Genomic DNA, 144,179 nt, shown 5'->3' on the forward strand with positions numbered 1-144,179 from the left:
GTGCCGCTAGCCAATCAGTGTCATTGTAAGGCACTGGATGGTCAGGCACGGAACATGCCCGGCCATTCAGTGCTAATACATGTATTTGGCTGCCGCTAGCACTGGGGCCCCCTCCGGTGCTAGCGACACCTACAGGAACACCGAAAAAGGCCATACTTACAAATGGACACAGCCAGGCCAGAAATGCTGATGAAAGGGCGAGCAGGTGCTTTAAATAATAATAGCCACTCCCACTAGTCTTGAGGGGAGTGGTGTGTGGTGCATGGGATGTGTAGTAAGAAATAATAAATGAATGGTGTGTGTGCAAGTGTAATACTATAAGTGAAATATAGGGGGCAGTAATAAATGAAGTGCCTCAATAGAAATAAATGGATAATGGGGTGCAAGTGAGTGAAACATGGAGGGATAGTGTGTACGTCATGAGGCACAACGTGTATAGCCAGGTAGAAGCCTATTTGTGACGCCTTGATAATTCATAGAGCGGGCTACCCTGCTTGCTATGCCAAACAACAACACACCATGCTCTCCCAGCATCAAAGACCCGGCTGTGTCCAAGAGAAGCGAATATACATAATAATGAAAAATACCTGGGGTATTGGTAATCATTTTGGCCAAAAGGACGCAAGCTCGCAATCCACGACAAGGATCCCCAGACTTGCGACACCTACAGGCATGATGAGAGGGCCTGTGTAAGGCTCGGCGGCGCGGGCCCCACAGTAGCGGCGCTACCGCTGTAGCAGCCATAACGGCTGCTAGCGGCACCACCGGGCATTTGGGAGGGCGTGTCGGCTGGCGGCACGGGCCCCCTCAAGCCCCGGGCCCCGTAGCAGCCGCTACTGCTGCTACCGCGGTAGTTACGCCACTGGATGTGTCCCTACACAGTGTGATGCTGTCAGCGATGGTTAGAGACTGTTAGTATGTAGGGACAAAGCCCTTTGACAAGTGAATCGTAACACCAACTTGTTAATTGCTCACACAGAAAGGTGTTGTTTAATATAGACACGACGTGGCAGGGCGGTGGTGGAGAGGGGGCCCCAAGCTTGGGGGAACAGCCCAGGGCCTATGGTCTACTTAATCCGCCACTGCCTAGACTGGATACCTTGTAACAAATCCTCAGCTGTCAATTGTATATGGTTTTTCTGCCTCTATTTTCTGACTGCAAGCCGAAATCCAGACAATGATGAACAATTGAAATAATATATATACAGTGATTAAACTTTATTTTGATAGGACCTAACAATATCTATAAGGCCAGGGAGAAATGTTGGGAAAAGCCCTTAATAACTGAGACTTAAGGAAGCAGCTTAGTTTTGGCCTTAAAGGGGTTGTCCAACTTCTGACAACTGATGACCTATCCACCGGATAGGTCATCAGTATGTCATTGGTGGGGGTCCGACTCCCGGACCCCGCACCGATAAGCCGCTCCGGTGGCCTGCGGGCACCAGATGTTGTGGCACATAATGCTATGTGAGGAGCCCGGAAGCAGTTTGCTCCGTAGATAGCATAGCGGTCGTGCTGCAGAACTGCAGGTCTGCTCCTATTCACTTGAATAGGAGCAGAGCTGCAGTACTGCAGCTCGGCTGCTATTCCGTGGCCAGAGCTAACTGCTTCTGGCCTGTACGTCCAGTGCACGGAGGCACCGGACCAGCTAATCTGTGCGGGGCCCGGGTGTCGGACCCCCGCAGATTATGTACTGATGATTTATCCGGTGGATAGGTCATCAGTTGTCAGAAGCTGGAAAATCCCTTTAACCCCTTAAGGACGCAGCCTTCTTTAGGCCTTAAGGCTCAGAGTCCATTTTTCAAATCTGACATATTTCCCTTTATGTGGTAATAACTTTGGAATGCTTAAACCTATCCAAGCGATTCTGAGATTTTTTTTTTTGTCATGAGACATTGGTCTTTATGTTAGTGGTAAAATCTGGTCGATATATTCAGTGTTTATTTGTGAAAAATTCCAAAATTTAGAGAAAATGTAGAAAAAAATATAATTTTTCTGAATTTTAAATGCATCTGCTTGTAAAACAGATGGTTATACCTCCAAAATAGTTACTAGTTCACATTTCCTTTATGTCTACTTTAGATTGCCATTGTTTTTTGAACATACTTTTATTTTTCTTGGACGTTACAAGGCTTAGAACATAAACAGCAATTCCTCATATTTTTAAGAAAATTTCAAAAGCCTTTTTTTGAAGGTACCTGTTCAGTTCTGAAGTGGCTTTGAGGGGCCTATGTATTAGAAACCCCATAAAACACCCCATTTTAAAAACTAGACCCCTCAAAGTATTCAAAACAGCATTTAGAAAGGTTTTTTTAAAACCCTTTAGGCATTTCAGAGGAGTTAAAGCAAAGTTGAGGTGAAATTTCCAAATTTAATTTTTCTTGCTGAATTTCAATTTAATTAAAAAAAAATTCTGTAACACAGAAGGTTTTACCAGAGAAAAACTACTAAATATGTATTGTCCAGATTCTGCAGTTTTTAGAAATGTCCCACGTGTGGCTCTAGTTTGCTATTGGACTAAAACACAAGCCACAGAAGAAAAGAAGCACCTACTGCAAGAGGTGTTGAGGTGCCAAAACAGTAGGAACACCCCAAAAGTGACACCATTTTGGAAACTACACCCCTCAAGGAATTAATTTATGGTTGTTGTTACTATTTTTACCCCACAGTTTTTACACAGCACGTATTCGAATTGGGCTGTGAAATTAAAAAAATCAATTTTTTTTCCAATAACATGTAATTTTTCATCAAAATTTCTTATTTTCACAGGAAACAAAATGCCCTATTTTGTTGCCCAATTTCTCCTGAGTGCAGCAATACCCCATTTGTGGCGATAAACTGATGTTTGGGCCCATGGGAGGCCTCAGAAGGGAAGGAGCGCTATGTGTTCTTTGGAGTGCAGATTTTGCTGGATTGGTTTTCGGGTGGGATGTTGCATTTGCAGAACCCCAGAGGTATCAAAGCAATGGAAACCCACAAGAAGTGACCCCATTTTGGAAACTACACCCCTCAAGGAATTCATTTATGGGTGTTGTGACTATTTAGACACAACAGTTTTTTCAAATAATTTATTTGAATTGGGCTGTGAAATAAAATAAAAAAATTTATTTTCCAATAAGATGTAGTTTTGGCTCAAAATTTCTTATTTTCACAAGGAATAAAATACACCATTTTGTTGCCCAATATGTCCTGAGTGCGGCAATACCCCATTTGTAACGATAAACTGCTATTTAAACCCACGGGAGGGCTCAGAAGGAAAGGAGCGATGTGTGTTCTTTGGAGTCCAGATTTTGCTGGATTTGTTTTCGGGTGCCATGTCGCATTTGCAGAGTCCCAGAGGTATCAAAGCAATGGAAACCCACCAGAAGTGACCCCATTTTGGAAACTACATTCTTCAAGGAATTAATTTATAGGTGTTGTGACCATTTAGACCACACAGTTTTTTCATAGAATTTATTTGAATTGGGCTGTGAATTTAAAAAAAGATGTCGTTTTGGCTCAAAATTTCTTATTTTCACAAGAAATAAAATACCCCATTTTGTTGCCCAATTTGTCCAGAGTGCGGCAATTCCTCGTTTGGGCCCATGGGAGGGCTCAGAAGGAAAGGACCACCATTTGGCCCACTGGGGATTTTATGGTGCAAAGTCATGTATGCAGTAGCCCCTGAGGTACCAGTACAGTTGAAACCCCCGAGAAATGACCCCGTTTTAAAAACTACACCCCTTAATGCATTCATCTAAAAGTGTAGTGAGCATTTTGACTGGAGACATACACCCTATAAACTGTAATATTGGTTCTCCCGGGCATGGCAATACCCTCAATGTGGCTGTTAATAGCTGCCTGGGCACACAGCAGGGCTCAGAATGGAAAGATGAGTGGGATAAGCTGTGCAGAGTGCATCAGGGCAAGTAAAACTAGGGTAGATTAAAAATCAAGGGATGTATGATAAATTTTAAAACACTCTTTCATACAGAGCCCTGGTTTTTCAGAACATGTGTCACATTGATATATTGTGTCCTTCCTTATCCCCCTCTTATAGCAGACTTTGACCTCTTTTGACTTTTGCCCTTCTTGCCAGTTTGGGGAACTTCTCCTGGAAAGTAAATAGGAAGAAGGGAAAAGGCTGGCACTGTTGAAACTGTAATACTGGTATGATTGGAGTATGTAAAAATGGTATTCTTTTCCTTAATGGATTGTAGCAGCTGAGTTGCCCCGGAGGTGCTCATCGACTAGTACAGCACAAGACAACTTGAAATAGACAAAATAGAAGGTATCGAGGCATTCACCGGTCATGCAACAGAATTTCTTTATTTAAAGATCTCGGTCAGGATGTGGAATTGGCTAATTTTTCTGAATTTAAATGTATCTGCTTGTAAGACAGATAGTAATACCACACAAAAGAGGTGCATAGAGGTGAAGTGATCAAAAAATTGTGATTCTGGTATGGTTTATTATTATTTTCTTTTATGGCGTTCACCACGCGGGATAAATAACAAAATACTTTTGTAGTTCAGGCATTTACGGACGCGGCGATACCAATTATGTATAGTTTATTTATTTACTTTAAAACAACTTTTTTTTTTACTTTTTTATTTTGTCCCACTAGGGAACTTGAAGGCAGGAGGACATGATTTAAATTCTAATACACTGCACTACATACGTAGTGCAGTGTATTATAGCTGTCAGCTACTCGCTGACCACAAGCATAGTGGTTCCTGAGTTTGTCAGAATCCACTAGGCTTCCGTAGATGGCATAGCTGGAGGCCATTGTTAGGTCTCCGGGTGCCATAGCAGCCATCGGCACCCGCTGTCATGTATAACTGGCTGTTTGGACATACGGCAGGGCTTAGAAGGGAAAGAGCGCTATTTGGCTTTTGTAGCTCAAATTTAGCAGGAATGGTTTGCAGAGGCCATGTCACAATTACAAAGCCCCTGAGGGGACAAAACAGTGGAAACCCCCCACAAGTGACCCCATTTTGGAAACTACACCCATTGAGTAAATTATCTAGGGGTATAGTGAGTGTTTTAACCCCACAGGTTTTTTGCATAAATTATTGGAAATAGGCCCTGAAAATGACAAACTAAATTTTTTCAAAGAAAATGTAGGTTTATTTAATTTTTTTCTCTTTTCCACAAGGACTGAAGGAAAAAAAGCAGCATCAAATTTGTAAAGCAATTTCTCCCGAGTAAAACAATACCCCACATGTGGTAATAAATGGCTGTTTGTACACGCGGCAGGGCTTAGAAGGGATAGAGCACTATTTGGCTTTTGGAGATCACATTTAGCAGGAATGGTTTGCGGAGGCCAGGTCACATTTGCAAAGCCCCTGAGGGGACAAAACAATGAAAACGCCCAGGAAGTGACTCCATTTAGGAAACTACACCTCTTGAGGAATTCATCTAGGGGTGTAGTGAGCGTTTTGACCCCACAGATGTTTCATATAATTTATTGGAATTGGGTCGTGAAAATAAAAACAATCCTTTTTCTTCAATAAGACGTAGCTTTAGTGCAAATTTTTTCATTTTCTCAACAAATAAAGGAAAAAAAGAACCCAACATTTGTAAAGCAATTTCTCCCGAGTACGGCAATACCCCATATGTGGTCATAAACTGCTGTTTGGGCAAACGGCAGGGCTCAGAAGGGAAGGACCGCCATTTGGAGTGCAGATGTTGCTGGATTGGTTTCTGTGCGCCTGTGGGCCCAAAACAGTGGAAACCCCCCAGAAGTGACCCAATTTTGGAAACTACACCCCTTAATGCATTTACCTAGGGGTGTAGTAAGCATTTTAACACTGTAGGTGTTTTGTAGAAATTAGTGTGCACTCGATGTTGCAGAGTGAAAATTGGATTTTTTTCCATAGATATGCCAATATGTGGTGCCCAGCTTGTGCCACCATAACAAGACAGCTCTCTAATTATTATGCTGGATTTCCTAGTTTTAGAAACACCCTACATGGGGCACTAATCTTTTGCCTGGACATTCGACCAGGCTCAGGAGTGAAAGCGTACCATGTCAAATTGAGGCCTAATTTGGCGATATACAAAGTATTGGTTCACAACTGCAGAGGCTAAGATGTGAAAAAATAGAAAAAAATCCCTGAGAAGTGACCCCATTATGGAAACTGCACCTCTCAAGTCATTTATTAAGGGGTGTAGTGAGCATTTCACCACATAGGTCTTTTTCCATAAATGATTGCACTGCAGATGGTGCAAATTAAAAATTTATATTTTCCCCTAGATATGCCATTCAGTGGCAAATATGTCATGCTTAGCTTATGACGCTGGAGACACACACCCCAAAAATTGTTAAAAGGGTTCTCCCGGGTATGACGATGCCATATATGTGGAAGGAAACTGCTGTTTGGGCACGCTGTAGGGTTCAGAGCCGAGGGAGCACCATTTGCCTTTTGGAGAGCGGATTTTGCTTGGTAGTAGATTTGTTTGCGTATTGCTGGTGTTTAAATTCAAAAATTCAGGTGTAATAGGTGTATGTTTTCTTTTATTCAATTATAGTAAATCTGCCTGTGTAAACGTTTAAAACAAATTTTATTTAGCAAAATTTATCATTAAAAAATGTAGGGCAAAAATTGCCAAAGAATCCAGATACAGGCGTTGGCAAGCGAATCCAGATTGCACACGATAGCTTGCGGAGTATAGACATGCAATTAGCACCTAGATACGAGTGCCCGACATGTAACAAACACCCTGCACATTTAGTCCTGCCACGCGTGCTGACAAATATTCAATTGGATTTGCCTGCCACAGATATAACAGACACACTTCCCAACGCGTTCTGCACGACATAGGGGAGCGTCCTCAGAGGTATATTTTGTCTAGTTATCTTTATTAATGAAAGGCCGGTCAGCATGTATTATGCTGTTCGTTTAAATTTCGGCGCACATGAGACATCTGATATCGGTCCCAATGCGCGCCGGGGAAATGCTGAAATCTTATACACATCAAACCCCACCTCCCCAGCCACGAGCATGATCGAGCCACACCAATAGGATCTTGAGACGTCAGAACAGACGCCCATCCAACCGGCCGGCCCCCTGGTAACCACCTGGCCAACAGGATCAATGCATACTGCATCGTTGGTAACGGGGGGGGGGGGAGCCAAAGGCGGCCGAAAACACCGAACCGAACGCTGTGCTACAGCAGAAGACGGGACTCAAAGAGTGACAACCAAAAACCCCCAAACAGAACCAATACACAAGCACATAGACCACCGCATCTACATACCAGAACAACAGACACAACAGCATTACCGCAACACGATGTCCCAGGAAACCCCAGACAGACAGGGGCCATATAGACGGAGCATCCCAGGCCGACGATACAACACGATGACCCAACAGGCAATGACAGCATACGAATGGTGTCACGACAGTAAAACAGTGAGGCACCAGACGTCATATACAAGACAGTAAAAACAGAGTGCCATAATCCCGCATATATAAAATGGATTGACCGCAACAGCTCAAACCAGCCTACATAGCACAGCCGCATCAGCATGATGCGATGTAGGGAAAAGTGCCAGACGTACCATGAGCCAAGCCGTGATCACACGGGGGCGAGCAATAAAACAGGGCACCCCATATGGTTAGAGGAATGGAACGTAAGAGATCGATTCATTAAGACCCAGTGGCTTGACAGTTTGCATCCTGAAAATCCACCGTGCCTCCTTCTGTAGAATATGTTTATCCCAATCACCTCCTCTAATTGGTGCTTTGACACATTCCATACCCTGAAACTTAATGACAGAAGAATCTCCAGAGTGACACTTCCAAACATGCTTTGAGATTGTAGTGTCAATTTTGCCATTAATATCGCATATGTGGTTCCGAATTCTACGTCTGAATTCTCTCTTCGTTTTGCCCACATATTGCAGCCCACAGCTGCAGGTAATAAGGTATACCACCCCTTTTGTAAGGCAGTTGATGAATGCCCTGTTGTAGAACACATCTCCCGTTACATTGCTCTTAAAGTCTCGCTCTTAAGAACAGACGCACAGGCTTTGCATCGACCACACCGATATGAGCCCACAGTGTTGGTAGAGAACCAAGTGGTAGCAACCGTTCCCTCCAGATGACTGTGTACTAGTCGGTCCCTAAGGTTCCGGCCTCTACGAAATGTAATTTGTGGCCAATCTCCAACCAAATTTCCAACGTCAGGGTCAGTTTTAAGTATGTCCCAATGGGATGCAAGTATATTCCTGACCTCCTGATGTGCAGCATCGTAGGTACCGATTATTCTAATAACATTATCATCCCTTGGGCGTACCTTCGGATTAAGTAGGGATTCCCTGTCAGCCACCATAGCATGCTGGTATGCCGACTTCAACACATTAATAGGGTACCCCCTATGCTCAAATCGGTTCCTCAGACCCGTAGCAGATGTTCTAAAGTCGGATATAGTAGTGCAATTTCGCCTGGCTCTTATATATAGTCCTTTGGGTATTCCTATCTTTAAAGGTCTAGGATGCCAACTGTCCCATCTTAGCAGGTTATTCGTAGCAGTGGGTTTCCTATGCATCTCTGTCTTAATGTGTCCCTGATCCATCTTCTCTATCTGGATGTCCAAAATGTTCTCCTTTTATCCCTAATCTCCGATGTGAAAAAGAGACCCAGGTCATTAACATTTTGGATCGACACAAACTCTTTAAATTCCGCTGTCGTACCTGACCATAGGATGAAGACGTCATCGATAAATCTTATCCACAACAGAATGGAAGACAGATACCTCTCCATTCTGTCGCAGAACACGAATTCTCTCTCCCACCAGCCCAGGTAAAGATTGGCATAACTGGGAGCACAGGGGCTACCCATAGCCACCCCTCTGAGCTGGTGAAAGAACTTATGCTCAAAAACAAAAAAATTGTGCTCAAGTACAAACCGGAGCAACCGTAGGACAAATTGATTATGTGTGTAAAACTGAGCACCTCTCTCCTTCAAAAAGTACTCCACAGCTTCACATCCAAGGGAATGTGGGATGGAGCTGTAGAGAGCCTCTACATCGAGACTTGCCAACAGAACATCAGAGACAACTCTGATGCCCTCCAGTTTACGCAAAACCTCCATAGTGTTACGCACGTATGATGGAAGTGCCGTGACAAAGGGCCTCAGGATCCTGTCCACATATAGACTGGCATTTTGTGACACACTGTCAATGCCAGAAACAATAGATCTTCCATTGAGCGGACTTAGACCCTTATGGACCTTAGGGAGGCTATAAAACGTTGCCACCTGTGGGAAATTTCCAATAATGAAAGAGTTCACGTGCCTCAATAATTCTGGCACATTTTGCCTCTGTCAGGATATCTCTCAGCTCAGCCATGTATTTTTTTGTTGGATTATCTTCCAAGACCTGGTAACATAATCTATCTTTGAGAATATTTGTGCACATGATGACATACTGTGCACGATCCATTATCACCACATTTCCCCCCTTGTCCGAGGGCTTAATTATAATCGCACCATCATTTTCCAATGTCGTCAGTGCCAATGATTCTTCCCTAGACAAATTAAAGGGCAGACAAGTTTTTTTTAGTTTGTTCATAACAACCGTCAAAAAGACATCCAATGGTGTGTTATCATTTATAGGTGGTGTAAAGGATCTGCCAGGCACAGCTTCTGTGTCAACGCCCATAGGTAATCAGTCTGCACCTGCTTCTATGTCTGTGAGACTGACTCCATCTTCCACCACTCAGGATGGCAGGCTTAGGAGTGGGAGAGCCCATCACAGCCTGGCCAGACTGAGCTAGCTCCCGCCCGCTGTCTATTTATACCTGCCTTTCCTGTTCCTCCTTGCTTGTGATTCTTCTCGTTTGGTTTCCTGGCCCTGCTGCAGCTTCTTGTACTATTTGTCCCTGCTTCATACTGACCCTGGCTTACTGACTACTCTCCTGCTCTGCGTTTGAATCCTCGTACACTCCTAGTTTGACTCGACTTGTTCCCTACTCTCCTGCTCTGCGTTTGGTACCTCGTACACTCCTGGTTTGACTCGGCTCGTTCACCACTCTTGTTGCTCATGGTGTTGCCGTGGGCAACTGCCCCATTTCCCTTAGCTTCTGTGTACCCTTGTCTGTTTGTCCGTCGTGCACTTATTGAGCGTAGGGACTGTCGCCCAGTTGTACCCCGTCGCTTAGGGCGGGTTGTTGCAAGTAGGCAGGGACTAAGTGGCGGGTAGATTAGGGCTCACTTGTCTGTTTCCCTACCCCCATCATTACATAATCACAAGGCAATATACCTAGTCTACCCAGGTCCCTGACACTACTATGGACCCCCTTGAGACCCTGGCTCAGCAAATGCAGGGTCTCTCCCTACAGGTCCAGGCCCTGGCTCAGAGGGTCAACCAGCCTGATGCTACTATGGTAGTGCCCCTCACCTCACCTCTTGAACGCCACCTCAAGTTGCCTGACCGGTTCTCAGGGGACCGGAAGACTTTTCTCTCCTTTCGGGAAAGTTGTAGGCTTTATTTTCGCTTAAAGCCCCACTCCTCAGGTTCTGAGAGCCAGCGGGTGGGTATAATTATGTCCCGGCTCCAGGACGGGCCCCAAGAATGGGCCTTCTCCTTGGCTCCTGACACCCCTGAACTTTCCTCTGTTGATCTTTTCTTTTCTGCTCTCTGACTCATATATGACGAGACTGACAAGACTGCCTTTGCCGAGAGTCAGCTGGGGACCTTACGTCAGGGTAAGAGACCTGTTGAGGAGTATTGTTCTGACTTTAGGAAGTGGTGCGTAGCTTCTCGGTGGAATGACCCTGCCTTAAGGTGCCAATTTAGGTTGGGTCTGTCGAATGCCCTGAAAGACCTGCTAGTTAGCTATCCCTCTTCTGACTCCCTAGATCAGGTTATGGCTTTAGCGGTACTACTTGACCGACGTCTCAGGGAAAGACAACTTGAACGTTTTTGTGTTTTCTCCTCTGACTCCCCCATCATGCCTCCCGAGATGCCGTTGCTTCGTTCTTCCATGGAAGACTCGGAGGTACCTATGCAACTCGGGGCCTCCGTGTCCGCCCAACAACGTAGAGAGTTCCGCAGGAAGAATGGTCTCTGCTTCTATTGTGGGGATGACAAGCATCAAGTGAACAACTGTCCTAGGCGTAGGAATAAGCAGCCGGAAAACTTCCGCGCCTAAGTGATCATCGGGGAGGTCACTTGGGCGCACAGGTATTTCCCGTAAATATGAAACGTAATAAAATCTTGCTTCCCTTTCAGGTCTCTTTTGGTGGTAGGTCTGCTACCGGCAGTGCCTTCGTGGATTCAGGGTCTTCTGCTAATATCATGTCTGTGGAATTTGCTATGTCTCTAGCTATGCCTTTGATTGATTTGCCTAAACCTGTCCCGGTAGTGGGTATCGACTCCACTCCTCTTGCTAATGGTTATTTTACACAGCATACCCCTGTTTTTGAACTCCTTGTTGGCTCCATGCATTTGGAGCAGTGCTCTGTACTGTTGATGCAGGGGTTATCGTCCAATTTGGTTTTAGGCCTTCCCTGGTTGCAGTTGCATAATCCCACGTTTGACTGGAATACTGGGGATCTTACCAAATGGGGTAATGAATGCTTGACGTCATGTTTTTCTGTTAATTCTATTTCTCCCCCTGAGGAGGTGAACACGCTACCTGAGTTTGTTCAGGACTTCGCTGATGTTTTCTCTAAGGAGGCCTCCGAAGTGTTACCTCCTCATAGAGAATACGATTGCGCTATCGATTTGGTACCAGGAGCTAAGCTCCCTAAGGGTAGGGTATTTAATCTCTCTTGTCCCGAGCGTGAAGCCATGAGAGAGTATATCCAGAAATGCCTGGCCAAGGGTTACATTCGCCCCTCTACTTCTCCGGTAGGTGCTGGCTTCTTCTTCGTAGGGAAGAAGGATGGTGGTCTTAGGCCATGCATTGACTACCGTAACCTGAATAAGGTCACTGTAAGGAACCAGTATCCCCTTCCTTTGATTCCTGATCTCTTTAATCAGGTTCAGGGGGCCCAATGGTTCTCTAAGTTTGATCTACGGGGGGCGTATAACCTAATCCGCATCAAAGAGGGGGATGATTGGAAGACTGCGTTTAACACGCCCGAAGGTCATTTCGAATATCTTGTCATGCCCTTTGGGTTGTGTAATGCTCCCGCTGTCTTCCAGAATTTCATAAATGAGATTTTAAGAGATTACCTGGGGGTATTTCTGGTAGTGTACCTTGATGACATACTTGTGTTTTCCAAGGACTGGTCCTCTCACATTGAGCACGTCAGGAAGGTGCTCCAGGTCCTTCGGGAAAACAAACTGTTTGCGAAGACCGAAAAATGTGTGTTTGGGGTGCAGGAGATACCATTTTTGGGTCAAATCCTCACTCCTCATGAATTCCGCATGGACCCCACCAAGGCCCAGGCTGTGGCGGAATGGCTCCAACCTGCCTCCCTGAAGGCGTTACAGTGCTTCCTGGGGTTCGCTAATTATTACTGGAGATTTATCGCTAACTTCTCGGTCATCGCTAAGCCTCTTACGGATCTCACTCGCAAAGGTGCTGATCTCCTCCACTGGCCTCCTGAGGCTGTCCAGGCTTTTGAGATCCTTAAAAAGTGCTTTATCTCGGCCCCGGTGCTGGTTCAGCCCAACCAAATGGAGCCATTTATCGTGGAGGTTGACGCGTCCGAGGTGGGAGTGGGGGCTGTCTTGTCCCAGGATACCAGGTCCCTCACCCATCTCCGTCCCTGTGCCTACTTCTCCAGGAAGTTTTCGCCCACTGAGAGTAACTATGATATTGGCAACCGCGAACTCTTAGACATTAAATGGGCATTTGAAGAGTGGCGCCACTTCCTGGAGGGGGCAAGGCACCAGGTAACGGTCCTTACCGACCACAAGAATCTGGATTTCCTAGAATCTGCCCGGAGGCTAAACCCGAGACAAGCTCGATGGGCGTTATTTTTTACCAGATTCAACTTTTTTGTTACCTATAGGGCTGGGTCTAAAAATATTAAGGCTGATGCACTGTCGCATAGCTTCATGGCCAGCCCTCCTTCGGAGGAAGATCCTGCTTGTATTTTGCCTCCAGGTATAATCATTTCCTCTATTGATTCTGATTTAGTCTCCGAAATTGCGGCTGATCAAGGTTCAGCTCCCAGGAACCTTCCTGAGAACAAACTGTTTGTTCCCCTGCAATTCCGGCTAAGGGTACTTAGGGAAAATCATGATTCCGCACTATCTGGTCATCCAGGCATCCTGGGTACCAAGCACCTCATTGCCAGAAACTATTGGTGGCCTGGGTTGCCTAAAGACGTTAAGGCCTACGTCGCCGCTTGTGAAATTTGTGCTAGGTCCAAGACTCCCAGGTCCCGAACAGCGGGCTTACTACATTCTTTGCCCATTCCCCAGAGACCTTGGACCCATATCTCCATGGATTTTATCACCGATTTGCCTCCATCTCAAGGCAAGTCGGTGGTGTGGGTTGTAGTAGACTGCTTCAGTAAGATGTGCCACTTTGTTCCCCTCAAGAAACTACCCAATGCTAAGACGTTAGCTACCTTGTTTGTCAAACACATCCTGCGTCTCCATGGGGTCCCTGTCAATATTGTTTCTGACAGAGGGGTACAATTTGTTTCATTGTTTTGGAGAGCCTTCTGTAAAAAGTTGGAGATTGATCTGTCCTTCTCCTCTGCCTTCCATCCTGAAACTAATGGCCAAACTGAGAGGACTAATCAGTCTCTAGAACAATATTTAAGGTGTTTTATCTCTGACTGTCAATATGATTGGGTCTCATTCATTCCCCTCGCCGAATTTTCCATTAATAACCGGGTCAGTAACTCGTCAGGGGTCTCCCCCTTTTTCTGTAATTTTGGGTTTAATCCACGGTTCTCCTCCGTTTCACCTGGCAGTTCCAACAATCCCGAGGTAGAGGTCGTTCATCGGGAACTGTGCACAGTCTGGGCCCAGGTTCAGAAGAACCTAGAGGCGTCCCAGAGCATACAAAAAACTCAGGCAGATAGAAGACGTTCTGTTAACCCTTTGTTTATGGTCGGGGATCTGGTGTGGCTATCGTCTAAGAACTTGCGCCTTAAAGTCCCGTCCAAGAAGTTTGCTCCCCGGTTTATAGGGCTGTACAAGGTCATTGAAGTCCTCAATTCTGTCTCCTTCCGACTGGAGTTGCCCCCATCTTTTCGAGTACATGACGTGTTCCATGCCTCCCTCCTTAAACGCTGCTTCCCGTCCTTGGATCCCTCGAGGAAACCTCCTGTCCCCGTTCTCACCCCTGAGGGGGTAGAATTCGAGGTGGCCAAGATTGTGGACAGCAAGATGGTTCAAGGCTCCCTCTAGTACCTGGTCCATTGGATAGGATACGGGCCTGAGGAGAGGACTTGGGTAGCCGCCCGGGATGTTCACGCTGGGGTATTGGTCAGGAGGTTCCACCTTCGTTTCCCCAATAAACCAGGTCCACCTAGAAAGGGTCCGGTGGCCCCTCATAAAAGGGGGGGTACTGTAAAGGATCTGCCAGGCACAGCTTCTGTGTCAACGCCCATAGGTAATCAGTCTGCACCTGCTTCTATGTCTGTGAGACTGACTCCATCTTCCACCACTCAGGATGGTAGGCTTAGGAGTGGGAGAGCCTATCACAGCCTGGCCAGACTGAGCTAGCTCCTGCCCTCTGTCTATTTATACCTGCCTTTCCTGTTCCTCCTTGCTTGTGATTCTTCTCGTCTGGTTTCCTGGCCCTGCTGCAGCTTCTTGTACTATTTGTCCCTGCTTCATACTGACCCTGGCTTACTGACTACTCTCCTGCTCTGCGTTTGATACCTCGTACATTCCTGGTTTGACTCGGCTCGTTCACCACTCTTGTTGCTCACGGTGTTGCCATGGGCAACTGCCCCATTTCCCTTAGCTTCTGTGTACCCTTGTCTGTTTGTCCGTCGTGCACTTATTGAGTGTAGGGACTGTCGCCCAGTTGTACCCCGTCGCTTAGGGCAGGTCGTTGCAAGTAGGCAGGGACTGAGTGGAGGGTAGATTAGGGCTCACTTGTCTGTTTTCCTACCCCCATCATTACAGGTGGATTAGTGGTCGAGGCCACCCTTAGATCGGTAAAGGGGCCTTCCCCCACCACTCGTTGTCCCTCATTAAGTAGTCCCTGTAGGACCCTCACATGAGGGAGATCCTCCTCATCGATGTCAAGTTCAACACATTGTCTCCTGTCGTGGGTACAGAAGAACTTCTTCCACTTTAATTTTCTAATGAACAGGTTCAAATCTTTTACCCACGAGAATAGATCAAATTTATTAGTTGGAATGAATGATAACCCCTTTTTTAGGACTGCAGTTTCAGAGTGGGATAGGTTTCTCTCAGATAGATTAATAATTTGCATCTCATCGTCATTGCGGGAACCCCCCGGTGCTAAACATCAATGGGATCCCTTTGGAGGTAGTCTAGGATGGGGTGGCTCCTGCCTAAAAAACCACCCCCCTCGTGGAGGCTCTTTCCCTATTTCCCCCTCTCTGAATGGTACGTGGGTTAACCCTACCATGAGTTCTCTTGTTCCGGGTCGTTCTCAATGAGCATCTCTGGGTGTCAGTATCAGATACATCTGGCTCAGAGGAAGACAACTCAGTGTCTATTTCCCGATATCCTATTTGTTTAGCACCAAACTCAAATATTCTACCCTCCTTAAAATCAGTAGTGTCGCGGACGAACTGAAAATGCTTCCGCTCTTTAATGTGTGCAGTGTACTTCTCTATGGCCTGTTGAAGAACAAGTTCTTTTCTCTCGAACTCAGCACTGCCCGAGAATTTTTTAACCTGCTCTATTCCCTCTTTAACCAGTTCAGGACCGGGCTATTTTGCGACTTCAGGACCAGACACTGTTTAGCCATTTTTAGCACGTGTTAGTTAAATGGCTATAACGTTTTTATTTGTTGGGCTAACGACGTGATTTTTGCGACGTTTTTTCCGTAGACAATGCAGGTTTCATTTTTTATCGTTTTTATACACACCTTTTTTGCTATTTTAGAATTTTTATTCATAAAGTTTGAAAATAATAGTAAAAAAATAAGCTTTTTTACGTTTCAGCTATTTTTTTTGGGTAATAACATAGTTTTAACCTAAAATAGACCTTTTATTTGTGATCGTCATTGTCTACCGTAAATTTTAATATATTACATGTCTATATTAGGGTAATTGGGTCAGCGCTAGCGTTACAAAAATGATTGGCGGGGGGAACGGTTTTTTTTTTGGGGGTGGGTATTTTATGTGTATTTATTATTACATTTTTTTTGCACTTTACTTTATTATTTTTTTATTACTATGGTCTGTCCCCCAAAGGTCAAAAAAGACCTTTGGGGAACTTTATATATTTTTTTTCTTCCTTTAACACCATCTTTTCCACTGTAACTGGAGCTGCACAGCAGCCCCAGTTACAGGGGAAATCAGCCCTCTCATAGTGACGATTGTCACTAATAGGGCTGTGCTGGGTCTTGTAAGACCCAGCAGCAGTCTGTCACTAACGGCACCCGGCGATCATGTGACCTGTCACATGATCACCGGGAGGAATAGAGACAGCGCCGCTGCTGCTGTCTCTATTCCTATACACAGCGTTCATTGAACGCTGTGTAAAAACACATCGGAGAGGACAGAAGCTGTGAAAGCTGCTTCTATCCTCTCCTCAGGGTCCCCGGCAGTCACTGACAGCCTGAGACCCGACATTCAGCTGCCCGATCGCGCGGGCAGCAAGTTAAAACCCGAGCCGTAAAAAGTCTATGGCTCGGGTTTTAAGGACCCTGACCGAAGGCCGTAAATATACAGCCAGCGGTCGGGAACCAGTTAAGTTCCTTAGAGTTGCGCGATAGCAAATTTCTCTCCTCCTCCAGCAGAATACTCATGAACCTAAGAGACGAGTCAATTGACTCCCTCTCCCATTTCACAAGCAGCTCCGCTGATCGAAGCCTAACCGCTGGAGTGAGTGAGATTCTAAGCCCCCTAGGTACAAGGTTATTCTTTAAGTAGGTCTCGATGGTTTGGACCTCCCACCACGATCTTATGTGGTCCTTGTAGGTTTTAGTAAGGTGCTTGAAAGCACTATTCACACACAAGTTATGCGATTGCGGCAACAACTCACTCTCCGAGAACACCTCCCTCGCATCACACATCCACCTATCAGTATTGATGTAGGTCGTGAGAAAGCCTGCCATCCCCCCTCTTATATCTTAAGATAATGAGTATAGTTTAAATTCAAAAATTCAGGTGTAATATGTGTACGTTTGCTTTTATTCAATTATAGTAAATCTGCCTGTGTAAACGTTTAAAACAAATTTTATTTAGCAAAATTTATCATTAAAAAATGTAGGGCAAAAATTGCCAAAGAATCCAGATACAGGCGCTGGCAAGCGAATCCAGATTGCACACGATAGCTTGCGGAGTATAGACATGCAATTAGCACCTAGATACGAGTGCCCGACATGTAACAAACACCCCGCACATTTAGTCCTGCCACGCGTGCTGACAAATATTCAATTGGATTTGCCTGCCAGAGATATAACAGACACACTTCCCAACGCGTTTCTGCACCACATAGTGGAGCGTCCTCAGGGGTATATTTTGTCTAGTTATATTTATTAATGAAAGGCCGGTAGATTATGTTACCAGGTCTTGGAAGATAATCCAACAAAAAAATACATGGCTGAGCTGAGAGATATCCTGACAGAGGCAAAATGTTCCAGAATTATTGATGCACGTGAACTCTCTTTCATTATTGGAAATTTCCCACAGGTGGCAACGTTTTATAGCCTCCCTAAGGTCCATAAGGGTCTAAGTCCACTCAAGGGAAGACCTATTGTTTCTGGCATTGACAGTGTGTCACAAAATGCCAGTCTATATGTGGACAGGATCCTGAGGCCCTTTGTCACGGCACTTCCATCATACGTGCGTGACACTATGGAGGTTTTGCGTAAACTGGAGGGCATCAGAGTTGACTCTGATGTTCTGTTGGCAAGTCTCGATGTAGAGGCTCTCTACAGCTCCATCCCACATTCCCTTGGATGTGAAGCTGTGGAGTACTTTTTGAAGGAGAGAGGTGCTCAGTTTTACACACATAATCAATTTGTCCTACGGTTGCTCCGGTTTGTACTTGAGCACAATTTTTTTGTTTTTGAGCATAAGTTCTTTCACCAGCTCAGAGGAGTGGCTATGGGTAGCCCCTGTGCTCCCAGTTATGCCAATCTTTACCTGGGCTGGTGGGAGAGAGAATTCGTGTTCTGCGACAGAATGGAGAGGTATCTGTATATTTTTTTATTTCCTGACTTATTAGACTTAGACGTAGTGGAATGAGGGTTGATTTGTTGTGGGACGAGCTGTAGTTATTATTGGTACCATTTTGGGGTACATGCGACTTTTTGATCACCTTTTATCCAATTTTTTGGGAGGCCAGGTAAACAAAAAAACACAATTCTGGCACAGCTTTTTTAGTTTTTTTTTTATACAGCGTTCACCATGCGTTTAAAGTTAACATGTAATTTATTTCTGTGGGTCAGTACGATTCCGGCAATACCTAATTTATAGAACTTTTTTATGTTTTACAACTTTTTGCACAATAAAATTACTTTTGTAAAAAGAATGTATTTTTTATGTCGCCAAGTTGTGAGAACCATAACTTTTTAATTTTTTTTGTCGACGGAGCTGTATGAGGGCTTGTTTACGTGCGTCTTTTTGATCACTTTTTATTCCAATATTTGTAGGGCAAAGTGACCAAAAAACAGAAACTCTCGTAAAGTTGTTTTTTTACGCTGTTCACCGCGTGCAATAAATAATATCATATTTTGATACCTCAGGTCGTTACGGTCGCGGCGATACCAAATACGTATGGTTTATTATTATTTTTCAATAATAATGGACTTGATAAGAGTAAAAGGGGGATTGTGTTTTATTTTATTACTTGAAACTTTTATTGTTTTCAAACTTTTATTTTTTGCACTTTTTTTTACATTTTGTTATACTTTTTTTACACTTTTTCTCAAGTCCCACTAGGGGACTTGAAGGTCTAACGGTCAGATTTTTTTTTCTTCTAATACATTGCACTACCTACGTAGTGCAATGTATTAGATCTGTCAGTCAATCACTGACAGCAAGCCGATTAGGCTTCGCCTCCCGGCGGGGCCTAAATCGGCTTCCGTAATGGCAGTGCAGGAGACCATTGTGTCTCCTGGTGCCATAGCAGCAGTCGCCAGTCCTGATTGCCTATCAGGGCTGGCAATCTGCTAGTAAATGCTACGATGCAGCAATCGCTTTCGATTTCTGCATCGAAGGGGTTAATGGCAGGGATCGGAGCTAGCTCCGGTTCCTGCCATTACAGGTGGATGTCAGCTGTAACATACAGCTGACTTCCACCGCTGATGACGCCGGATCAGCTCCTGAGCCGGCGCCATCTTACCGGTGGGCGGATTTTGACCGGCTTCCGTGCTAGGCAGACCGGGAGGCCAGTATTAGGCCTCTGGTTGCCATTGCAGCCACCGGAACGCCGGCAATTTCATTGCTGGGGTTCCGATGAGCTGCAAACACCTTAAGTACAGAACTCGCGTTTGAGCGCTGCACTTAAGGGGTTAATGGCGGGGATCTAAGCTAATTTCGGTCCCAGATACAGCTGAGATCCGGTGATTATGGCACCGACTCCGCTTCTGAGCCGGTGCCAAACATTTGTCGTGAGTATACAACATTTTGTGGGAAGCACTGGCTTTCCATTACATATACTTACGACAAATGTCGGGAAGGGGTTAAGCAAAATAGACTATACAACAAAAGTAGAGATGAGCGAACCGGGACAACCGAACCCGGTTTCGGTCTAAATATCGGGAAAAGTTCGGTTCGCAGCGAATCCGAACTTCACCGGGTTCGGCCGAACCCGTATTGACCGAACCCGGTCAAAAATATTATACAAATCGGCAGCCACTTGTCTCTATCAATCACTGATAGAGAAAAGAGGCTGCTGATTAAAAATGAAATAAAAAGCATTTCATACGTACCCGGTCGTTGTCTTGGTGACGAGTCTCTCTTCTTCCTCCAGTCCGACCTTCTTTTCTGACGCGGCAGCCTGTGATTGGCTGCAGAGGCCGCGGCAGCCTGTGATTGGCTGCAGCGGTCACATGGGCTGTATCGTCATCCAGGAATGTCGGGCCGGATGTCGAGAGGGATGCGTCACCAAGGCAACGGCCAGGAGACCGGACTGGAGGAAGCAGAAAGTTCTCGGTAAGTATGAACGTCTTTTTTTTTTTACAGGTTACTCTATATTCTGATCAGAATTCACTGTCCAGGGTGCTGAAACAGTTACTGCCGATCAGTTAACTCTTTCAGCACCCTGGACAGTGACTATTTACTGACGTCGCCTTGCAACGCTGCCGTAATGACGGGTGCACACATGTAGCCACCCGTCATTACGGGGCCTCATGCACACGACCATAAAAACACCCGTTATTACGGGTCGTAATTACGACCCGAAATAGCGGGCCCATGGACTTCTGTTAGCCATGGGTACCTTCCCGTTTTTTCACGGGAAGGTGCCCGTGCCGTTAAAAAGATAGAACATGTTCTATTTTTTTATTTTACGGGCCATGCTCCTATACTTTATAATGGGACCATCCCACGTGACCGCCTCTGCAGCCAATCACAGGCTGCAGCGGCCTCTGCAGCCAATCACAGGCTGCAGCAGCCTCTGCAGAAAAATCACACGCTCATCTCCTGAAATACTCTGTGCTGCCTTAAACTCTGTGGACAGGTCAGGATCCTGTTTCTTTTAAATTCTGCACTGTAGCGCAGCCTTAGATAGTGGATCGAGCGGGTTCCCCAGCAGCATTTAAAAGAAACAGGATCCTGACCTGTCCACAGAGTTTAAGGCAGCACAGAGTATTTCAGGAGAGGAGCGTGTGATTTTTCTGCAGAGGCTGCTGCAGCCTGTGATTGGCTGCAGAGGCCGCTGCAGCCTGTGATTGGCTGCAGAGGCGGTCACGTGGGATGAAGCGTCATCCCTGGAGGCCGGCCTTCTGACATCATCCTGACGTGCGTGACCGCCACTACAGCCTGTGATTGGCTGCAGCGGCGACATGGATGAAACGTCATCGTTGGAGGCCGGACAGGAGGAATGTAAGTATGAACTTATTTTTTTAATTTTTTATTACATTAAAATTGTATTTTCCGCGCGCCGAGCATGTACTGTCAAGGTTGCTGAAAGAGTTAGTGCAGCCCATTAACTCTTTCAGCACCCTGGACAGTACCATGCTCGGCACACGGAAATTACAGGTTCGGTCAGAACTAGTTTGGTCCGAATCGAACTTTTTCGTGAAATTCGGCGAACTAGCCGATCCGAACTTTTCATAAGTTCGCTCATCTCTAACTAATCAATAAATTCAGCCCCCAAGGGGTAACTAAACTTTTAAAAAACATTTGGCGTGTCATACTGATATGTCAGAAGTTTTGATCAATGGGGATCCGAGCACTGAGACCCCCACCGATCACTAAAACAAAGTGTCAGAATTGCTCGGGTGAGCACCGTTCCACTTCATCTCTGATCGCGTTTCTTCAGAGCAGTGTACAGACTCTTAGACCTTCTATTGTGACCATATACCGCTTGCTCGGCTATCAGAGGAAAGACGATCACAAACAAAGTGGCACAGCACTCACCTGAGCGCTTCTGCCACTTTGTTTTAGTGATTAGTGGGGGTCTCAGTGCTCGGACTTCCACCGATCAGAACTTTTGACATGTTAAATTTTTTTTAAATGTTTAGTTAAGATTTAAGCAGTCAGACACCCCTCCCCTTGCAGCAAAATAACTCCAGAGGGCTATATATGCAAGGTTATACTGCAAGGGGGTCAGTGCATCTGACTGGCTGCTGAGTGCTCTATGGGAGGGTCTGAGCGTCTGACTCTTATGGCGCTGGGGGGGAAGGAGCTATCCCCCCATAGAGACCTCAGCAGTCATTCAGATGCGATGACCCCCCCTTGCAGTATAATAACTACTGAGGGCTCTATGGGGGAGATTATATTGTAAGGGGGGTTCTGAGCATCTGACTGACTGCAGAGGGCTCTATGTGTGGGAAATTATTTCACACACAATAATGTAGAAACAAAACACCCTATATACAATTAACACTAACACCACACACTATATATGCAAACCACATACTATATATACACACACAAACTACACGCATTATACACACACACTATATACACACTACACGCACACAGTTGCACTATATAGACTTACATTATACACCCTATAAACTCTATACACACAGCACACACAATATAGACTTACACTATATACACTATACACACACTTTATAGACTTACACTATATACACTATACCCACACACTATATAGACTTATACTATATACACACACACTATATAGACTTACGCCATACACACACACTATATAGACTTACATTATACGCACTATACAAACAATATATAGACTTACATTATGCACACTATACACACACTATATAGACTTACATTATACACACTATACACACACTATATAGACTTACATTATACACACTATACACACACTATATAGACTTACATTATACACACAGCACACACTATATAAACTTACACTATAAACACTATATACACACACAGAACACACCATATAGACTTACACTATGTTCACTATACACACACTACACACTATATAGACTTACACTATATACACTATACAAACCCTACACACTATATACACTATACACGCTACACACTATATACACTATACACACACTACTCACTATATAGACTTACACTATATTCACTATACACACACCACCTTTATGAGAGCCACTTCCTCTGTGGTGTTTGTTGTTGGGTACAGCCTCCAGGACCTTAATCATGTGACTGTGATGACACCACAGGTCCTTCACCTCCTAGTTGCAGTCTTGCCCTTATCGAGAAGCTGCTGGAGGTGTAGACAGGAGGGATAGTGCACAGCAGCACAGAGGAGCAGACTGTCAGGGAGACACCAGCACCTGCCCATCAGTATCTCTTACAGTCTGCTCTCTACAGCTGATGTTCTGTGCCGCGGGCCCCCTATTCCCTGGTCGCAATTGACTCCCCCTGGACATGACCCCCCACCTCTTCATCAGCAGGTGAGACTGAAGACCACGAGAATGCGGCAGGCAGCAGCCCTGCATCGTTTTTTTTTTTAAACTTATCTGCGGTTTGGGCGGCCATAGGCCCCCTGGGAGCTTTGGGCCCCGGGCAGCTGCCCCGAACCACCCATATGAGAATCCGCCACTGTTTAACTGTTTCTTTGCCAAACTAAGTAAAAATGAGGAAACAGGTTGAAAACTCCTGGCCTGGATTGCTCAAACCAATCGCTAGCATACCAACCATGTTCCATGAGCCTCAGAAAACGCAACTTATCATAAAATGTAGAATGAGGACAATCTTCATCTAGTGATTTGTCAAGACATTTTTTTGCAATTGGATTCGTTTTAAATGGGTTCAAAGTGGTTAATAAGCACATTAGGGCCAAATGTAATGGAAATACTATATATATATATATATATATATATATATATAGATATATATATACCGTGTTTTTCGTATCATAAAACCCACCTGACTATAACACTCACCCAGGTTTTAGACAACAGAAAATAGGAAAAAATGTCATATTTTACTTCTTTTACAAAGAAAAAACTATTGGTTAAAAAAAATAATTTGTTCAGTTTCACCACATTCTGAGAGCCTTAACTTATATTTTTCCATCGTTTGAGTGGTGTGAGGGCTTAGTTTTTGCGGGGCTAGCTGTAGTTTTTATTAGCACCATTTTTTATCACTTTTTATTTCAGTCTTTTTAGCGCTATGGGACCAAAAGACAATGATTCTGGGGTTTTAAATTTAATTTTTTTTTACACCGTTCACTGTGTGAGTCAAATAATGCTACATTGTAATAGTTTCGGACTTTTACAGACGCAGCGATACCAATTTTTTTTATTATTTCTTTTTTTTACATTGTGCTTGGGAAAAAAATGAGAAAAGGTCTTTTTTTTTAACTTTTACATTTTTTTATTTATACTGCTGAAAATGTATCTAACTTTTTTTTTTTTTTACACATTTTATTAGTTCCCCTAGAGGACATGAACCAGCGATCATTAGATTGATGGTACAATACACTGCAATACATGGATGAGTTACAGAAACAGCGTAGCTCGCTGAGCTACGCCGTTTCCGTAACTCCCATAGTAGTGAATGGCAGTTACAGAAGCAGCGTATCATGCTACACTGTTTCTGTAACTACTATTCAGTTCTATTGGAGTCATGGAAACTGCGTTGCCCAGCGAGTTACGCTGTTTACGTAACTCGACCATGTAACCAGGAAGTCGAGTCGGGTAAGATAGAACAGGGTTTAGGGGGCCCCGTTCTAGAGATAGATGCAGGTCCCAGAGGTGGGACCCGCATCTTTCTGACATTTATGACATATCCTGTGGATATGTCATAAATGTCCTTCATGGGAAAACCACTATAAATGCCACGGACGCTATTGACTGCAGCCTTTAACTAGTTAAACGGCCAGGAACAGTGCCATCTCTGTTCCTGGCCATTAGAGCAGCGTGTCAGAAGTTGACACCTGCAGAATATGGAGCAGGCTCAGCGTGTGAGCCCGCTCCATACATCATCCCCTCCCCGCTACTTGATGTGCCGGCACATCATGGGTCGGGAAGGGGTTAAGTAAGGAGTGGTCAGGGGGCCGTTGACTCTGGACATGATATAACATGGTGGACCAACACCATCAGATGACATGGCCCCCAAAACCATCACTGACTGTGGAAACTACACACTGGACCGCAAGTAACTTGGATTGATGCCTCTCCACTATTCCTCCAGACTCTGAGACGTTGATTTCCAAATTAAATGCAAAATTTAGTTTCATCTGAAAACAGGACTTTGGACCACTGAGCAGCAGTGTTGGTCCACTGTGTTATATCAAGTCCAGAGTCAATGCAGCTGTCTACCAGGAAATTTTAAAGCACTTCATGCTTCCCTCTGCTGACAAGCTTTATGGAGGTGCTGATTTCATTTTCCAGCAGTACTTGGTATCTACCCACACTGGCAGAAGTACCAATACCTGGTTTAATAACCACAGTATCACTGAGCTTGATATCTTCATGCATAGAGTGCTACTACAGAGAAGTGCGGTTATATAATACAATGATTAGCTGCAGTTATAAAACTTCCCTGACTCTCACTAACCATCTATACTATGTGTGAGTGCTGTGTGCAGAGGGTCCAGTATATTTCTATGAGATGCTTCTCCTCACTGTCTTAGGTGTAAAAGCTGACATGGAGAAATCAATTACTAGCACCTCAATGGGGGAGATGTACTACGAGTGCAAAGGAAAAGTGTAGTCATTCCCATGGCAACCAATCTTATTCCTTCTCACTTTTCCTAGGCCCTCTAAAAATTAAAGCAGTGACTTGATTACAACTGTTCCACTTTTCCTTATATAGTTACATAGTTTCATAGGTTGAAAAGATACAGATCCATCAAGTTCAACCTTTCTCAATCAATTACACGTCATTCATTCATTGGTAGATTACTGTATATATAACCTTCAATGCCGTTTCTCAGTAAATAAACATCTAGCCTTTTTTAAATGCTAACATAGTATCTGCTCTTGAAGTCGGACATTTCATAGTTTGACTATTCTAACTGTAAAGAACCCTTTCCAATATTGATGTCTGAAACGTCTTTGTTCCACAAGCAATGAATGCCCCCTGGTCCTTTGTAGAGTCCTAGGAAAGCACAGATTATGTGATAGTTCTTCGTACTGACCACACTTATAATTATACATGTTAATAAAGTCACCTCTAAGGCGTCTTTTTTCCAGGTTGAACAAGCCCAATTTTTTTAGCCTTTCATTGTAAGAGACACCTCCCATCCCATTTAACTGGTTGCCCACTGCCGGTTGTATATAAAAGGCCAGTGTTCGAGGTCCTTAAAACTCGCGCCATAGTGTATCTGTCAGGGATCATTACCATGTATATTGTTTGAAAAAACATTATTACTTTATATAAACTAAAAATTAATATATTACACGAAGATTTGTAAATGAAACAAGATGGAGTCTGTATGAGAAACACGCCTATGGAGACACCGCCCCTGGAATGCAAGAAGAGTGTACAGAAGAACTTACAGCTGAGGAGCCAATGGGGCTTAAGCACGTCCCACATCTCTAGGGAGGGAACATGTGTTTCTTTTCTTTGTTCAATAAAAAGTTTCAGTTCACTTCCTACTTGACTGAGGGAAAGATGTCTACCAACACTTGTCTGGTGTACTTTTTTCCGTGCATGCTTTCAGTTTTCAATTTAGAGAAGTGGTTATTTGGTGTGAGATAACAGGGGAAAAAAGGAAGTTTAGCCCTAACATTTGGCGCCCGAACGTGGGGACACACTTGAGGGGATTTCGGAATCCGGACAACCAACAATCACAGGGTGAAACAGACAACCAAGGACTGCCCACTGAAGGAGCCTGATCACCTCCACAATAACACGGTAAGTCAGTTGATTTTATAAATCTTCGACTTATCTGTGTTAGTGGACGGTCTTGTGGGAATCTGTAGAACCCTGGTCGACTGGCTCGATTATCTCAGGCGACAGCAGAGACATCCCCGCTGTGTGGTCACAACCCGTAAGAAATTAGTCGCGCCTGACTAACCATCCTCTAGGTAATTAGGGACTATATAGAAAATATAACCTGTTTTATACAGGGGCACGATAAGTCGTGAGTAATTTTCCAGCAAGACCTGTGAGTTGCAGACTGGGGGATTGTAATATTCCAGCGAGATTTAATAAAAAAATTGCAGACTGGAGATTGTAATATTTCGGCGAGCCCTAGAGAGAGTTGCAGACTGTGAAATTGTAATATTTCCGGCCAGACCAAGAGAGTTGTAGACCGAAAATTGTTATATAAATTACATGTATAATATAGACTGTTAGAATGGATGGTTTACGGTCCATATTCAAATCATCAGGGTCACCCGTACCCGGACGATCCTATTCATATGATTTGGTGAAGTGAATGGAAGTTAGGAATAAGAAAGGTATTGTATGTTATATGTATTAGAAACCACAGGACCAGCCGCCGCCCGGTAATGGCGTCCGTACCTCATGTTGAGTCTGTCCTCATTGTGGGCAGCAAAACCCCCCTCACAGCTGAGCAATGTGCTTCCCGTGGGAGAGGCTGCCCCCCCCACCCCTGATGAGGTCACGCCCGGCCCAATCAAATCAGTATGAAATGATAGCCTTGTTAATTTTGTCATTTCCCTCAGTAACACATGCTGCAGTGTTTTTTTTCTATTCTAGATTCCGTCTTGCACGCTGTGCACTGGTGTAAAGACACGTCATCATAATATAGAGATGGTGGCCGACAGATTGAACACTGTTACAGATTATGTGTTTAATGTTTTGAACGTAGAAAATTCCTATACAATAGTGTGATGAATGATTGCAGATACGTACGTTGTTTTGCCGGCATTGAAATTGTTAGGATTGTGAGAATAGAAGCTGTGAGGAGTGAGTGTGTGACCCCCTCCTGTAGAATTCGGTTGGGAGGGGGAGGGGGGCTGTGTGCTGTCTGCAGTGTGAAAAACAGGCTGACTGATATACAGGGCGTGAATGAGATGAGACAAGGGGATTACAATATTGCACTGAAATTCTTAGAGTTTTGTGTACAGGGTTAAAATCAGTTTCTTTTTTCTGTGTACAGGAAAGCTTCTTATCTTTGCGCATGCGCTGTTGTCGATAAAAGTTACGCTGCATATTTATGTGTTATGATGTGATAAGATTTTATGTGTTTTGATGTTAATTCAAATGTATTAAACTACCGATATTGTGAGACACGGGGTCTTGTAAATGTACGTGCCCCCACTGTTCCCTATTCTTGTCTACAGTTTATTGGTTTGCAGTAATTAATATTACCAGATATATTATTTTCTGTGTTATAGAATAACTAATTACAATTGTTTTGTTTTTGTTTTCACGCAAGAGGCACATGCTATGGTGCTGCCTAAAAGTTATTTTGGAAAATGTGAAATGTTTGACAGGTAAATGGTTGCAAGTCATTTTAAAGATAAAATTTATTTTTGTCAGGAGAAAGTCATTTTTGTTCCAGGCTGTTGTGTATTACAGGGGGTTAAACTAGTGCCCCCCAGATAGAGTGCCCAATTTTATTATGTTGAGATGTAGTTTTGAACCCTGCTACATTACTTTCGCAGAGTCCACAATGGGGGGAATGGTGAAGGGACTGATCAGGTACAATTTTGGTTTGTTTTGAATTAATGAATTTGCTTCCAGGAGATCTACAAAATGTGTAAGAGACCCCAATGAGTAATCCACATTAAATGTGTATAAGAGTAACCTAAATGTTGAGGCTTTTTCTGTGTAGATCCTTCCAGAACAGTAAATATGGCACTGGGTATACTGTGCTGTAGTCTCCACCCAATATGAGGTATTGTGTAAGAGACCATCCCCCTCCAGCAAATTTACACAAGAGGTCAAGGTCACTCACAGATGAGTCTTTACAGATTTAGAAGGGAAGGAGGTGAAAATTATCTGAAGATTGTAAATTTTATGTAAAGATTTTAGTCATTTTTATTTTTGTATTAATCACGTATTTACAAAACCTGATAAAGTGAGATTCTCAAAGTGTTCTGGATTATCGGATGAGTGTGGAGAAGTGTATAACATTTGTTTTTATTTTAGAGAATGAAGACGCCACCCCTTTGAAATGTTCTATCTATATGTGACATGGGTTTTTAATGTAAATTTGTAATGTAGAAATACTTCATCATATACAGTATGTACAAGACAGGATACAAGGCACCAGGTAAATTATCCAGAAACCACTCTCACCTTCTTGTTCATCTCAAGGAGCGGAGCTGGAGGTGCTCGCTGAGGCTGTAACCTGGCAGAAGGTAAGACGGCTGACATTTACACTGACTCTAGGTACGCTTTTGGCATCGCCCACAATTATGGGCCCATTGGTAGTAGGAACTTTATTGGATCATCGGGTAAGCCAATTGAGAGAGCAAGAGATGACAGACCTGACAACAAGGGAATGTGCGGCCAGGTGTCAGTAAATTGGCTTGTCCCTGGATACAATAATGCCACGACTAGGTTTGTAGCAGCCTGCATGATGTGCGCACGGCGTGATATAGGTAAAACAGCAAAGGTACCTGTGAAAAGTGCAGCCCGGCCAGATTACCCGTCCCAGCGACTGCAGAACATACAACTACCCGAGGTAGAAGTGTATGACAAGGTGCTCGTGTGTGTAGACCTGTTCTCAGGGGGGCCTGAAGCCCGGTCAGTATCTTACCCACTGCAGACGTTGTGTGTAGTGACAGGGGAACAGTGTTATCCCAAGTATTGAACTGGTGCTTGTACAATGATAAGCTGTCAGCAGTTCTCCAGATGTTGTCCCAAAGTTTGTTTAATAACGATATTCAAAACGTTTAGTGGGAATATTAAATACTGAGGTTAAGTTTTATGTAAAGTAGATTCCCATTTGAAAATATTTTTGTTGTGAAAGGAAAATTTTAGAGCAGAGAATTCTGTGCAGTGTATATGTGTATGTATAGATATATATAAAGAAGTAAAATGAGTTTGCATGTATCACTTCTAGTTACTGCTCAATGTGAACGTTTAATGTAAAGATGTTATTTGTTAATGTTTTTCTTCAAATTAATTATCTGATTAAGATCAATTACTGATTATGCGGCGAAAAGATTGTTCTCCATAGGAAGAGTCCAACATGGAGCGGAAGGCGTGAGAACCAGATTCTGACAGAATGTGGACGGATAAAGGAAGGTAAACCGGTACCACCCAAGGCACTCTTGATGGCACTTGCATTGATGGTGTATGACCTCACATATTCCCCAAGACTGCAAGGATCGATGTGGTAAGATCTAATTGGTATGCCCCAGGTTTTACAGCTGATGCTGCTAAATTCTGTTAGAGCTGTTTGATTTGCCTACAGAACAGTCCTGGCAGACCGGTGCCAACCTTATCATACCCGCCTCCCACAAAGAGAACAGACCTTGAGAGGCCTTCCCAGGTAAAACGAACCAGAGTGGGGGGGGGGGGATTGGTTTGAGACACTTGTCAGATAAACATGTGGAATCTGTGTATATTTCTGTGAATAGAAGATGTTCCAGGTAATCAGCTGAGAATAAGGTATAAATCCTGCTGGAAAGTGTAAATAAAAAGTTAAAATACAATGTACCCAGTAATTACCCATCTTCTAGGTGACCTGTCCAGTGGAACAGAGAAGTTTTTCTTATATAAAGGTGTTTGTTTGATGTCATTTAAGGGCCTGTTATTATTACTGTATGTACTTAGAACAATGTTTATAGTGTATGCGGATGATGTTATCAACAGATTAGTATTTATTTTAACAATTGACAAGGGTTGGGGGTCCCCGGCAAGTGCCAGTAAACATGAACTAAAAGACTTTTAATATTATGAACTCCATCACTGAGATGCAGCAGGCGCAGCCTGAGCCAATAGAACGCGTTTATCATGAACTGACGGCAGTGTCACAGTTCTAAGCAGCCGCCCAGACAAGTAACTTGCCAGAGGAAGAGGATAGATACGGAGGGTTTGTGGTAGTCACAATAAAACTCCACTAATCCGTCTACGCGGGATCTCACCCCAGGCTCACAGCATGAGGTGCTATGTACAGCCCGGTGACGTATACTAAGAGAGACGGTGTCTGACAGATGAGAAGGACCAAACCAAGTCCTGATGACATCAGCAAAGATCAAAGTAAAGACCAAAGACCTGAGTGAATCAGTCAGCAGTATCAAGTGTTCTAATAAGTAAGTGACCAGGTGGAGGATAGTAATAAATCCCCCACTGGACACCACTGTGCAGTCTGACTCCACAGAAGACAGAAGAAGGAGAGGACGATGATGTACAGGACTGGCAATGAACTGATGGGACCCAAAACCTGAGGGTGATAGCATGAGATTGGTGATGGCATTATATTATTAGTTGAGGCTCTATTGTTTATATTGTCTGAGGTTTATAATTATAATGCGTGTAAATATGCCACGGTGCTGCGAAGTACGATCTGAGGAGGTGTGAGGTGAAGGTCACTGGTTGTTGTCACTCATATGTAAGAAGTACATGGCAGCAATGAGAGCCCGGAGGTCATGTTACCCGGGTGTCTTTGGGTTTGGGGAAGATGCTGTCCATGACCTGTTATATCTGCAGGGGTAAAAGTCCCATTAGGACAGTAAGTGACAGTGCAACAATTATTACCATTAATAAAAATGTAGACTGGATTAATTATATATATATTACAACCAGCAGCGGTTTGTAGATTATACCAAGACAACCATCCTGTATCCTGAGGAGAATAGGGAAAGTTAGGACCACTTCGAAACCTTGGAAGTCCAGGTACAAAGGGGGGTTACTCATAAGGAGTAGCTCGTCTCAAGCTGGTGAAGAAATCCAAAACCCCTACCCGCCTGGTTCGAGTGGTCAGTGGTAGGTTGCTAGGCAAGACTCAGGGATAGAGTAATAATATTTTTAGGGGGGACTGTCAGGGATCATTACCATGTATATTGTTTGCAAAAACATTATTACTTTATATAAACTAAAAATCAGTATATTTCACAAAGATTTGTAAATGAAACAAGATGGAGTCTGTATGAGAAACATGCCTATGGAGACACCGCCCCTGGAATGCAAGAGGAGTGTACAGAAGAACTTACAGCTGAGGAGCCAATGGGGCTTAAGCACGTCCCACATCTCTAGGGAGGGAACATGTGTTTCTTTTCTTTGTTCAATAAAAAGTTTCAGTTCACTTCCTACTTGACTGAGGGAAAGATGTCTACCAACACTTGTCTGGTGTACTTTTTTCCGTGCATGCTTTCAGTTTTCAATTTACAGAGGTGGTTATTCGGTGTGAGAAAACAGGGAAAAAAGGAAGTTTAGCCCTAACATATCTACCTACGGCGCGTGTTTTAGATGCTTGACCGAGGAATCGGAGAGCTGAGTGTCCGGTGCCTAGCAGTCAGAGACTGCTGGGACCCTGAGGAGAAGACAGAAGCAGCTTCACTGTTCTATCTTCTCTTTGATCGCTTGTACACAGTGCTCAATGAGCGCTGAACATAGAATAAAGGCAGCGGCCTGGTCACATGATCACCAGGATGCCATTAGTGGAAGGCTGCTGCTGAATCTAAGTAGACCCAGCACAGTCCTATTAGTCACAATAGTCACTATAAGAGGGCTGATTTCCCTAATGGTCTTTTCTGACCTTTGAGGGACAGATCATAATAATAATAAAAAAAATAGTAAAATAAACTAGATAAGAAATACGTATACAATACCCATCCACAAAAAACGTTCCCCACGCCAATAATTGTTGTAAAGCTAGCCCTAATCCAATTACCCTAAAATAGACATGTAATATATCAAAATTTACGGTAAACAAAGACAATCAAAAGAAAAGGTCTATTTTAGGGTAAAACCGTATTATTACTAGAAAAAAATAGCTAAAAAGTAAAAAAGCATGTTTTTTGTTACTATTATTTTCAAACTATAAGCCTGAAAATTCTAGAATAGCAAAAAGGATGCATATAAAAATGATCAAAAAAGAAACCTGCAGTGTCTATGAAAAAACATTGCAAAAAGCTTAACAAACAAAAAGTTCTAGCCATTTAAAGAGGCTCTGTCACCACATTATAAGTGGCCTATCTTCTACATAATGTGATTGGCGCTGTAATGTAGATTACAGCAGTGTTTTTTATTTAGAAAAACGATCATTTTTGATGGTTATGAACGATTTTAGCTTTATGCTAATGAGTTTCTTAATGCCCAACGGTGCGTGTTTTACTTTTTGACCAAGTGGGCGTTATGGAGAGAAGTGTATGACACTGACTCTACATTTAGCTTCAGTATCCATATTTACCATTACATGATCCCAGTCAACAAGACTAAGTGCTTCCCTCAGTCGATTGAATTTTGCTTTCCTAAAGTTGCAGGTTTTTGTAGCTCCCCTTTCGTACTGTTTTATTGTATATTAAATTAACACTTACGATATTGTTGTCACTGTTGCCCCCGGACCTCCACATCTGATATTGTATGTGATGTGGAGGTCCGGGAATGGAATACTTTTTAATATGGGTAAGTTGTTCCAGTGCACTGTGCAGAGATAACATCAGGTATATATTTTTATACCCACCATTGAACAATGCCATATCAAATTACACACACATTGATTGTTCTCTTGATTGTTTGGTTGCTGTCATTACACTTCCATGTATGGTTTCATGCTATAGTGGGGGAGTAGGTTCTCTTGGCCCTCTGTGGCTTTATATATGTACATGCAGTGTGCATGGTGTCATTCATCCAACACCTCTGTCCCCCCTCTGTCCCCCCCCCCCCCGCTTTTCTGATAAAGCGCCATCTTTTGTATGTCACTGTTTGGTATCCATCTGTACTGTGGTAATCATCTCTATGCTTTTAATTTACTTGTTTGTTGTTTTATTGTTATCTACTAATACATTTATACCTTTTTAATTAATTTCTGGTGTCAGACTCCGATTTTTAGGTTTTCTTTTCATATAGCGGGTTTTTCACACCATTACTACCATGCTTATCATGGGCTTATATGCCCCTCCCCCTCTACACATCATACACCAATAAGGGTTTATTCTCATTACATAGATTGGGGGATTTTGGTGTTCTCCATTTAGGTATAGCAATGATATTGTATCTGGTGTATTCGATAAGATTAGATCCAGCACATGATCCCCTCTGGTTGGTTTATCAACCAACTGAGAAAAACTATTGTCTTGCATTGTGTATAAAAACTTACAGCTTTTAGCACATCCAGAGGCCTCTATGTCAGGATAGTTAAAGAGGCTCTGTCACCAGTTTCATACATCCCTATCTCCTACCTATTCTAATAGGTGATGTGTTGCAGATAACTACTGTGTTGTTTATTTATTTTTTTAAAACATTTATTAGTGATAAAGTTATGAGCGTTTTAACATTTATGCAAATTTATTGTAAAATCCCAACTGGGATTTTTTTTACTTTAACCAAGTGTTCGTTGTAGAGTAAAGTGCATGATGCTGAACAATCAGTGTCATACACTTCTCTTCATTCATGTCCAGCTTAAGTCACAGCACAGCGTAATCTCGTGAGATCACGCTGTGCCATTATTGGAGCGACGGGAGAATGACCAGACATCGTCTCCAGGCGCCTCCTGGCTGGAGGCAATGTCTGGTCATTATCCCGACGCCCCGGTGAAGGAACTGCCGGAGTTACTGTGACTAAAGCTGGATATAAATGAGGGAAAGTGTATGACGTTGATTGGTCTGCGTCATAATCTTTTCTTTACAACGCCCACTTGATTTAAGTAGAAAAAAGCCCAGTTGGGATTTTACAAAAAATTATCATAAATGTTAAAATGCTCATAACTTTGTCACTAATAAACATTTAAAAAAAAACAAAAAAACAACACAGTAGTCTACAACAAAGCGCCTATTAGATTAGGTAGGAGATACAAAAGTATGAAACCGGTGACAGAGCGTCTTTAAAAATCTCCATTACAAGGACCCCATTCAGGGGCGTAACTAGGAAAGACTGAGCCCCATAGCAAACTCTTGACCGGGGCCCTCCCCTGGGTGCCACAAGCAGCCACCCTTTTTAAATAGTGCCCCCTGTAGAATGTGTCATACAGCCCCCCTATAGACAGTGCTATATAGTCCCGCCTATAGACAGTGTCACACCCCATTTGTAGATAGCGCCCCCACCTCCCCCTTGTAGACAGTGCCATATAGCCCCCTGTAGATATCGCCATAAAGCCCCCACTGCATATAGCGCTATACAGCTCCCACTATCTATAGGTCCACACAGCCCCCCTTATTAGATAGTGCAGCACAGCCCCCCCTTAGTAGATATTGTCACACAGACCCCTGTAGAATGCGCCACACTCAGCCCCCTGTAGGTAGGGCCACAGCCCTCCCCTTTTAAATAGTGCCATACAATTCCGCCATGTGTATAGTGCCACACAGCTCCCCCTTGTGTGTAGTACCACACAGCTCCTCCTTGTGTATAGTGCCACACAGCCCGCCCATGTGTATAGTGCCACACAGCCCCCCCTTGTGTATAGTGCCACAAGGCAATGGCGCATCCAAGAAAGTTGTATCAGCCAGGGAGATGTCACTCAAACATGGAAAGGTGGGTTTGGAGGCAGGACTACGTGACTTTTCAGGATAGCGGCACCGCCACATGACCCTTTAATGAGTAATTAGCATATAGTGTGCGCAGCTTTAAAAGTGGATTTTAAAGATTTCGCTGCATCTGAAAAAAGTATACAAGGGAATGTTTGGAAATATTGTCAGGTCATGTATTACCGCATGGTGGTGGTTCAAGGGGTTAAAACTACCAGACAGGTTCCCATGAAATATACAATGAATTGAGAACAATTCAATCTGCCCTGCAATTTTGTTATTATAAATATATCCTATATAACTACAGATCCAGAACCAAGCTCTGACATATATACAGTACCACAACCAAGCCCAGTACATAAATACAGCACTAGAACCAAGCTCTGACACATATACAGCACCAGAACCAAGCTCAGTTCATATATACAGCACTAGAACAAAGCTCAGTACATAAATACAGCAATAGAACCAAGCCCATACATATATATAGCACCACAACCAACCTCAGTACATAAATACAGCACTAGAACCAAGCTCAGTACATATATACAATACCGGAACCAAGCTCAGTACATATATACATCCCCAGAACCAAGCTTAGTACATAAATACAGAACCACAACCAAGCTGTAATGACGGGGTAGGGAGACAGACAGGTGAGCCCTAATTTACCCGCCACTCAGTCCCTGCCTACTTGCACGGCCCATCCTAGGCTACGGCGTACAACTGGGCGACGGTCCCTACGCTCAATATGTGTAAGACACAGAAACAGACAAGGGTACACAGAAGCTAAGGAAAATGGGGCAGTTGCCCACGGCAACACCGTGAGCAACAGGAGTAGTGAACGAGCCGAGTCAAACCAGGAGTGTACGAGGTACCAAATGCAGAGCAGGAGCGTAGTCAGTAAAGCCAGAGTCAAAATGAAGCAAGTTCAATAATAATAGCAGGTGCAGCAGAGCCACGATACAGGAAAGAATTACAGGCACAGACAAGCAGCAAATGAGAGTATAAATAGAGCGAGGGCGTGAGCTAGAACCGTCTGGCCAGGCTGTGATAGGTTCTCCCACTCCTAAGCCTACCAGCCTGAGTGGTAGAAGATCGAGTCACTCTATCAGACCTAGGAGCAGGTGCAGAATGATTACCCACGGGCGTCGACACAGAAGCTGTGTCTGGCAGATCCTTTACACAAGCTCAGTACATAAATACATCCCCAGAACCAAGCTCAGTACATATATACATCCCCAGAACAAAGCTCATTACATGTATACAGTACCAAAACCAATCTTATAGGTGTATACAGCACCAGAACAAAGCTCAGTACTTACATACAGCATCAGAACCAAGATCAGTGCATATATACCACACCAGAACAAACCTCAGTACATATATACAACGCCAGAACAAATACAGCTCAATTTAGTGCAACCCCTGCCGTATAGGTTTGTACGGCGTAAAACGACAGCTCTCAGCATGGCCCGAACAATGGTAAGGATATGCAGGGAGATGCTGTTTCACAAAAAAAAAAAATCATACCACCATCATCTCGCTGCAGATCATACAGTGACTACAGTACTGATTAGAGGCAGAATAAACATTTACATTAAGTGACTCACCGGTGACGTCTCAGATTCTAATTATTTTCTTCTCCCACTGGTCAAGACCTCTATGATGGATTTATCCTGGCCACGACCCATTTCTTTAGTTTTCCGCTCAGATGTCTTCAGCTTCTCATTTTTAAAACATTTCTGCACCTATAAATGAAGTTAAAATTCTCAACACCTCTAAATATAATAAAGTGCTCCTCTAACTATAATAGCATCATACACTGTGTGCCTGATTATAATAGTACCATACACTGTATCCCACACACACACCGCCCCCTGTAGATAGTGCCCCCATAGTCCCCTGTACATAGTGACCCCCATAGAGCCTCTGTAGAAAGTGCCCAACATGAAAGCCGCTGTAGATGGTGTCCCACATACAGCCCTCTGTAGATAGTGCCCACATATGGACTCAAGAGCTGCAAGGCAATAGTGCTAACCACTGAGCCACGTGCTGCCCTACATATAGCTTCCCCTATAGATAGTGCTCCATGCATAGCCCACCTCTGTAGATAGTATCTCACATAAATCTCCCCCTGTATATAGTGTCCCACATATAGCCCACCCCTGTAGACAGTGCCCTACATATAGCCCCCATGTAGCTAGTGCCCCACCGGTAACCCACCCCTGTATATAGTGTCCCACATATAGCCCACCCCTATAGAAATTGCCCTAAAAATAGCTCCCCTATAGATAGTGCTCTACATATAGCCCACCCCTGTTTATAGTGTATCACATATAGCTCCCCCTGTGTATAATGCCTCACATAAAGAGCCCCCTGTAGATAGTGGCCCACATCCCCACATATAGACCCCCCTGTATATAGTATCCCACATCTCCACATAAAGACCCCCTTTAGATAGTGGCCCACATCCCCACATATAGACCCCCCTGTAGATAGTGGTCCACATCCACACATATAGACCCCCCTGTATCTAGTGGCCCACATCCTCACATATAGACCAGGGGGGTATAGAGTGGCCCACATATAGACCCCCTGTATAGAGTGGCCCACATATAGACCCACCTGTATATAGTAGCCCACATCCCCACATATAGACCCCCCTGTATATAGTGGCCCACATCCCCACATATAGACCCCCCTGTATATAGTGGCCCACATCCCCTCATATAGACGTCCCTATAGATAGTGCCCCACATCCCCACATATAGACCCCCCTGTGTATAGTGGCCCACATCCCCACATATAGACCCCCCCTGTATATAGTGCCCCACACCAGCACATATAGACGACCCCCCGCCTGTAGATAGAGCCCCTACTATAGATAATGCCACTCACAGTTTTATTAGAAAAAAACAAAAAATGTTACATACTCACATGATCCTGTTCCCGCGCCGTCCGATGGCAATGCAGATCTGCTCTCTTCTCAGCAGGTCTGCTGGAGCTGAACGATGCATCGTTCAAAGGTGCTGATTGGCAGGGCAGAATGACTTGCCCCGTCAATCAGCGCCTTTCAAGCACGGAAGCAGAGCGATGATGTAATCGCGCCGCTAGCGTAGTTGAAAGGCACTGATTGGCGGGGCAAATCAATTTGCCCCACCAATCAGCGTCATTGTAAGGCACATGCCCGGCCATTCAGCGCTAATGCATGTATTTGTACCTGTGTGCTATAGACGCAGGTACAATTGCTGCAATACGAGGTGGCTGTCGCTAGCACCGGGGCCCCCTCCGGTGCTAGTGACGCCTACGGGCATGAGTGAGCCTGTGTCGCCCGTCCCATAGACGTTAGAGACTCGGCGGCGCGGGCCCCGTAGTAGTGGGGCTAACGCTATAGCAGCCATAACGGCTGCTAGCGGCGCCACTGGGCATATGGGGGGGCGTGTCAGCTGGCGGCACGGGCTCCCTCAAGCCGCGGGCCCCATAGTAGCCGCTACAGCTGCTACTGCGGTAGTTACGCCGCTGACCCCATTATTATTTGCTTTTTCTATATGTTTCAGCATTTCATCCTCAGTCTGTTCCGCTATGTTCGGAGGCTTATAACTAACTCTAATGAACAGTTTACCGTTATTGCCGGTTCCATGAATATTTACCCATAAGGATTCCACACTGTCACATTCTCCAACAATGTCTTCATTCAGCACTGGTCTTAAGCTGGATTTTACAAACAGACAAACCCCTCCACCTTTTTTTATCTTTTCTAGCCCTTCTAAATACGGTGCAGCCCTCCACATTTGGCACCCAGTCATGGCTTTCATCCAGCCAGGTTTCTGTTATGCCCACTACATCATAATCTATATCGGTCATTAGAATCTCCAACTTGTCCATTTTATTTGCAAGACTCCTTGATTTCACCAGCATACATGTAATCTTGCCGACACCTTTAAGGGTATGTGCACAGGATGAGAGGCTTTTACGTCTGAAAAGACAGACTGTTTTCAGGAGAAAACAGCTGCGTCGTTTCAGACGTAAATGCTGCTCCTCGTATTATGCGAGGCGTCTTTGACGCCTGTAAAATTGACTTCAATGAAGAACGGCTCAAATTACGTTGCAAAGAAGTGTCCTGCACTTCTTTGCCGAGGCAGTCAATTTACGCGTCGTAGTTTGACAGCTGTCAAATGACGACGCGTAAATTACAGGTCGTCTGCACAGTACGTCGGCAAACCCATTCAAATGAATTTGCAGATGTTTGACGACGTATTGTAGCCCTATTTTCAGACGTAAAACGAGGCATAATACGCCTCGTTTACGTCTGAAAATAGGTCGTGTGAACCCAGCCTAATATTCTTAGGTCTGTATTTATTCCTAGTCACCTCCCTACTTGGCTTGCTAACCCCAACCCTCACTAAATCTCCATTAACTCCTGCTTTATCCCACTCCCTATCTAACCCCGCTTGTGGAGCCCCACCCTCTCTCCCCCAGATCCTAGTTTAAAAGCTCCTCCATCCGTCTAACCATTCTTTCCCCAGCACCTCAGAACCCTCCCCATTTAGATGTAGCCTGTCCCTACCACAGAGTCTGTAGAACTGAATTGAGCCAGGTAGCCAGTCCCTTCATCCACATCATCGACACACAGAGAGGAGGGGGAGCTCTTACCCTCTGAGCCTGTGTGCACGTTTCATAGCAACAACAGCAGCTCCGAACCAGTTCCAAACCACAAAGACTGAATACCTGCAATCCGTGCAAATTTGAAAAAAAAATGTATATTAAAAAGTTTCTTTAAAAAATAAAATATTTTTTCCTTTCGTCGGAACTACCCTTTTAAGTGATCCTAATGTTTTGGATTTAGAGTCTACTTCTCTTTTATAAACTACCGTATTTTTGAGACTATAAGACGCACCTGACTATAAGACGCACCCAGGTTTTAGACAACAGAAAATAAGGAAAAAAAATTATATTTTACTTCTTTTACAAAGAAAAAACTATTGGTTAAAAAAAATTATTTGTTCAGTTTCACCACATTCTGAGAGCCATAACTTATATTTTTCCATCGTTTGAGCGGTGCGAAGGCTTATTCTTTGTTTTGCGGGACGAGCTATAGTGTTTATTAGCACCATTTTTTTGGTACATATGATTTTATTATCACTTTTTATTTAATTCTTTTTAGCGCTATGGTGACCAAAAGACAACGATTCTGGTATTTGAAAATTATTTTCAAATAATGCTATATTGTAATAGCTTCAGACTTTTACGGACAGAGCTATACCAATTTTGTAATTATTTTTACATTGTGCTTGGGAAAAAATGGGAAAAGGTTATTTTTTTTTAACTTTTAAAAAATATTTACACGGCTGAAAATGTATCGAACTTTTTTTTTTACACATTTTATTAGTTCCCCTAGGGGACTTGAACCGGCGATCATTAGATCGCTGGTACAACATACTGCAGTGCATGGATGAGTTACGGAAACAGCATAACTCGCTGAGCTACGCTATTTCCTTAACTCCCATAGTAGTGAATGGCAGTTACAGAAGCAGCGTAGCATGCTACGCTGTTTCCGTAACTAAAATTCAGTTCTTTGGGAGTTACGGAAACAGCGTAGCTCAGCGAGTTATGCTGTTTCCTGCTCACGCGCTTAGCCCACTCCATACACTGCAGGTGTCAGCTTCTGACACGTGGCTCTAACGGCCAGGAACAGAGATTGCACTGTTCCTGGCCGTTTAACTAGTTAAATGCCATGGTCAATAGCAACCGCGGCATTTATAGTGGTTTTTCCATGAAGGACATTTATGACATATCCACAGCATAACTTTGGGACCCGCATCTATCTCTAGAACAGGGCCCCGTTCTATCTTACCCAGCTCCGCCATCTTCCAGCCACTTCCTGGTTACATGGTTGAGTTACGCAAACAGCGTAACTCGCTGAGCTACGCAGTTTCCGTAACTTCTGCAGTATATGGAGCGGGAGCCCGCTCCATACATCATCCCCTCCCTGCTCCATGATGTGCTGGCACATCACGGGTTAGGAAGGGGTTAAGTAAGGGGTGGTCAGGGGGCCCGGCGCTGCCGGGTCCCTTAACTGCCGACTATAAGACGCAGGGACTTTTTAGCAAGATTTATTCTTGCTAAAAACTGCGTCTTCTAGTCCGAAAAATACGGTACTTCTATGTTGAAGGTCTACTGCACAATACCATATTATGGGTCCACAGTGCGACAGCAATAGCAGGCTGCACAGGGCCGTGATAAAAAAAATGGTCTCATGCCCCATTGCATGCCATATTACAGAGGTTTCCTCCCCCAAAAGTATTGTTTATAGGAGAGAATATGACGCCTCAAGGAGGCACCCTAAGGCAGTACGCGGAGCCATAATACAAACTTGGAGGAAGCCCAAAGATCAGGACACACATCAGTGGTTGAGGTGCAGTATGTTTACCACATCACAACTGGGATATATGAGATGGTTCCTTGCCATTTAGTGAGATTCATTTGATTGCTTTTCTACTATTCATATACTTGTCACATGGGAAATAATAATAATAAGAAAATGATATATTGAAAAATATTTTTAATAGAAGTATAATGAGCTTCCAAATCTAACAGATCATCTTTTCTTAGGGGCCTGTCAACTTGTAAATAAATAATTTCAATAACAGGCAAAATTGGATTATGAGATGGGAAGGAGAGAATAGGAATGTGAAGTTTTTATATTAACAAGATTATTTTTCCACAATACTGTGAACTATTCTAGGAAACATATAAGGCAATGAATAAATAACATATGAGTAGGGAAGTAGTAGACAGATTACATCAATCCTTGCTCACAGCGTGGTGGTACACTCTATATCTAGCCCTGACCCTATTATAATTCCCCCTGCAGTTGTCACCCAGCTCCGTGGACTCTGTAATGGAACACATACTTGTCATACAGCTTTCCCACAGATATTAACTATGAAACGACTGCGTAGATTTTTTTTAAAAAATATTCTAATGGATTAGCAAGTTTAAGAGTTGTATTTTAGATGGAAATGGTCTCTTTCATACCGCTTTTTTTTTTTCTTTCCTTTGAACTTTTTTTTTTGCCTTGTCTAAATTCTTTTCTAGAGGGATACGGTAAAACCATCCAAAATTGCACAGACATTTTTTATTTTATTGTAGTTATCCTCTTAAATCTAAAAGTCAGTTACTTGTAGCACATGATCAGACTTTTAGTTTCATAACAGCTGTAGAGCCACAGGTAAAATAGCACTGTAGTGCAGTGTATATAGTATTGTACAGTAATACAGTATGCTATTGGATGTTGAGGAACAACTTGAGATTAAAGGGGTTATCCGGCTGAAGAAAATTTTCTGCCAATCATCTAATTAACTAAAATTAGCTCACTTACTGACATTCAAGTTCTTATAGGGCGCCGATTCCCCGTTTGACAGGACAGTCACGTGGACCAGGAAATTCAGTAAGTATTTTCTGTGTGATGACGCTGCGACACAGACCCACGTGACCGAGAGCGGTTTTCTACACCACCCTTGTGTCGGAGCGTCTTCAAACCACGTGGCCACTAGGGGATTAGGATTAGATGATGCATAGGAAGTAATCTAAACCCCCGTCTTTAATGGTGCCATCTCTGCTATCTTATTTCCCTACGCATTTGCATTGTACCAGCTTGCGGGGTGGAGATTTCAGGAGCTAAGGGAAAAGAAGGGGATGACGGAACTTGCCGTTTCAGTGCGCTCTGAATACTGCAAGTCCCGCTCAATACCCGGAAGCTGTTGAGAGGCAATATCATTACAACTGGGTGCAGTAAGTAATGCTAAAATACTTTTTTTGCATTGAAGTGTTCATGTGGCAATGTATAAAGGTGTTTAAACATATTTGTGTGGGTATTTTTATTTTTTTTGTGGTCCCCCGGATAACCCTTTTAACGTTTACGTCACAATTACATTTTCATACTCTCAAACCGAACCAATTTATCAATCAATGACTGACTGCCCAGTTTTACAACAAGCTGTTTTTGCTGCCTACTAAAAGTCATCAAGGTCAGAATCACTTTCTACAATAATGATGTGTTCCCAGTTGTCACTCTTGTTGAAGCATTTATATGGTCACTAACTTTTTAACAAACTTTGCATAATCAATATCACAGATGAATATAGGAAACTTTGTAATATATCTTATTAATGAAATAAACCTCTTTCTCCACTTATTAGGTCCCCCCCCATCCATCCTAAGGGTATGTTCACACGGCAACGCCAAATACGTCTGAAATTACGGAGCTGTTTTCAGGCGAAAACAGCTCCTGAATTTCAGACGTTTTGACAAGTGCACACGTTTTTCGCTGCGTCTTTTATGGACGTAATTGGAGCTGGTTTTCATTGGAGTCAATGAAAAACGGTTCCAATTACGTCCCAAGACGTGACATGCACTTCTTTGAGGCGTGCGTCTTTTTACGCGCCGTCTTTTGACAGCGGAGCGTAAAAAAAAAAAGCCTGTCTGCATAGAACACCGTAGGTCCCATTGAATTCAATGGGCAGATGTTTGGAGCCGTTTTTTCGGCCGTAATTCGAGGCGTAAAACGCCTGAATTACGTCTGTACATAGGGCGTGTGAACATACCCTAATTGTTCATAATCTGAATTTACTGCTTTTTCCATCTCCTCAAAATAAGATGGACTATCAGCTCACTGAGGGATCAGGTTACAGCTGCCCATAGACGTCTATTGAGAAAGGAGGGGAAGAGAGGAGAGCGGGAGCACAGTGTGAGAGAGAGACAGATAGACACACACAGACACTGCTGCAGCTTTCTAGTAAGTGTTCTCTCTCACCTCAGTTCTGGCCTAATGGCCACAAATAGTGCCATTCCTCATGTACACACATATGAAAGCTTATTCTGAAAAGTCACCTGAAAAATTAGGTACGCATTAACTTTTATTTCCAAGTCAATGGTCACATTAACAAACTGACCAAGTTGCTGAGATGGACAAGAGAATCAGCTGCCTCATTAGTATTGCTGATGGGGACATTCACTGCAGTTGTTGACAACAATACACTCTTTAGAAAATACATTGTAATAGTCTTATGCTTTACATCAGCCCAAGCACTCTTTACCCAGCTAAGTGCATCAAAGCAACTTTTAAACACAAAGGTTGGCACACAATGCTATGGTCAATCTTTGTTTTGCTAACTTCCTACCTTTGCACTGGTCACATTTTACACCTTTTAATGTCTTGTCTGAGATGACTTTGAAAAAGAGGCCTGTTTCATCCATATTATAGATGTTCCTGCCTGCATTAACCCTGCAGTTATGGTATACAGTCACTCTTTTTAAACTGTATCATCATCTTCCCTCCCCTCTGCACTTTCTCCAGAAATGGTACAAAAAAATTATGTTGTGGCACATACAAAATGTATTCAGCCAACCATTAGGAGCATGGAAATTTCCAGTTAGGAAGCAAACTGTAAAGCCTTCTCTTGCTGCATTGGGCCACTTAGAAGACAATTTTGACAATGTGCTCAGTAGCACCATTGCAGCACTACATTGTTCACATCTTTATTGACTGCCAATTCGTCTTTAAAATTTAGATTCACATTTTCTTTTAAATTTTTCAGAAAAAGTTGTTTGTTTGCAAGGGTAGCTTGAATTTGCGTTTTACTACAATTCAACTCTTTTGCTAATTTTCTTTGTTTGAGTATAGGAACTCGAAAGACGATGAGGACCCTTGACGCGGGTTGCGAGCTTGTGTCTTTTGGCCAAAATATCAACTCCATGGTGCTGGCCAGCCCGCCTAATCTAATAGTATGGGCGTGTTTAATAGGCTGCAATCTGGCATGGTGCACTACACGTAACCATGTAATTGGCACCTTTGCATAAGCTTTATCTGTGTGCAATGATAATACTAGGAACCCAACCCCTCATAAATAGTAGGTGTGAGAGTGGTTGTTTAACAGTATTTTGCACCTGTGTAACCTTCCTCCATGTAGCATTGTGCTTGTCTGCATCCTGCTGGGAACTGGTGCTTGAAACTGCCCTGGTATCAGTAAGTATGACCTTTTTTTTTTAGGTGATCAAGTGGTGAACATTAGTCTGTCATACTTGCTGTCCTTTTAAAGGGGATCTTACTGATAAATTTGCACTAAACAGGTGGTCGCTGGTTGGAAATGGTCAGCTAATAGAGAGGCAGTGTCAATAGACTACAATGTTGTTAAAAACCATCACAGTATAATCTGGTCTGTATGTGAGTCTTCTCAAAAATTGGTTGTCTGGGGAGGTTTCACTAAACGTACATCATTGAAGTATTTTATTGGTAACTGAAGGCCAAAAAGTGTTTCATTTTGTCATATGTTTTTGCACAACATGTGAAAGGCTATGTAAGCCTTTGAAATTGATTTTTTTTTTAAATAAAAAGCTCAAACCGTGTGATTGGTGTAACTTTCTTCTTAGTTTTTTCTTTTTATTATTTAAACTTTTTGAGATACAGATGCTCTGTATTCTGTATACAGAGCAGGTGTATAGTTCGCTACATCCTGTTCCCGTCAGGTCCGCAGAACTGACGGGTTCAGAGAAAGCGGGTCCCGCGTGGATCCACCTGTTATACATCACATCATGTGATAGATTACAGGTGGATACTGCATGTCAGAGACACACAGGACCCACTGACACTGAACCCGTCAGATCCACGGGACTGATGGATTCAGATCTTAGCGAATGATACATCTGTTCTGTATGCAGAATAAAGATCAGCTGTTTCTCAAAAAGTATAAAATATATTTTTTTAGTGTATGCGAAAACATAAGGCTGTATGTACACTTTTGGCATATGAATCTTTTTCAAATTTAAATAAAGCCAGTAAATTTCTGCCAGCTGTGAACATTTAATCAATTATTATTCATTATTCATGATGAAAGGAAAAAAAAACATTTTTTTTACACATTTCTGTCAGGCCCCATGCACACGACCGTAAAAAACCTCAGTTTTTGTGGACCGCAATTGCAGTCCTCAAAAACGGACCCATTCACTTTCATTGAACGCGGACACCTTTCCGTAGCGCTACGGAAGGATATCCGTGCCATGGAAATGTTCCGAAAATTATGGAACATGTCCGTTCTTTTGCATTTTGCGAGCCGTGCTCCCATACTTTGTATGGGAGCACGGCCCGAAAATTCGGCTGTCAGTCGGCGGCCGGCCGTGCCCGCAATCGCGGGCCGAAATTGCGGGCACGGTCGTGTGCATGGGGCCTTAGGCCCAGTTCACACTGAGTTATTTGGCACTGTTTTTTACACAGAAACAAAAAAATGGCCAAAATCGCCTCCCATTGATTTCAATGGGAGGCGGAGATGTTTTTTTTAACCTCGAGCGGCAAAAAAAAAAAATGACATGCTTGTTCTTCCCGCAATTGCGTCGCTGACCTCCCATTGAAATCAATGGGAGGCATAGAAAGCATTTTCTGCTCTGTTTTTTGCCCGCAGCGCTTAATGGTCGTGGCTGAAAAACGCCGCAAAAAACGCGGCAAAGAAAGTGCAGGCAGATCAAAATCTTCCTCAAAATTCCTCAAATTTTCAATGAGCCCAGATTGCAGAAGACGGTCGTAGTAAGGCGTGTCCGTTCTTTCTGCGGTGCAAGCTCCCGGGCCATGAATGGACCGTAAAAACTACGGTCGTGTGCATGGCCCCATAGAAATGAATGGGGCCGCAATTCTCCCATGGACTTTCGGTGGAATTGCGGCCGCAAAAGCATGTTCGTGTGCATGGGGTCTTAGAGTTTAATAAGCTGTCAGACGCACACAGTAGCCATTGTCACACCAACTGTCAGTGCAGCTCACTTACTAATTCGGCTGAAAGTGCTGAGATGCAGCTTCTATGTAAAGTGGATGATAAAATATATTTGACATATGTATAGTAATGCAATGGAATAGTTTGTTTTTCATACATTACATACTGCCTGGAGTAAAGACTTTGTTGCCCATAGAATTCTGACAATGCCTGTGGGGTGTTTCCTGGTCACCCACCAGGTATTGTAAATGGTTGCGTGTTTTGCTCTCTCACCCACTTGTGTGTGTCCCCCGATGTCTGTCTTGGTTGTTTGTATCCTACTGTTTTGCTATATCTTCCCAGTGGGCGGGGGTGAGGCTGGGTTTTCCTAGCAACAAAAGGAAACACAGCAGCCCTGCACTAGGAGGGTTTCCCATTGAGCCCTGTATTAGTGCACAGATTAGATGACCGCACTGGTCAATGTGATTGTGCAGCATCTGGATATAAAGAGGTTAGAGAGAGAGAGAGAGAGAGAAGAGGTGGAGTTAGAAAAAGGTGGGAAAGTGTGAGGTAATGACAGTGGAGGGAGTTAGAGTGACAATAGGTAGAAAGAAACTGAACATTAGAGTGTCTAGGAATCTAACACCACAAAGTGTCATCAAGTCAGAGGGACCTGAGAATAAGGTCTGAATATTGACTGAATAAATTATATCCAGAATATAATTATCAAGTGAAGTCTGGTCTTCCCTCCACTCCTTGTGGTAATTTAAGTGAACAGTCATGTTTGAAGTAATATTTCCTGGTTATAAGTATACAAGTTACAAGCAAGTTATGTTTATGTTATAGCCAATGCAAAGCGGCCTTAAAGGGGTGGTAATCATCTTATTCAATGGACTGATTTGCATGGACTTTGGACTATCTACTTACTTTACAATACCCCCTTAACTAATTATGCCTAAGGTACTCGGACTGTTGCCCGAGTACCGCCGAGGGTGTCCATGCGCGAAAGGTAGCGGTGCCTCCGCAACGTCCCGCATAAGTGTAGCAGGGGTAGGAGGGCGTCCTCCACAAAGGAAGCTGGTGCAACCTGGTGACATAGGTAAATTCAGACATCGGGATAAGCCGTGTGGTAGAGGGTGGCGTCTCTGTGACCTGTGGTAGCACTATGGAAGGTGGGACCTGTGTGTCTCCAGATTCCTTTGAAACAAATGGGCACGGTGGGAACTCCCACAGAGTTCCCTCGGTTATTGACTGCTTTATTAAACTGCTGTTTAATAAAGAAGTTGATTGGTTGTTAGTCTGCCTGCAGTGAATCGTCAATAAATCCATGTTACATGCCTTTCACTTTTAACGCACACTGAATGCAAATAGGCAACTATAATTTATTTGCAATTGGTTTCATACATGAGGCCCATGGTGTTTTATTATACTGACAAATGCACAAGACCAAAGTCAATAACATATTCCTGAAAAGGGGAATATTCATTTGTTAACAATTTTTTATAAATATATATATTCAAGATGTTGCATGTATCCTTCAGCTCAAATTTTTGTAAGCATACTTTAATGAAATAGGTATGATCTGGTTTCCAGATTCGGATACTTTGATAATATTAATGGCATACATCAGATTAATAAACAATGAAATATAAATTGTATAATAAAGTAAATTAATATAGTAGGGTTACATTTTTTAAATATATTAGTCAGCAAGGAGAACTCATAAGAAACCTACAAATATGTATCTGCTGGATAAGATAAGTTTAGAGAATAATATCTTTTTTGGCAGTTTCATGACATCTGTAACCCACTGTACTTCGTGTGGAGTTTTCTCTCAAAGTATTACACAATATGGGCTCCTTTTATTGCATTCATGTCAATGGAAATATTAAGTCACATCTAAATGTATTTGATTTCAAACCCACATATACAAAATTAAAAATCCTCCAATGCTGTCACAATTTTTATTATAGCCTGTATTTATTTATTTGTTTATTCTTAAACATACATTAAGATAATTCATGTTCATCAGTCACAAATTTACACTCACTTTTCTCACAAAAGTATGGTGTTAGACTATACGAGAATAAGGGTATGTTCATACTGTCATTCAGAGCCTCCATTGGCAGTTCCGTCACATTTGTCGGCAAGAATAGCACAGCATGAATCGCTTTTCTTGTCGTCAAATGATGAAAACAACAATGAAACCCCCGACGGACCACATGATAAATCGATGGGGTCCCTCAGGCGCCGGTGGGTTCCGCTGTTGAATCGGGCACAAAGTTGTGGCTTCTGTTGAATGGAAGCCACAATGCATATGTGAACAGAGCCTAATAAGACTCTTCTCGCACTGTTGTCATAGGTTACATTTTTATAAGCGCAATGATAGATGTGACAAATCTGATCTGTTTTATTAATGGATCCTTCAGGTTTCCATTTTATTTAAACTGGATAGACTAGCGCAGCATGATATGCTATTCCGGTTGTCAAAGAACAATGGAAACTTCATGGAAAACAACTCACAAATGCTCCTCTTTACATTTGTGCAGTGAATGAAATTTAGTGCAGGGATTCTCAATGTTTTTAAGTTAAATACCCTGTAGTCAAAGACATTCCAACCAAGTACCAAGGTGAGTACATATCTCACATTTTTGAGATGGAAAAGAGAGAAAAAATGTGATGTACTGTGAAGGCAATCCTGCAACATTCTGCCGCAACAGAGGCGTAGCTAGGTTCTGCTGCACCCGGGCAGAGATTGTTTGGCACCCCCTCCTCCCCCAACTTCTTTCCCGACATCTCCTTCCCCCTCGCCATGTTTGCTTTCTCTATTAATCAATGAGGTGTAATTTTTTTTCACATTTTTTATGTGTTTTTTCACATGTAGCTCGAGCATAAAACCATTTGTACATTTTACAAGCAATATAGTTATATAAGGGAGTTAACATAACAATGAATTAAAAGAAAATAAATTAAAGAGGTCAGTGTGCCTGACTAAAACAGATTGTATAACTAAGGCTAATGAGACTATATGGTGACATAATGAACAGTCTCCTCTTGTAGATAGTGCCACACAGCCCCCCCTGTATATGGTACCACGCCCCCTCTTGTAGATAGTGCCACACCCCCTTTGTAGATGCTACCACATGGCCCTCCCTTGTAGATATTGCCACACTCCCCCCAGAGGATGGTGCCACACCCCCCCCCCCTGGAGATACTGCCACACAGGCCCCCTTATATATATTTATATTTTGAATCCCCAGCCAGAGCGTTGCCGATGCTCTGGTTGGGGATTCTTCTCCTGGAGGAGCTCCTGGTGTTACTGTTAATATATGGACATTGACGTCAGGGGCTACCTCTAGGAGTGGAATCCCCGGCCAGAGCGTCGGCAACGCTCTGGCCAGGATTTTCACTTCAGGAGAAGTGAATGGCAGAGCAGGGAGCGGATAGTTTCCTGCTCTGCCATAATACTCAATTGTATCTGTATCCTGAGGATGCAGATACAATTGAATATGGCAGTTGCGTGGACATGTCCAGGACAGTTATTTGCTGAGACTGGCTCTGTAAATTCAGGATAGTCCCAGAAAATCCGGGACTGTTGTCAACTATGCCCGGGCCATCCGGCACTCCCCTTCCTTCCCTCCTAGTTGTGCCCTGGGTCTCGCCTGCCCCTCTAACTATGCCCCTGACCGCTACTGAGCCAGCCTACAATAATGACAGCATGATAGCCACAGCATGCAACAGTGCCCCTTTAACAGAAGCAGCTGTCAACAAACAATGCCTGAGGCAAATTTGCAACAGTGTTCACATAAAAAAACAACTTGCAACAGTGCTTTGATAACAGAAGCATTCAGCAACAGTAAAATCAACAATCAAAGAGAGAGGAATAAGCCTAGCCTGGGGAGCAACACACATTTTTCTAAATCTGTGCCTTGTAACACCTAGGGTATAAGTACCCAGGTGTGCACTTATAGCCTGGGCAGTCTGTTCAGCAGCACAGAGACCCAGAGGGGGCAAAAGGTGGTATCAAAACAAGTATGCTGCTTTTCTCACCCTCTGTCCACAGTCTCCATTGGTATCTCATAGATTACACAGATATTACATCATCCCAGTGAGACAATTTGACAATTTTATCATTAACCCATTCACTGTTCTAGCCCAGCAGAGATGTTATCATTGACCCCTTCCCTGCCCTAGACCACCAGAGATGTAAAAATAAACCCCTTTATTGCCCTAGTCTACAAGGGATATTTTGACTATCCATCTGTTTTGAGGAGAAAATTATTTAAAGGCATGCTAGCGGAAGAAGGGCCACACGCTGTTTATGAACAGACGCCCTCTGTTGTCTGGGTTCGCCCCTGCCTGTACCACAGGTTGATAAACTAGGTACTATAGTTCCTAGTTGACTATTCAATTAGATTAAGATTATTAAAAGATAAATTCACCCACATTATTAAGAATAATAAATTATGAAATAATAGTATAGATTGGTGTACAGCAAAAATCATTTCAATTAAAACAGAAGTGCAGTAGTGGTGTTACCAATGGAATATAAATCACTACCTTTGTGAAATGCTTAGCTTCATTTTCTTCAATCTTTCCAATTTTCTAGCTTTGTTACTTCAGTTACTCCAGCTAACCTACAGTGTACATTCAGAAATCTGCTTCCTGTCTACCCCATGATATCAGAGACGCAAGTTACTTTTTCTCCCTGCCTCTGTCCTTTCCCCAAATAGTGCAGCTCTGGATGTTCAGACTGTCTACTGTGTATGAACACATGCCCACTGTTACACCTCCTACAACCTCACCAGGACAATAGTACATGGAGAGCTAAGCAAAAATATTTTGAGGTACTTGGCACATGCATGCTTAGACAATCGAACCTCTAGAAGAGTGATCCAGGAGATCATCTTTAAATAAATCATCTCATGTATTTATTTTAGTTTGAATAATTCGATGCAAGTCTGTAAAAAAAATATATGTTTTAGAAAAAAATTTTTTTTTTGTTGTAGCTATTTCTTTTGTATTTTAAATATTTCCACGGGGCAGCCATATTTAAGGCACATGCATTCTTCCTGTAATGTCTATAGACCATACAGCAATATATGTGTGCTTTATGACAGCTGCAATGAATGGTACTTAATGGACAGAAACAAGTTAATAGACTAACACAGTTTCCAGGAAGTGATGGAGTGCAGCTTCCTCCCCCAAAGTCCGGGGAATGGCAGGAGAGCTACAAACAGAGCCTACTTTATGCGTACAACATTGCTATCCTGCCTTATCTAGGCATCCAGAAGTACAATGTCACCTGTAATTAAGTCCACAGCCATCTAATGATAATGAGATGACTCTGCTGACCAAGTCTACACAGCAAAGATGAAAAGTGAGCTGCAAAAAGCAAGAAACGCCAGACTGATATGAGTGTTTCCAAGGTTAGTAATTGTAATTAATCATTAGAGAGTCCTTGAGACTACATAATAAATAATTTATGCAATTGATGATCTTGCTAAGCAGCACAAAAATTGAGAAAGCAACTGATCAAAACTTCATTTGTTTAATAAGTTTATTCAAATATTTTAAGCCAGCTTCTGGCTGCCATATTGCTTCCACAGATCACACTGGTCTCTCATATAAGTAGGGCAGCAAAATTACTTGGCCCTTAGCTGCAGCATTGAAGAGGGAGAGCTACTCTGTGGAAGAGTTGATGACTGTATGGCTATAGACATATAATATAATATATATACACTACAGTTCAAAAGTTTGGGGTCACCCAGACAATTTTGTGTTTTCCATGAAAACTCACACTTATATTTATCAAATGAGTTGCAAAATGACTAGAAAATATAGTCAAGACATTGACAAGGTTAGAAATAATGATTTTTATTTCAAACAATAATTTTCTCCTTCAAACTTTGCCTTCGTCAAAGAATGCTCCATTTTCAGCAATTACAGCATTGCAGACCTTTGGCATTCTAGCTGTTAATTTGCTGAGGTAATCGGGAGAAATTTTACCCCATGCTTCCAGAAGCCCCTCCCACAAGTTGGATTGGCTTGATGGGCACTTCTTGCATACCATACGGTCAAGCTGCTCCCACAACAGCTCTATGGGGTTGAGATCTGGTGACTGCGCTGGCCAATCCATTACAGATAGAATACCAGCTGCCTGCTTCTTCCCTAAATAGTTCTTGCATAATTTGGAGGTGTGCTTTGGGTCATTGTCCTGTTGTAGGATGAAATTGGTTCCAATCAAGCGCTGTCCACAGGGTATGGCATGGCGTTGCAAAATGGAGTGATAGCCTTCCTTATTCAAAATCCCTTTTACCTTGTACAAATCTCCCACTTTACCAGCTCCAAAGCAACCCCAGACCATCACATTACCTCCACCATGCTTGACAGATGGCGTCAGGCACTCTTCCAGCATCTTTTCAGTTGTTCTGCGTCTCACAAATGTTCTTCTGTGTGATCCAAACATCTCAAACTTTGAATCGTCTGTCCATAACACTTTTTTCCAATCTTCCTCTGTCCAATGTCTGTGTGCTTTTGCCCATATTAATCTTTTCCTTTTATTAGCCAGTCTCAGATATGTCTTTTTCTTTGCCACTCTGCCCTGAAGACCAACATCCCGGAGTCGCCTCTTCACTGTAGACGTTGACACTGGCGTTTTTGCGGGTACTATTTAATGAAGCTGCCAGTTGAGGACCTGTGAGGCGTCTATTTCTCAAACTAGAGACTCTAATGTACTTGTCTTGTTGCTCAGTTGTGCAGCGGGGCCTCCCACTCCTCTTTCTACTCTGGTTAGAGCCTGTTTGTGCTGTCCTCTGAAGGGAGTAGTACACACCGTTTTAGGAAATCTTCAGTTTCTTGGCAATTTCTCGCATGGAATAGCCTTAATTTCTAAGAACACGAATATACTGTCGAGTTTCACATGAAAGCTCTCTTTTTCTAGCCATTTTGAGAGTTTAATCGAACCCACAAATGTAATGCTCCAGATTCTCAACTAGCTCAAAGGAAGGTCAGTTTTATAGCTCCTCTAAACAGCAAAACTGTTTACAGCGGTGCTAACATAATTGCACAAGGGTTTTCAAGTGTTTTCTAATCATCCATTAGCCTTCTAATACAGTTAGCAAACACAATGTACCATTAGAACACTGGAGTGATGGTTGCTGGAAATGGGCCTCTATACACCTATGTAGATATTGCATTAAAAACCAGACATTTGCAGTTAGAATAGTCATTTAGCACATTAACAATGTATAGAGTATATTTCTGATTAATTTAATGTTATCTTCATTGAAAAAAACTGTGCTTTTCTTGCAAAAATAAGGAAATTTCTAAGTGACCCTAAACTTTTGAACGGTAGTGTTTATACTAGTTTTTCTAATTTTATTGTTTGGCCCATTTTGTTTTCCCACTTTACAACCAACATCCACCGTTGAAAAATAATTATCTTCACAACCATTAAAGACCTTATAACTACTGCCCTGAATGCCTGTCAAATCTCCCAGTAGACATATTCTTGGATAAGATGGAATATACAGTGCATGGATACTGTTTAATATAGTTAGCCAATAATGATGTAACTTTAGGCATCGCCATAGAAAATTAATTAACTCTGCGTTGTTCTCCATACATTTATGGCATTTCGCTGTATCTCTCAAAACCAATCCTCTCCAACCTAATCAGTGTCAGATGCACCCTATGGATCACATACCAAAAATAAATTCTATGCGATGAGCTTGGAGAACTCTAATGAGAACTCTTAATGAGCTAATAATACCTTTTCACTGATTGTCCGAAAATTGGCTTATGTGAACTTCCCACTTCTCCCTACATCTCAGTGGAAACCTAGAAATAAAATCTTGTATTAAACTCCTATATAGTCTTGAGACCTAATTTTTTTCCCCCTCTCAAATACTATAACTATTTTTATCTCTTTAAAGGCTAACTAAACGTTTGACAAACTTCTGACATGTCATAGTAACATGTCAGAAGTTTTTATTGGTGGGCGTCCAAGGACTGAGATCCCCACCAGTCACTAAAACGACGAGGCGGAAGCGCTCGTGTGAGCACTCAGCTGCTTTGTGTCTGTTCGGCTTTTTCCAGAAATCAATGTATTGGAGTACGGGCTCAATAGAAAGTCTATGAGCCCGTACTCTGATACATAGGCTTTCCGGAAAAAGCCGAACAAAAACGAAGTGGCTGAGCGCTTCTGCTGCTTTGTTTTAGTGATAGTGGAGGTCTCAGTGCTCGGACCCCCACCAATCAAAACATCTGACATGTCACCAGGGGCGGATTATAATAAGGGCAATCTGGGCAAGTGCCTGGGGCCCTTGGCTGGAAGGGGGCCCAGTTCGCCCCGATTCTCCCGAACCGGCTATTAAAATTACAGCCGGTTCAGAGAACCGGAGTGAAGCGGGACTTCTCACCCAACCAGTGGTGTAGCTATAGGGGCCGCACTACATCAATAAAAATTTACTATAGTAACTGGAGCCACAGGCCCCTTTTACTATAGTAACTAGAGTACTTACCTTCCTGTTTCCGGTGCGCAGAGCATAACGTCACAACGCTATGCGCTGCGCACACCATCCTGATCCTGGATAGAGTCAGGACACCCGCTGCAGCTGAAGAGGAGGGAAAGTTTAATATCCCTGTCTGCTGAAGCTGATTGGAGGGGTCCGACTCCCGGCCAATCAGCTGTTTTGAAGGGGCCGCAGCGCTCGTATGACAGTTGTTTCCCCAACATTCCGGTCACTTGCTCACATTGTGAGTTCGTGTCGGCGATTCACAGTGTTGCCCAGTAAGCGAAATGAAGGGGAAGCAGCTGTCGTACGAGCAATGCGGCCCCTTCAAAACAGCTGATTGGCGGGAAGTCTGACCCTGACCCATCAGCTATTGATGGCCTATCCTGAGGATAGGCCATCAATGTTTAGGGACTGGACAATCCCTTTAAGCCTACGATGTGGCAGGCTTAGAGGGCCCATGAGACAGGATCACAGATTGTGTGATGCTGTCTGCTGGGCCCTGTATCTAAGCCAATCACATGGTCAGCTTGGATACATGGCCCATGTGTGATCCTGTCTTCCGGGCCCAGTATCTAAGCATCTTACATAAGCACATGGTAGGCTTAGATACATGGCCCATGTGTGATCCTGTCTGATGGGCGCAGTATATAAACATACCACATGTACTGTATAAGATTACTGTCTGCTGGACCCTGTATCTAAGCCCACCTTGACAGAGAGTATCACACATGGGCCCTGTATCTAAGCCTACCACATGTGTTACTAATAGATTTTATTGTGTTTGTGTTTTTTTACAGGTTCGGTCATTGGACTACGTCGGATTCGAGGACTACTTCGATGACAGCATTTTTTATTATCAATAAAATGGTTAATGAGGGTTGTCTGGGGGTTTTTTATTTCTATAAAATATTTTTTATATGTCTATGTTTTAAAAAAAAACTTTATTACTACTGCCTTAGTAATGCCCGCCGGCTGTTTGACAGCGTCCATTACTAAGGCGGTGCAGAGGCTAACACTAACCCCCATTATTACCCCGGTACCCACCGCCACCAGGGGTGCCGGGAAAAGCCAGGTACGATCCAGTACCTGACCATCTGTAGTGGTGGTCGGATACTGGGGTGGCCGTGGGCTGGTATTATCAGGCTGGGATAGCCCAAAAACAGTGGCCCTTCCCCCCTGGTAATGCTAACCTGCTGCTGCTTTCTTGTATCTGGCTGGTTATGAAAAATGTGGGGGACTCAACGTCATTTCAAAAAAATTAATAATAATTGGAAAGAACGATGTGGTGTGTCCCCAAATTTCCTTACAGCCAGATACAACAGCAGCAGCCTAGCATTACCAGGGGGGGGGAGGGTCACTGTTTTTGGCCTTCCCGAGCCTAATAATACAAGCCTGCGGCCGCCCCAATGCCCGACCATCACTACAGATGGTCGGCTACTGGTTCGTACCTGGCTCTTCCCAGTACCCCTGGTGGCGGTGGGTACTGGAGTAATAATGGGGGTTAGTGTTAGCCTCTGCGCCTGCTAACATTAAGCCTCGCCTTAGTTATGGACGCTGTCAATCAGCAAGAAGCTATTAATGAGGCGGTAATAATAAAGTTTAAAAAAATACAAGGACATAGAAAAAATATTTCATTGAAATAAAAAAACACACACAACCCTCATTAACCATTTTATTAAGAATAAAAAAACGCTGTCATTGAAGTAGTCCTCGAACCCGACATAGTCCAACAACCGAACCTGTAAAATAACACAAACACACAAAAATAATTAGTAACACATAAAAAAAAAAAAAACAATTCTTATACTACCTTTTCTGGGTCCAGTGCTGGAAATGCAATTTCAGCGAGCTGGGCCCTATATATAATCCTATCATGTGTGATACTGTCTGTTGAGCTACTGTATCTAATCCTATAATGTGTGATACGGTCTGCTGAGCCACTGTATTTAATCCTATCCATAGTTTATAGGGTCGTAGTGCTATAGATATGCTGTCTCCTATACACACATATACAAAGACACACACACACACACATACACATATACACACACATATATATATATATATATATATATATATTCAGGGGCGCATTGTATAGTACTATTATATTCAGGAGCACAGTGTATAGTACTTCAGGAGTACAGTGTATAGTACTATTATATTCAGGAGTACAGTGTATAGTACTATTATATTCAGGAGCCAGAGGCGTAGCTAGGTTCTCCAGCACCCGGGGCAAAGATTCAATTTGGCGCCCCCCCCCCCAACTTCTTTCCCGACATCTCCTTCCCCCTCGCCGTGTTTGTTTTCTCTACCAATCAATGACGTGTCATTTCTTTTTATGTAACGCGAGCATAAAATTATTTGTACATCTCACAAGCAATATGGTCCTATACACAACACCAGAACCAAGCACGGTACATATATACAGCCCCAGAACAAATACAGCTCAATTTAGTGCAACCCCTGCCATATAGGGTTGTACGGCATAAAACTACTGCTCCCAGCATAGCCCGAACAATGGTAAGGATATGCTGGGAGATGCCGTTTCACAAAAATAAATCCTATCATAATCACACCACCCATCATCTCGCTGCAGATCATACAGTGACTACAGTGCTGATTAGAGGCAGAATAAACATTTACATTAAGTGACTCACCGGTGACGTCTCAGATTCTAGTTCTTTTTCTCCATCCGGTCCAGACCTCTATGATGACTTCTCCCGGTCACAGACCATTTCTGCAGTTTGCCGCTCACATGTCTTCAGCTTCTCACTTTACCAACATTTCTACACCTATAAATAAATATAAAGTTCTCATTATACCACACACTACGCCCCTAAATATAATAGCGCCAAACACTGCACCTCTAATTATAATAGCACCATACACCGTGTCCCATACACACACACTGTGCCCCCTGTAGATAGTGCCTGCCATAGAGCCCCTGTAGATAGTGCCCCCATATAGACCACCCCTGTATATAGTATCCCACAAATAACTGCCCTTATAGTGCTCTACAGATAGCCCACCCCTGTATATAGCCCCCTGTAGATATAGCCCACCCCTGTATATAGAGCTCTACAGATAGCCCAACCATGTATGTAGCCCCCCTGTAGATATAGCCCACCCCTGTATATAGTGCTCCACATATAGTCCACCCCTGTATATAGTGCTTCACATATAGCCCACCCCTGTATATAGCCCCCCTTGTACATATAGTCCACCCCTGTATATAGTGCTCCACTAGATAGTCCACCCCTGTATATAGTATTCCACAGATAGCCCACCCCTGTATATACTATATACAAGGGTGGGCTATCTGTGGAGCACCATATACAGGGGTGGACTATATGTACAAGGGGGCTATATACATGGGTGGGCTTTTGTGGAGCACTATAGGGGGGAGCTATTTGTGGGATACTATATACAGGGGTGGGCTATATCTACAGGGGGACTATATACAGGGGTGGGCTATATCTACAGGGGGACTATATACAGGGGTGAGCTATCTACAGGGGGGCCATATCTACAGGGGGACCATATCTACAGGGGGACCATATCTACAGGGGGACCATATCTACAGGGCTGGTCTATATCTACAGGGCTGGGCTATATCTACAGGGCTGGGCTATATCTACAGGGCTGGGATATACACAGGGGGGCTATATATACAGGGGTGGGCTATACACAGGGGGGCTATATCTACAGGGGTGGGCTATATACAGGGGTGGGCTATATACAGGGGGAATATATCTACAGGGGGCTATATCTACAGTGCTGGGCTATATACAGGGCGACTATATCTACAGGGGGGGCTATATAATGGGGTGGGCTATCTATGGAGCACCATATACAGGGGTGGGCTATATCTACAGGGGGCTATATACTATATAGCCCACCCCTGTATATGGTGCTCTATAGACAGCCCACTCCAGTATATAGCCCCCCTGTAGATATAGTCCCCCTGTATATAGCCCAGCCCTGTAGACATAGTCCCCCTGTAGATATAGCCCCCTGTAGATATAATCCCCCTGTATATAGCCCAGCAGATATAGTCCCCCTGTATATAGCCCAGCCCTGTAGATATAGTCCACCTGTATATAGCCCCCTTGTAGATATAGCCCCCCTGTAGATATAGTCCCCCTGTATATAGCCCAGCCCTGTAGATATAGTCCCCCTGTAGATATAGTCCCCCTGTAGATATAATCCCCCTGTATATAGCCCAGCAGATATAGTCCCCCTGTATATAGCCCAGCCCTGTAGATATAGTCCACCTGTATATAGCCCCCCTGTAGATATAGCCCCCCTGTAGATATAGCCCACCCCTGTATATAGTGCTCCACATATAGTCCACCCCTGTATATAGTGCTTCACATATAGCCCACCCCTGTATATAGCCCCCCTTGTACATATAGTCCACCCCTTTATATAGTGCTCCACTAGATAGTCCACCCCTGTATATAGTATTCCACAGATAGCCCACCCCTGTATATACTATATACAAGGGTGGGCTATCTGTGGAGCACCATATACAGGGGTGGACTATATGTACAAGGGGGCTATATACAGGGGTGGGCTTTTGTGGAGCACTATAGGGGGGAGCTATTTGTGGGATACTATATACAGGGGTGGGCTATATCTACAGGGGGACTATATACAGGGGTGGGCTATATCTACAGGGGGACTATATACAGGGGTGAGCTATCTACAGGGGGGCCATATCTACAGGGGGACCATATCTACAGGGGGACCATATCTACAGGGGGACCATATCTACAGGGCTGGTCTATATCTACAGGGCTGGGCTATATCTACAGGGCTGGGCTATATCTACAGGGCTGGGATATACACAGGGGGGCTATATATACAGGGGTGGGCTATACACAGGGGGGGCTATATCTACAGGGGTGGGCTATATACAGGGGTGGGCTATATACAGGGGGAATATATCTACAGGGGGCTATATCTACAGTGCTGGGCTATATACAGGGCGACTATATCTACAGGGGGGGCTATATAATGGGGTGGGCTATCTATGGAGCACCATATACAGGGGTGGGCTATATCTACAGGGGGCTATATACTATATAGCCCACCCCTGTATATGGTGCTCTATAGACAGCCCACTCCAGTATATAGCCCCCCTGTAGATATAGTCCCCCTGTATATAGCCCAGCCCTGCAGATATAGTCCCCCTGTAGATATAGTCCCCCTGTAGATATAATCCCCCTGTATATAGCCCAGCAGATATAGTCCCCCTGTATATAGCCCAGCCCTGTAGATATAGTCCACCTGTATATAGCCCCCCTGTAGATATAGTCCCCCTGTAGATATAGTCCTCCTGTATATAGCCCAGCAGATATAGTCCCCCTGTATATAGCCCCCCTGTAAATATAGTCCCCCTGTAGATATAGTCCCCCTGTATATAGCCCAGCAGATATAGTCCCCCTGTATATACCCCAGCCCTGTAGATATAGTCCCCCTGCATATAGCCCAGCCCTGTAGATATAGTCCCCCTGTATATAGCCCAGCAGATATAGTCCCCCTGTATATAGCCCAGCCCTGTAGATATAGTCCCCCTGTATATAGCCCAGCCCTGTAGATATAGTCCCCCTGTATATAGCCCAGCCTTGTAGATATAGTCCCCCTGTATATAGCCCAGCCCTGTAGAAATAGTCCCCCTGTATATAGCCCAGCAGATATAGTCCGCCTGTATATAGCCCAGCCCTGTAGATATAGTCCCCCTGTATATAGCCCAGCCCTGTAGATATAGTCCCCCTGTATATAGCCCAGCAGATATAGTCCCCCTGTATATAGCCCAGCCCTGTAGATATAGTCCCCCTGTATATAGCCCAGCCCTGTAGATATAGTCCCCCTGTATATAGCGCAGCCCTGTAGATATAGTCCCCCTGAATATAGCCCAGCAGATATAGTCCCCCTGTATATAGCCCAGCACTGTAGATATAGTCCCCCTGTATATAGCCCAGCAGATATAGTCCCCCTGTATATAGCCCAGCCCTGTAGATATAGTCCCCCTGTATATAGCCCAGCCCTGTAGATATAGTCCCCCTGTATATAGCCCAGCAGATATAGCCCCCCTGTATACAGCCCAGCCCTGTAGATATAGTCCCCCTGTATATAGCCCAGCAGATATAGTCCCCCTGTATATAGCCCAGGCCTGTAGCTATAGTCCCCCTGTAGATAGACACCCCCCCCCCCCCGCAGATACAGCCACACTTCTATTACAATTTAAAAAAATATATATATTTCAAACTCACCTTATTCCCACTCCCACGCCGTCCGGCAGCCATGGAGACCTGCTCTCTTCTGCGCAGGTCTCCAGGGGGTTGAACACAGCGTCTATGAAAGGCGCTGATTGGCTGGGCAGGGTGACTTTCCCTGTCAGTCAGTCAGCGCCTTTCATCGACGGAAGCGTCACTGGTACAAAAGGTACCAGTCGCTTCATTTGTGGAAAGGCGCTGAATGACCGGGCACGGAACGTGCCCGGTCATTCATTGCTTCTAATTGTACCGGTGTCCTTCGACACAGGTACAATTATAGTGCAGGAGGAGGGGGCGCTGGCGCCCCCCTCTGAACTGCGCCCGGGGCACATGCCCCGCTTGCCCCCCCCCCTAGCTACGCCCCTGCAGGAGCACAGTGTATAGTACTATTATATTCAGTGGCACAGTGTATAGTACTATTATATTCAGGGGCACATTGTATAGTCCTATTATATTCAGGAGTACAGTGTATAGTACTATTATATTCAGGAGTACAGTGTATAGTACTATTATATTAAGGAGTACAGTGTATAATACTATTATATTCCGGAGTACAGTGTATAGTACTATTATATTCAGGAGAGCAGTGCATAGAAGTATTATATTCAGGAGTACAGTGTATAGTACTATTATATTCAGGAGCACAGTGTATAGTCCTATTATATTCAGGAGTACAGTGTATAGTACTATTATATTCAGGAGTGTAGTGTATAGTACTATTATATTCAGGAGTGCAGTGTATAGTACTATTATATTCAGGATTACAGTGTATAGTACTATTATATTCAGGAGTGCAGTGTATAGTACTATTATATTCAGGATTACAGTGTATAGTACTATTATATTCAGGAGTACAGTGTATAGTACTATTATATTCAGGATTACAGTGTATAGTACTATTATATTCAGGAGTGCAGTGTATAGTACTATTATATTCAGGAGTACAGTATATAGTACTATTATATTCAGGAGTACAGTGTATAGTACTATTATATTCAGGAGAACAGTGTATAGTACTATTATATTCAGGAGTGCAGTGTATAGTACTATTATATTCAGGATTACAGTGTATAGTCCTATTATATTCAGGAGTACAGTGTATAATACTATTATATTCAGGAGTACAGTGTCTAGTACTATTATATTCAGGAGTACAGTGTATAGTACTATTAGATTCAGGGGGACAGTGTATAGTACTATTATATTCAGGGGGGCAGTGTATAGTACTATTATATTCAGGATTACAGTGTATAGTACTATTATATTCAGGATTACAGTGTATAGTACTATTATATTCAGGAGTACAGTGTATAGTACTATTATATTCAGGAGTACAGTGCATAGTACTATTATATTCAGGAGCACAGTTATGGTACTATTATATTCAGGAGTACAGTGTATAGTACTATTATATTCAGGAGTGCAGTGTATAGTATTATTATATTCAGGAGCACAGTGTATAGTACTGTTATATTTAGGAGCACAGTCATGGTACTATTATATTCACTAGTGCAGTGTATAGTATTATTATATTCAGGAGCACAGTGTATAGTACTATTATATTCAGGAGTACAGTGTATAGTACTATTATATTCAGGAGTGAGGTGTATAGTACTATTATATTCAGGAGTGCAGTGTATAGTATTATTATATTCAGGAGCACAGTGTATAGTACTATTATATTCAGCACAGTGTATAGTACTATTATATTCAGGAGCACAGTGTATGGTACTATTATATTCAGGAGTACAGTGTATAGTACTATTATATTCAGGAGCACAGTGTATAGTACTATTATATTCAGGAGTACAGTGTATAGTACTATTATATTCAGGAGTGCAGTGTTTAGTACTATTATATTCATGAGCGCAGTGTATAATACTATTATATTCAGGAGTACAGTATATAGTACTATTATATTCAGGAGTACAGTGTATAGTACTATTATATTCAGGAGTACAGTGTATAATACTATTATATTCAGGGGCACAGTGTATAATACTATTATATTCAGGAGTGCAGTGTATAATACTATTATATTCAGGAGTACAGTATATAGTACTATTATATTCAGGAGTACATTGTATAGTACTATTATATTCAGGGGCGCAGTGTATAATACTATTATATTCAGGAGTACAGTGTATAGTACTATTATATTCATTGTATGATACTATTATATTTAGAAGTATAGAGCGTGGCATCATGAGAAGAATCTTATCTTCGTTTACAGGTGCGGAAATGTTGGAAAAGTGAGGAGCAGAAGACATCTGAGCTGTGAACTGCAGAAATGGGCCGTGCCCGAGAGAAGTCGTCATATAGGTCTGGACCGCATGGAAAAGAAAAGAGAAAAAGCACGAAAAAGTATCTGAGACGTCACCTGTGAGTCACTCAATGTAAATGTTTATTCTCCCTCTGACTGATCATTACTGTAGTCACTGTATGATCTGCAGTGAGATGACGGATGGTAGCATTCTTTTTTGTTAAACAGCAACTCCCAGCATATCCTAACCATTGTTCAGGCTATACTGGAAGCTGTCGTTTTATGTTGTACAAATTTATACAGCAGGGGCTAAACTGAATTTGCAAATGATCTCTGTGCTGAACTGTATTTGTTCTGGTGCTGTATATATGTAATGAGCTTTGTTCTGTTGCTGTATGTGTGTGTATATATATATATATATATATATATATATATTGACTTTGGTTCTGGAGATATATGTATATGGACTGAGCTTGGTTCTGGGGATTTATATATGCACTGAGCTTGGTTCTAGTGCTGTATATATGTACTGAGCTTGGTTCTGGGGCTGTATATATGTACCGAGCTTGGTTCTGGATCTGTATATATTTACCTTCTCCTAAGGTAAAAGTATATGTTAAATCTACTTTTACCTTAAGAGAAGGTAAATATATACAGTAAAAACTAGGAAAAACAAGGAATCTCAGTTTTTTCCAATTCACCCATTATATGGTACTTTACATGGTGCCAATAAAAACTCCTCTCGCAAAAAAATAATCCTTCACACCCCACTCCATTGACGTAAAAATAAAAATGTTATAAAGCTCCTGACTACTTTAGTGTCTCAAAGTATTCCGCTTTCTTTCTTCTATATGGCTCATTCTGCTTTTACAGCTAAATTAAAACCGTGCCAGATCTGTGTCCACCTAAACAGAAATCTGGAAATATATACAGTACAGCGTCTTCGGAGTTCGGGGGGTGGGGGATCTGAAAAAGTGCCCGGGGCCCATGGTACCCTTAATCTGCCCCTGCATGTCGCTATGACATTTCAGAAGTTTGTCAAATGTTTACTTACCCTTTAATGGGTTGGCTTAATATATGCCTACTTCTTGCCAACAGATAGCACAATTGTATATATCTTTAAAAAGACTAATCTGTCAAACGAAATTCTTAAGGTGCCTCAATGATTTCATTTGTCCACCAATCTCTCCATTCATTTAGTCAGCGCATAGTGACACTGCATTGTTCGCTATGTGCTGTCTTATACTGACATATTAATGTTACTGAAGTGTTTAGACTGTGAATAGACATTCCTTCCAGACAGGACGGGATGTCTATTCACAATCCCGGCACTTCCGTAACGTTTCTGTGATACTTACAGCAGAGCAAAGCGTAATCTCGTGAGATCACGCTGTAAATGACAGGTTACAGCGAAATTATGCTTTGCTCTGCTGTAAGTACCACAGAAACGTTAACGAAGTGCCGGGATTGTGAATATACATCCCGTCCTGGCTGGAAGGAATGTCTATTCACTGTCTAAACACTTCAGTAACGTTAATGTCAGTATAAGACAACACATAGCGAATAACGCAGTGTTACTATGCGCTGACTAAATGAATAGAGAAAAGTGCATGACGCTGATTGGTCAGCGTCATACACTCCTCTGTACAAAGCCCACTTGGTCTAAAGTAAAAACACGCCCAGTTGGGCATTAAGAAACTAATTTGCATAAAGCTAAAATCGCTCCTAACGTGGTAAAAATTGATCGTTTTTCTAAATAAAAAGCACTGCTGTCACCTACATTACAGCGTCCATCTCCTTATATAGGAGATAGGGCACTTATAATGTGGTGACAGAGCCCCTTTAAGACAAAACTTAAGGCAGAAAGACCCACAAACAAGCAACAACTGAGGACAGCTGCAGTAAAGGCTGGGCAAAGCATCACAATGTGTGAAACCCAGCGTTTGGTGATGTCCATGGGTTCCAGACTTCAGGCAGTCATTGTCTGCAAATGATTCTCTACAATGTATTAAAAAAAAACATTTTATTTATGGTAATGTTAATTTGTCCAATTACTTTTGAGCCACTGAAATGAGGAGGCTGTGTAGAAAAATGGTTGCAATGCCTAAACGTTTCACAGGATATTTTTGTTCAACCCCTTGAATTAAACCTGAAAGTCTCCACTTCAATTGCATCTCAGTTGCTTCATTTCAAATCCAATGTGGCGGCATGCAGAGCCCAAATCATGAAGATTGTGTCACTCTCTAAATAATTCTGGAACTAAGTGTATATGTATATGTATATATGTATATACACAACAGCTAGGCTTCTACTGGATAATTATGCATCCTTTAATCTGGAGGTATTTCATGAAAAATATAGAATGATTCCCAGGAACTTAGACCATGGGCTATTTATAAAGCATAACACGATCAATGTTTGTGAAAAGCATAACGCATAAACCGATGGCGTTCATCCTCTTTTTAAGAAAGTACTTACTTGGGTCTGATCCTGATTAGAAGAAAGAGCATAGCTACTGAATGTGGACATGTATAATTAAATAGCAACACAGGCCTTGAAAATCCTGGTCAGCACTGCTAATGGAAAAGCAGTTTTTGCACATATTATTCAAAGTAATACTCAGAAACCTGGCTCCCACCAGCAGGATGTAGAATGAAGAAAGACATAGTGGCAGCAGGGAGTGAATTAAATCAATTAGATCAATGTATTTACCATGAGACGTAATACACACAGACCATTGTGTGCTTACATTTAATATTGAGTCTGTACAATATACTGAAAAACATGCTGTGCTCCGGACGCAACACATAAGAATAGTGTCACATATACTGGTGTTAGGTATTTACTTCAAACAGGGACACTGGTATGGGGCTACTGGTTTTGCTCATTTCACAAGAGCTTTTCATTTCTTGGAGTCTCCCCTGTTATGTTTTGTGGTGCACCTTTAATACTATGGTATTATGTCTTTGCGTTGGTCTTTTTTGTTGCCCGGCTAATCCTGGCATGGAATTACATTGTTAGAAAGAAATATGGGAACGAGAGATGTTCCTTCTATGAAAAATTGTCTGCAGGACATTTTGTGTTAATTTAATGAATTCCCTTGGCAGGTAAAAAGACTATTCATCATGAAAGTCATGAAGGCATGTTCATTTTCATTTTGTTTGTATGCAGTTTTTTTTTAACACATTCCGAGCATATCTGTACTCAGTACAAGGAGCTGTTGAGATTAAATTATTATGCAAAAAATCACTTACAAATCTCAAAAAATAGAAGAAACCATCATAATGGAAAATTCTGTTTTCTTTGGAGATTGGATCCTTAATTCTTAATATATGAGGGAAGTTGGTCAGGAATATGCAACTATACTAGTACAGCAAGCATCTGAATAGCATTACAGCATTTACTCTCCTGCAGTCTACTCTGTTCATAATAAATACCCTCTTGGGTCTGGCCTTTTTAATACATAGCCAAAAACGCAAAACTCTGCAAGTATGGACCAGCCAAAACCCTAAAAGCAAAGTTAAGTTATAAAACAACATTTGTTTTACAGGGGCATAGCTAGCGGGGGCAGGTGGATCATGTGCCCTGGGCACAACTAGGAGGGAAGGAAGAGGGGTGCCGCAGTGCCGCTAATATAGCGGCTGCTACAGGGCCCGGGGCATGAGGGGACTTGTGCTGCCCAGCACATTATAATGTGCCAGGCTGGGCAGCACAGGCCCCTTCATTCCCGATGGTGTTGCCCCGGGCGACTGCAACATTTAATTGTATCTGCGTCCTTAGGATGCAGATACAATTGAATACTATGGCAGAACAAGTTGCCTGCTCTGCCATTCACTAAGGCGCTGGGACAGGATCCCTGTGCAGGCTGGCGCGATGACGTCAATGGATCACGCTGGCCTACGCAAGGATCCTGTCTCATAGGCTGCTGAGGAGGCTGTGGAGCTGCTCCATTCGCCGCGGGAACAGGGCTAGGTGAATACAAATTTTTTTTTATTTGCTTACTGGCTGTGTATCGCTATCTACAAGGGGGGCTGCCTGTCACTATCTAAAATGGGGGCTGTGTGGCACTATCTACAGGGGGCTATGTGGCACTATCTACAAGGAGGGCTGTGTGGCACTATCAACAAGGGGGGCTGTGTAACACTATTTACAGGGGGGCTGTGTGGGCCACTATCTACAAGAGGGTACTATCTACAAGGGGGTAGTGTGGCACTATCTACTAGAGAAGAGTGACACTATTTACAAGAGGGGCTGTGTAACACTATCTACAGGGGGGATGTGTGGTACTATCTAAAAGGGGGGTGTGGCACTTTCTATTAATGTGAGTGTGGCATTATCTTCTAGGAGTTGAGTGTGGAAATATCTACAAGGGGGCTGTGTGGCAGTATCTACAGGGGGGGCTGTGTGGCACTATCTACAAGAGGAGGCTGTTCATTATGTCACCATACAATCTCATTAGCCTCAGTTATAGAATCTGTTTAGTCAGACACACTGACTTCTTTAATTTATGTTCTTTTAATTTATTGTTATGTTAACTCCCTTATAGAACTATATTGCTTGTAAAACTTACAAATGGTTTTAGGCTTGAGTTACATTTAAAAAAAATGACACCTCATTGATTGGTAGAAAAAGCAAACATGGCGAGGCGGAAGGAGATGTCGGGAAAAAAGTTGGGGGGGTGCCAACCTGAATCTTTGCACCGAGTGCAGGAAAACAAGATTGTAGCCATCTTACTGTCTGATGTCCACTTCTTCTCCAAATGGTTTCTTCCTGTTTAAATCTGTCAACCAAATTACATCACTTTCCATTTCAGACCACACAGTCTAATCTTCAAGCAGACGTAACTGCTGTTATCTCAGATAATTATTCGATTAGGGGCATGGAAAACCACACCCATGAAGTCAGAAGTAGTTATGGAAGATGGCTCCCAATCCTAAATGAAGCATGTTTGAACTAGTTGATGTAATACTGCTAAGTATTGTGATAAGGTGCTGTAAAGGATCTGCCAGACACAGCTTCTGTGTTTCGACGCCCGTGGTTAATCAGTCTGCACCTGCTCCTAGGTCTGATAGAGTGACTCGATCTGCTACCACTCAGGCTGGTAGGCTCAGGAGTGGGAGAACCTATCACAGCCTGGCCAGACGGTCCTAGCTCCCGCCCTCGGTCTATTTATACCTTCATTTCCTGCTTGTCTTTGCCTGTGATTCTTTCCTGTTTCCTGGCTCTGCTGCACCTGCTATTATTATTGACCTTGCTTCATTTTGACCCTGGCTTTACTGACTATGCTCCTGCTCTGCGTTTGGTACCTCGTACACTCCTGGTTTGACTCGGCTCGTTCACCACTCTTTGTTGCTCACGGTGTTGCCGTGGGCAACTGCCTCATTTCCCTTAGTTTCTGTGTGCCCTTGTCTGTTTGTCTGTTGTGCACATATTGAACGTAGGGATCGTCGCCCAGTTGTACGCCGTCACCTAGGATGGGCCATGCAATTAGGCAGGGACTGAGTGGCGGGTAGATTAGGGCTCACCTGTCTGTCTCCCTACCCCATCATTACATAATCACAGGCCCATATACCTTTTCTACCCTGGTCCCTGACACACTATGGACCCCCTTGAGACCCTGGCTCAGCAAATGCAGGGCCTCTCCCTACAGGTCCAAGCCCTGGCTCAGAGGGGCAACCAGCGTGATGCTACCCTGGTAGTGCCCCCACCTCACCTCTTGAACCCCACCTCAAGTTGCCTGACCTGTTCTCAGGGGACCGGAAGACTTTTTTCTCCTTTCGGGAGAGTTGTAGGCTCTATTTCCGTCTAAGGCCCCACTCCTCAGGTTCTGAGAACAAGCGATTGGGTATAATAATGTCCCGGCTCCAGGACGGGCCCCAAGAATGGGCCTTCTCCTTGGCTCCTGATGCCCCTGAACTTTCCTCTGTTGATCTTTTTTTTTCTGCTCTCGGGCTCATATATGACGAGACTGACAAGACTCCCTTTGCCGAGAGTCAGCTGGTGACCTTACGTCAGGAAAAGAAAAATAGATCCGGAGTTTTTTGTATATAAAATATAGCTTTTACTTGTTTCTCTTAAAAAATTACTTTAGAAAAAACACAATTGTACAGACAATATATAAAAAATGTACTGAAGTTTTGATGCTCATTCAAAGCTTGTATCCAGTATCGTGAGGTGATACAACATTAACAGCAGTTCATGCGTGTATATAATGAATAAAGAGTGTTCATCAATTTTCGTGTCTAGAGATCCTTTAGTGACCAACAGGTACAAGAGTATGAGGCTCAGTGCCCCCCTACCCGTATGGATGTCATCCGTTTTCTCTGACAACCTTTACAGCTTGCTGTCCGATGGATCAGGAAAAAGCTCTCCTTATCTGTATAAAGGATCTCCTCTGTGAACTCTCTTAATGTAGTTAAAGTCTATTTTTCTTTTCTATTTATATTACGGAGAATTCATTAAAAAGAAGTCTGGATGGTGGACTTTATCTTTCATCATCATTCAGACCCGTTGAGGAGTACTGTTCTGACTTTAGGAAGTGGTGTGTAGCTTCTCGGTGGAATGACCCTGCCTTGAGGTGCCAGTTTAGATTGGGTCTGTCGAACGCCCTGAAAGACCTGTTAGTTAGATATCCCTCTTCAGACTCTCTAGATCAGGTTATGGCTTTAGCGGTACATCTTGACCAACGTCTCAGGGAACGTGCTTTCTCCTCTGGCTCCCCCATGATGGCTCCCGAGGTTCCGTTGCTTCGTTCTTCCACGGAAAACTCGAATGAACCAATGCAACTCGGGGCCTCCGTATCTCCCCAACAACGTAGAGAGCTCCGCAGGAAGAATGGTCTGTGCTTCTACTGTGGGGATGACAAGTATCAAGTGAACAACTGTCCTAGGCGTAAGAATAAGCAGCCGGAAGAACTTCCGTGCCTAAGTGACCATCGGGAAGGTCACTTGGGCGCACAGGTATTTCCCGTAAATATGAAACCTAATAAGATCTTGCTTCCCTTTCAGGTCTCTTTTGAGGGTAGGTCTGCTACTGGCAGTGCCTTCTTGGATTCAGGGTCTTCTGCTAATATTATGTCTGTGGAATTTGCTATGTCTCTAGCTATGCCATTGATTGATTTGCCTAAACCTGTCCAGGTAGTGGGTATCGACTCCACTCCTCTTGCTAATGGTTATTTTACACAGCATACCCCTGTATGTGAACTCATTGTTGGCTCCATGCATTTGGAGCAGAGCTCTGTACTGGTGATGCAGGGATTATCGTCCGATTTGGTTTTAGGCCTTCCCTGTTTGCAGATGCATAATCCCACGTTTAACTGGAGTACTGGGGATCTTACCAAATGGGGTAATGAATGTATGACGTCCTGTTTTTCTGTTAATTTTATTTCTCTCCCTGAGGAGGTGAACGCTCTACCTGAGTTTATTCAGGACTTCGCTGATGTTTTTTCTCTAAAGGCCTCCGAAGTGTTACCTCCTCATAGAGAATACGATTGCGCAATCGATTTGGTACCAGGAGCTAAGCTCTCTAAGGGTAGGATATTTAATCTCTCTTGTCCCGAATGTGAAGCCATGAGAGAGTATATCCAGGAATGCCTGGCCAAGGGTTACATTTGCCCCTCTACTTCTCCAGTAGGGTCTGGCTTCTTCTTCGTAGGGAAGAAGGATGGTGGTCTTAGACCGTGCATCGATTACCGAAACTTGAATAAGGTCACTGTAAGGAACCAGTATCCCCTTCCTTTGATTCCTGATCTCTTCAATCATGTTCAGGGGGCCCAATGGTTCTCTAAGTTTGATCTTCGGGGGGCTTATTACCTTATCCGCATCAGAGATGGGGGATGAGTGAAAGACTGCATTTAACACGCCCGAAGGTCATTTCGAATACCTCGTCATGCCCTTTGGGTTGTGTAATGCTCCCGCGGTCTTCCAGAATTTCATAAATTAGATTTTAAGAGACTACCTGAGGGTATTTCTTGTAGTGTACCTTGATGACATACTTGTGTTTTCCAAGGACTGGTCCTCCCACATTGAGCATGCCAGGAAGGTGCTCAAGGCCCTTCGGGAAAACAAACTCTTTGCTAAAACCGAGAAATTTGTGTTTGGGGTGCAGGAGATACAATTTTTGGGTCAAATCCTCACTCCTCATGAATTCCGCATGGACCCTGCCAAGGTTCAGGCTGTGGCTGAATGGGTCAAACCTGCCTCCCTGAAGGCGTTACAGTGCTTCCTGGGGTTTGCTAATTATTACAGGAGATTTTTTGCTAACTTCTTGGTCATCGCTAAGCCTCTTACGGATCTTACTCGCAAAGGTGCTGATCTCCTCCACTGGCCTCCGGAGGCGGTCCAGGCTTTTGAGGTCCTTAAGAAGTGCTTTATCTCAGCCCCAGTGCTGATTCAGCCTAACCAAATGGAGCCATTCATCGTGGAGGTTGACGCCTCCGAGGTGGGAGTGGGTGTTGTCTTGTCCCAGGGTACCAGGTCCCTCACCCATCTCCGTCCCTGTGCCTACTTCTCCAGGAAGTTCTCGCCCACTGAGAGTAACTATGACATTGGCAACCGCGAACTCTTAGCCATTAAATGGGCATTTGAAGAGTGGCGCCACTTCCTGGAGGGGGCTAGGCACCAGCTAACGGTCCTTACCGATCACAAGAATCTGGTTTTCCTAGAATCTGCCCGGAGGCTAAACCCGAGACAAGCTCGATGGGCGTTGTTTTTTACTAGATTCACCTTTTTGGTCACCTATAGGGCTGGGTCTAAAAATATTAAAGCTGATGCACTGTCGCGTAGCTTCATGGCCAGCCCTCCTTCGGAGGATGATTCTGCTTGTGTTTTGCCCCCAGGTATAATCATTTCCTCTGTTGAGTCTGACTTCGTCTCCGAAATTGCGGCTGATCAAGGTTCAGCTCCCGGGAACCTTCCTGAGAACAAGCTGTTTGTTCCCCTGCAATTCCGGCTAAGGGTACTCAGGGAAAATCATGATTCCGCACTATCTGGGCATCCAGGCATCCTGGGTACCAAGCACCTCATTGCCAGAAACTATTGGTGGTCTGGGTTGCCTAAAGACGTTAAGGCCTACGTCGCCGCTTGTGAAATTTGTGCTAGGTCCAAGACTCCCAGGTCCCGACCAGCGGGCTTACTATGTTCTTTGCCCATTCCCCAGAGACCTTGGACCCATATCTCAATGGATTTTATCACCGATTTGCCTCCATCTCAAGGCAAGTCGGTGGTGTGGGTTGTAGTAGACCGCTTCAGTAAGATATGCAACTTTGTGCCCCTCAAGAAACTACCCAATGCTAAGACGTTAGCTACCTTGTTTGTCAAACACATCCTGCGACTCCATGGGGTTCCTGCCAATATTGTTTCTGACAGAGGGGTACAATTTGTTTCATTGTTTTGGAGAGCTTTCTGTAAAAAGTTGGAGATGGATCTGTCCTTCTCCTCGGCCTTCCATCCTGAAACTAATGGCCAAACCGAGAGGACTAATCAGTCTCTAGAACAATATTTAAGGTGTTTTATCTCTGACTGTCAACATGATTGGGTCTCCTTCATTTCCCTCGCCAAATTTTCCCTTAATAACTGGGTCAGTAACTCATCAGGGGTCTCCCCCTTTTTCTGTAATTTTGGGTTTAATCCACGGTTCTCCTCCATTTCACCTGGTGGTTCCAACAATCCCGAGGTAGATGTCATTCATCGGGAACTGTGCACAGTCTGGGCCCAAGTTCAGAAGAACCTAGAGGCGTCCCAAAACATATAAAAGACTCAGGCAGATAGAAGATGTTCTGCTAATCCCTTGTTTGTGGTCAGGGATCTGGTGAGGCTGTCTTCAAAAAATTTGCGCCTTAAAGTCCCGTCCAGAAAATTTGCTCCCCGGTATATAGGGCCATACAAGGTCATTGAGGTCCTTAAACCTGTCTCCTTCCGACTGGAGTTACCCCCGTCTTTTCGAATACACGACGTGTTTCATGCCTCACTCCTGAAACGCTGCTCCCCGTCCTTGGCTACCTCGAGAAAACCTCTGGTCCCTGTTCTCACCCCTGAAGGGGTAGAATTCGAGGTGGCCAAGATTGTGGACAGCAGGATGGTCCAAGGCTCCCTCCAGTACCTGGTCCATTGAAGAGGATACGGGCCTGAGGAGAGGACTTGGGTACCCGCCCGGGATGTTCACACTGGGGTATTGCTCAGGAGGTTCCATCTTCGGTTCCCCAATAAGCCAGGTCCACCTAGAGAGGGTGCAGTGGCCCCTCATAAAAGGGGGGGGGTACTGTAAAGGATCTGCCAGAAACAGCTTCTGTGTCGACGACTGTGGTTAATCAGTCTGCACCTGCTCCTAGGTTTTATAGAGTGACTCGATATGCTACCACTCAGGCTGGTAGGCTCAGGAGTGGGAGAACCTATCACAGCCTGGCCAGACGGTCCTAGCTCCCGCCCTCGGTCTATTTATACCTTCATTTCCTGCTTGTCTTTTCCTGTGATTCTTTCCTGTTTCCTGGCTCTGCTGCTCCTGCTATTATTATTGACCTTGCTTCATTTTGACCCTGGCTTTACTGACTACGCTCCTGCTCTGCGTTTGGTACCTCGTACACTCCTGGTTTGACTCGACTCGTGCACTACGCCTGTTGCTCATGCTGTTGCTGTGGGCAACTGCCCCATTTCCCTTAGCTTCTTGTGCAATTGTCTGTTTGTCTGTCGTGCACATATTGAGCGTAGGGACCGTCGCCCAGTTGTACGCCGTCGCCTAGGACGGGCCGTGCAAGTAGGCAGGGACTGAGTGGCGGGTAGATTAGGGCTCACCTGTCTGTCTCCCTACCCCGTCATTACAGGTGCATAGGGGATTTGTTAGATTAGTTAAATGTATGTTTTTGTTTGCGGAGTTTGCCCTAAAGTCTTAACTGTCAGTGGTCTCCTGCTCGTGATGTGCAGTAGTTGGTCCAATTCCAGCTATACTAGCGATCATCTGGGCAGGGCAATAGTGCACATTTGCATAGTCATACTTTTCGCAGCCCTTCACAGGTGTGCCATATTTTATCAGACACTAAGCAATGTGCAGTGGCGTAGCTATAGGGGTCCACCTAGAAAGGGTCCAGTGGCCCCCTCATAAAAGGGGGGTACTGTAAAGTATCTGCCAGACACAGGTTCTGTGTCGACGCCCGTGGTTAATCAGTCTGCACCTGCTCCTAGGTTTTATCAGACACTAAGCAATGTGCAGTGGCGTAGCTATAGGGGTCGCAGCGGTGGCAATTGCGACCCCCCCCCATACCACATCAATAAAAAGTTACTATAGTAACTGGGGCCGTGGGCCCCTGTCACTATAGTAACTACAGTACTTACCTTCCTGCTTCCGGAGCGCGGCGGAGGTCCTGACGTCACAGCGCTGTGCGCAGCACATTATGTCACAATGCCATGCACTGCACACAGCATCATGATCCTGGATAGAGTCAGGACTTCCGCTGCGGCTGAAGAGGAGGGTAAGATTAATATCCCTGTCTGCTGAAGCTGATTGGCGGGGCTGAAGCTGTTTTGAAGGGACCGCAGCGCTCTTATGAAAGCTGCTTCCCTTTCATTCCGGTCACTTGCTCACATTGTGAATCCGTGTCGGCGATTCACAGTGTTAGTAAGTAAGGGAAATGAAGGGGAAGCAGATCTTATACGAGCGCTGCGGCCCCTTCAAAACAGCTGATTGGCGGGGGCCCCGGGAGTCGGACCCTGACCCATCAGCTATTGATGGCCAATCCTGAGGATAGGCCATCAATGTTTAGGGACTGGACAACCCCTTTAAGCCTACGATGTGGCAGGCTTAGAGGGCCCATGAGACAGTATCACAGATTGTGTGATGCTGTCTGCTGGGCCCTGTATCTAAGCTAATCACATGGTAGGCTTAGATACATGGCCCATGTGTGATCCATGTGGTAGGCTTATATACAGGGCCCATCACACAGTAATCTTATACTGCATAAGATTACTGTCTGTTGGGACCCTCTATCTAAGCATCTTACATAACGACATGCTAGGCTTAGATACATGGCCCATGTGTGATCCTGTCTGATGGGCCCTGTATATAAGCCTACCACATGGTAGGCTTAGATACAAGGCTCCAGCTGACAGTAATAATATACTGTATAAGATTACTGTCTGCTGGACCCTGTATCTAAGCCTACCTTGACAGACCGTATCCCACATGGGCCCTGTATCTAAGCCTACCAAATGTGTTACTAATCTTTTTTTGTGTTTCTGTTTCCTTACAGGTTCGGTCGTTGGACTACGTCGGACTCGAGGACTACTTCGATGATGGCTTTTTTTATTATCAATAAAATGGTTAATGAGGGTTGTGTGGGGGGTTTTAATTTCAATAAAAATGTCTTTGTGGTTTTTTTTAAACTATATTACTACCGCCTTAGTAATGGCCGCCGGCTGATTGACAGCGTCCATTACTAAGGCAGGGTTAGTGCTAGCCGGTGCAGAGGCTAACACTAACCCCCATTATTACCCCGGTACCCACCGCCACCAGGGGTGCTGGAAAGAGCCGGGTACAATCCAGTACCTGACCATCTGTAGTGATGGTCGGGTAATGGGGCGGACGCAGGCTGGTATTATAAAGCTGGGACCGGCCAGAAACAGCAGCCCTTTCCCCCCTGGTAATGCTAACCTGCTGCTGTTTTATTGTATCTGGCTGGTTATGAAAAATGGGCGGGACCCCACATCATTTAAAAAAAATAAAATAATTGGAAAGAACGATGTGTGGTCCCCCCCAATTTTCATAACCATCCAGATACAACACAGCAGCAGTCTAGCATTTCCAGGGTGGGGAGGGCCACTGTTTTTGGCCTTCCCCAGCCTAATAATACCAGCCTGCGGCCACCCCGGTCCCCGACCATCACTACAGATGGTCGGGTAGTGGTTCCTACCCGGCTCTTCCCAGTACCCCTGGTGGCGGTGGGTACCGGGGTAATAATGGGGGTTAGTGTAAGCCTCTGCACCTGCTAACATTAAGCCTCGCCTTAGTAATGGTGGTTGTCAATCAGCAAGCGGCCATTACTAAGGCAGTAATAATAAAGTTTAAAAAAATACAAGGACATAGAAAAAATATTTTATTGAGATAAAAAAAAAACACACACAACCCTCATTAGCCATTTTATTGAGAATAAAAAAAACGCTGTCATTGAAGTAGTCCTCAAATCAGATGTAGTCCAACAATCGAACCTGTAAAATAACACAAACACAAAAATAATTAGTAACATAAAAAAGCAAAACAATGATTAGACTTACCTTTCCTGGGTCCAGCGCTGGAACCGCAATGTCAGCGAGCTGGTCCCTATATCTAATCCTATCATGTGTGATACTGTCTGTTGAGCTACTGTATCTAACCCAATAATGTGTGATACTGTCTGTTGAGTTACTGTATCTAATCTTATAATGTGTGATACAGTCTGCTGAGCCACTGTATCTAATCCTATCCATAGTTTATAGGGTCGTAGTGCTACAGATATGCTTTCTCCTATACACACACATACACATATACACACACACGTATATACACACACACACACACATATATACACACACACATTTTTTTTGGGCGGACAAATATGTATTGGGGCTATTTCCCCTGACATTTTAAGTCCTTAGTGATGCCCCTGGCTGCTAGTGCTGCATTGTTGGGTCACTTAGGAGACCCAGCGATGAAACTGAAAGCTGCGGGCCGTCGGCCATGAGAAGTTTGCAAGGGGGGCCCAATAAGAACTTTTGCATCGGGGCCCATGAGCCTTTAGTTACACCCCTGCCAATGTGGCATGGTTATAATCACACAGTAACACTCAAAACTTCTTTGATTGCACAGATTGGACTAGAACCATTTTTCTGAGAAACAGAGGACACAGAGAAAATAGGGGTTGGAAGAAGAGGTTTTTTCTAACATATGTATAACTTAAAGCTTTTGGGCCACAATGCAAAGTCTGTACATGTGAATTAGAGAGCTGGTCTGGGGCAGGTGGAACTTTTGGGCTCCCTGAAGCTCCAGGGCACAAGCGCGACTGCAACAGCTACACCCTCTATAGTTATGTCCCTGTTTTATAATGGCCAGTAAGAAAAAAAAAATGAATTCTTGGTTTTTGCCTAGGGAATAAGTATATACAAATTCATAGCAAAAATACAAATATGGAATTCATAATGTCGTGCCCATGGTCGCTGACCGCCGGCACGTTATACTCACCGTCTGCCTCCTAGGAAATGTCAGCAGACGTGGCTGCACTGTTCCTCTGTCTCCAATAAGGTGCGCACGCGCGATCGTCCCCAGCCTTAAAAGGCCAGCGTGCACACATGTGAAATGTTCCCTATCCAATCCCTTTTCACCCTTGACTATAAAAAGGGCTCTGCCCTTCCTCTCCTTGCCTGAGCGTTGTTGTGTCTACCCATGTTCGCAAATGGTCCCTTAGTTGTATCCTGTTCCCAGTGTTCCCATATCCTGTTTCCTGTATCCAGTAATTGTGTTTGTTCCTAAGCGAAGTCCAGTGTTGGAGTCGAGTTCATCCTCTGTGCCACGTGTCAACTGCCACGCCAAGCGTCTTCTGTCACACCAATTGTCATCTGTCACGCTGAGCGTCATCTGTCACGCCAAGTGTGATCTGTGCTGAAGTGTCTACTACGCCACATGTCTGTCAGGACTGCTATACAGGTACTTTACTTCTAAGGACCTACATTGACTGTTTTTTGGGCAGCTGCTACTCCGATACGGCAGAGCGGCCTAGTGGGTCCACATATCCCCAGAGTCGTAACACAGAGTCAGAAATTTACACTTTATATCTTATATCTTCATGTTTATTGTTATAACCACCATGGCTAGAAAAAGTGAATAGACCACCGTGAAAGAAACTGCAAATATAATACTCTGTGTTATGCCTACTGTGAAATCTGAGGGTGCAGGGCATGATGCAGGAATTAAAAATAAACACACCAAATAAAACAGAACTGTCTCATGCACCGCCCCACAGACTCGTCACTAGGAATAACAGTGTATTAGTTTTTCCCAAAGTGTTCTTTTAGTGACCTACAAATTCCACGATAATAGAAGTAAAAATTCCAAAAACATAGCAGATACAATTTCTTGAAAGTTCAATGGGAAGAAATAGTAATGTGTGATGCTGCCTGTGGCATAGATATAAATAAACTTTATTATCAATTATGGTGTAAAAATGAAAACGTTTATGGCCAGCTTATATCTTCCCACTTGACACATAGGTTATCAATGCCCAGTCCCCACAATTATTTGTCTTTTGCAAGTTGAATTGTAAGAGATTGCTGATCGCAAATATTGAACAACGTGCATTAGACCACCACAAAAATATATATAGTGATAAGTGAATCCTTAAAAATGTTGTTATTGATTCTTTAAAATGGGAATCTTATCCATTTCAAATCTCGAACTTTGCAAATCAGTCCTGCCATCCCTATTTTTCTCTGTTTAAAAAATTTGCTGTTTAGTTTGCTCTATGTCCAGCCTAAGGGTATGTGCACACGACCTCTTTTCAGGCGTTTTGGAGGCGTTTTACGTCTTGAATTACGCCTGAAAAGACGGCTCCAATACGTCGGCAAACATCTGCCCATTGCTTGCAATGGGTCTTACGATGTTCTGCGCAGACGAGCTGTCATTTTACGCATCGCTGTCAGAAGACGGCGCGTAAAATTACGGCCGCGTCAAACAAGTGCAGGACACTTCTTGGGACGTAATTGGAGCCGTTTTTCATTGACTCCAATGAAAACCAGCTCCAATTACGTCCGTAAAAGACGCCAAGAAAAACGCGTGCACTTGTAAAAACTTCTGAAATTGAGGAGCTGTTTTCTCCTGAAAACAGCTCTGTAATTTCAGACGTATTTGGCGTTGTCGTGTGAACATACCCTAACACTTTCAAGATTCCAACAACCTACAGCTCTTCTTATCATGTAAACTCAGATTTGTTGGTGGCCATGGATCTAACAATGATCTGGATCTAACATGGATCTAACAATGATCTGACCATAAACAATGATCATAAATGATTATCATTATGTTTATGCTAAATGATTGGGAACGACTAAATTCCTTTAAATTTCCATTGACAGATTGTTTTAATGGAACATGTATATCGGGGGCAACAACCATATTTCAGTGTGAAGCACATTTATCACACTGGTCTTTGACTGTGATCAAGTATCAAGTTTTAACTGCACTGTGTGTACAGAACTTTAGAACTACAAAAAAAACAAAAACAACTGGATACTGTTGTGTGGAGGGACAAAAACGTAGACATAGTTAACATCAAAGCTTAAAAAAGGATGCCTGCAAACTACTATGCTTCAACTTAAAGTACAAGATCAGCAACAAGCTTTATCTCTGCATATTTGATTCCTAAAAAAAACTATGTATTTTGCATTAGAGGAACTTGTACCAACTTTAAGATTTAAATGTCATAAACAGACGGAACGGTAACATCTGAAGTTAATAAAAATCACAAATCTATCGAAGTCAACAACATTAAGTGATCAGACTGCTTGGTTGTCAGGTTAAAATATCAGTCTTGCCAACATGTGTTTTCACTATCCAAGATGTTTATTTGCTGAATGCGCCTGTGAGTTTATTTTATTTCTTATTACTTCCTCTACTTGAAGCCAAATCTTTTTCTCAGTTCATCAGAGCAATGAATAGGATGGATGATTCTCAATAGCATAATGCAGCAAACATGACAGCTCAATAACTTAGTGTAACCAGTGCTATTGCGTCTGGCTATATCAAGAGGATAACCAGTGTGGCATAGCGAAAATATCATATCTCCCAAAAAAATATACATGCAGTACTGCACAAACGTTTTAGGCAGTAGTGGAAAAATGCTGCAAAGTAAAAAATATGCTTTACAAAAATAGAAGTGTTGACAGCTTTTATTTAATCAAATAACAAAATGCAAAGTGAAAAAACAGAAGAGAAATCTAAATCAAATCAATATTTGGTCTGACCACTATTTTCCTTTAAAACAGCATAAAATTCTTCTAGGTACACTTGCACACAGTTTTTGAAGGAACTCGGCAGGGGGGTTGTTCCAAACATCTTGGAGAACTAACCACAGATATTCTGTAGATGTAGGTTTTCTCAAAACCTTCTGTCTCTTCATGTAATCCCAGACAGACTTGATGATGTTGAGATCAGGGGGGCCATATCATCACTTCCAGGGTTCCATGTTCTTCTTTACGCTGAAGATATTTTTTAATGACATTGGCTGTATGTTTGGAGTCATTGTCCTGCTGCAGAAAAGAATTTGGAACGAATCAGACGCCTCTGTGATGTTATTGCATGATGGATGAGTATCTGCCTGTATTTCTCAGCATTGAGGACACCAATAATCCTGACCAAATCCACAACTCTATTTGCTGAAATGCAGCCCCAAACTTGCAAGGTACCTCCACCATTCTTCACTGTTGCCTGCAGACACTCATTATTGTTCCACTCTCCAGCCCTTCTGCGAGCAAGTGGCCTTCTGTTACAGCCAAATATTTCAAACTCATATATTCAATATTTCAATACTCATCAGTCCAGAGCACCTGCTGCCATTTTTCTGCACCCCAGTTCCTATGTTTTCATGCATAGTTGAGTTGCATGGCCTTGTTTCCACATCAAAGGTATGGCTTTTTGGCCGCAATTCTTCCATGAAGACCACTTCCTGTGACATGAAACTGTCTTCCACAAACTCACCTTTGTAGCAGAGTTTGGCCTTTCCTCACCCAGTTTTAAGCCTCATACACAGCTGTTTATGTTACAGTTAATGACTGTATTTTAACCTACATGGGAAAATGATGATCATTATCCCCTGTTTGGTATAATTGGTTAATCATACACCTGACTATAATCCTACAATATCCATGAATTTGGGCAAGTGTACATTTTGCAACATTGTTCCACAACTGCCTAAAACTTTTGCACAGTACTGTAAATATTTGAGAGTTGTACACACAGGCCCACACTGCACATGATGCGGCCTTTCCCATGGGAACCCACCCTAGAGTAGATTGAATAGACATAAAAAAGCTAATAATATAAACTGGAGCACAGAATAATTCAACATGAACAGAAACATGGCTATCCATGATTTATGGATGTAGCCATCTTTATCTTGACTGATAACTTGCTGCAGCGTGATAGCACACAACAAAAGCCATTAAGAAGTCATTGAAAAAGTCAAGATAAAGGATCTTGGCACTGTGTATTTAATGCGTTAAATGTCAAGATAAAGACAGCTACATCTGTATATAGCACTAACATATTCTCAAGCGTAGTTCTTTTGTGAAGATATTGCTTCAGAAAGGGTCAAATGCATAGGTAAAATAGCAACAGCTTGATATAAATCTTCAAATAGTTGACAATTTGTTGAACTTCATTAAGTGGGATTTTGGTCTATTAAATATTGACGGCATACCCCTAGAACATACTACCAGAGTTTGATCGGTAAGGGTCCAATCACTGGGTTCCGCACCGTTGCAAGAATGAAGGGGCTACGGTTCCTTGGGTTGTTTTTACCTCCCGTTGGTGCACTATGCCCAGTATTGCAGCTCAACTGCAGTTAATCCCCGTTAACTTGAATTGGTCTGCACTACAATAAAAGACGGAGCGCATGTACATTAACTATTCTATGTTGGCTAAGATATTGGGGACCCTAGAGATTGGACCCCATCGATCCATACATTGAGGGCATATCTTAAAGATATGCCAACAATTTTTCAAAGAACAGAACCCCTTTATACAGTATATATATATAGTACATGGACAAAAACAAGAGCATATGAATGATATCTGAGTAATAAAGGAGTAGAGTTGTGACAAACTCCCAGTTATTATCACTATAAGGCCTCGTGCACACTTACGTCACCGTTTTCACGGCCGCTTTTGACGGGTCCGTGAACCCGTTTTAGCGGCCGTGTGGTTTCCGTGTGCACTCCTGTGTGCATTCCGTGTTTCAATTTCCGTGCGCCGAGCATGGTACTGTCCAGGGTGACAGTACCATGCTCGGCGCGCGGAAAATACAATTTTAATGTAATAAAAAAATAAATAAAAAAAATAAGTTCATACTTACATTCCTCCTGTCCGGCCTCCAGCGATGACGTTCAATCCATGTCGCCGCTGCAGCCAATCACAGGCTGCCGCTGCAGCCAATCACAGGCTGCCGCGGTCACTGCAGCCAATCACAGGCTGCCGCGTCACAAAAGAAGGTCGGACTGGAGGAAGAAGAGGGACTCGTCACCAAGACAACGACCGGGTACATATGAACTGCTTTTTATTTTATTTTTAATCAGCAGCCTCTTTTCTCTATCAGTGATTGATAGAGACAAGTGGCTGCCGATTAGTGTAATATTTTTCTAATGTTTTTCTGCCCGCCCGGCGGTTGCTAGGCAAGGGCTCCGTCACACACGGACTGCACACGGATGCCTTCCGTGTGCCTTCAGTTTTTTTGTCGGCCCCATTGACTTGCATGGGCCTCACGGTCACAGAATCCCAGACAAAAGTAGGACATGCTCTACTTTGGATTGGAAAGGAGCAACGGACCGTCAAAAAAACTGAAGTGTGCATGGCCCCATTGAAATGAATGGGTTCAGGGTGCTATCAGTGACAAAAACGGATAGCACCCTGAAGGAAAAAACTGAAGAAACATTAAATATGATAAATATGTATTTTAAGTGCAGTTGAACCTGGACCAGATAGCTTCTCATTTCCTAGTCAAATGCATAGTGGAAAAATAACTATTAGGCCAGGTCTCCGTGATGATAATGTTTCCATATGGGAAGAAATTTGCAAATGACATTGAACAGATTTTTTGACATGGTTGCTTGCAGCTTTTTTCCCCATTGTGAAACATTGAAGCTGCGTGCGGGTCGCAGTAATGCCGCAATTTTACTGCAAATCACAGTCACACCTAGGTTAAGTAAAACTTTTTTAGGCTATCTGACATCATTAGAAATCTTTAATCAATTTAAATACTGGTCTTTTTGAATATATTAACATGTTCCTTTACACATTGCTTCACTAACTTACCTTTTTCCACTGAGAAATGACAAATTAAATCAGAAAATCATATATGAAATATTGTTTAGCTGTGGTCTTTCTAAATCTACTGAAAAAAAAATTCCATAAGTGCAGTTAGAAAATACACATACAACATGTTGTAGTGATTTGCAATTGTGAAAAAAGATAGGATGGGTTCCATTTTAAGCAAAATCAAATGTGCCTTCATGAACAACAGAGAAGGGAAAAATAATATTCTTTTAAATTACGTAATTAAGTTCAATGATAGTCTTCAGACTGAGATTTTGTTATTGGACCAGTATGGGACTTGTAAGCTAACTAAGTTAGCAATGACTTTCTCATCTCATGGACAAAAATAAGACCTCTCTCACGCACAACATTCCAAGAAATAAAGAGCAAAGTGGGAGTTTTATGATTTCCTGAAACCTTGTTTGTGTGCCCCTTATTACCATCACTCAAAACAGTAGTTAAGAATAAAAAATGAATAGGCAAAGTATCATGGTAGCCCACCTGGACCATGGAATATAAGTTTAATAAAACCACCATTTTAATCATTAGGTATGATTCAAAGTTATTTTGCCACCTTACTTTATTTTTATCAATACAGTAATTACGAACAATTCTCTCTATTACTTACATGTGTTGAGACTACAGAAGGTAACATTTCAAGTTAGTCTGCTTTACATCAATAGATCATTGGAGGCTTCAGTTGGCCAAAGAATACAAAGAACCACTGGTGCTTTATAAAACATTAACTGAAACTGTTTACACCTTCAAATTACATAATATAAGATAGAACTTATTTGAACACTTTTCCGTACGCAGTTTTAATATGTATCATGCTCTTTGTGTTGTTCTGCGACTTTCTAATCCTATGGAAATTTGTAAATACAGTTGTTTTCACACTTAAATCGTAGATATCTTTTAATTTTTTCGCACCCAACAGTAGTACAGGGAAAATTGTATTTTCTTTACCTTTCAGCAGCCTGTAATTCCCCTTTCCTTGACTAAAGGCTCTGTGTTCATTTTTAGAAACCTGCTCAGACCCGAAAGAATCCATGCAGTGTAAAACAGTAAATATAAAACAGGGAGGAGGGGGATGCAGCTGCACTTTTTCACTCAGCATTCCAGTGCAGCAGCAAGAAATGAGAAGGAAAGGGAAGCAGCAGAGGGAGACATTTGATTGGCCCAGCTTTTACATCACAGCAGGAAGAGCCTACCCACTCAGCAAGCATGAAGAGAGAAAATGTGCATTTACAGAAACCAGAGTTAGGCGGGAATAATACCCAAAATATGCAGGTTATATATACAACATTTCTAGCTGCACCACTGTATCTAATCTACAGCTGCCTTATGCGTGATAATGATTTCATTTTTTGTAACAATAGATAAACTTTAAGACTTTGGGAAATAACCCCCCCATGTATAAGGGGTAACCCTGTTCCTTTTAGAATAACCTGGTTCTTCTGTGCTTGTTGATAATTTCCCTGTGTGTGGCAAAGATGTCTTCTTCCCTTCTTGCGTGTCCTGTAATTTCTGGATCTTTGTGGACACTTTGGCAGAAGGCGGTGGCAATGTCTTGTAGTGGTGAGGGAGAAGAGAGCTCCCGAGCTGAGGAGTGCCACCATCATCATAGCAACGGCACTCAGAGATGAGGACACACTCCTACACAGTATGTCAGAGGGAAATCTCTGAATCTGTGGGTAGGGGTCACGTCACGTACGACAGCATGTAGAAGAATAATAATAAAGGGAGAAGGGTGGAGAAGTGGAATGGTTTGCGCCACTTTAGCCTTCTTGTAAGAAGGCACAGCAGCGCTGGGGAGACCAGGCCCATTATTCTTAGGCTACAAAGGCCAGTATTTACCAGGAGTGTGGGCCCACTTGATCCCTGTGTTCCCATTTCCTCTAGGAACAATCTGAGGAGGAATATATATATATATATATATATATATATATATATATATATATATATTTATTTATAAAGGAGGAGCATAGAGAGGGTGTATGCTGCAACTAAGTGTGTAAAATTGAGGGTGTCTCTATTGCAGTACCTGCCACCGTCTGCCTGTGCTACACTAAGGAGAAGATAAGTACAGTAAAGTTGGATTCACATCTGTCGTCAGTGTTTAAGTTGTTCTGCTCTACCAGAAGAGCAGAAAAACTGAAAATACCAGAGGTGCCGGCTCCGTTGCATGTTGGTCACCATAAGAACCCGATGGAACTCATTGACTACGCTATTGGTTCCCGCATTTTGGACCTGATCAGTGACTGAGGCCCCTAACGGAGCCTCCAACGCAGATGTGAACAGGCCCTCAACCGTTTCAAGTGTGTAGTGCTGTTGAACTGTTATTATATTGTGTCTTAGCCATTCTTAAAGAAATGGTAACCCTATTTAGGACTTTGACTAAGAACTGTGTGTGCCATCTCTTGGCATGGGACCATTCTCTTATAGATGCGCAGATAAGACATGACATGTATGTTTCACGTACCCGCTATTGGAAGCTGTTTCATTAAGTGTGTGTACCGTTGAGAAATAAAAATAAAACAGTTGGTTCAACTGCAACTTTCATTTAATCTCTTCTGGAGAACCCTGCTACTCATGATTATATAAATAGTGAAAGTGCAACGATAAAAACAACAAGAATAACGGTAGCGATCAAAGTTTCCTTTGATCGCGACCATTTAATCCCTTAGATATCGTGGTCAATAGCGACAGGCAGAGCATGACCGCGACATCTAAGGGATTAAACTTTGTCAGGTCATGTTAGGAGCTTTTGCAGAAATTGTGGTTTTTTTTACTGTGATTCAGCCGGCAAGTGTGCTCTCACCCTAAATTTCACATGGAGCTGGTAAATGCTCATTGGCCCATTCAAAAGTTTGGGATGGGCCCAGCGCTTTCTAGTTATGCCCCTGAGGTTCAGGATAATGTAGCTAAATAAGTCAATACTTTAAAACACTTTATCCTTTTTTTGTACTGCTTTAGCCTAATGATACTATTGTTTTTAGTTCAAAATAATGGTTAAGCTTTAATACTTTAGTCCTCACAAGGATCCTGCTGACAGTGGAAAAACTACTTGTTCTAGACCAGGTGTTCACCTCTCAGCTTAAATTAATGTCTATGTGATGGAGCTACAGCTTAAATTAATGTCTATGTGTCTATGTCCAGCCACATTGGCAACCCAGTTCTTCAATTGCCATTTTTGGATACTCAGTTATAGCAAATCAAGTATCAAAATATAGTGGTGAATCTTTTGAAATAAGAGTCATCAGCCCATACCTTAATTTTGTCAAGGTTTATACTTGCGTAGTTGATCTTTGTACAAGATAGGTAGCAAAAAAAAAAAAAAAGTAAATATAATAGTGATAAGCTTGCAGCTATGTTTTGACTACACTGAGGATGCAAGCAAGCAAATAAGAGGCAGCTGGGAAGGGATTTAGCACTTCTAAATGCCATGATGGCCAGATGAATAATAGGAAGTTGAATCATGAACACTTGGAAATACTTATTAGAAACTCATGTATCTGAATTCTACATTTGAGATTAATCTCCATACAAAGTTTTTATTGTAAATGATCTTCAGCTTTATTTTGTATGTAGACTAAATGTCTTAAAGGGAACCTGTCATGCACATTATGTTTCCCTCAATAATTGCAGCATAATGTAGTGATAGACATGTGGATTTCAGTGCGTATTGCTAATGCGAACCCTTTTATGAGAAGTTACATGCAGCACCGCCAGAGATACTGTATGTCCAGCTTATTCATGAACTGCCGCTAGCTCCGCAAACTCGCCACTGATTGAGAGATGTCTCACTATGCACAGTAAAAGGGAGACATCTGTTCATAAGCAGAAAGAGGGCAGAGTTTGTGAATGTAAGTTCATATTAGCAATATGAAAACTTGACAGCACTAAAATCCTTTTGTGTAATAACTGTGTATTCTACTTCGAGCAAGATCAGCTGTTTGTGCTCCAGAATTCTCCTGTCTTCCATTTGTGACAAAAAAAGAAACAACTTTCTGTAAACCACTGTTTATTGGCTCCCAGCAATGTCTTCTGATCAACCTTAGAGCCTACAAGACTTCTCCTGCACCCTTCCACAATCAGCTCTATTCCTGTAGCCATTGTGAGACCTCCCCTATCCCCATCCTTGTCACTTTGAGGAGATCTATTCCTGATGGTTCTTTCCTTGAATGTCTGGAGAAACCAGGGTTGTGCATATTGCATATTTCCAACAAGTGAAGAAAAGGGATTAAAAAATACATATATGAAAAAAATAATATATATATATATATATATATATATATATATATATATATATATATAGTCAAAAGATATAAATCTTGCAGTACTCCAACAGAATAGATGAAAAACAGTGATTTATTCACGCCAACATATAAAGGTGCAACATTTCAGTCCAACATTAGGACCTTTTTCAAGCTTGAAAAAGGTCCTAATGTTGGGCTGAAACGTTACACCTTTGTATGTTGGCGTGAATAAATCACCGTTTTCATCTATTCTGTTGGTGTGCTGCAAGATTTATTTCTTGTGAATATCGATACATTCCTTGGATCTGGACTGCTTGCTGGCACCCGTTCACATACGTAAGCTTTTCCTTTACCGGGACTGAGTGCCGCTGCTTTCTCTGTTGGAATATTTATATATATATATATATATATACACTACCGTTCAAAAGTTTGGGGTCACCCAGACAATTTTGTGTTTTCCATGAAAACTCAAACTTATATTTATCAAATGAGTTGCAAAATGACTAGAAAATATAGTCAAGACATTGACAAGGTTAGAAATAATGATTTTCATTTGAAATAATAATTTTCTGTAATGATGGGGGTAGGGAAACGGACAAGTGAGCCCTAATCTACCCGCCACTCTGTCCCTGCCTACTTGCAACGACCCGCCCTAGGCGACGGGGTACAACTGGGCAGCGGTCCCTACGCTCAGTAAGTGCACGAGACAAACAGACAAGGGTACACAAAGCAAAGGGAAATGGGGCAGTTGCCCACGGCAACACCGTGAGCAACAAGAGTGGTGAACGAGCCGAGTCAAACCAGGAGTGTACAAGGTACCAAACGCAGAGCAGGAGAGTAGTCAGTAAGCCAGGGTCAGTATGGAGCAGGATCAAATAGTTAGAAGCTGTATCTGGGCCAGGAAACCACACGAGAAGAATCACAAGCAAAGGAGGAACAGGAAAGGCAGGTATAAATAGACAGAGGGCGGGAGCTAGCTTCGTCTGGCCAGGCTGCAATAGGCTCTCCCACTCCTAAGCCTGCCATCCTGAGTGGTGGAAGATGGAGTCAGTCTCAGAGACATAGAAGCAGGTGCAGACTGATTACCTATGGGCGTTGACACAGAAGCTGTGCCTGGCAGATCCTTAACATTTTCTCCTTCAAACTTTGCTTTTGTCAAAGAATGCTCCATTTGCAGCAATTACAGACCTTTGGCATTCTAGCTGTTAATTTGCTGAGGTAATCGGGTGAAATTTCACCCCATGCTTCCAGAAGGCCCTCCCACAAGTTGGATTGGCTTGACGGGCACTTGCGTACCATACGGTCAAGCTGCTCCCACAACAGCTCTATGGGGTTGAGATCTGGTGACTGCGCTGGCCACTCCATTACAGATAGAATACCAGCTGCCTGCTTTTCCCCTAAATAGTTCTTGCATAATTTGGAGGTGTGATTTGGGTCATTGTCCTGTTGTAGGATGAAATTGGCTCCAATCAAGCGCTGTCCACAGGGTATGGCATGGCGTTGCAAAATGGAGTGATAGCCTTCTTTATTTAAAATTCCTTTTACCTTGTACAAATCTCCCACTTTACCAGCACCAAAGCAACCCCAGACCATCACATTACCTCCACCATGCTTGACTGATGGTGTCAGGCACTCTTCCAGCATCTTTTCAGTTGTTCTGCGTCTCACAAATGTTCTTCTGTGTGATCCAAACACCTCAAACTTCGATTCGTCTGTCCATAACACTTTTTTCCAATCTTCCTCTGTCCAATATCTGTGTGCTTTTGCCCATATTAATCTTTTCCTTTTATTAGCCAGTCTCAGATATGGCTTTTTCTTTGCAACTCTGCCCTGAAGGCCAGCATCCCGGAATCGCCTCTTCACTGTAGACGTTGACACTGGCGTTTTGCGGGTACTATTTAATGAAGCTGCCAGTTGAGGACCTGTGAGGCGTCTATTTCTCAAACTAGAGACTCTAATGTACTTGTCTTGTTGCTCAGTTGTGTAGCGGGGCCTTCCACTTCTCTTTCTACTCTGGTTAGAGCCTGTGTGTGCTGTCCTCTGAAGGGAGTAGTAGGAAATCTTCAGCTTCTTGGCAATTTCTCGCATGGAATAGCCTTCATTTCTAAGAACAAGAATAGACTGTCGAGTTTCACATGAAAGCTTTCTTTTTCTAGCCATTTTGAGAGTTTAATCGAACCCACAAATGTAATGCTCCAAATTCTCAACTAGCTCAAAAGAAGGTCAGTTTTATAGCTCCTCTAAACAGCAAAACTGTTTACAGCAGTGCTAACATAATTGCACAAGTGTTTTCAAGTGTTTTCTAATCATCCATTAGCCTTCTAACACAGTTAGCAAACATAATGTACCATTAGAACACTGAAGTGATGGTTGCTGGAAATGGGCCTCTATACACCTATGTAGATATTGCATTAAAAACCAGACATTTGCAGCTAGAATAGTCATTTAGCACATTAACAATGTATAGAGTGTATTTCTGATTAATTTAATGTTATCTTCATTGAAAAAAACTGTGCTTTTCTTGCAAAAATAAGGAAATTTCTAAGTGACCCAAAACTTTTGAACGGTAGTATATATATATATATATATATATATATATATATATATATATATATATATACTGTATATAATTTTATTGTTAACCTATAATTTTTTTGGTCTACAAATAAAGGAATTTGTGACTTGATAGCAGAAATAATACAAGCAACTAAAGCGGTATCGAGGAAAACAAACAATTTAGTCCTTCTCCAGTTCTGCCCTTTCCTACATTTGGACAAATGGGATGCAGGGAAATTAACCATTATAGACAAACTGGGCGTTCTTCAACAACTTTGTTAATCTGTATAACATAATTCTAACATAAAGCATTAAATATCTAGCATAAGACACATGAGACGCTCCTCTTAATTAAAGGATAACTAAACTTTTCAAAAACTTTGGAAATGTTCAATGGCAGACACGGGCCTTGTTCACCTCCTTTGGAACTGCCCAAGGTTGCGTAGATATTGGACTGAGATTTGATTACCTAAGTATTGTCTATTATAATTCCTTACAACCCTGTCCTATCTATACTTGGCAATGACCTGATAATGAAAAAGACATGTAGGGGTGAATATTTGAAATTGCTATTACAAATGCTTTTCTTATTTCGTTTATTAATTCTCCAATGTAATCCCTAGTTTTGGGGGCCGGAAAAGGGAGGTGAACAGGGTCATGATATCTCTTGCCGCTTTGTTTAAGCGATCGGTGGTGACATCACCGGTATGCCCTGCACTGCATTGGAGTGGGCATGTGAACAACTTAATGACGGCTGACCGACTTGCTGAGCAAACACTTACTTGCCAGACATCACAAATAACATTATGTGTAAGTACAAAAATAAACACTCTACACTAGAATCTAACACAAAAACCACTCCTGTCCAAAAATCCTAAACCTGCCAGGAAAAAGAGAAGGGAAAAATAAATACAAAAAAAAAACAAAAATGGGGGTGGGAGGGAGGGCAACGCTGCTGTTTCAGCCAAAGAGGTAGGAATTATTTTGCCTCCCATTTATATACCCTCCCATAACCAGTCCCTAAGGTGCGTGCCACTGCACAGCAAAAGTAGGGAGGGGAAGGGGTGACGATATTACTCATGACCTGGGTCTATCAACCTAAGCTCTCTTTAGATCCCCCTCCCTTATTTCCTACAGTCCATGGCACCAAAATTATATGGGAACGATCATATTGCAGTTGATCATAATCTTAAGTGTATGGTCAGCTTTACTATGGGAGCTCTGAAGGAGAATGCAATACAATTAGCAACAGTGTCCACTAAATGCCACATGTGCCTGTCTCTGGTTCCCTGGTAGATCAACTAGCTCAAGTTTCACAAAAAAGAAAAAACCCACTGCTCGTCCAAGCCATACAAATTTTTTTATCGGGGTTGTCAGTCAAGTACTTTGCTTTATTGTAACTATAATTTTGCTTCCTGCAAGTGCAATTTTGACAAATACAAACTGGCAATTGCAGCTTTATAAATGCTTGGCATTCTAGCTGTCTGTTTCTGAGGATATTTAGGCAATGTGTGAAAATCTCACTTCTAAAGCTCTTCTCGGGGGTATGATTGCGTTGTAGGGCATTTTCCCTGACCTTATGGTGAAGCTCATCTAACAAGAGATCAATATGTTGAGCACCAACCAGTCTGTCAAAGTCTACTCTAGTTCCCAGTTTCTACAAAGCTTAGAAGTATCATTCATATTAACATGGTCAGACTGGCCTAACAGAGTACTAGAGGATCCTCTGATGGGCCTACGCTAACACAATACTAGCCTCAAAGGTCCAGCAGAAAACAACCCATTTTCAAAAAATATAATAAAATTATTACGTTGACAAGTTTTGGAGCTGGAGGGTGGGCCTTCAGAATAAGCGTTTTCATTTCTAAACATGAACCAGAAGCCAGAGAAAATGCTCTTTGTGCACTAACAAAGTTAATGTTAAATTGCTTCTAAGCTACAGCAGACAGATTCAAGAAACTTTAAATGCTTTCTCCCCTTGCACATGAACTGTCCATATGATTAAAGATGCCTTCATTGTAGTCAGTAAATGCTTTTCATATGCCCCAAACTTATTCAGTGATGAACTATGCATGGAAATTACCCTAGGAATGAAAATAATTATACATACATTTTGTATGTGTCTTACCTTAGAATATTAGTATCTAGTGCATTTGATCTGAAACTGGTGAGGTCAGGGATGTACTGCTATATTATTATACATTTGTTGTGAAGACTATGTCAGAAGTTGGCGGGGTCTGAGCTTTGAGATCCACACCTCTACCCAGAACTAAGTGGTTTGGTGCTCCTCTGCCTTTAGCTTCTTGGCTTCATTTGGTAGAGGTGACAATGGATAAAAAACTTGCATTACAGTTTATGGCCGGTGTTCTCTCCCAAATGAAGACGCTGAGACTCAAAGAGACTGATCAGCTGGAGCTCCACTGATAATAACCTCTGACATTTCCCTATGACATGTCTAAAGATCTCTAAAACTAGACGTACGCTTTGTTTTAATATAAAGAGCAGTATAATGTTTGATGTATTCAGCCTGTACTTTAAACATGATTGAAAAGTATGTACTTTTACTAAATACATTAAAAGGGTATTCCCATCATTGAATGTTAAAATGTACCATAACAGTTTGATGGTGGTGGTCTGACATTTGTGACCAACCGCCGATCTGGAGAACGAAGTCCCATTGGGCTTTCTCCTACAAAGCAGCCATTCTGGCTGCCCACTCTGTAGGGAATAGCAGTATGGTCCAATTCTAGTGACTGTGTCCCGGAGTATCACTATACAGGAAAAGACAATTGTAGTATTGGCGAGAGCCCAGACAGAGCACCACCAATCAGTAAGTGATGACATTTCCTAGTGATATGCTATCACGTACTATAATGTGAAAATCCTTTAAATACTAGTGAGTTGAGTAAAATCCTATCCTATGAAAATGTTTAAGAAACCCTGTAGATATCAAGACAAATTTTTCCATCGACAATGTTAGCATTTCATACGACCAGTGGTGTAGCTTACCACACTTGTGGTTGAAGCTTGTTACATCACATTTGTTGTATTTTTTGGCCAAAATTATAAAAAAAAAAACAAGGCACGAATTCACAAAAAGAGGAGCTGCAGAAGTCTGTATTTTAAACTTTTATTATACTATATTTATGCTGCCCTTCTGGCTTTGGCTTAAAAAAATGCAGCAAAAACAACACTAAACTGCCCTGTGTGGACATGGCCTAAGGGATCATGCACATGGCAGTGCACGAAGGCCATGTGGGTCTCCAGTACAGAGCCACACGGCCTCCGTGTAATGCGGAACATGCTCCACCGGACTTGCATGCACATGGCAGAGCAGTGTGCACGGAGCCTGTATGGCAGTGCACAAAGGCAATGTGGGTCTCCAGTATGGAGCCACACCGCCTCCGTGTAATGCGTAACAGGTTTTTCCGGACGTGCATGAACAAGGATATTCTTCCTCTATGAGAGATCCATTACAACTCCATAAAAAAAGAGCGGTATTATGGCCATGTGCATGAGCCTTTAACTCCTTCCTGCTCAGCTCAGTACTATTACTATTATCAAGCTGAGCGCATCATTCACGTTCAGCTCAGTAATATTACTGACCTGAGTAAACACAGCGCCATTTTTCCCCGGCACGTGTTTGAGCTGTGATATCTGCTGTTTCTGACAGCAGGCTATCACAGCTCAGTGTGCAGGGACCGATCACGATTAACCCCTTAGAAGCCATGTTCAATAGCGATCGTGGCTTATTAGGGGTTAAAACACCATCGACGTCCCGCAACATACGGCCTAAGGCTGGGTTCACACAGGGTTTTTTTAGGAGGAAAATCTGCCTCAAAATTCCGTTTGGAATTTTGAGGCAGATTTTACTCTGCCTGCATGTCGAGTTTTTCGCTGCATTTTTCACCTACGGCTATTGAGCGCCACGGGCATAAAACGCTGCGAAATATGTTTTCTCTGCCTCCCATTGATGTCAATGGGAGGTCAGAGGCGTAAACGCCCGAAGATAGGGCATGTCCCTTCTTTTTCCCGCAAGCCGGTTTTTCCACTCGCGGGACAAAAACAACACTGCCCCACCATTGAAATCAATGGGAGGCATTTTCGGCCGTCTTTTGGTGCATTTTCCGATGCGGTTTCCGCGTCAAAAACTCTGTGTGAACTGGCCCTAATAATGGCCTCCGGCTGTGCGATCTACGGAAGCCTAGTGGGTCCTGACAAAAATCATATTTTATTCAAAATATGAGAAATTGCTGCTTATGTTCTAAGCCTTGTAACGTCCTAGAAAAATAAAAGAATGTTCAAAAAACATAAAGTAGACATATGGGAAATGTTAATTAGTAACTATTTTGTGTGGTATTACTATCTGTCTTACAAGCAGATATATTAAAATTCAGAAAAATGCAAATTTTTCCACATTTTCTTTACATTTTGGTGTTTTTCACAATTAAACACTAAATATATCGACCAAATTTTACCACTAACATAAATCACAATGTGTCACGAGAAAACAATCTCAGAATTGCTTGGATATGTATAAGCATTGCAGAGTTATTGCCACATAAAGTAACACATTTCAGATTTGAAAAATGGGCTCTAGGCTGCGTCATTAAGGGGTTAAGGCTTTGAGTGTGCAGTAACTTGTAATTGGGGCTGCAAAAGCATGCAGTGGTAGTGCATCACTATACAAAAGTCACCATATAATAATCAGAGCATTATTTTCTAAATGTGTAAAACAATGGAAAGACAGCGGGACGTGGATGTAGATTGTATAAATGTATAAAAGATAGATATGAGTTGTTTTCATTTTCAGCAGATGCTTTTTCTTTTCGAGATTTATGACCAATATATTTTCAAACAAAGAACCTTCCTTACTATCTTTCATTCTGACACATCTCTCACCTCAAAAATATTTTGCTTTTTGGAAAACACATCAAACCATATTAAAAAAACAAAGCTTCTTAATCAATGGCAAATGTTCTGTAGTAACGTCTACTAGCGCACTGCTTGTCTTATTTATTTATAGTTAGACTGTGACATATGGTATTACGTCTTAATAATTTTATGCATGGCCTCTCTATTTGTAAGGTTTGAATTAGCGCAGCTTAATATATCAGCGGGTGTTGCAACAAGTACAACACACAGTTCAAAGCGCTGGATTAATGCATGACTTATTTTTGGTTATTTAAACAAAACATTTAGTAGAAATTTGTTTTGGTCCTTTATTAAAATTCTAGCTTTGGCTACATGGTGCTTTTACATTTGCTCATGCTGTCTGATGTAATGTGCTATGCTGGAAAAAAATCTGTGGGTTGGACATTCATGTAAAGATTTCCTTGTATCATTTTTCACATGTGGTTGTGTTTTCTGTTACAAACTAATATGAAATATATAAGAACTAATAAAAATCATCTTGCACCACATGTGTTGTCCTCCTTAGTTCTGAAGTGGCCAGGCATTGAATAACCTATAATCAACAAATATGTCTGATTAATTTGTTGTTCATAACTCAGATGTGATCGATATTAGCTGGATGCTGTGTGTCAGAGACATGCAGAACCATCTTTCAGTCAAGCCGCCAGTTCAGTGGACCTGACGGACGAAATTGGCTGAGAGAGAATGATACAGCTTCTAAGTATATAGAATATCTACAAGCTTGTTCATAAAAAGTAAAAATGTTTTAGTAAAAGTCAATTTGAAAATTGCTTAAAAACACATAACACACTGAGTAATAAAAAAAAAATCCAACTAAGGCCTCGTTTACACGAGCGTAATATACGCGCGTGCGACGCGCGTGCTTTTCACGCGTGTCGTACGCACCTATATTAGGCTATGGGGCAGTGCAGACAGTGCGTGAATTTTGCGCAGCGTGAGTGCGTTGCGTAAAACTCACGACATGTCCTATCTTTGTGCGCTGTTCGCGCATCACGCACCCATTGAAGTCAATGGGTGCGTGAAAACCACGCATGCCGCACGGAAGCACTTCCGTGCGAACTGCGTGATTCACGCAACAGCTGTCAAACTCTGAATGTAAACAGAAAAGCACAACGTGCTTTTCTGTTTACAAACATCCAAACGGAGTGTCATAATGATGGCGGCTGCGAGAAAATCTCGCAGCCGCGCATCATACGCTGATGACACACGGAGCTGTTAAGTGCCTTTTGCGCATGCAAAACGCCGCGTTTTTTGCGTGCGCAAAACGCACACGCTCGTGTAAATCAGGCCTAAAGGTGTACATAGGATGAGCTTTCAGTCTTTGAATGAATGTGTCCATTCACTTACAGTAAGTAGATATCCAAGAAACTGTGACTGATTAAAAATGATAAAGCATTGGCCTAAAAAAAAAGGAAAATATATTTTAGCCACTGGAGGGATCCATTAAACCTGCAGGGAAAATTTTTTTGGGGCAATGTGCAAACTTCAGATTTACAGCTCTAAAGAGATATTCCGATTTGCAGTGCATTTTTGGAGAGAAAATGCCCCTTCTGTGACCCATCTCCTTGCTATAAGCCTAGTAACAAAGAAGTATTTTCAACTTTCTATGAAGAAAGGCTAAGCTTCAAATGTGAATTAATTTTCTATTTATCTATTTATGGATCTATCTATCTTTCTTTCTGTCTATCTTATATTTATTTATCTATTTATTTTCTATCTATCTCTCTATTTTTTTTTAGTTCTATCTATCTAAGTTTTATCTATCCCTTTTCTATCTATCCATTTTCTATCTATCCATTTTCTATCTATCTATCTATCTATCTATCTATCTATCTATCTATCTATCTATCTATCTATCTATCTATCTATTATCTATCTATCTTTCAAATCAAGGGGTAGTTCATTTATTTCTTTATAAAATTAAATATTAATTATATTTATGTGTTTTACTATATGACATAATTAATATAACAATGTAATGATGTAATACTAATAATATATTTAGACTGTATTATAAAATAAAATAAATACTATACATTAGTATAATTGCTCCAATTGATCTTAAAGGACTTGTACAGTTTTAGCAAATTAATGTTATTTTTATATAATTAAAAGTTATACAATTTTCCAATATATTTTCTGTATTAATTCCTCATGATTTTCAAGATCTCAGCTTGTTGTTATTCAGTAGGAACAATTATTGCTTACTTCCTGTGGTTAAAATTCTGTCCATGGTCATGTGATGGATACTCAGGTGCTGGGATCGTTAGAAAACACAGCTCTGATATACACACTGTAAGTGTAACGAGCTGTGCACTTGTGTGTCCATCACATGACCATGGACAGAATTGTATCCACTGGAAGTAAACGATGAATCTTCCTACAGAATAACAGCAAGCAGAGAGCCTTAAACCTGTTAGGAATTAATACAGAAAGTATATTGGAAAATTGTATAACTTTCAATTCTATAAAAAATAATATTAATTTGCTAAAATCGGACAACCCCTTTTAAGTGTTATGTTCTTTATAATCCATAGTGTAGTTATTAATTCCTAATATTTATAAAAAAAAGTTTTAGGTTTAACATGAAAACAAAGTGTAATATCATAAATAAATAAAAAAAAAAATAAAAAAAAAAAGTGATTGCTACAAGCTTGTGCTGTGAAAAATGAAGTAGACACACAGGTAACAGAGAGTTAATACTGTAGCTTGTTACAAAGGTCTCTCAATCCTGACCCAACCTAGGCCTAAAGCTGAAAACCTTATGGGGTGCAGCAGCCTGCAACACATCAGAGAGCCATTGTTTATTCTTTGGCAGGCATGTTTAAGACATCCAGGCTTATCTGAAGCCTCTCACTTCTGCTGACGAGAAAGACAAACTAATTTGTTGAATGTTAGCAGTGACATTTGGCTTCACCCGGTGACTATCCCATGATTAATTTTCCATATGGAAGTGTAATGTGAGAAGCAATGAACCTAGTTGTAAACACACACACAGTTGAACACGAATTCAGCTGTGACCTAAGTAGTTTAAGTAGTAGGAAGAGGACATCTTGGTAGAGATATGCACAAGAGCTATAAATACGGCTGACCCTAGAGATACTAGCGTAGTGTCACTGGTCTATGCTAAGTGCTTCTTGAATATTGTATATCCCTTTCTTAATAGGTTTGTAATAAAGGGCAGAATGAAATGGAAGAAGTCCGAAGCAGTGAGGATAGCTTTAAACCATTACTATAAATCATTAGAAGGCACTTGTATTAAGGATCTAGGGTAAGGTATTTCTGACTTGAAGTTGAAGGGGTCTTACTATATACGTCTGGTAATTGAACAACCTGTTCTTTATAGCAGTCAGTGGATGAAATGATGACAATGATAAAAATATCTAATGTTCCAAAACATTATGGGTCAATAGAATGGTGATGATGACTGGTGAGCCGGTACATGTGTATATGCCATTACACCTTTACACGGCCCCTGTATAATGTTATTGTCTCTGGTCCTCTTAGGAAACAAACACAGAGAGAGACTGCCCCCTATAAAAATACTATTGGTAAAGGTATTTCAAGAAAATATTTTTTTTTCTTATGTACAGTATACTGTATGGGGACACTGGAATTTGCAGAAATGTGACAAATCCGTTTTTTTTTTCCATGATAAGAATATACAGTACACTTGTTAAATATCTTTACTGCAAAATCAGGTCATGCATAATGTCTAGTCAAACGTTTTTAGATCATTCTACAATTTGTTTTTTAATGGCTACATCTATGTCTAAGCCCTGCACACCTGAAATGATACCAATTGCTGTAAATGCATTGATAAATGTGCCCCACTTTCTGGTATTTTATGGGATAGCTCATTGTAGCACCGTGTATAAGGCATATTATCCATCTGCTTGATAATGAGCTACTTTGCAACAATATTTCCATAAACCAGCATCGGACAGCCCAGAAATTTGAATTACCTTGCTATGATTTTCAACACAGAATAGCATAACATAGCTGAACATAGACACTTTGTCTACAATAAAGTGATAATAGCATATGTTTTTTTTAAATTTTATTTTGGACTGTCTTCCTTGCAAGTAAGATGTACAGTATATACCGTACTACTATATAATCTTTGAATAATCCAGAATGTTTAGAAATCAGGCACCTGTCAAATTCCATTAAAGGCTATGTAAACCACTGATGGACATTTTTTTTTTTTTTTAACAAATAAGTGAGTTTGTTTGGTGAAACTTTATAATTAGTCTTTATTAAAAATTTGTTTTACTTTTTGAGATACAGCTGCCCTGTATTCGACATACAGAACAGCTGTATGTAGCGCTAAAACCTGTTCCTGTCAGGTCCACGGGACTGACGGGTTCAGTGTCAGCAGATCCTGCGTGTCTTTGACACGCAGGAACCACCTGTTATTCATCACATCTAAGTTCATAACTTAGAGACACACAGGACCCGCTGACACTGAACCCGTCTGGTCCCCGGGACTGACGGATTCAGGTCATAGTGTAAGATACAGCTGCTGTGTATAGAGAATACAGAACAGCTGTATCTCAAAACGTAAAACAAATTTTGAATAAAGACTAATTCAAAAGTTACACCAAACACACTGACTGTCTGTTTATTAAGGAAAAAAAATCCCCATCAAAGGTGTACATAGCCTTTAATGCTGGATTAAAAATATTCACTGTAGTATTTAGTTCCTAAAGTACTATATAGTACAGTTTCAGGTCGCCCATATAAATCATGTATGTTCATTGAAGGTAAACACAATTGATTACTGTATCTGAACCTACTTATAGTTTATAAGGCCTCCATCACACAGGGTTTTTATGTAAAACATGTCTGCAGTTTAAAGTGTTTTCTATCTAGTTATTTTAAATGCTTTCTTAGAGGCGTTTGGACTAAAACACTACAAACTAAAACTGTGTATGTAGACATTCTCATGTTTTACTATAGACTAACATCTGGCAACTGTGTTTTAGCCCGTGAATAAACTGCAGTGAAAAATTTAGCTAAACGCTGTGAGGGAAACCGGCCTAGCACTGAGTCACGAAACCCATATATCGTGTTTATAATAATTCTACTGTGAATGCCAAGCTGGTTGTAGTGCAGTCCTTAAGAACCAGGTGCCGTAAAGATAAACGTTTCTGGCTTCAACTTAACATTGGGGTTCCGGGAGTTGTACCCCCACCAATCAAATATTGATTGTCTACTCTAAGGAACCGAATTTGAAAACAATTTGTTTAATTACTTTAAAGTATCTGAAATAAAATAAAAAAATAAAGCAATTTTAAGTTTTAAGTAAAAAATATCCTACCATTTTGTTTCTACAGCTCCTATGCAGATCTATGTATTTCTGTATGGTTATAGTCTAAACAAACTCTGCATAGTCTGTTCATGCAGTCATATCCTGTTCCATCTATCCCCTGCTTTTTGCTAACATACATTTGCTAGGTGTAAGGCAGTGTGACTGCAGGATAAGACTACACCAGACTGCACAGAGTTTGTTTGTTGTCTGTTGCCATGGAGACAAATACAGTAATTCTGCAGATTTATTGAAGCAGTAAAAATAAATTGTTGCGAAGGTGAAAATATTCATTAAAGGTCTTTATTGGACATGCCTGAACATTCCTGTCAAGAAGAAATGCATGATGGTTGAATTTCTTCATTACAAAACAGTATTTGGTGATGTGCCGATACATTTTGTATGATGTATTATATTTAAACTAGGTTTCATCATGTTCATATCACAGATTTAGGGATGAAAGTGGAATAAAAATATGGTATTTAATTATGCAACATCTTTAACATCTATTAATGGTGCACTCAGTCACGTGCACTAGCCCTTTTTATCCTTTTAAACTTTCTGTCAACTACTGTTTCTGTTCTGTCTGCAGCTATGAGAAACCACAGAATCCATGACCTTACCTAATTGAATTTTAATGAGAATTGTACACGACTAACAGTCTTTAGTGGACAATCCCAGAATAGAATACTGAAATGAGCATTATTGTCTGAACGGGGCCAAAAGTTCTGTCAACACAAATTGTTTGCTCTGAATGTCATTGGATCATCTATATTACAAAAGGAGTACTGAAGCTGAAGGTGGAATGTAAATTGAAATAAAAATTGTAACTTAGTAAAAGATTGTAAAATGATATTGCATGTGATGGTTACCACTTACCAGTGGTACATCAAACCCTTTATTTTGTCAGCAGAGTGATTAGCATTTCTTATTCACACCATTGTGCTTTGCAGAGAATGCCCCAGTATGAAAGTTAAATGCGTTTTCTCAACTGGGACAGAATCTGGATTCTCTGACGCCCAGCAATAGCAGCTGATCCGGGGTAGGTGAATGTGGCTAGTCATTTAGACTGCAGAAAAATGTAGTATTATACGATGCCCATTCAGATGAATGGATGACCATGTAACTTATGGTTGTTTTGAGTCGACAAGAGTGAAATACACTCTTTGCAGAGGAGCTCAACTTTGGATCCTAGAGGGGATCCTGAGCAGGGAATCTCCTTCTACGACCTTTATATGTCTACATAAAGAGCATTAGAGATGAGCGAATATCCCGAAATTCATTTCAGGGCTGATTCTATTGAATCAGCAGTTCAATTCGATTCACTCCAAGTAAATTTGCCCGCGAATCGCAAATGCCCCGATTGCCCTTTCTAACTCTCTGCTGTCTTCTAGGACTGAATCCAAGTTGGTTACAGTCCCAGAAAACATCAACAAGTGAAAACAGAACAATTAAGGCACTTGCGATTCCACTCCTAAATTAAAAAAAATATCATACTCCCCTCCCCTGATCTCCTGTAGCGAGGCGTCCCTGACGGACAACTGAAATGACATTGTTTTGTCCCATGTGACTGCTGCTGCGACAAGTCGCTGGCAGCTTCCTGAGATGTTCTAGTTTTGTTCCATGTGCCCACTGCAGCCTGTGATTGGCTGCAGCGGTCACCTGGGACAAAACAAAGTCATCTCAGAAGGCTCCCAGCGAAATAGTGACATAGGAAGAATAAACAATGACATCAGAAGGTTCGCTTTTATGTAATGCTGACATCATTGATTCTTCTGTTCTTTTGCATTCTTACATGCCCATTTAAAGTAACGGTGGTGCTGTTCCCATCCCTATTTCCACAATGGGACACAGTGACGTCATCTTAAAAGGCCAACAGGGACGTTTCTATACGGGAGACCTGGTGAGCATAGTATTTTCTTTATCTCCTCTTCTCCCCTCTTGCATTTTCTAATCTGTAAATTGGCAGACGCCATTTTGCCAATTCATCCGCAATGAACCCCAAAATTTCTTCATTCGGGATCCCCTCCATCAGCCAGATTCTTAATCTAGAATCATGATATCAGCTGATTGTGCTTCTGGAATCCCTCAGAAATGGTGAGGGACCATTTCTCATGTACAATTGGCTCTATTCTTATTGGTTTTTAAAATTCTTCTGCAACAAATACTTTTATTATTTTATTGATGCAGGCTTGAAGTGAAGGACATACAGTATCATTCTTTTTTATTAAACATTCCTAATAATGTATTAAAACCATTCGGGATATTGTATAAACCACTCTTAAAGAGGCTCTGTCACCAGATTTTGCAGCCCCTATCTGCTATTGCAGCAGATAGGCGCTGCAATGTAGATTACAGTAACGTTTTTATTTTTAAAAAACGAGCATTTTTGGCCAAGTTATGACCATTTTCGTATTTATGCAAATGAGGCTTGCAAAAGTACAACTGGGCGTGTTGAAAAGTAAAAGTACAACTGGGCGTGTATTATGTGCGTACATCGGGGCGTGTTTACTACTTTTACTAGCTGGGCGTTGTGTATAGAAGTGTCATCCACTTCTCTTCACAACGCCCATCTTCTGGCAGTGCAGCACTGTGACGTCACTCACAGGTCCTGCATCGTGTCGGCACCAGAGGCTACAGTTGATTCTGCAGCAGCATCAGCATTTGCAGGTAAGTAGCTACATCGACTTACCTGCAAACGCCGATGCTGCTGCAGAATCATCTGTAGCCTCTGGTGCCGACACGATGCAGGACCTGTGAGTGACGTCACAGCGTGATCTCTGGAGAACACGGCTGTGTCTGCACTGCCAGAAGCTGGGCGTTGTGAAGAGAAGTGGATGATACTTCTATACACAACGCCCAGCTAGTAATAGTAGTAAACACACCCCGATGTACGCACATAATACACGCCCAGTTGTACTTTTACTTTTCAACATGCCCAGTTGTACTTTTGCAAGCCTCATTTGCATAAATACGAAAATGGTCATAACTTGGCCAAAAATGCTCGTTTTTTAAAAATAAAAACGTTACTGTAATCTACATTGCAGCGCCTATCTGCTGCAATAGCAGATAGGGGCTGCAAAATCTGGTGACAGAGCCTCTTTAAGCTAAAGAAAGTTGGAGAAAATTGTGCCTAATTTATTAAGAGGTGCAGACCTCTTAATAAATTAGGTGGATCTCTGGCCATCAGTGCGGCAGAAAATTGTATCTACTCCTATGAGCTGAAGTAGATTTACGCTATAATTTACGCCAGCTTTCTGGTGTAAATTATAATAGGCCCCGCCTCTCCCACTTGCCATTAAGTGAAAATAGAAAAGTCACACATTTTTTGCGCAATAAGTTTTTGTGCAAATTTTGACTTTTCTACACTAAAAAACTGGCGTAGCGTGCTACATAAATTCCCTTTAATATTCTGAGGACAGCCTCAATACATCTACCGAATGTGTTTAGAGGCTGTGAGTGTTTGGAGAACAGCTTGTTCCATCTCAACTCTCAGGAGGAACTACTGTACTTACTAGTTCAGATTTTATCTCTCCAGTGTCAAATGTTTTTTGCTTCTTTTTTTAAGGGCACCTTTTTAACAGAATGAAGTTTAGGTAATGCCTTCTATTTCTCCTATATATATTGTCAAAGGATGACAAGTTGTAGGCATCTCTGAGAAATTCATACCAATATTGTTCTTAACTATGATATATAGCACAGGTAGCAAACATTTTGTAACCCTGGATTGATTTTAAGAACTTTACCCTCTAAGATGTATATATGTCACTGCCAAACCTGAGCAGTGTTTCAGAACACTCAGATGCACTTAAAGGCAATGTAAACATTAAAAAGCCTTTTTTTTTTTCTTCTTCTTTTTAAAAAAAAATAAAACAGTGTATTTTAGTGTGTTGTGCCACTTTGTAATCTATTTTTATTAAATTTATGTTTACCCCTTCCAGATACAGCTTCTATATATCCTGGATACATAGAAGCTGCATCATGCACTGAAACCTGAGTTATGAACTTAGATGTGATCGATGACAGCTGGATCCAGGATACATAGAAGCTGTATCTGAAAGAGTAAAAAAATATTTTATAAAAATAAATTACAAAGTTGCACAATACACTAAAATAGACTGTTTTAAAATTTTTTAAAAACAAAAGGCTTCAAAGGTTTACATAGCCTTTAAATAGGTTTTCTTGTTTAGAAATCTTTTACTCAAATATTTTGTTTTAGAAAATACTGACTTGATAAAAAAAAGTGTCCCATGTTCAGGACCTTCGTCTATTAGTAAGGGCAGAGAGCAATGGACAAAGAGCATCTCTCGCTCTGGAGGACCCAGCCCATTTATGTCAATGAAGACGGTGTAGTGCTCTTGTGGGGCACTGTAGGAAAATGAACACTTGCTTATTATAGTGATTTGGGGTTGTTAGCATCTGTCTGGATTAGGTTTTAGATAATATTGCATCTAAAGCTTTGAAACATATTATTGGGGCCATGTATAATTGCAATTACGCCAGTTATTTAGCTTAATTTTCTTGAAAAAAATATGAAATTATGGTTTCTAACACCTTTTTCAGCACAATCAACTTTTTTGGACTTTAATCTGTTTTACCCAACACCATCCGCCACTTTGAACAACATCAGATACTGTTTAGTGCCCTGCACTGTATTTTTTAGCATGTTGGGCAATACAGGGTAGACCAATTCTTCATAAATATCTCCCAGATCAAAGAGATACACTGACAATCGGTATCAAAGCAGGGGGGTGAAAGGCAAATACATTTAACGCAGTGTGTGTTAGGAAACGTCCGTTTCTTTAAGGTTGTCATGACTACTAGCCTAGCTTCTGAGCGGCTCTGGGTTGAGTTGCAGAGCCAATCTAATTTCCCTGTTTTTATCTTATCAGATTCTAGGGTGGAGTATTTAAGTGGAGTATTTAAGTCTGATCACTTCTTTCATTGTTGCTTGTGATTTTATTTGTGTATGTAGTTTCTGATCAAGCTCCTGGGTACTCCCTGTATCACATGACTATTTGGATTCTTGGAATTTATACCTCGGCTCTGTCTTTAGATTAACCCTTTTGCTTACTGATTTGGACATTCTGCTCTTGGCTGGTTTTGACCTCTGCAACTCCTGGCATACTTCTGTTTACTTATTTGTACCTACACTCTCTCCTGGTTGTGAACTCTGTTGCTGTTTACCCTCTGGCTGTCTGTTTTCCATTCTGGTATTGCCTGCATTGCACCTCCTGTCCAACACCATATTCTGTTAATGCAACCTGGATTCTATGCAGCCAAATCCTTAGACTAGGGGTCTCAAACACGCGTCCCGCGGGCCCTGAGGATGTCATCTGTGGCCCACGGGACACAGCCGCTAGTATAGATTCTGCTCCGGGATTCTGTGGAATCCTCTGACATCGCTGTCCATATATGGACAGTGATGTCAGGGGCTTCCCCAGAGTCGGAGTCCCAGGCAGAGAGCTAGTATAGGCTCTGCTCCAGGACTCAGTGGAATTCCATGACATTACTGTCCATATATGGACAGTGATGTCAGGGGCTTCCCCAGAGCCGAAGTCCCAGGCAGAGCACTAGTATAGGCTCTGCTCTGGGTCTCTGGCATTACCCTGACATTACTGTCCATATTTGGACAGTGATGTCAGGAGCAGAGCTGGAGTCCAAGGAACAGTGCTACTAGCGCTCTGCCCGGGACTCTAGCTCTGGGGTTGCCCCTGACATATCTGTCCATATATGGACACTGATGTCAGTGGCGTCCCCAGAGTTCCAGAGCAGAGCCTATACTACTGCTCTGCTCTGGGACACCGGCCTTGGGGTTGGCCCTGACATCACATTCCAGTTCAGGAGGATCCCCTGACATCACTGTGTATAGAGCCGGTACAGCAGAGGATCCCCGGCCAAAGCGTTGGCAATGCTCTGGCTGGGGATTCCACTCCTAGAGGGAGGCACAATGGAGCTATTTACTGTGGAGGGTGGTGGCACTATCTACAGGGGGTGTGTGTGGCATTATCTACAGATGGCATTGTGGCAGTATCTACAGAGGGCACTGTGGCAGTATCTACAGAGGGAACTGTGGCATTATCCACAGAGGGCACTGTGGCATTATCTAGGGGGTGGCAATATCTAGATGGCACTGTGGCATTATCTACAGAGGGCACAGTGGCATTATCTACACGTGGGTGTGTTGCAGTATCTACAGAGGGCACTGTGGCATTATCTAGGGGGAGGTGACAGTATCTACAGGGGGCACTGTGCCATTATCTACAGAAGGATCTGTGGCACTATCTAAAAAGGGGCTGCCCAATCTTGACTTTTGTGTGTCTGCCAAACGCTGCCAACTGAGCCGCTGGACTGCATTTAGCGACACTGGATTGTTAACATAGGCACGTGGAGAAAACTCACAAATTTCCGTTAAGCTTAAACCTAGCAGGATTATTATAGTAATGTAGTATTATTACAGTAATGTAGTATTGTTATAGCAGTGTAGTATTGTTATAGTAAAGTAGTATTGTTATAGTAGTTCAAATAACTAATTGATTAACAATAATTTGTATTGTATCAAATTTTAAAGTAGTGCGGCCCATCAACTTCACATTTTTTCTATATGTGGCCCATTCACCTGGCCGAGTTTGAGACCCCTGCCTTAGACTCTGCTGATCAGAGTAGTGATGGACTTGAGGTAGCGAATTATTTGCACGCTTATTCCTGAGAGTTTCCAACTGCCTTTGGGGAATCGCTTTCAGAGCAATTCCATAACTTGCACTCTGGGGGAATTGCTCAACTAGTGATTCAATCAGCGATGGTTGGAGACCAGTATGTAGGGACACAGCCCTTTGACAAGGGGAATCGTAACAGCCATTTGTCAATGCTTGCACAGAAGGATGGTGTTCAACATAGACATGGCAGAGCGGCAATGGGGAAGTAGGGCCCAAGTTTGGGGAACAGCCCAGGGCTTATGGTCTACTTAAGCCACCACTGCATCCATGGCATCTTATTACAGTACCCCACTTGAATTCAGTGAGCTCTTTAGAATGACCCATTCTTTCACAAATGTTTGTAAGGGCCGACTGCATGGCTAGGTGCTTGATTTTATACACCAGAATTCAATGATTAAGGGTTGTGTCCCAATACTTTTGTCCACAGTGTACTTTTGCATTAAATTGACTGCATCCTGCTAGTACTAGTTCCTGGATTCAATAAAGACAAACCTGTCTAGAATCTATTCTATGACACTTGTAACACAGAGAAAAAGCGTACATACAATTTACAAATTCATACACTGCAAGCCTTTTCATACCATATGACTTTTATAAATTACCTGCAGCTGTCATTGGAATAAAAGCTGCATGCTACAGCAGGGGAAAAAAACATGATACAAAGGCAAACAAAACATGTTTAATCCAGATGTGTCATTCCAATGATGATTGTTTATATAACTGAGTGCCCTACATAGCACCCCCAGAGAAGGTATATTTTGGTAACTTGTGAATGGTATGAGGATGAGTGGCCTAACAATTTGGAAAGATCATTTTCATTTACGTATGAGAATGTATCCTTGCTAACGTCAGATATAAAATGAATGTCAAAGGCAGTCTATACTAAAATGTTACATCAGACACTTGGTATAGCTACAACTATAAATGGTAATGGGAAAACTGTTCTGGTGGACGTTAGTTTGGTTGCCCTCTTATCGTTTTGTACACCTACCATAATCCTGTTGGGTCCTAAAGGTACTGTATATGAGTAAACTTAGATATAGTACATAGAGAGGGCTGAAGGAGTGTGTATGGAAATCCTATTCCTATTATGATATAACTAGTATAGTTATATCTTTTTTGGATTTAGTATAGAAAACCTGTTACACGGGTTTGCTAGCAAAAGGAATGATGACAAGTATTTGTAAAAAATATTATAAAAAAATATAAGTGTATTTTAAAACCTAACTACCAAAATTATGAAACTTAAGAAAAATGCGGATGCGTTTGCTGAATAATGGATTATTCACCCAGGGTGAAGGTATAATGTAGTTGTGTCACCTGCAGTCCTATGTAAGGCTCTATTCACACGACAAGGTCCTTGTGTCGGCCGATAAAAACGGCCGTTTTGGTCAGTTTTTCTTGGCCGTTTTGCATCGGTTCCGTTTCTGTTCCGGGCCATGTTTTTGTTTTTAACTGCCGATTTTGACCTGTTTTGCATCCGTTTTTTTCCCTGTTCGTTCTAAAATTTTCTACCACACACTTCCCTCTGTAGATAATGCCACAGCCTGCCCTCTGTAAGATAATGCCACACACTGCCCTCTGTAGATAATGCCACACACTGCCCTCTGTAGATAATGCCACACAACTCCCCTGTAGGTAATGCCACACAGCCCCCTGTAGGTAATACCACACAGCCCCCCTTTAGGTAATGCCACACTGCCCCCATGTAGGTAGTGCTACACAGCACCCTTGTACATAGCCACCCCCCATAGATGGCACCCTCCCATAGATGTCACCCCCCCCTACCTTCCTGTAGGGGACTGCTCCAGGAGAAGACCCTGACTTCAATGTCCATATATGGACAGTGAAGTCGGGACTTCTCCTGGAGCGGAATCACCAGCCAAAACGCCGGGGATTCCGCTTCAGAAGTCCCTGATGTCACTGTCCATATGCGCCGCGGATTCCACTTAAGGAGTAGGGGACCTCTCCAGGAGAAGTCTCTGACATCACTATCCATATATGGACAGTGACGTCAGGGACTTCTCCTGCAGCGGAATCCCCGGGCACTGCTTCGGCCGAAGCTGTGGCCGGGGATTAGGGATTCAGCTCCTACAGGGAGCAACAAAATAGCCTCCTCTTGCTCACATGCACTACACACTGTGAGGAGGAGAAGAGAGCGAGCGAGCGACAGAATGCACGGCCATCACTCAGATCACATCCGAGTGACAGCCGTGCTTTACACGGCCTCATAGACGGCACTCACATCTCCTTCCTCACAGGCTTCTTGCAGGTTGGGCTGTGGGCGGAACTAACTGTGCCTCGGATACCACGTCCTTGCCAAATATATATTAGATATGGCAGTGGTCTGTTATATATAATACTGCAGTGGTCTGTTATAAATATATATATATACAATACCGCTCAAAAGTTTAGTGTCACTTAGAAATTTCCTTATTTTTGCAAGAAAAGCACAGTTTTTTTCAATGAAGATAACATTAAATTAATCAGAAATACACTCTATACATTGTTAATGTACTAAATGACTATTCTAGCTGCAAACGTCTGGTTTTTAATGCAATATCTACATAGGTGTATAGAGGCCCATTTCCAGCAACCATCACTCCAGTGTTCTAATGGTACATTGTGTTTTCTAACTGTAATAGAAGGCTAATGGATGATTAGAAAACCCATGAAAACCCTTGTGCAATTATGTTAGCACCGCTGTAAACAGTTTTGCTGTTTAGAGGAGCTATAAAACTGACCTTCCTTTGAGCTAGTTGAGAATCTGGAGCATTATATTTGTGGGTTCGATTAAACTCTCAAAATGGCTAGAAAAAGAGAGCTTTTATGTGAAACTCGACAGTCTATTCTTGTTCTTAGAAATGAAGGCTATTCCATGGGAGAAATTGCCAAGAAACTGTAGATTTCCTACAACGATGTGTACTACTCCCTTCAGAGTACAGCACAAACAGGCTCTAACCAGAGTAGAAAGAGAAGTGGGAGGCCCCGCTGCACAACTGAGCAACAAGACAAGTACATTAGAGTCTCTAGTTTGAGAAATAGACGCCTCACAGGTCCTCAACTGGCAGCTTCATTAAATAGTACCCGCAAAACGCCAGTGCCAACGTCTACAGTGAAGAGGCGACTCCGGGATCCTTGCCTTCAGGGCAGAGTGGCAAAGAAAAAGCCATATCTGAGACTGGCTAATAAAAGGAAAAGATTAATATGGGCAAAAGCACACAGACATTGGACAGAGGAAGATTGGAAAAAAGTGTTATGGACAGAAGAATCGAAGTTTGAGGTGTTTGGATCACACAGAAGAACATTTGTGAGACGCAGAACAACTGAAAAGATGCTGGAAGAGTGCCTGACGACATCTGTCAAGCATGGTGGAGGTAATGTGATGGTCTGGGGTTGCTTTGGCGCTGGTAAAGTGGGAGATTTGTACAAGGTAAAAGGGATTTTGAATAAGGAAGGCTATCACTCCATTTTGCAATGCTATGCCATACCCTGTGGACAGCGCTTGATTGGAGCCAATTTCATCCTACAACAGAACAATGACCCAAAGCACACCTCCAAATTATGCAAGAACTATTTAGGGAAGAAGCAGGCAGCTGGTATTCTATCTGTAATGGAGTGGCCAGCGCAGTCACCAGATCTCAACCCCATAGAGCTGTTGTGGGAGCAGCTTGACCGTATGGTACGCAAGAAGTGCCCATCAAGCCAATCCAACTTGTGGGAGGGCCTTCTGGAAGCATGGGGTGAAATTTCTCCCGATTACCTCAGCAAATGAACAGCTAGAATGCCAAAGGTCTGCAATGCTATAATTGCTGCAAATGGAGCATTCTTTGACGAAAGCAAAGTTTGAAGGAGAAAATTATTATTTGAAATAAAAAATCATTATTTCTAACCTTGTCAATGTCTTGATTATATTTTCTAGTCATTTTGCAACTCATTTGATAAATATAAGTGTGAGTTTTCATGGAAAACACAAAATTGTCTGGGAGACCCCAAACTTTTGAACGGTAGTGTGTGTATATATATATATAATGCTGCAGTGGTCTGTTATATATATAATACTGCTGTGGTCTGTTATGTATATACTAATATTGCGGTGGTCTGTTATATATATATATATATATATATATATATATATAAAATGTTTCAGTTGTCTGTTATATCTAATAATGCAGTGGTCTGTTATATATATAAAACTACAGTGGTGTGATAGATATAATACTGCAGTTTATAGCTGTATATTTTACTACATTGCGTCTACAAAATTCCGGTCATAGTGAATAGTTTTGAAACTGACGCATTTTTTAATGAGGTTCGCTCTGATTGGCCGCAGGTGCTACGTACAAAACTGCCTAGTTTTTTAATAAGGTTCACTCTGATTGGCCATGAGTCTTAGTCCCGGTCCTGCTGCTTGTTCATTGGACGGCAGAATACAGCCATCAGTCATGGCCAAGGTTCGCTCTGATTGGCCACGGTTTTTAGTCCTGGTCCTGCTGCTTGTTCATTGGACGGCAGAATACAGCCGTCAGTCATGGCCACTCCGCCAAATAGGACTTGCTACAGCCCGGGCCTGAACTTTGACAACCACCACAAAGAAGCTCTTCATAGAGGGAAACATTGGTGAGTGCCTCCGCCGATCTTTCTCATTAATATTGAGCGAGGACGTGGTGTCCAATCAACTGTGCCTCGGAAACCACGTGGTGTTCTTAACCCCTTAGCGCACCAGGACACACCGGTACGTACTGCATTGAAGTGCTTTAAGGCACAGGGACGTACCGGCGCGTCCTGGCTAAAAACTGTCACCCAGTCAAAGGACAAGGTGACAGAACTGTGCCGTCAACTGTTTGACAGTTGATCGGCACAGTAAGATGGCAGAGGGCCATTCACAGCGGTCTCCTGCCGGCGATCGCTGTGATTGGTCAGTCAAAGCAGACTGACCAATCACAGCTCCATGACGTGTGTATGTGATGGCGCTGGCTCAGAAGCTGAGCCAGCACTATCACCGCCGGGAATCAGCTGTCCGACGCCCCTCTGCAACGGCCAGGACCGGAGCTAGGCTCCGATCCGGCCGATTAACCCCTTCGATGCATCTATCAACGTGATCGATGCATCAAAGTGTCTTGTAGCCTGTCGGCAACCACGATGGTTGCCACGGGCGCGGGTGTCAGCTGTTTGTCACAGCTGACATCGTGCCCTAAAGGCCAGGCCGGAGCAAGGCTCCGATCCGGCCGATTAACCCCTTAGATGCAGCTATCGCTGCATCCAAGTGATTAGATCGTACCCTATGGTTGCTAATGGCAACCATCGGCACCCGCGGGTGTTCCGATGGTTGCTATGGCAACCATAGCCTAACAATCGCTTCCTAGTACGGAAGCCTATTAGGCCCCGCCGGGAGGCGAAGCCTAATAGGCTTGCTGTCAGTGAATAGCTGACAGCTCTAATACACTGCACTATGTAGGTAGTGCAGTGTATTAGAATAGCGATCACGGCTTCATGCCTTCAAGTTCCCTAGTGGGACAAAAAAAAAAGTTAAAACAAGTTAATAAAAATGTTGTAAAAAAGTAAAAAAAAATAAGTTTCATGTTAAAAAACACTATAACAGCCTTTTTTCCTATAAAAAGTCTTTTATTATAGGAGAAACCCAAAAACATAAAAAAAGTACACATATGTGGTATCCCCGCGTCCGTATGACCCAAACTATAAAAATATGATGCTATTTTACCCGTACGGTGAACACCGTAAAAAATTTTAATAAAAAACTATTCCAGAATCGCTGTTTGTTAGTCACTACCCCTCGCAAAACAGAATAAAAAAAGGGATCTAAAAGTTGCATGTACCCCAAAAGTATACCATTAAAAAACGCAGCCCGTCCCGCAAAAAACAAGCTTTTTGGACGGAAAAATAAAATAGTTATGGCTCTCAGAATATGGTGACACCAAAAATAAATTATTTGAAACAAAAGTGATTTTATTGTGCAGACGCTTCAAAGCATAAGAAAAACGATATATATCTGGTATCACCGTAATCGTACCGACCCGCAGAATAACGTAAAATTGTCATTCATAGCGCATGGTGAACGCCATCACCTTGCTTGCCAAAAAAATGAAATACAAAGTGATCAAAAAATCGCATGTACCCCAAAATGGTACCAATGAAATCTACAGATTGTCCCGCAACAAATAAGCCCTCACCCAGCTCCGGTGGAGAAAAAATAAAGACGTTTTGGCTCTCAGAATATGGCGATGCAAAATGTGCAAAGTGTCCAAAAGCGGATAAGATTGGGCGCCATTTATCAGTGTGACACCGGCCACATATCTGTGGATAATTATTTATTTACCCCATTATTATACCCTCTTATTATACCCCTGATGTTCTCCACACAGCTTACATATGCCCCCACATCATAACTGAAATACCAGCAAAACCCCAAACAAAACAACTAGCGAGCAAAATCCACGCTCCAAAAGCCAAATGGTGCGCCCTGCAGCAGTGTACGTCCACATATATGGCATCGCCATACCCGGGAGAACCCGCTTAACAGTTTGAGGTATTTGTCTTCAGTGGCACGAATTGGGCACCAAATATTGTGCACTAAAATGGCACATACCTGTGGAAATTTGCAATTTTCACTTTGCACCATCCACTGAGCATTCATTTCTAATAGAAAAAAAAAAACCTGTGTGGTCAAAATGCCTTGAGGGGTGCAGTTTCCAAAATGGGGGTCACTACTTGGGGGTTTGTTTTACTATTTGACCACAGAGCCCTGCCGTTGTGGGCTAATGCTGCGATAATCACCAAAATAGGTCTCACATGCGCCTTTCACTCCTAAGCCCTGTCATATGTCCAAGCAAATGATAAATGCCTTGAGGGGTGTAGTTTACAAAATGGGGTCACTTCTCATGGTTTTACACTCTACTCTGGTACCTAAGAACACTCTGCAAATGCGACATGGCGCCCCTACACCAGTCCAGCAAAATCTGTGCTCTAAAAGCCACATGGCACTCCTTCCATTTTGAGCTCTGCCATGTGCCCAAACAGCAGTTTAGGGTCACACATGGGGTATTGCCGTACTCGGGAGAAATTGGGTAACAAATTATGTGTTGTTTTTTCTCCTATTACCCCTTGTGGGAAAAAAAAATTGGTTGCAAAACTACATATTTTTGGGAAAAAAATAATTTTTCATTTTCACTGCCTCATTCTAATACAATCTATGAAACACCTGTGGGATCAAAATGCTCAGTACACCCCTAGATTATTACCCTGAGGGGTAAAGTTTCCAAAATGGAGTCACTTCTCAGGGGTTTCTACTGTACGGGTACCTCAGCGGCTCTGCAAATGCGACATGGCGCCCAAAAAACAATCAACCAAAATGTACATGCCAAGTAGCACTCCTGCCATTCTGAACCCTGCGGTGTATCCAAGCAGCAGTTTATAACCACATATGGGGTATTGCCGTACTCGGGAGAAATTGCTTTACAATTGTTGGGGCGCTTTTTCTCCTTTATTCCTTGTGAAAATGAAAACAATTCAACATTTTAGTGGAAAGAATGTAGATTTTCATTTTCACTGTATAATCCCAAAAATTCAGCAAAAAACTGTGGCGTCAAAATGCTCACTATACCGCTAGATAAATTCCACGAGGGGTATAGTTTCCCAAATGGGGTCACTTTTGCCGGGTTTGCACTATTTTGGCCCCCCTTTGCAAATGTCACATGGGGCCGCAAACCATTCCAGCAAAACTTGAGCTCCAAAAGTCAAATGGCGCTCTGTCCTTTCTAACTTCCGCCATGTGTCCAAACACATATGGGGTATTGCTGTGCTCAGAAGACTTTGCTTTACAAATATTGGGGTGTTTTTTCTCCTTTATCTGTTGTAAAAATGAAAAAATCTGAGCTAAAACTACATTTTATTAGAAAAAATGTAGATTTTCAATTTCACGGCATAATTCCCATAAATTCAGCAAAAACCGTGTAGGGTCAAAATGCACACTATACCCCTAGAAAAAATCCTTGAGGGGTGTAGTTTCCAAAATGGGGTCACTTTTGGGGAGTTTCCACTGTTATGGTCCCTCCAGGGCTTTGCAAACACGACATGGCACCGAAAACCATTCCAGCAAAATCTGCGCTCCAAAATCCAAATGGCCCTCGTTCCCTTCTGAGCCCTGCCGTGGGTCCAAACAGCAGTTTATTACCACATATGGGGTATTTCCATAATCGGGAGACATTGCTTTACAAATGTTGGGGTGCTTTGTCTCCTTTATTCCTTGTAAAAACTAAAACATCGTATGTTTTTTCAGAAAAAAAGTAGATTTTCATTTTCACAGACCAGTTCCAATAAATGTAGCAAAAAACCTGTGGGCTAAAAATGATAACTATACCTCTTGAAAAATTCCTTGAGGGGTGTAGTTTCCAAAATGGGGTAACTTTAGGGGGGTTTCCACTGTTTTGGCACACAAGACCTCTTCAAACCTGACATGGTGTCTAAAATATATTCTAATAAAATAGAGGCCCCAAAATCCACCAGGTGCTCCTTTGCTTCTGAGGCCGGTATTTCAGTCCATTACCACACTAGGGCCACATGTGGGATATTTCTAAAAATTGCAGAATCTGGGCAATAAATATTGAGTTGCGTTTCTCTGGTAAAACCTTCTGTGTTACAGAAAAAACTGTATTACAAATGAATTTGGTAAAAAAAAAAATTGAAATTTGTTAATTTCACCTCTACTTTGCTTTATTTCCTGTGAAATGCCTAAAGGGTTAAAATAATTTCTGAATGTGGTTTTAAATACTTTGAGGAGTGCAGTTTTTAAAATGGGGTGTTTTATAGGGGGTTTCTAATATATAAGGCCCTCAAAGCCACTTCAAAACTGAACTGGTCCCTGAAAAAATAGCCTTTTGAAATTTTCTTGAAAATGCGAGAAATTGCAGCTAAAGTTCTAAGCCTTGTGAGGTCATAGAAAAATAAAAGCACGTTCAAAAAAACAATGCAAACATAAAGTAGACATATGGGAAATGTTAACTAGTAAATATTTTGTGTGGTATTACTATCTGTTTTACAAGCAGATACATTACAATTTAGAAAAATTGAGATTTTTGCAAATTTTCTCTAAATTTTGGTGTTTCTTACAAATAAATATTGAATTTAACGACAACATTTTTTCAGTATCATAGAGTACAACATGTCACGAGAAAATAATCTCAGAATCGCTTGGATAGGCAAAAGCATTCTGGAGTTATTACCACATAAAGTGACACATGTCAGATTTGCAAAAATCGGCTGTGTCCACAGGCCAAAATAGCCTGTGTCCTTAAGGGGTTAACTGTGTTTCGGACACCACGTCCTTCCCGATTATATATAAGATGGCCTTGTTCACTATAAACTGCCTAACATTCTCATAGCATTATTATTACTAGCAGATAACATAGCATCTTCTTCTTCACAGTAGTCATACCTAATGTGTCTCATCTGTCCATATAGCTTGGGATTAACAACTATAGTAAAGAATGGCTAAAATGGGTGAAATAAATATTGAATACTATATGTATTCAATTTAGCAGGATGTGGTGTTAAAAAATAGAAAAATAATTCTTGGATGTTTTAAAACGTCTTTATAGCAGATTGCTAATATTTAGTGTTCTTAAAGAGGACCTCTTGGCTGTTTTAAAATGCCTGTTTTAATAATTACTTATATTCTCCAACAAAACCAAATTCTGGAGTATTTTTTCTTAGAACTCTGCAATGTGACATTCCTCTGTTATTCCTCCCAGAAATGTATAAATAAATTGACAGCAAGGTGTTACTATTCTTCTTGTGAATGTGAGCACTGATTGGGCAGTGTGAACGTATGTAGGGACACACCTCCAACTGCTAACACCCAGTTGTCAATTTATTCATAGATTTGTAAGAAGAATAAGAGTACAATGCAGATTTCTAAGAACGGAGGTACAGGGGTTCAGGAGCAGTGCTGTGGCCCCCTGCAATCAATTATCACCTATTATGTGGATTATCATTTCTGGGAATACCCATTTAACAAGAGAACACAGGACTGATGGGAGAACAGTTTCTCATTAAAAACATTGGTTTTTATGGGTTAATACGACATACAGCAGCACTAAGCTGATCAGCAGCTGTCAGTCATCACACAGTAGATTCTGGGAGAGATAAAGGCACATATCTCCCCAACCAGGGTCGTAGCTATAGGCGTGCAGAGGTAGCAGTCACAACCGGGCCCTGGAGCCTGAGGGGGCCCAAAAGCTCCTAAGCCAAAGAAGGAAACACCAATGGTAGGTGGGGGACCTGTTATAGATTTTGCATTGGGGCCCAAGAGCTTCAAGTTACGCATCTGTCCCCAACCAAGTATACCTGTAGGAAGCAGATTTATAGCTGCTATATACTGGCTAGTATTTGTTTTTACATGCACTTTCCCGGAGCTTCTTTTTAAGGGCATACAAAGCATGAAAACTGGGAGTGGGCTTATCGTGGCCATATCTGTCATCTCCTTGGTCACTGTGAATTGTGTAGGTCTTCTCCTCTTCTCAAGTACCACACAGCTTGCAAACCGTGGATATCCAAGGCTCAATATATTGCTCTTGGAATGGAAGGAGGATTAGGGCTGATCTCTGCTGTCCGGCTGGAGTTTGATGACATAAACTAGAAAATGTATGGGTCCCCTATTGCATTCAGGGATTTCATTCAGGGCTACAGTCAAAAGAGAAATTTAATTTATTTAGAAGTATGTGCGGTATGTGCAAATTACACATGAAAGTGTACCAGAATATCTATTATCTTATGTACAAAAGCTTAGTTCGTGCAACACTAATTATAATGAAGTGTCATTGAGTTATTACATTTTTTCATACAAGTTTTAAAAGATCAATTGAAACATTAAAGATTCCTACTTCATACCACCAAATTATAACTCACCATATATATACTATATTATAAACAGGTGGAGAGCTCAGATTTCATATAACAGAATGAGAGCAATTATACATTAAACTATGTATACCCCAGAGTAGAACTACACCCTTTAAATTATTTAAGAGCCAGAGTGAGTTGAAACAGAGCAGACGAAAATGAACCAGTGTGTGTGGTTCAGATATAAACGCAACGTATAATCTCCCAGAAAAAGCTCGAAGCCAAGTTTTACGTCCAAGAGAGAATAACACATTACAAGTATGCGAATGCAATGAATGAGTAATATCATGCACAAATTCTGCTTATATCATGCACAAATGCTCCATTTGCAGCAATTACAGCATTGCAGACCTTTGGCATTCTAGCTGTTAATTTGCTGAGGTAATCGGGAGAAATGTCACCCCATGCTTCCAGAAGCCCTTCCCACAAGTTGGATTGGCTTGATGGGCACTTCTTGCGTACCATACGGTCAAGCTGCTCCCACAACAGCTCTATGGGGTTGAGATCTGGTGACTGCGCTGGCCACTCCATTACAGATAGAATATCAGCTGCCTGCTTCTTCCCTAAATAGTTCTTGCATAATTTGGATGTGTGCTTTGGGTCATTGTCCTGTTGTAGGATGAAATTGGCTCCAATCAAGCGCTGTCCACAGGGTATGGCATGGCGTTGCAAAATGGAGTGATAGCCTTCCTTATTCAAAATCCCTTTCACCTTGTACAAATCTCCCACTTTACCAGCACCAAAGCAACCCCAGACCATCACATTACCTCCACCATGCTTGACAGATGGCGTCAGGCACTCTTCCAGCATCTTTTCAGTTGTTCTGCGTGCTTTTGCCCATATTAATCTTTTCCTTTTATTAGCCAGTCTCAGATATGGCTTTTTCTTTGCCACTCTGCCCTGAAGGCCAGCATCCCGGAGTCGCCTCTTTACTGTAGACGTTGACACTGGCGTTTTGCGGGTACTATTTAATAAAGTTGCCAGTTGAGGACCTGTGAGGCGTCTATTTCTCAAACTAGAGACTCTAATGTACTTGTCTTGTTGCTCAGTTGTGCAGCGGGGCCTCCCACTTCTCTTTCTACTCTGGTTAGAGCCTGTTTGTGCTGTCCTCTGAAGGGAGTAGTACACACCGTTGTAGGAAATCTTCAGTTTCTTGGCAATTTCTCGCATGGAATAGCCTTCATTTCTAAGAACAAGAATAGACTGTCGAGTTTCACATGAAAGCTCTCTTTTTCCAGCCATTTTGAGAGTTTAATCGAAGCCACAAATGTAATGCTCCAGATTCTCAACTAGCTCAAAGGAAGGTCAGTTTTATAGCTCCTCTAAACAGCAAAACTGTTTACAGCGGTGCTAACATAATTGCACAAGGGTTTTCAAGTGTTTTCTAATCATCCATTAGCCTTCTAACACAGTTAGCAAACACAATGTACCATTAGAACACTGGAGTGATGGTTGCTGGAAATGGGCCTCTATATACCTATGTAGATATTGCATTAAAAACCAGACGTTTGCAGCTAGAATAATCATTTAGCACATTAACAATATATAGAGTGTATTTCTGATTAATTTAATGTTATCTTCATTGAAAAAAACTGTGATTTTCTTGTAAAAATAAGGAAATTTCTAAGTGACCCTAAACTTTTGAACGGTAGTGTATATAGTCAAATTGCAAATGAACACAGCACTCCAAAGAACCTATATATTAGGCCATGTGCACGTTTACCAGAGGATGAATCACCTCCTCAACTTGAAATATACAAAAACCATAGAACAAAGTAACGGCACCAGGACTTCAAGATCGATGAACAAGGGTGGATTTATTCAGTGAGCAGCGACATTTCGGTTCGTCACAGAACCTTTCTCAAGCTGTAGCACACTACACACAGTGTCAAGTATAAATAGAGAGTACCACTAGGAATTAGCAAAAAGCTAGTTAATATACAGTATACAAAAATCACATGTATGGACATGAATTTCAACCCATATTCATAAACAAACATTCGTAGTGCATTGTTCCATAAAAGATTATATAAACCAAGTGCAATATACATTAATACATAGTGCATAAACATGATATACAGTGTTGTAATGAGCAATTAGGCTTATCCAAGAAAGGTGCAGAGGCCAATCTAAAAATTATAGATATACAATGAATAGCAAAGCAGGTTGTACATTACCGGTGTTAGACACCTCGATGAGTCAGCGTCCGTGCACACCTACTGCGCATGCTCTAAAATGGCGTTCAGGCCAGAAATACAGCCAGTGGAACGCAAGCGGTGAGTAAATCACTATAGCGCATGCGCAGAACCGATACTAGCGTTCCAGCTAGTCTGCGCATACGTGAGCTACAGAGCTGGTCTATAATGTTAAAATTATAATGTTAAAGGATTTTTATGTATAAAGAATAGCAGTATAATTAGTACTGCATAAGGAAATTAGTGTAGATGCCATGGGCAGAATATTACAAGGTATGTACTGCATGTATTTTTATCCAATTTTATTATATTAGTGCCTATGAGTACTGTATATTAACCTGCTTTTTTCTTTATATTTTTAGATACACACTATCTGTGAAGCAATTTGATGGCTGCATGAAAGTAGCAGAGGCCCATTTCATTAGGTTGTAATATGCCAAATAAATGTATATGTCTATTGGTTCTCTTATTCTGTTTAAAATAATAGGAATACAAGTGTATATTAGCCATGAAACCATCAACAAAATGTTTTTTTATACCTGTACTATTTGTTGTATTTAAGATCTGATAAGTGAGTTCAGCAAGTTTGGAACAACCAGGACTCTGCCTAGAGCTGGCCGCCTCACCAAACTAAGTGATCGGGGTAGAAGGTCACTCTGGCTGATTTCCAAAAATCATGTGTGCAGGTGGGAGAAACTTCCAGAAGGTCAACCACCTGCACAGAAAAAAGACTCTCCTCAGTAAAAGACACAAGAAACCCCACCTGGATTTTGGAAAAAAAGCACCTAAAGGACTCTCAGACTGTGAGTAACAAGATTCTGTGGTGTGATGAAACCAAGTTGGACTTTTTGGCCTCAATTCTAAGTGTCATGTCTGGAGGAAACTAGGCACTGCTCATCACCTGCCCAAAACCATCCCTACAGTGAAGCATGGTGGTGGTAGCATCATACTGTGGGGGTGTTTTTCAGTGGCTTGGACAGGGAGACTGGTCAGGGTTGAGGGAAAGATGAATGGCGCAAAGTACAGAGATATTCTTAATGAAAATCTGATCCAGATTGATCTGGACCTCAGACTGGGCCAAAGGTTCACCTTCCAACAAGACAATGACCCTAAGCACACAGCCAAAACAACACAGGAGTGGCTTAGGGACAACTCTGTAAATGTCCTTGAGTGGCCCAGCCAGAGCCCTGACTTGAACCCAATCGAACCTCTCTGGAGAGACCTGAAACGGAAGTCCACCAATGGTCCCCATTCAAGCTGACACCGCTTGAGAGGATCTGCAGAGAAGAATGGCAGGATATCCCCAAATCCAGGTGTGCATCATACCCAAGTATAGTAATGGCTTTTTTCACTGCCAAAGGTGCTTCAACTAAGTACTGAGTAAAGGGTCTGAATACTTATGTCAATGCAATATTTTAGTTTTTCCTTTTCAATAAACTAGCAAAGATTACTAACATTCTGTTTTTGGTTTGTCATTATGGGCTATTAATTGCAGAATGATGGGAAAAAACGTAATTTTTTTTATTTTAGCACAAGGACTCAACATAACAAAATGCAAAAAATTGAAAGGGTCTGAAGACTTTCCGAATACATTGTGTGTGTATATCAATGAGACTTATGCACCTGTCCACAGATATTTTGGCCCACTCCTCCTGCGCATACATCTCCAGCTGTCTCAAGTTTGAAGGGTGCCTTCTCCAGACTGCATGTTTCAGCTCCTTCCACAGACATTCAATAAGATTTAGATCAGGGCTCATAGAAGGCCACTTCACAATAGTCCAATGCTTTGCCCTTAGCCATTCCTGGATGTTTTTAGCTGTGTTCTTTTCTGTTAGAGGACCTATGACCTGTGACTGAGACCAAGCTTTCTGACACTGGGCAGCACATTTCGCTCCAGAATGCCAAAACAAAAAGATAGATAATACGAATGGTAACCAAAGAGCCCAGAAAAACTTCCAAACAGATTAGAGGTGAACTTCAAGGTCAAGGTACATCAGTGTTAGATCGCACCAAAGAGTACTAGATGGACGACTTTTGTTGAAAGCAAATCATAAAAAAGCGAGACTGGAATTTGCCAAAATGCATACTGACAAGCCACAAAGCTACTGGGAGAATGTCCTTTGGACAGATGATACAAAACTGGAGCTTTTTGGCAAGTCACATCAGTTTTATGTTCACAGAGGCAAAAATGAAGGATACAAAAAAAAGCACATGGTACCTACTGTGAAACATGGAGGAGGCTCGGTTATGTTTTGGGGCTGCTTTGCTGCATTAGGCACAGCGTGTCTTGAATCTGTGCACAGAAAAATGAAATCTCAAAACGATCAAGGCATTCTGGAGTGAAATTTGCTGCCCAGTGTCAGGAAGCTTGGTCTCAGTCGCAGGTCATGGGTCCTCCAACAGGATAATGATCCAAAACACAAAGCTAAAAATATTGAAGAATGGCTAAGAGCAAAAAATGTGACTATTCTGAAGTGGCCTTCTATGAGCCCTGATCTAAATCCTATTAATCATCTGTGGAAGGATCTGAAACATACAGTCTCGAGAAGGCATCCTGTCTAGGTGGTAGCCCAGTTCTGTACAGGCGAATGCTAGCATATCCTTGGATATGGACTCCACTGTTTCAGTGAAGCGTTGTTGAGATTCTGTAGGTCTGGGGGGGCAGATACACTGAGTCCTTCATGCAGCCCCACAGAAAGAAGTCAAAGGATGTTAGATCTGGCAATCGTGGAGGCCAGCGCAACATTGGTGAATCGTTGTTTCTGGCCAGGGTGATCCAACGTTCCGGTACAGTTAAATTCAGCTATCCGCGAACATCCAAATGGAATTGTGGAGGTGCACCATCCTAGACTACTTTTGGCAGATCTTCCTCTATCTGTGGCATAAGCCATTCCTTTTACATGTACAGGTAGGAGTCGCCAGTGACAGTATCCTGGGCATCAAGAAGGGACCGTAGACTTTGCGCCTGCTCATTGCACAGAACAAGTTTGCTTTTGCTCATGTGTTCGATAAGGCACATGGTTTTTCTGAGCCCCAAATTCTAATGTTGTGGCAATTGGCCCACCCACTGAGGTGAAACGTAGCCTAATTGCTGAACACCAGCTTGTCAGCGAATTCGTCCTCTTCCAATCGGCCCTGCAAGTGAATGCAAAAGTAACTGCGTTTTGTTTTGTCGTCTGGTTTTAACTCTTGAAGAGGATGTAATTTGTATGGCTTACAACGCAGGCGTTTTCGTATGATTCGCCATACTGTGGTTTGTGGCACCCGTAGCTCCATACAAGTCAGCCTGGCTGACTTTCTAGGACTACCCTCGTACACGGCTCAAATCGTGTTCACGGTCTCTTCTGAAGTCTTTGGGCGGCCCAGGCTTTTCCCATGACATAAATACCCAGTGGTTTCAAATTGCTTTACCCAACTAGAAATGCCGTTTCAATGCAGAGCACATTTACCAAATTTATTCGGAAAGTTTTGCTGTACTGTCACAACAGACCCCGTTTTTGGAAATTCCAACAAGCAAAAAGCTTTTTCTTGCTTTGATGCCGCCATCTTATGTCACACTACGTAAGCACATTTCAAATTTGGCTCTTGAAAATTAAATCTGTGCTGTGATTGGTTGCTGTGGGCAACTAAGCCAGTTTAGCTTTGATTTTCAGTCACTGGCCATTTACCACTGATGTTGCTTTAACTACAGGCCTTCAGTTTTGCACCATACTTTTTGAATTACCCTGTATGCATATATATTATATATATACAAATACACAAATAGAAAAGCAGCAACACTCAAAATGCAATTCCAACATGGCCCCAGGTGCAAGCAGGTAATACCGATCCAGGTAATATAGATAGATATGGAAGAAAATCCCATAGCACTCCGTGTTAGTGAAAAAAATGGTGGTTTATTAAGCCAGCACAAGCTGCAACGTTTCCGTCCTGCTATAGGAACTTTATCAAGCATAGTGATACATACAACATGTGAGCTATATATAGTGAATATCTCATTAGCATAATGAGTAAACATTAAGACAGTATACATTAAAACACCATACTGACATACATTCAAGTTCCAAACTTTAAACGATTTAAAAGTAATCAAGTGCCAGTGATGACATCAGTGAATAAAAATTACAAAAACATTGTTTAAAACATGCAAAAACAGCATAATTATCATGAAATTGGAAATGCAGCCACATGTGTGTGGGTCGAGAACATCCGACCAATCACCAATCCGAGCTAGTGCAGAGGCGTAGCTAGGTTCTCCAGCACCCGGGGCAAAGATTCAGTTTGGCGTCCCCCCCCCCCCCCCCCAACCTTCTTTCCCGACATCTCCTTCCCCCTCGCCGTGTTTGTTTTCTCTACCAATCGACGTGTCATTTATTTTTATGTAACGCAAGCATAAAATTATTTGTACATTTCACAAGCAATATGGTCCTATACACAACACCAGAACCAAGCTCAATACATATATACAGCCCCAGAACAAATACAGCTCAATTTAGTGCAACCCGTGCCGTATAGGTTTGTACGGCGTAAAACGACAGCTCCCAGCATAGCCCGAACAATGATAAGGATATGCTGGGAGATGCCGTTTCACAAAAAATAAATCCTATCATAATCATATCACCCATCATCTCGCTGCAGATCATACAGTGACTACAGTGCTGATTAGAGGCAGAGTGAACATTTACATTAAGTGACTCACCGGTGACGTCTCAGATTCTAGTTATTTTTCTCCATTTGGTCCAGACCTCTATGATGACTTCTCCCGGTCCATTTCTGCAGTTTGCCGCTCACAGGTCTCCAGCTTCTCACTTTTCCAACATTTCTGCACCTATAAATAAATATAAAGTTATCATTATACCACACACTACGCCCCTAAATATAATAGAGCCATACACTACACCTCTAATTATAATAGCACCATACACCGTGTCCCACACACACACTGTGCCCCCTGTAGATAGTGCCTGCCATAGAGCCCCCTGTAGATAGTGCCTGCCATAGAGCCCCCTGTAGATAGTGCCTGCCATAGAGCCCCCTGTAGATAGTGCCCCCATATAGACCACCCCTGTATATAGTGTCCCACAAATAACTCCCCCTATAGTGCTCTACAGATAGCCCACCCCTGTATATAGCCCCCTGTAGATATAGCCCACCCCTGTATATAGAGCTCTACAGATAGCCCAACCATGTATGTAGCCCCCCTGTAGATATAGCCCACCCCTGTATATAGTGCTCCACATATAGTGTTTCACAGATAGCTCACCCCTGTATATAGCCCCCCTTGTACATATAGTCCACCCCTGTATATAGTGCTCCACTAGATAGTCCACCCCTGTATATAGTGCTCCACAGATAGCCCACCCCTGTATATACTATATACAAGGGTGGGCTATCTGTGGAGCACTATATACAGGGGTGGACTATATGTACAAGGGGGCTATATACAGGGGTGGGCTTTCTGTGGAGCACTATAGGGGGAGCTATTTGTGGGATACTATATACAGGGGTGGGCTATATCTACAGGGGGACTATATACAGGGGTGGGCTATATCTACAGGGGGACTATATCTACAGGGGGACTATATCTACAGGGGGACCATATCTACAGGGGGACCATATCTACAGGGGGACCATATCTACAGGGCTGGGCTATACACAGGGGGGCTATATCTACAGGTGTGGGCTATACACAGGGGGGCTATATCTACAGGGGTGGGCTATACATAGGGGGGCTATATACAGGGGTAATATATCTACAGGGGGCTATATCTACAGGGCTGGGCTATATCTACAGGGCGACTATATCTACAGGGCGACTATATCTACAGGGGGGCTATATACTGGGGTGGGCTATCTATGGAGCACCATATACTATATAGCCCACCCCTGTATATGGTGCTCTATAGACAGCCCACTCCAGTATATAGCCCCCCTGTAGATATAGTCCCCCTGTATATAGCCCCCCTGTAGATATAGTCCCCCTATAGATATAGTCCCCCTGTATATAGCCCAGCAGATATAGTCCCCCTGTATATAACCCAGCAGATATAGTCCCCCTGTATATAGCCCAGCAGATATAGTCCCCCTGTATATAGCCCAGCCCTGTAGATATAGTCCCCCTGTATATAGCCCAGCAGATATAGTCCCCCTGTATATAGCCCAGCCCTGTAGATATAGTCCCCCTGTATATAGCCCAGCAGATATAGTCCCCCTGTATATAGTCCCCCTGTAGATATAGTCCCCCTGTATATAGCCCAGCAGATATAGTCCCCCTGTATATAGCCCCCCTGTAGATATAGTCCCCCTGTATATAGCCCAGCAGATATAGTCCCCCTGTATATATAGTCCCCCTGTATATATAGCCCAGCAGATATAGTCCCCCTGTATATAGCCCAGCCCTGTAGATATAGTCCACCTGTATATAGCCCAGCCCTATAGATATAGTCCCCCTGCAGATATAGTCCCCCTGTAGATAGACACCCCCCGTAGACAAAGTCCCCCCCGCAGATACAGCCACACGTCTATTACAATTTAAAAAAAAAAAATTCAAACTCACCTTATTCCCGCTCCCACGCTGTCCGGCAGCCATGGAGACCTGCTCTCTTCTGCGCAGGTCTCCAGGGGGTTGAACGCAGCGTCTATGAAAGGCGCTGATTGGCTGGGCAGGATGACTTTCCCTGCCAGTCAGTCAGCGCCTTTCATCGACGGAAGCGTCACTGGTACAAAAGGTACCAGTCGCTTTCGTGGAAAGGCGCTGAATGGCCGGGCACGGAACTTGCCTGGTCATTCATTGCTTCTAATTGTACCTGTGTCCTTGCGACACAGGTACAATTATAGTGCAGGAGGAGGGGGCGCTGGCGCCCCCCTCTTTACTGCGCCCGGGGCATATGCCCCGCTTGCCCCCCCCTAGCTACGCCCCTGGCTAGTGTATGTAAATTCGTGAAAGGAGGTGCAGGTCCGTACCACACGTTGAATCCAAAGCACATCGACGTCCTCAAACTTCTACTGCGCATGCTCGAATGTGAAAGACGGAAGGCTGTAGTTGCTAAGCAACAACTGACACTCAAGCCAGTTGGTGAATTAAGCGCAGCAAGCAGCACAGGAAGGAGGAATGACATGTGACAACTAACATCTGAATCTGCCAGACTAATACAATCCAGGTGTAGTGTTAAAATTATGATGACTTAATATCTGTAAAGGGGGTTGCGGTCGTGGTTATGGATACTGCTAGTTATATGGAGGAAGTATTTAAACCATTGAAAGTATTTAAAGTTTGGAACTTGAATGTATATCAGTATGTTTTTTTTAATGTATACTGTCTTAATGTTTACTCATTATGCTAATTAGATATTCACTATATATAGCTCACATGTTGTATGTATCACTATGCTTGATAAAGGTCCTATAGCAGGACGGAAAAGTTGCAGCTTGCGCAGGCTTAATAAACCACCATTTTTTTCACTAACACGGAGTGCTGTGGGATTTTCTTCCATATATATATATACAAAAAAAAATCACAGCACTCCAGCAGCAGATTTAAAGTGCAAAAAGTGGTTTATTCATCCATGTAAATGTTACGTTTACATGGATCAATAAACCACTTTTTGCACTTTAAACTGCTAAAGGAGTGCTGCGATTTTTTATTTTTTTCGTGTTGTATATGTACCTGACGGAACCTGGATCAAGGTCAAGTTCGTATATCGCCATAAATTATTTTTAAAGTGCCTATATTTATTTTTATATATATATATATATATATATATATATATATATATATATATATATATATATATATATATATATATATAGTATTGTGCAAAAAGTTTTGGCAGTTGTGGAAAAATGCTGCAAAGAAAGAATGGTTTAAAAAATATGTGTTAATAGTTTTTTTTTTATCGATTAACAAAATACAAAGTGAATAAACAGAAAAGAAATCAAGATGAAATCACTATTTGGCGTGGCCACTCTTTGCCTTCAAAACAACATCAATTCTTTTAAGTGCACACAGTTTTTGAAGGAACTCGGCAGGGAGGTTTTCCCAAACATCTTGGAGAACTAACCACAGATCTTCTGTGGATGTATGTTTTCTCAAATCCTTGTCTCTTTATGTAATCTCAGACGGAGTCGATGATGTTGAGATCAGGGGGGCCATATCATCACTTCCAGGGCTTCTTGTTCTTTTTTATGCTGAAGATAGTTCTAAATGACATTGGCTGTATGTTTTGGGTTGTCGTCCTGCTGCAGAATAAATTTGGAGCCAATCAGACGCCTACCTGATGGAATTGAATGATGGATAAGTATCTGCTTGTATTTCTCAGCATTGAGGAAACCATTAATCCTGACCAAATCTCCAACTTTATTCGCTGAAATGCAGCCCCGAACTTGCAAGGAACCTCCGCCATGCCTCACTGTTGCCTGCGGACACTGATTTTTGTAACCCTCTCCAGCCCTTCAGCGAACAAACAGCCTTCTGTCACATACAATTATTTCAAAATTTGACTTATCAGTTCAGAGCACCTGCTGCCATTTTTCTGCACACCAGTTCATATGTTTGCATGCATAGTTGAGTCGCTTGGCCTTCTTTTTACGTCGAAGGTATGGCTTTTTGGCCGCAATTCTTTCATGAAGACCACTTCTGGGCAGACTTCTCCAAACAGTAGATGGGTGTACCTGGATGCCACTGGTTTTTGCTAGTTCTAAACTGATGGAACTGCTGGACATCTTTCGAATTCGAAGGGAAGTATGATGTATCTTTGGCCATGATGTGTTTCCTTGGCTGACCCCTGCATCTACGGTCCTCAACTTGGCCCGTTTATTTGTGCTTTTTTCAAATGAGCTTGAACAGCACATCTTGAAACCCCAGTCTGCTTTGAAATCTTTGCCTGGAAGAGACCAGTATAAATACCTTGTGTCTTGTTGCTGTGCTCAGTCTTGCCATGTCAGAACTGTGACATGAAACTGTCTTGCACAACCTCACCTTTGTAGCAGAGTTTGGCTGTTCCTCACCCAGTTTTAAGCCTCATACACAGCTGTTTATGTTACAGTTAATGACTGTATTTTAACCTACATGGGAAAATAATGATCATTATCACCTGTTTGGTATAATTGGTTAATCATATACCTGACTATAATCCTACAAAATCCATGACTTTGAAAAAGTGTACCTAGAAGAAATTATGCTGTTTTGAAGGCAAAGGGTGGTCACACTAAGTATTGATTTTATTTAGATTTCTTAGATTCACTTTGTATTTTGTTAATTGATAAAAAAAACTGTCAACACTTCAATTTTTGAAAGCATTCTTAATTTGCAGCATTTTTCCACAACTGCTCAAATTTTTTTGCCCAGTACTGTATGTATATTTTTACTTGGAGAGGTTTTGAAAACATTCTTACTTTGCAGCATGTTTCTACAACTCCTTAAACTTTTGCACAGTACTGTGTGTATATATATATATATATATATATATATATATATATATATATATAAATTTTTATTATTATATGGTTTTTTTCATTATTTTATTGTCCTTTTGGGGAGGATTACTCTGAGGGGAGGGGTGTGGTACAGGTTCGGCCCTTGCCTCAACTTCCCTGTGGCCTATACAGTCAAATCTATGCAAAGTATGACCTGGTGTAGACTTGCGCCACAATTAACGCCAGTCTCTGGCGTAACTTATGATAAATTTGTTGAGCTGCAGTGGTATCCACCTCATTTTACAAAGCCACGCCCCCTTTTTTAAAGTCTTGGATGTGGTGTAAAATAGGGAAAAGTCTAAAACGTGTATGCAAATCAGCAAATGCATCAACTTTTTTTCACCAGAATACTGCCATACAATGGTTAATAAATCCCCGCCTTTAAGTACAATAATGCGAGTTTCTTTTCTCCATAATTGCAATACAGTGGTAACAGATCATATGTAATAGATGAATGCCCTCTCACAATTAATTTTAATATTTAGAGCAGAGAGAACCACACTACGTGTACAGCACCAAGGTAAATATGTATATAGAAAGTAGGGAAGGGGCAGTGGGAAAGTCGTGTGGTTGAATAAAATGTAAAAAATTGATAATTATATAATAATTAAAAAGAGCAATGTAAGATTAATAATTATTAGTGCCGATGTCCCCTCACTCGGCACTGGAGACAAATTAATGTCTTATTATTAGAATACTCTGTATATGTAAATAAATATTGGATGCCTGTAAATGATGTATGACAAAATCCTTAATGTCCTCAGTCTGGCTGTTTTTAGGTAAATTCAGACCACCTATGATTGTACTAAACAGTGGGGTCAGGTAAATAATGTTGACATAATGTCTGTTGAATCTGTACGCAGCAGGTATATGCCTGAAGGCAAGGGTCAATATAAGCCCTTTGATGCCAAGTTGGAATTGCGGGCTATCAGTGTACTTATAATACTAACTGAGGATTAAACAATGTGCCCAATATATCTGTATTACAAGGCATAATCCTAAGGTTCCTCCACCAGGCTGTAATTTGTAGCCCAGCAGTGGAGCAACCCATCACAGGAAGCAAACAAGGTGTGACGCGGTGTAGAATCAAATGAGCACAGGGAGTAACAGCTTAAAGAGGCTCTGTCACCAGATTTTGCAACCCCTATCTGCTATTGCAGCAGATCGGCGCTGCAATGTAGATTACAGTAACGTTTTTATTTTTAAAAAACGAGCATTTTTGGCCAAGTTATGACCATTTTCGTATTTATGCAAATGAGGCTTGCAAAAGTACAACTGGGCGTGTTGAAAAGTAAAAGTACAACTGGGCGTGTATTATGTGCGTACATCGGGGCGTGTTTACTACTTTTACTAGCTGGGCGTTGTGTATAGAAGTATCATCCACTTCTCTTCAGAACGCCCAGCTTCTGGCAGTGCAGATCTGTGACGTCACTCACAGGTCCTGCATCATGTCAGACGAGCGAGGACACATCGGCACCAGAGGCTACAGATGATTCTGCAGCAGCATCGGCGTTTGCAGGTAAGTCGATGTAGCTACTTACCTGCAAATGCTGATGCTGCTGCAGAACCAACTGTAGCCTCTGGTGCCGACACGATGCAGGACCTGTGAGTGACGTCACAGATCTGCACTGCCAGAAGCTGGGCGTTCTGAAGAGAAGTGGATGATACTTCTATACACAACGCCCAGCTAGTAAAAGTAGTAAACACGCCCCGATGTACGCACATAATACACGCCCAGTTGTACTTTTGCAAGCCTCATTTGCATAAATACGAAAATGGTCATAACTTGGCCAAACATGCTCGTTTTTTAAAAATAAAAACGTTACTGTAATCTACATTGCAGCGCCTATCTGCTGCAATAGCAGATAGGGGTTGCAAAATCTGGTGACAGAGCCTCTTAATGACCTGTAACTAACTGACTGAGTGTATTCTCAGTGCAGCTCAGTGAGGCTCCTATTGCTCATCTGCCGTTGATCACATCCCGCATATGGGATGAACGGAGAATGAAACAGGGAAAAGTCTAAAATTTGTATGCAAATCAGCAATGCATCAACTTTTATTTACCAGAATACTGCCGTACAATGGTTAATAAATCCTCGCCTTTAAGTACAATAATGCGAGTTTCTTTTCTCCATAATTGCAATACAGTGGTAGCAAATATTTAATAGAATTGTTCGTTTTTGACAATCCCATTTTATTTATTTTTTGTTCCAGGTTATTCCACTGCTTAGATCTCCAGCAAAAACCTGTAATCAGTCGGGAAATTCCAGAGCAAGTGTTCAATTCCCTTGCAGGGGAAATAAATCTAGTTTAAATAAATGACACTAAGACCCCATGCACACGACCGTAGCCATGTGCACGGCCGTGATTTTCTGGTCGGCTGGCCATGGAGTGTCAGCCACGAGCCGCCTGCAAATCGCGGACTGTGCACATGGCCGCGGCTATTATTTTCAAAGAGCTCGGACCGCAGAACACGGCCATAATAAGGCTTGTCCGTTCTTTCTGCGGTCCGGGCTCCGGGGCCATGCACGGACCGTGAAAACCACGTTCGTGTACATGGCCCCATAGGAATGAATGGGGCCGCAATTCTCCCGTGGATTTTCGGGGGAATTGCGGCCGCAAAAACACGTTCGTGTGCATGGGGCCTAAAGTCTAAGTGCTGTCCGCATAATGCATGGACGCTTTACAGACGCATTCTTTGTCCTCTAGAGTGAGAGATGCTCTTTGTAGCTGCTCTCTACTCTGATGATAATCCTGAATTGCCTAATAGGGTATTTGAAAATAAGTTTTGGAACCCTGACAACCCCTTTAATGAGAAATCCATTTAACAATTACAAGTCTATATTTTAGTGTTATTGGCCTTTGAAAACATACAACTGACTTTTAGTTTGGCAACACAAACTTTCCCATAGTAAACCTCTTTCAAATGAACATACTGCGTGGAATTTATTAAGACTGACGTTTCATATTCTGTTTGCGACTTGTGCCGTTTGCGACTTTTCTGGTGTTGAAAAGTTAGTGAATTCCCCCCATTGTCTACTTGTAATTATTGTTTATTGTCATCTTATTTCTTATAACTGTTCAGTAAAATCTATTACGTTACATTATTCAATACAGATAATGTTATGTCTCTACAATTCTTTATTTAATAAAATGAATAAAAACAGCCATATTGTACCCTTGGCGCGGTAAAAGTGGAATGTCATCTGCAAATTGCAATGAAACAGTGAAGGACTTGCTCAGCTTTGCAGTACTGTACCCTGTTTGATGCTAGCACATGAACCCGCAGACCTGTTAGAGATCTAGACCGACAACTTTTTTGTAATGTCTGGAATTAATTCTTGTCAAGCAACATTTTATAAATCAAAGAAATAAAATGTCAGCCAAGGCACCCAAGTTCACACTCACTCCATTACAGTCTTATTTTAAACAAAGGGTTTTAAACAAAAGACTTTTATTGAAAATACACAATTTTTAATTAGTGATTCCATAAACGGTTAACATTAAAAAGCTCCAGTTTATATTTTGGAGTGTTTGATAATAAAATGTCCTCCTATTCATATTTATATAGCTGTGAATGCTTTTAATTTTTGAAGTGTATATATTTTCAATATTTACTGGAAATCCAATTAAAATACACAATTCGTTTTAGCTTTTAGGTTGTAAGGCTACGCAAGCTGCTACAATTCATTTTGTGAATATAAAACTACTTTTATAAAACGATCATAAAAATCTTTAGCATTTTGAATATTTTGGCACAGTTTTTAAAGTAAATGTCCACATTTTATTTTAGGTAAAAAGTTCTGCAATAAATATTTTTTTATTAGAGATTAGAGTTAGATTTTTTATTACATTAGTATAGATCTCAAATTCCTGCTGCTTCTATTTATACAGCCAGAGAGATAAAAGGACATGTCACCTCTCCTGACATATCTGTTTTAGTGGAGAAAAAATAAAAAAGTTCTGGCTCTCAGAAAATAGCGATGCAAAGTGTGCAGTGTTCCAAAAGTGGATAAGATTGGGCGCCATTTATCAGTGCGACACCAGCCACATATCTGCGGATTAGTATTTATTTACTGGATAATTATACCCTCTTGTTATGCCCTGATGTACTCCACACAGATTACATATGGCCCGCATTATAAACTGAAATACCAGTAAAACACCAAACAGAACTACTACCAAGCAAAATCTGCGCTCCAAAGCCAAATGGCACTCCCCCTCTTATGAACCCAACAGCGTGCCCAAATAACAGTTTACGTCCACAAATCTGGCATCGCCATACCCGGGAGAACCAAATTAATATTTTATGAGGTATTTGTCTTCAGTGGCACAAACTGGGCACAACATATTGTGAACTCAAATGGCATATCAGTGGAAATTTTTTATTTTCACTCCGCACAGCCTTTGTGCATTAACCCCTTCGAGCACCACTAGTTAATAGCATGTTGTGGTGTGAGGGGTGATGTATGGAGCGGGCTCACGCGCTGAGCCTGTGCCATACGTTGCGGGTGTCAGCTGTGTATTACAGCTGACACCCGGGACTAACGGACATGAACAGCGATCGCGCTGTTACAGGAGCCTGTAAAAATGACAATATAATGAAATACATTAGTATTGCATCGTATTGTACCAATGATCTAATGAAGTTAAAGTTATTAGTGAAAAAAAATTAATAAATATTTAAAGTCCAAAAGAAAACCCTTTTCCCAATATTTTCACTAAAGCAATGTAAAAAATAGGAAAAACATACACAAATTTGGTATCGCTGCGTCCGTAAAAGTCCGAACTATTACAATATACCATTATTTAACTCTCACAGTGAACGCCGTAAATAATAAAGAATTTAAAACGCCAAAATTGCTGTTTTTTGGTCACCTTAGCTCTAAAAAATGTTAATAAAAAATGCTCAAAAAGTTGTACGTACCAAAAAATTTTACCAATAAAAACTAAAGTAGGTCTCGCAAGAAAATAGTCTTCACACCGCTTTACTGACGGAAAAATAAAAACGTTATGGCTCTTGGAAGGCGGGGAGTGAAAAATAAAAAAGCAAAAAATGGATCAGTCGAGAAAGGGTTAAATAATTTTTAATGAAAAAAACATTTATGACCACATGTGGGGTATAGCCGTACTCTGGATAAATTGCTTTACAAATGTTGGTATGCTTTTTCCTCCTTTATTCTTTGTGAAAATTAAAAAATTCAACATTTCAGTGGGAATAATGTTGATATTCATTTTCATGGCCAAATTCTAATAAATTCTGCAAAAGGCCTGTGGGGTCAAAATGCTAACTATACCCCTAGATAGATTCCTTTAGTGGTATAGTTTCCCAAATGGGCTCACTTTTGGGGTATTTCCACTGTTTTGGTACCTCAAGGGTTTTGCAAATGCGACATGACACCCAAAAACTATTCCAGCTAAAACTTAGCTCCAAAAGCCAAATAGCGCTCATTCCCTTCTAAGCCCTGCTGTGGGTCCAAACAGCTGTTTAATACCGCATATGGGGTATTTCCATAATCGGGAGAAATTGCTTTACAAATGCTTGGGTGTTTTTTCTCCATTATTCCCTGTAAAAATTAAAAATGTATACGTTTTGCAGAAACAAAAGTAGATTTTCATTTTCACAGACTAATTCAAATACATTTAGCATAAAAACTGTGGGGTCAAAATGCTAACTATACCTCTAGATAAATTACGTGAGGGGTGTAGTTTCCAAAATGGGGTCAATTTTGGGTGGTTTCTACAGTTTTGGTCCCTCCAGTTCATTGCAAATGCGACATGGCACTGAAAACGAATCTAGCAAAATCAGCGCTCCAAAATCCAGATGATGCTCCTTCTCTTCTGAGCCCTGCCATGGGTCCAAACAGCAGTTTATTACCACATATGGGATATTGTCGTAATCGGGAGAAATTGCTTTACAAATGCTGGAGTGTTATTTCTTCTTTATTCCTTGTGAAAATTACAAATTTCTATGTTTTTTTCAGAAAAAAAATAGATTTTCATCTTCACAGACTAATGCAAATCCATTTAGCATAAAAACTGTAGGGTCAAAATGCTAACTATACCCCTAGATAAATTCATTGAGGGGTGTAGTTTCCAAAATGGGGTCACTTTGGTTTTGTTTTTACTGTTTTGGCCCCACAACATCTCTTCAAACCTGACATGTTGCCTAACATATATTTTTTTAAAAAGGAGGCCCCAAAATCCACTAGGTGCTCCTTTGCTTCTGAGGCCTGGGTTTCAGTCAATTAGCACACTAGGGCCACATGTGGGACATTTTTAAAAACTGCAGAATCTGGGCAATAAATATTGAGTAGCATTTCTCATGTAAAACCTTCTATGTTACAGAATTTTTTTTATTACAAATGAATTTTGGCAAAACTAAATGAAATTTGTAAATTTCACCTCTACTTGCTTTAATTCCTGACAACCACCTATGGGGTTAAAACACTTTCTGAATGCTATTTTGGATACTTTGAGGGGTGCAGTTTTCAAAATGGGGTGATTTATGGGGACTTTCTAATATATAAGGCCCTCAAAGTCTCTTCAGAACTGAACTGGTCCCTGAAAAAATGGGCTTTTAAAATTTTCTTGAAAATATGAGAAATTGCTGCTAAAGTTCTAAGCCTTGTAATGTCCTGGAAAAATACTTTTTTGTGTGGTATTACTGTCTGTCTTACAAACAGATACATTTAATTTTAGAAAAATGCTAATTTTTGCAAATTTTCTCAAAATTCTGGTGTTTTTCACACATAAATAATAAATTTATCGACCAATTTTTTTTACTAACATAAAGTACAATATGTCACGAGAAAACAATCTAAGAATCGCTTGGGTAGGTAAAAGCATTCCCAAGTTAATACTACATAAGTTAACACATGTCAGATTTGAAAAAAAAATCGGCTTCGTCCTCAAGGCCAAAACAGGCTCAGTCCTGAAGGGGTTAAGACATTTCTAGGAGGAATAATAAAGGAACGACACATTGTAGAGTTCTAGGAAATTAAGTTCCAGAATTGTTATTTCATGGGGAATATAAGTATTTGCTAAAATAGACATCTCCGGAAAGGTGACATGTCATCTTTAAATTCTATAATTCTGTCTACATGCAGTCACCACTAGAGGATGCTTACTGCATATGGATTCGAGAAGCTTTCATAACTCTAGCTGTGTGAAAGAAAGCATGGGGATTTGGATCTCTGTAGCAAAAATGTAGATCTAACACGTATGAAGATATTTTATAGAATTAATCTGCTTAGAACTTTGGACATTGAAATGGAATTTAAAGGTGGTCATTCACCTTATAGTGTAACCCCAGCTACATCAGCAAGTCAAGGAACTTTAAAAACATAACTAGAAAATAAGTTTTCAATAAACTTCTATGTATAATATTCAAAGCAGGTTAGAAGCAACAACTTTAAAGCACTATAATGCTTTAATCTTTTAGTGACCAGCCTATTTTAAACCTTAACCCCTTAAGGACGCAGCCTTGTTTTGGCCTTAAAGGGAATGTGTTGCCAGAAAAACATGTTTTTTTTTTTTTTAATTAAACATTTAGTGTGTAGGTGATTAAACATTGTTCAATTTTTATTTATTTTTTTCACGAGTCAGGAAATATTATAAATTAATTCTAATTTATAATATTTCCCATTGCTGGTGACTAGATGGAGCTATTCCCAAAATTGCAGCATTGCAAAATTGGGTAAAAAGCCCTCGCTCTAGTGAGCTCTCAGCATCCCCCCCCCTCCTTTATCCTGGCTAGTGCCGGGATAAACGAGGGGTTTGAACGGTCTAACCCCCTACACTGTGTGTCGCCATTTTTTGAGCTAACACACAGTGTAGTAGGTTTACATACAGTAGTAAACGTACACAAACATGAACATACATAGAAATCTCTTACCTGCTCCTGCCGCCGCGGCTCCCTCCGGCCCGTCCGCTCCGTCTGCTGCCGCTGGTCCAAGTGCACAAGTCTGGAAGCCGCGACCGGAAGTAGTAATCTTACTGTCCGGCCGTGACTTCCGGTCCACAAGAAAATGGCGCCGGACGGCGCGCATTTCAAATTGGACTGTGTGGGAGCGGCGCATGCGCAGTTCCCACACAGACGGCGTACACAGAAGTGGATGGGACGGGACCCGTTCGCAGTCCCTATGGGACTGTGGCTGCCGTATTCCATGTCTGTATGTGTCGTTAATCGACACATACAGAAATGGAAAAAAAAATGGCAGCCCCCATAGGGAAGAAAAAGTGTAAAAATAAGAAAAAGTCAAACACAAACACACAAATAAATATAAACGTTTTTAATAAAGCACTAACATCTTTAACATATTAAAAAAAAAATTGTGATGACACTGTTCCTTTAAGGCTCAGAGCCCATTTTTTAAATCTGACATATTTCACTTTATGTGGCAATAACGTCGGAATGCTTAAACCTATCCAAGCGATTCTAAAATTATTTTCTCGTGACACATTTGGCTTTATGTTAGTGGTAAAATTTGTTTGATATATTCAGTGCATATTTGTGAAAAACTGCAAAATGTAGAGAAAATGTAGAAAAAATAGAATTTTTCTGAATTTAAAAGCATCTGCTTGTAAAACAGATGGTTATACCCCGCAAAATAGTTACTAGTTCACATTTCCCATATGTCTACTTTAGATTGGCATCGTTTTTTTGAATTTTTTTTAATTTTTCTTGGACGTTACAAGGCTTAGAACATAAACAGCAATTTCTCATATTTTTAAGAAAATTTCAAAAACCTTTTTTTTAAGGTACCTGTTCAGTTCTGAAGTGGCTTTGAGGGGCCTATGTATTAGAAACCCCCATAAAACACCCCATTTTAAAAACTAGACCCCTCAAAGTATTCAAAACAGCATTTAGAAAGGTTTTTTTTAACCTTTAAGGCATTTCACAGGAATTAAAGCAAAGTGGAGGTGAAATTTGCAAATTTGATTTTTCTTGCTGAATTTCAATTTTATTCCATTTTTTTCTGTAACACAGAAGGTTTTACCAGAGAAACACTACTAAATATGTATTGTCCAGATTCTGCCGTTTTTAGAAATGTCCCACATGTGGCTTTAGTTTGCTCGTGGACTAAAACACAAGCCCCAGAAGCAAAAAGCACCTAGTGCATTTTGTGGCCTCTTTTTTTTATTAGAATATATTTTAGGCAGCATGCCAGGTTTGAAGAGGTGTTGAGGTGCCAAAACAGTAGGAATCCCCCAAAAGTGACCCCATTTTGGAAACTACACCCCTCAAGGAATTCATTTATGGTTATTGTTACCATTTTGACCACACAGTTTTTTCACAGCACGAATTTGAATTGGGCTGTGAAGTTTAAAAAATTACATTTTTCCAATAAGATGTAATTTTTTATAAAATTTCTTATTTTCACAAAAAATAAAATACCCCATTTTGTTGCCCAATTTGTCCTGAGTGCGGCAATACCCCATTTGTGGTGATAAACTGCCATTTGGGCCCATGGGAGGGCACAGAAGGAAAGGAGCGCTGTGTTTGTTGGAGTCCAGATTTTGCTGGATTGGTTTTCGGGTGCCATGTCGCATTTGCAGAGCCCCAGAGGCATCAAAGCACTGGAAACCCACCAAAAGTGACCCCATTTTGGAAACTACACCCCTCAAGGAATTGATTTATGGTTGTTGTTACCATTTTACACAGTTTTTTCACAGCACGTATTTGAATTGGGCTGTGAAATTAAAAAAATGAAATTTTTTCCAATAAGATGTCATTTTTAATCAAAATTTCTTATTTTCACAGGGAACAAAATACCCCATTTTGTTGCCCAATTTGGCAATACCCAATTTGTGCTGATAAACTGCCGTTTGGGCCCATGGGAGGGCTTAGAAGGAAAGGACCACCATTTGGCCTACTGGAGCTTTTCTAGTGCTAAGTCATGTATGCAAAAGCCCCTGAAGTACCAGTACAGTTGAAACCTCTGAGCAGTGTCCCCATTTTAAAAACGACACCCCTTAAGACATACATCTAGAGGTGTAGTTAGTATTTTGACCCCACAGGTACTGTGTAAAAGATAATGCGCAGCAGATGGTGCAGAGTGAGATTTTATATATGCCAGTGTCCAATATATTGTGCCCAGCATGTGCCACTGGAGATATACACACCATAAACTGTAATGTGGGTTCTCCCGGGTACGGCAATATCCTACATGTGGCTGTTATTAGCTGCCTGGGCACACAGCAGGGCTCAGAAAGAATGGACCACCATTTGGCCTACTGGAGCTTTTCTGGTGCTAAGTCTTGTATGCAGAAGCCCTTAGGGTACCAGTACAGTTGAAAACCCCGATAATTGACCCCATTTTAAAAACTACACCCCTTAAGACATTCATCTAGAGGTGTAGTGAGCATTTTGACCCCACAGGTATTGTGTAAAAGGTAATGCGCAGCAGATGGTGCAGTGTGATATTTGCAATTTTCTATATATCTATGCCATTTCAGTGTCCAATATATTGTGCCCAGCATGCGCCACCAGAGATATACACCCCATAAACTGTAATGTGGGTTCTCCCGGGTATGGCAATACCCTACATGTGGCTGTTATCAGCTGCCTGGGCACACAGCAGGGTTCAGAAGGGAAAGATGAGGGGGATAAACTGTGCGGAGTGCGTCAGGGTAGATTAAAAATCTATGGGATGTATGAGACATTTTAAAACACTTTCATACAGAGCCCTGGTTTTTCGGGACGCATGTCACATTGATATATTGTGTCCTCCCTTATCCCCCTCTTATAGCAGACTTTGCACCTCTTTTGACTTTTTCCCTTATTTCCAGTTTGGGGAACTTCTTCTGGAAAGTGTTGCCCTGGTACGATGCACGTGGCCTCACTTCCAGAAGTACTGGGTGCCCCTTCTTGGTCCCTAAAGAATAGGTTCTTGATAATGATGTGCACGGCCAGCTTCTTATACCACACCGCATGGCGCTGTAGGGCTTCAGGACTTGATATGACAAGTCCACCCCTCCCATGTACCTATTGTAGTCCAGGATGAAGTCTGGTTTGGGGGTCTCTGTACTGGTACCTCGTACAGGTACATGGGTACTGGTGTGACCATTTATTGTTGTCAATACAAGGACTTCTCTCTTGTACTTGACACAAAATATGTTGCTGCTTGATTGTGCCCAGCTCTCACCCCTTCTGAGTGTTTGCCCAAGCAGTGTCTTAGGGAGGCCTCTCAGATTTCTTCTAGCAGTGCCGCATGCCGCAGTACTACTGGAAGCGAGGCACTTGAAGAGTGGGATAAAAATGATCCAGGTAGAGTTGGTAACCCTGGTCCAGCAGTGGGTGCACCAAATCCCAGACAATTTTTGCATTAACTCCCAGTAAGGGGGGGGGGGGCATTCTGGGGGCTGAATACTGGTGTACTTCCCTTCATATATCCTAACTTTGTAAGTATACCCTGATGCACTCTCGCACAGCTTATACAGCTTCACGCCATACCATGCCCTCTTACTCGGCAGGTACTGGCGGAATTGAAGCCTCCCTTTAAAATCTACCAAGGACTCATCAATAAAAATACACTTCTCGTGGGTGTATGCTTGGGAAAACCGGGCACTGAAACGGTCTAATAGTACAAACAGTCAAAACTGGGGCCGTCTCAAGGTGGGCACTGCTCATTATCAGTATAATGTAAGAAGCAAAGTATTGCCTAATAATGAGCATTTTGATCCCACAGGTGTTTCATAGATTGTATTAGAATGAGGCAGTGAAAAAACAACACATAATTTGTTACCCAATTTCTCCCAAGTACGGCAATACCCCATGTGTGGCCCTAAACTGCTGTTTGGGCACATGGCAGAGCTCAAAATGGAAGGAGTGCCATGTGGCTTTTAGAGCACAGATTTTGCTGGACTGGTGTATGGGCGCCATGTCGCATTTGCAGAGCTCCCTTAGGTACCAGAGTAGAGTGTAAAACCCTGAGAAGTGACCCCATTTTGTAAACTACACCCCTCAAGGCATTTATCATTTGCCTGGACATATGACAGGGCTTAGGAGTGAAAGGCGCATGTGAGACCTATTTTGGTGATTTTCGCAGAATTAGCCCACAATGGCAGGGCTCTGGGGTCAAATAGTAAAACATACCCCCAAGTAGTGACCCCCATTTTGGAAACTGCACCCCTTAAGGCATTTTATTAACGGGTGTAGTGAGCATTTTGACCACACAGGTTTTTTTTTTCTATTAGAAATGAATGCTCATTGGATGGTGCAAAGTGAAAATTGCAAATTTCCATAGGTATATGCCATTTTAGTGCACAATATTTTGTGCCCATTTCATGCCACTGAAGACAAATACCTCAAACTGTTAAGAGGGTTCTCCCGGGTATGGCGATGCCATATATGTGGACGTAAACTGCCCGTTAGGCACGCTGCAGGGCTCAGAAGGAAGGGAGCGCCGATTGGCTTTTGGAGCGCAGATTTTGCTTAGTGGTAGTTTTGTTTGGGGTTTTGCTGGTATTTCAGTTTATGATGTGGGGGCATATGTAAGCTATGCGGAGTACATCAGGGGCATAATAAGAGGGTTTTTATAATGGAGTAAATAAATAATAATTCATAGATATGTGGCCGTTGTCGCACTGATATATGGTGCCAGATCTTATCCGCTTTTGGACACTGCACATTTTGCATCGCCATATTCTGAGAGCCAGAACTTCTTTATTTTTTCACCACCGGACCCGTGTGAGGGCTTATTTGTTGCGGGACAATCTGTAGTTTTCATTGGTACCATTTTGGGGTACATGAGATTTTTTGATCACTTTGTATTAAATTTTTTTTGGCAAGCAAGGTGACCAAAAACCTGCAATTCTAATGTTTTTTATAAAAAAATTTTTACAGCGTTCGCCATGCGCTATGAATGACAATTTTACTTTATTCTGCGGGTCGGTACGATTACGGCGATACCAGATGTATATAGTTTCTCTTATGCTTTGCAGCGTCTGCACAATAAAATCACTTTTGTTTCAAATAATGAATTTTTTGTGTCACCATATTCTGAGAGCCATAACTTTTTTATTTTTCCGTCAAAAAAGCTGCGGGAGGGCTTGTTTTTTGCGGGACGGGCTGCAGTTTTTAATGGTATAATTTTGGGGTACATACAACTTTTAGATCCTTTTTTTTATTCTGTTTTGCGAGGGGTAGTGACTAACAAACAGCGATTCTGGAATAGTTTTTTATTACATTTTTTTACGGTGTTCACCGTACGGGTAAAATAGCGTGATATTTTTATAGTTTGGGTTGTTACGGACGCGGGGATACCACATATGTGTACTTTTTTTATGTTTTTCCTATAATAAAAGACTTATTATAGGAAAAAAGGCTGTTATAGTGTTTTTTGAAACTTATTTTTTTCATGAAACTTATTTTTTTTAACTTTTTTACAACATTTTTATTAACTTGTTTTAACATTTTTTTGTGTCCCACTAGGGAACTTGAGGGCATGAAGCCCTGATCGCTATTCTAATACACTGCACTACCTACATAGTGCAGTGTATTAGAGCTGTCAGCTATTCACTGACAGCAAGCCTATTAGGCTTCGCCTCCTACTAGGGTTCCGTACTAGGAAGCGATTGTTAGGATACGGTTGCCATAGCAACCATCGGAACACCCGTGGGTGCCGATGGTTGTCATTAGCAACCATAGGGTGTGACCTAATCACTTAGATGCAGCGATAGCTGCATCTAAGGGGTTAATCGGCTGGATCGGAGCCTAGCTCCGGTCCTGGATGTTAGAGCACGATGTCAGCTGTGAC

This window comes from Rhinoderma darwinii, chromosome 2 (assembly GCF_050947455.1).
Source record: "Rhinoderma darwinii isolate aRhiDar2 chromosome 2, aRhiDar2.hap1, whole genome shotgun sequence".
Classification (NCBI taxonomy): domain Eukaryota; kingdom Metazoa; phylum Chordata; class Amphibia; order Anura; family Rhinodermatidae; genus Rhinoderma; species Rhinoderma darwinii.